This window comes from Mytilus edulis, chromosome 14 (genome assembly GCF_963676685.1).
Source record: "Mytilus edulis chromosome 14, xbMytEdul2.2, whole genome shotgun sequence".
Classification (NCBI taxonomy): Eukaryota; Metazoa; Mollusca; class Bivalvia; order Mytilida; family Mytilidae; genus Mytilus; species Mytilus edulis.
This window is the reverse complement of record NC_092357.1, coordinates 39,737,587-39,881,765: the sequence shown is the minus strand read 5'-3', so window position 1 is coordinate 39,881,765 and position 144,179 is coordinate 39,737,587. Positions and strand designations below refer to the sequence as shown.

Here is a 144,179-nt window from a genome sequence, read left to right as displayed (position 1 = left end):
ACATAAATACACACACGGGCAAAACGAACTAGTTGAAATATATAAACACCGTATGATGGAGCCAAAGGAACAACGCCGTCTAAAAAGGGAAAATTAACAATAGGGAATGAAAAATCGTCTCTTTTGTCGTAAATTTTATTATGGAGTTTCCCTTTATAAATTGAAATGTATAAAGCTAGAAAAGGACAACTACTGCTGTTTAGGTTAGATTTATTTAAAGTAAGTTCCTTTTGGTAAACTTCGGTTGTATATTGAGAGAACTCTGGATTTTTTAACGAAAACATATCATCAAAATAACGGTAGGTATTGTTGACTGTATCAACCAAATGTAACAATGACGTGTCCTTACTGAGTTTAGTTATACACAGAGATTCATATCAATACAGGAATAAATCTGCTATAAAAGGGGCACAGTTAGTGCCTATTTTTGTTGCCTAGTTTTGTGCACCTTTTGATATAGACTCCAAATTCCGTGAAAAAATATCAAATATCAGTGTTTTACTTCAAAGGCGGAGTCTGACAAAAGTGGCAATAAAAGTTATTAGAAAAAGGAAATCTATGTGAAATACTAAGTGCTTCCAAACTTTGCTCAGATAGTGAAAATAGTGACCTTTCTTTACTAAAATTAGCTGAAAATCCTGGACATTTAGTTTTGCAACTTATCCAGAAGGAATTTTTATTCGGATCAAATAAAGATAACAATTATTATAACAAATTTAGAAAGAAAAAAAAAACAACAGTTAACAGAACAGTTTTATGGCGCAATTAAGTTGTGGCGCTAATGATTTCATTTTTTTTTTTCATATAACTTTAATTTGTATTTCCTATCTGGAGGATCGTGCGATATGCATTTTAGAAAAATGTTTAGAGAAAAAAGAGGCATGGTTTAACGAACAAAAATTTGTGAACGCGGCTTTACAATCTTATGGGACTTAACATTGTGTATATATCAAGAGGAGAAGGCTCTTTAGAGCTTGAAAAGTTGTTTTCTTCTTAAATAATCTTGCAATATCTAATAAAATATTTCATCAGAAACAAAACAACTAGATAAAGTTAAACCAAAAAAACTGTACTTGTGTACTTGAAATATTTTACTTTAGAAGGCTCGAGGGTACAAACATTTCAGATTTTTTTTTTTTCATTATAAATTTTATTTATTACACTATCAATTGTTACTTTATGATATGGTACAAATATTAACCATACAAATTGATTCGTTTTGACCCCAGATGACTTTTAAAATGTTTCTATCATTGAAAAAGCTCCAAATTATCTCCCTATGGTGCAAAAATGCAATTTTTTTTGCATCAAAATTGAAATATCTTTTTTAACTCCTCGGTGACCTATATTTTTTATTATTATTTTCAAATGAGCTGTACTTAAACTAAACAATTGTAGAATTTAGGCGATTTCTGTAATTTAGTTCTTTTTTTCATTTCGGTATTACATTTGTACCTATATTCCTCCTGTTAGTTCAACAGAAAAAAAAAGTACCTTAACAAAAATGCAGGCTTCTTTCGAAGGCAGATTGTGAGCTCAAATAAACGGTGACCCCATGTTTTTATTTTATTTTTCCATTAAATATGATAAAGTTCACGTATAGAAAAAAACAGCGAAATCCTATATTTAAAAAAAAATCCATTTATACCCGCGAGCCCCCTTAAGTGTAAACTTCCTACCTTTATTACAGTTGTTCTTTCTTTCTCTTTATCAATTACTGTCTTAATTCATGTTGTGAAATTGAGCAAAAGACTGAATTATATATAGTGACTTTGAATCAAGGAAATTTAACATCAACGGGAAACTAAGATAACGACAAGTTATTTATAGCAAATAAAACGTGATGTTTTATTTACTTCTCATATTGGACAAGCATAAAAAACAGTCGATCCAAAAAAGAAAAATAAAACACCCAAAGGAATTTAAACGAAAGATCTGAGAATGTTTTGGATCTATGTCCTCAATTTAACTTTTTATGACTATGCGTGTTTCCTCAAAGCAATAATTTGTTACTTGTTATTAGTTTTTTATATTATAAATTTGTTATTTATTACATTTTTCCTTCATTCGAAATTCTACGATCACTAAGTATAGTTTTTTCAAATTATTTCTCAGTTTCAGTTTTGAAAATGTCTTCGTTTGTTTTATAGGTTTGGAATTTTTTATAAACAGGAAAAAGAAAATATCCCAGCAGTTGATCTTAGAACGTTATATCCGACACCTGACCTGATTAACAGGATCTGAATGATGAATATAAGTTGAAAGCTAAAACCTTGCATAATGTTTTCAGGTGTATGTGTAAGAAAAATGACTAGAAAAAAATTGCAGGAGGAAGCTAGGTGTTCAGAAGTCTTACCATATCAATTTCTTTTCTTCAAAGCACCATACTAAATGTAACGTGTTTTCTTTTTCTTTCATAAACATGTTTTACACTGTAATTTTACGAAAATACGTTCTATTATCGCTATTTCACGAAATGTTCTTTTGATCTTTCTGACTGATAACTTTCTTTTTCAGCACTGTCGAGTGATATGAAAAACTATCGCTGTAAACTAATTTAGGGTGCACGTGCCGTTGTCAATGAAATTATCAATGTCGTCATAGGTAAAATAGCGATTAACAAATTATCATAGGTTTTCTCAACTCGATTGTTTTTCTCACCTTTGCCGTACCGGCTCAATCGAAAAACCAATCTCGTTGATGTGACCAATGATAATCTATAAGTATTTTAAGTTCTCAATTGCATTTTTTTTATTTCCCAAAATACCTGTTCATTATCACTTTCAGGTAATGTTATTCAACTACACAGACAGTAAATAATAAAGATATCAGAACGTTGAATAAATAAGTGTTCCAAACAGTGAAATAAAACCAACAATAAGATAAGGTTTATTATTGAGATGACATTCAAGATGTTTACCTGTCGTCTTATGCGTCTTTTTTTAACTGTAATCTCTGAGAACATCGTGTAATTTGTGTCTTTTGTCTTTTTAATATTTGTTTTTTTTTGTTTAAGTTCCGATCTGATAGGTCAAGCCATTTGCAAATGATATGTACAAATGTTACACAAGTGTTACAGATTAAAAGTGAATGGGATGAGCGCTAACATTAAAGTTTAATCCAACCACTTTTATATACCGATATTATGTGCCTGTCCCTCTGAAATTGATATTGCTTGATATATAAATGTATATGACCATACAATGTTGCTTTGATTTGGCCATGTGTTTACCTGTTATAAGACGGTGAAATTATTTACAGAAGCAAGTTTCAAAACATTAAATTTGTTTATTTTTTATTTCTATATTTTCTTTTCTTTTGATTTTGATCTAATTTGGTGGACAGAAAAATAATCATCATCTCTCCAAACATATTTTTAAAATAAAATGCTTACAGTATGTTTTATTGAAAAATACAAACACTATGACAGAAGAGTGCCATTTTTTGTGCTTTTTCATATTTATTACAAGTTTTTACATATTTTATGAACTGAATGTTTTCGTAATTTTTATACAAATGTCTCGACAGCAGCTATTTTTAATTCCTGAATAATTCACCTTATAGACTTCCAGGATGTACGATACAAATAAAAGTTCCGATAACATTTAATATATTATCAACTGTTGTGTTTCAATTGTCTAATAATCTGCGTAATGTTTTTTCCAAGTAAGCTCAAACACATCAAACGAATGGAAAACAACTGTCATATTCCTGACTTTCAATTTATGACTTTTGAACAGCGGTATACTATGTACTGTTGCCTTTATTTTATAGAAGCATTTCATAATGTAGAAACTATTATTAACAGATAACTAAACCTCTCACTGTATGACAGTCGCATAAAATTCCATTATATTGACAACAATGTGTGAGAAAAAACCAGGACATAAAATATATACAGAAATAAAAAATACCCTCATAGTTTGTCACTTATGCATTATTCGCTGGATATAAAGCTTTGTTTTTTTCGTGTCCTTTGAAATACTCAAATTAGCAAAATTACTTGGGAAATCGACAGTATGAGGTAAACATGACAAATACATAATAAATCTATTGATCGAAGTTTATACAAACATTCATACAAGTTCTGTTTAATCTATATTTATCCACATATGTTTACAGTACCAAAAATGACAAAAAACGCATCGACGTTTGCACTGTCAGTCTAAGAAGCATGTTGTTATTTTCTGGCTTTAAATGACAAAAACATTAAATTTGGAAACTGTATTTGAGATCAGATATTATGATATTTTTAAAATGGTTTAAAAGTTTTGAGTTTCAATTCATACGGTATTAATACTACGATGTCCTAAGTACAAACAAACACCCAATAAGATAACATTATAAGCCATTACATACATGACATACATATAAATGTATTGATAATAAACCTAAAACTCTCTCTCAGTACACTTAATAAGAGTGAAATTTGCCAAGCAGTTTGGTCCTGCTTAACCGCATTTTTGCAGAAGAAGCTATCTGGAATCCGAAAAATGTGAATGACGATTGATATTCATTACTTTGAATGAATATAGATTTTGGGGATGCATGTAAAATGGCCACGAAATTATACCTTAACTGGTTATTGTACTTTTGTTTTGCTGTCTGTTTGTTTCGGAGCTAAAGACTATTGTCCAGTTATACCTTCAGTACATATTGATGCTGCTTTGAAAATATGAAATTATCTGAGAATCGATGACCGACCTGTCAAAGTAAGTAAAATTACAAGAGCTATACAAAAACTAACTAAATGTCGACATTTGAGCTAAGCTTTGCGCTTGCGTAAAAATATAGCTCTAACGAAACAACTCGTGCCGCGTTGTCAACAGCGTTTCTCAAAAAACAATATTTTTTTATCAGTTTAAAGTAGCAAAATTTGAAATTGCTTTACTGGTCTAACTTAGTACTACAATTTCTTTTAACACAGGGTTCTGAAATATCTTTAACATTTTTCTTCAAAAGATGGAAATCATATGCGTTATAACAAATTCTGTTCATTCTTGAAAGTCGAGGTTTTTGTTTATTTTGATTCCCACTGATGTCCATGAATATTTATTTATTCTGTAGAGTGACATGATTATAGCATTAGGAAGTTATGACGTCAGAGTTGCAGAGAGAGCAGCAGAGTTATGGCATGACCGGTATGCTGAATATATTCTATTCTCTGGTAAATCGGGAAATTTAACAAGAGGTAATAATAATGTATAATGGAACTTCAATCATTTTTCGTTGACTTTTAGAATCTTAATTAGGAAAGATTGAAATCAAACTTGTGCGTTAACTCCATGTGAGTTTGGTTGATGTTCATCGATTAACATTTTGACTGCCAATGCTTGGGTTGGTTTTCTCCCTTGCTACATGCGGGTATCTGACTTCCCCTTGCTGTTTGAGTCAAACAGTCAAAAGGGAACCATCTAACGCGCACCTTGGCTGAGAAACAAATTTTCGATCTCCGCGACATATGTAGGTTGCTTCATATAAACATAAATCGGATTTATTCAGTATAGGTCACAAATTGAAGAATTTGTCCAGTACAGGTGATATGTCATCACAAGAACTGTTACGTTGAGGACGAGCATGCTAGAAAATAAATCTACTTAGTGTGTCTATCTAGTGTAATGTAGGATTCATATTCGTAATATATTAAAATGCGTTCGTCATGAATATGCGTGTAAATGGTCTAAAAACTTCTATCAGTCATACAGTTCTCATTTGAATTTGCCAAGTAGAACTTCAATTGATATAACTACGTATTAGGCTTTGATAACATATGCTCTCTGATTTACGTATAATTCATGTAAACTCTTACTCATAACTATATGCACAATTATATGTGACAGACCAACCCATTTTATGTTGAGATGGGTGTTAGGATTTTATAATCGTTCACTAAAACGATCCCTTTTTATTGCATTTGTACAGGAAAATGGAAAAAGGCAGAAGCAGAAATATTTCGTGACGTTGCAATTGGAAAAGGAGTACCAGCAAATACAATTATCATAGAAACTAAATCAACAAACACAGGTGAAAATATACGTTACAGCTACAGATTGCTACTCAACCGTAACGGTTTACCTAGGAACGTAATACTTGTTCAAAAACCTTACATGGGACGGAGAGCATTGGCAACGTTCCAAAAACAATGGCCAGGTTCAAAATGTAAACTTTATGTTACGTCACCGCACATTCCTTTGTTGGACTATCCAAATAGCGAAGTAGGCGATTTGGATGACGTCATTACCATTGTTATCGGTGACATGCAGAGAATGGATAGCTATGCAAAATTAGGTTACCAGACATTTCAAAGAATTCCAGATGATGTCTGGTCAGCATATAAAGTTCTTCGTCGAAGTGGAATGTATAATGGACATCAAGTATAAACTGAAGAGCCTAAATTGACATGAATATCAATTATATGGTCATTTTTATAAATTACCTGTTTCATATCATCAAATTTTTCGAAAAAAACTAAGGATTTTCATATCCCAGGAATAAATTACCTTAGACGTATTTAACACAACTTTTGAGGAAATTGGGTCCTCAATGGTCTTCAACTTTGTACTTGTTTGACTTCATAACTATTTTGATCTGAGCATCACTAATGAGTCTTATGTAGACGAAAAGCCTGTCTGGGGTATTAAATTATAATCCTGGTACCTTTGATATCTATTAGGAAAATCATGGTAGATGTTTAGATTAAGCTGTGAAGGATATAATGTGCATCTATGTCGAAGCAATAAGTTGGTTATAAAAACACTTTACCATTCGTACTGAATAGACTATTTGAAAGCGATGGCGAAAAACTTATATTTTTTTGTCTAGGGTTTCACTGACGAGACATTATTTCTATAAATGTGCTTCTGGTGCACAGGCACTTGTTTCTGTAACATTTCTATTTATATGTTGACAAATTATGAACCCTTTACTGGACTTTTTTTTTAGACCAGTTATGTTTTTAATTATATGCTAGTATTATGCACATTTGTATTGTATTGCATCTTTGGTTGGCCAGTTTACCCACGACGCTTAGGGTATTATATTTGATATGGTAGGTTCTATTTAGGCCTTTTGAGTGAACTGATAAGAAATGTTACTAGCAAGTTAAAATATAAATTCAAAGCATGAATGACAGGCCATAAGTAATGCTTCTAAAACCTTAAAATGATACTTAAATTTGGTTAATACAATCTCAATCAAATACATGCATTATTTGTATCTGCATCAATCAACAATATGGTGTGGAATACAAGATGTCTTAGGATAAGACAAGCTACATGTATCATTGATTTGGATAATGTATGTTGTCTATTATATATGGTTAATCAATCTAGTTTAACCAGAGTAGCATGACATGTGTCTCAAGTAGAGCAGGAGTAGTCGACTACATTGTTTGTATAAAACACAGTTTACTTTTCAGTATTCACATCCAAACTCATTAAGACAGAAAATAAGAATATCTCACTCCACAAAAACTATTTTATTAAACAGCTCTGTAATAACAGATACAATATACAACAGATTTTAGAATTAACTAATAAAATTATTAAATTCTATAAATATAGGTATATGTTATACACCATATATGTTCTATATACTGTCTAATTATAAAATAATAAAAAGAATAGAAAATAAAATTATGATAAAAATACTAAGAATCCAAGGGCAAAATAATAGAACATTCTACCAGAGTTTCAAGCAAAAAAAAATTTTAATCTAAATTCAGATTTCAGTATAATGAAAAATCAAATTATACATTTATAATATTTTCAGTAACGAAATACATTTCTTAGCTGGAGTTTTCAAGCTTTAGATTAGTTTGAATACATGTATTTGTTCTTGAGCTCACAACTATATGCATGGCTTTGTTTTAGATTCTAATTTACCCTTCAAAAAATATTACAACCATTTATTATCGATATTTCTAAAGAATGGACAAAATTGTGAGCTTGTATGACAGTTTGTATATCAAGATAATCATGATCATAATGACTAGTTTTTTTCAAAAACTGATATGTTTTTGTATTTCTAAATTGCATTCATAGGCAAGATAACATTATCTGCAAAATAAGTTAACGAGTAATGAATTATTTACATTCCAAGCAAATAATAAGAGTATGTTATGCATCATAATGATTGCAGAACAAACATTGTCTTTTTTCATTATAAGTAATTGCGGTTCCTTCAACCAACATACGTTTGATTCTAATGCATTGATAACTGTTGCTTCTAAGTTACAATGTTCCTATTTGTGTACTTTGAAGTAACATCATAGGCAATAAGAATGCAATTTTTCTTGACCTCATGTGACTCTATTTTATTATTGAAGTCTTTTGTATCTTGAATGTAAAAGTTATGCTTCTTCAATAATGGTTTGAAAATTAAATCCAGTAATTTTTCAATGCGTCTCGTGGGAGAGTTACACTTATTGATGATTGGTCTGTAAGGAATGTTTATGTTTCCAACCATTTAACCATTTCGAAATGATATGCATTGTGAAATGTTATTATGGTATGATGAAATGGTCTAATGATATGGTGAAATGGTCTTATGATATGGTGAAATGGTATTATGATATGGTGAAATGGTATTATGGTATAACGAAATGGCCTTTAAGTGTAATCAAATAGTCTACTGGTATATACATCCCAGGTTAGGAGGAGGGTTGGGATCCCGCTAACATGTTAAACCCCGCCCCATTAATTAGGTATGTGCCTGTCCCAAGTCAGGAGCCTGTAAATCAGTGGTTGTCGTTTGTTTATGTGTTACATATTTGGTTTTCGTTCATTTTTTTACATAAATAATGCCGTTAGTTTTCTCGTTTGAATTGTTTTACATTGTCTTATCAGGGCCTATTATAACTGACTATGCGGTATGGGCTTTGCGCATTGTTGAAGGCCGTACGGTGACCTATAGTTGTTAATGTCTGTGTCATTTTGGTCTTTTGTTGATAGTTGTCTCATTGGCAATCATACCACATCTTCTTCTTTATATGATATAGTTGATACCTCGTGATATAAGAACTGTTAGCTTGATATTAACATATGTCATTATAAGATAGTTATATGACATAATAGTATGACAAAATTGTTTCATGGTTTATCAAGATGATTGTATAGTATACAAATTTATCGTTATTATATACTATGGTGACAAAATAGTATGAACAAGTTGCTTCATGTTATATTAAGATATCTTTATAGTATAAAATGTATCTTTATGACATAGCAATATCACATAATAGTTTAGTTAAATGACAAATCAGTATGAAAATGTAGCTCCATGTTATAGCAAAATGTCTTCTTAGTATAAAATATTACCTTCATAACAAAGTTAAATGACAGAATAGTATGAAAAGGTAGCTCCATGTTGCATCAAAGTGTCTTTATAGTATAATATTTATCTTAGTGATATAGCAAATTGACAGAGTACTATTATAGTCAAATGTCGTTATGGTATAGAACATTTGCTTCATGATCTTTACCCGAAATGATATGGTTATTGTTGTCATAAGGCAGCTGTAGCGTTCCATAGTTATTCGTATTTGCTGGCTTTATAACTATACCAAAACATAGCAAGAAGCAGAAATTACGACAATGGTGCCCGTACACAGAAGTTCCAAGTGCAGCATGGAAATTACAAATGTAACATTCGGAAATTTATATACGGAAATTACGAATTAAAACTTGGAGTATTGGAACTATTTTCCGAATCATCATTCGTAAAATTAAAAAATGACTTCCAAGTCGTTTCCAGTAAACTTCCGAATGGCTTCCAAGTTAACTTCCATGTTGTTTCCGAGTGGATTTCCAAGTTGTTTCCAAGTCATTTCCAATTGTTACCAAGTCATTTCCAAGTGAATCTAAAAAGATTTCAAATCGATTCAAAGCATTCAGATTTTAATATCCGAATAACTTCCAAGTTGGTTCCGAGTGATAAAGACTACACTGGATAATGACAGGTTCACAGAAAAAAGTATAGGACCGGGCTTTTAAAATTAGGTGGATTAAAATGAGGTTTTACTAGAGGGGTCAGTAACTGTTTTAAACATGGGTTATTTTGGTTAATACATAAAACAATGAGTCCATCAACAAACATTTTTTTACTGTATGAGTGAATACTGTAGAAAAATAACAAGACAGTATTATAGGTCAGGAAAAATTGTGTCTCTAGTGAGACAATCCTTTATTGCATTAAATGTCAAGTTAAAATTCATCACTCAGCCATTCCTGGTGCAGATGGCTTTACCACATCAGCCAATACTAAGTTGATGTCCGTTACCAACCTTCCAGGATATTTCTCAATAATTATGTCTAAAAAGAAATAATAATTTTATTAAGCTTCAAAACATTTCAGTTTTATATATGTATTTGTTTCCAGGGTCAATTTTACAGAGCAGGTAACAGTCATATTTTCTTCACTAGATTGTTTTCAGTCTTTTATAGCATACTTTATTATACAGTAAGGATTTTCAAACAGTTGAAGGTCATACAGTCAGTGAGTCATCTGGTCATTGGCAGATAGTTGTCTCATAAGCCATTATACCACATTTTCTCCTCATACATTTTTAACGGAAATTTTTTGGAGATATTTATAGTACCATTAAAATAAACACAATATTACTGCCTTATATACATGCTTGTATCTTACCATAAAGTACCCTCAATTTGTACTTGTCTTCCAGAGGTGGACGGACACTGTTGGTTTTCATTTTCAGTATCACTAGATTGGCCATGATAAAAACATATTGGGTCAGTTCTCTAATCTCACACCGTGCAAGTTAAATAATTTTGAAGGGATCTATTATTAGCTCCATTTCATTCACAAAAGATTGGTAGTGTTTTTTTCGGTGAAATGTACATATATGTTCTATGAATGAAATATTTTCTTCTCACATTGAATTTAAAAAATACAAAATCTCTTGCTAATCATTTACTTGCTGGAATATCAAACGACCTTTTGTTGTTTTGGTGTTTCGTCTATTTTCTTTGTTGCATTGATTAACCTGTCCAGTCACTATGAAGTGTTACATTTTTATATTAATAGCAACACATACATGGTTACTGGAGAGGTACTGCTTTTCTGTCACTGAAAAACTATAAGAAAATTTTAAAATTGCATACTCAATATATATTGTACTTTCATATGTACAAATTCATAAGTGTCAGTAAATCTGAAAAGACCTGGATGAAAAAGACAAAATACAAATAAAATTGCTATTTAAACCGAAAGCAAGAGAAAGATTTGTAGTATCACTGGAGAGTAGCATTTTAAACTTGGTTAATGTAAGTTAAATTTAGAACTGAAATGAAAAGCTATGTTCAAAGAAAGAATAAACAGTCATGATGCATAATATATACTAGATTACCTTTGTAAATCCATTATAGAGAACTTGAGTTGGGACAGGCTCACATCTTTCTGTCGAACGAGGTTGTGATGGTGACTTTGGAGTCTAAAAGTGATAAAGAATGATACATAAGGGTATTTTTTTTTATTTTGAATATCAGGTGCAATGTCAGGGGGTACTAATTACACAAGTGTTAAACAAGAGGCTGTCACAACGACAGCAAACCGGATTTATTAACATTTGTTTGTGTCCTAGCAATATCACAAGACCCATAACTGATGAACGGTGAAAGTGAGAATCGTCAATATCAAATTTGACCTTCATTTTGTCATCAGTATCAACATTTTAAAATTTGAAAGAGCTGAGGTTGAATGGTTCATGAGTAAATGCAACAACATGAATTGAAACACCATTTTTTGATCTTTCAAGAACCATAACTCCTGAACGGTAAAAGTCAAAATGGACATTATTGAACTTGACCTCCATTTTGTCATCAGTAACAACATATTAAAATTTGAAAAGCTTTGGTTGAACAGTTCATGAGTAAATGCACGGACACGACTGGATACACCATTTTTCAATCTTTCAAGAACCATAACTCCTGAACGGTAAAAGTCAAAATCGTCATTCCTGAACTTGACCTTCATTTTGTTGTCAGTTTCAACATATTAAAATTTGGGAAGCTTTGGTTGAACAGTTCATGCGTAAATGCACGGACACTACCTAAGATTAAAACATTAAACTTGACAAAATGTATGTTATGATAGATGTTGGTATTTATTTATTTCTATTTCAAATTTTCTACGACTGGTTAGTAAACTTATGATGAAAATTATATTAATATTGGCCATATCAACTACCACTGTACATATTATAATTAAACCTTATTTATTACCCATAAAACGAAACGATAAGGATATAATATCTCTCAACCCGGCACACATTAAATTAAATGCAGAGTATACCAGTTAAGACAGATAAACAGTATCGATTAAAACAATCAAATATCTATACACTATACAATGTAACAAAATCATCAATATCAATTGTATTATAATCTAATATTCAGGGATGTGCAGAAAAATGTAAAATTTATAAAAAAAAATAACATTGAACAAAACCACAAACTACAATTATTTACGCTATGGGAAGATCTTAGGAGGTCATATATTCCATTCATAACTATTCAGCTAATTAACCTTCTGCAAGTCATTCTATTTTTATCACAAACATTATCTGCAGGTGATCGCCATGTAACACGAGAAATGAGGTTAACATAGCACGTGTACAGAATCAGTTCACTACTTTACAATCAACATGGCCAGACGCTTTAGGTGGCACGGTAGTATTTCCTGGCCCATAAGGGATAATGATAGCCTTTTTAGAATTTTCACCACTTTCTAACACTGCAAAAAATTCTACATTCACAGTTAACTGAAGTACTTTCATTTTACTATTCAGAAATGAACTTGAATATGTATCATGACCGTTTACTTTTTTTGATATTTTTAAAAACCTAAGGCCTCTAGTACTTTTAGGTATTTTATGGTGCAGTGAATACAAAATTTAAAAAAATTCTCAAAAATTCATTTTCATCTGTATGTTAAATTACTTCATATTTTTCTACACCTGATTCATTCCTCAGTTTGGGAAAGTATGTTCAGTTGATACTGTATTTTTCGTCCAATCACACTGTTTAGATACATTTACCTAAGTAGGGTACACAAAAGAGCAACCTAAATTCTGGAATGCAAATACTACCGTGCCACCTTAACCAAGACATAACAAACTTGAAACCAGTCATGACACCTATGATTCATAGACTTTTTACTTTGGAACATATTTCAATAAAGAATACTAGTCTGCACTCATTTCTTACCAAAAAAAATGAAACATTACATCCCTACCCCATCTGGCAGATTTTCACTTTTTTTTCATTTTACCATTTTTACTTAAGGAATGAACAAAACCCAAATATATTATGTTTCAAATCAACACAGAAGTCAAACATGGTGATTCAGGAGGAATTATTGGATTGCCAACTATGTTTATGGTTAATCTGACTAAAAGAAACAGTTTAAGCACCAAATCATGAAAACTGATATTAAAGTCCATTCCACATTTTACAGCATGCCTTATATTACTTTAAACATTTCCAGATTATGAGGGCAATACAACAAGAGTCTTTAGATTGCAGTTAACTATTATTCCAAAATCTGTTTGACAATACATGTACTAGAATACATCTCTAAGTTGACTGTTTGTCTATTTCTCATGTATGCATTAAGTTAAATTATGTCCCCTTACATAATCAATTTGCCTTTATTGTGTTTTTCACTGTCAGAAAATATTAACAACTAATGGTATTTGCATGGAAAATGAATAAACCATTTAATCTTACTGATATAGCATCATAAATACATTCTTTGTCAAAAATAATGTCTAGTTAATGTACAGAAACCCCTATTTCTATCTCTTTTTCAGACCAATATGAGAGATAAATGACTAAGTAAGAACCCCTTAACCACTTACTGGTTCCCCAAAAGCTCCTTCTGGTGTCATTTTACATTAGAACTACAAGTTAAACCTCAAGAAAACTAGTATAGCTGTACTTGTGTTGAAAAAAATAAGAAATTATGCAATTTATTTATTTCGGTGAAAATAATAGGATGTACATGCAACCGAAGAATGTCGCGTCTCAAATTTCAGTGGTTGCACATATGTCAGACACTGCGAAAAGTTAAAGCGAGCATTTATAATTAAAAATATTTTGCAAGTTACATAAAAATAATGAAGTTCTACTTTCTAGGTAAATTTTTACATTATTACCTACACATCAGCCAAAATTTGCTGAATCAGCAATTTTTACTCTCAGGGGTGGAATTTAAGGCTTGTTTTTATCATAGTTGCCCTTAATCAACTTTTTATTGATAAACTTACAAATTGCATGGGTAAAAAAAGTTCCTTTACTGATTTAGTGTAAAAATATATATCCCCCTTAAGGTGGCACGGTAGTATTTCCTGGCCCATAAGGGATAATGATAGCCTTTTTAGAATTTTCACCACTTTCTAACACTGCAAAAAATTCTACATTCACAGTTAACTGAAGTACTTTCATTTTACTATTCAGAAATGAACTTGAATATGTATCATGACCGTTTACTTTTTTTGATATTTTTAAAAACCTAAGGCCTCTAGTACTTTTAGGTATTTTATGGTGCAGTGAATACAAAATTTAAAAAAATTCTCAAAAATTCATTTTCATCTGTATGTTAAATTACTTCATATTTTTCTACACCTGATTCATTCCTCAGTTTGGGAAAGTATGTTCAGTTGATACTGTATTTTTCGTCCAATCACACTGTTTAGATACATTTACCTAAGTAGGGTACACAAAAGAGCAACCTAAATTCTGGAATGCAAATACTACCGTGCCACCTTAAAACGAACTATTAAAAACAAAAAAGTACGACATAAACTTGTAGAAAATAACAACAATAAAAGGAGTAAATTACATACCAAGTAAGTAAAAAATGCCAAATTGTTTGTAAAAAAATTGTCGGGACATAATTTGACGGATCATGAAACCTTATAACTTGCAAAAGTTGTAAAGTTCCTAATTAACCCTTCGAACAATAATGCAATACGAAACGTTATGAAGGACTTCGACGAATTCTCAAGAAAACTTAGATGTCGATATCTCTATAATGATGGTAGAATTTACAAGAGACACCCTTTTTACATGAATTCGGGATATAAACCGCTCGATTCTTGTCCAGCAATTGAAAATTAAATATTCTCAACAGAACTTAGTAGAATGAAAATAAAAAAAACACACCAGAAATATATCCGCCGAGGAATTGTCAGCTATTCGGAATCTAAAGAAAAATAATAACATTATAATACGTAAAGTAGACAAAAACTCAACACTATGTATTCTTGAAAAAAAAACTATTTACGTGAAGGGTTAAGACAATTACATAATATACATTACGAAGACATTGTTGAATCCAACGTAAAGGAGGCAGCTGAAACGGCATTTAGTATAATCAGAGACCTACATAATGATAATCATATTGACAATATAACATTCAAAATATTTGAAAGATAACATCAATACAACTAAAGTAGGAAAATTCTATTTGTTGCCTAAAATACATAAACTATCCCAAAATATACTATCAGAAATGGAGAGAAATGAAACAGCTAGACGAGAAAATTTAATTCCAGGAAGACCAATTGTATCACTGTGTGGTACGCCCCTACACAATATTGGGCACTATATCGATTATTTTCTTGTTCCACTTGTTAAAAAACAATATACATATATAAAAGATACGTCAAGTTTTATTAATTCGATTGAAAATATAAAACCCCAAAGAGACTGCTATCTAATAACATTCGATGCAAAAAACATGTACACTTGCTTTACATTTAATGAAATACTAGACGCCACTAACGCGGCATTGACCAATATTGATCCAAGTGAGTATGAAATCAAAGTTCCACCAAAGGACAGTATACTTCGCCTATTAAGGCTTATTCTAGAAAACAATGAATTTGCTTTTAACAATAAACTTTACCGTGAAATCTTGGGCGTGCCTATGGGCAGATCGGCGTCTGCTGAATTGGCAGATCTTACAATGTTCGTCATTCTTGAAAACGTTTTATAACGCTTTCAGCACAGAAACAAAATGATAATGACTTCCAGATTTAAGGATGATGGCTGGATTATATATTCCGGACCTATAGAAGAAATACACGAACTATTTACAATAGCTAATACTGCACACCCGCACTTGAAGTTCACCTACGAATTTTCCCGTAATGAAACAATATTCTTGGACACTGTCATATATAAAGGAGAAAGATTCTTTAACGAAGGCATACTAGACATTAAAACCTATTACAAACCAACTGAAACATTTCAATATCTACACAGATACAGCTCACACCCGAAAAGTGTTTTCAAAGGATTTATCAAGGGTAAAGTATTGAGATACATCAGAAACACCAGTAGCAAAACTGAAATTAAAAAACAGTTAGAAGCTTTTAAAACACGTCTCCTAAAACGAGGATATAAAATATCTGAAATCAACGAAATTTTTAATCAAACAAAAAATATAGAAAGGAAAAACTATACAACGCCAAACGAATCGGGAACAACCACTAGTTATGTTAAAAAAATTCAACCCATCTATACAGAAACTGAAAAATATAATTACAAAACACTGGAACCTTATTTCATTAAACCCTAATTGTTTGAACATATTTAATCGCCAGCCTTTTATAGCTTATAAAAGACATACAAATTTACAAGAACTATTATCAAAGCATTAGTGGGTATAGTTTGCTCAACCTATCACAACACAATATGATACTGATCTCACAAAAAATAAATCATAATTAACTAATATGTTATTCAAAGACAACTGGTGTATGGTCCAATATAATATACGAAATAAAACAAAAAACATAAATAATACGCTAATATACAACTTATTGAGTCGACCACTGATGAAGCCGGACTCAGGGATCTTTTCCCGAAACACGACAGAAACACCGGGCCTCACAATCATGCTCATGGGTGAGCTCGGATAGGCTTTTTAAATATATATATATCTACAAAGGATACATGAACATTGTCTGTTTTAACTTGAAGGATAAGTACGGTAAGGGCTGAGAGAAAGGATTTGTATATTCAGATTTCAAATAATCAACTTTGTCAAACTGAAAAAAATCTCTATACATGTATGTATATTTTGACGAATCAATGACAACCACTGAACTTCAGACTTCTGACTTTGGAACAGGCCCATTATTAGGACTAACATTCTCTCCGTGTGATGGTGTGACATCAGAGGCAGAATTAGAGGGAGGCAAAGGCCCCCCCTTTTTTCTGGGAAAATTTGGTTGATTATATAGGGAATCACTGAAGCATTTGTCAAAAATTGAATGTATATACTATAAGCTGTATACTGGCTTTTGGAATAAAGTATTATAATATTATTAAAAGTAGAAATGATTTATTAAAAAAAAAATCAAATTAAAGCAAACAACAACGTTAACTGTAAGAATAATAGATATTGTAATTGCAATTGATGAAATTTGATTATTTAGATAAAGTTCTCATAATAGAAAATATCTGCATATATTCAATTTTGTTTTATTTATTATGTATTTAAGCTGGAGAAAATATAAGTTTATGAACATATATATAAATATATAGTGTGCCTTTCTGTTACTGGAGATGTTAAAATTTGTTCAAAGATGAATATATTTAAATATATTAACTACATTCACAAGTGATTTAAATTATATGTAATTCAAAATATTTCAAACAACTACAATGAACTAGAAATTTTCTATGTCCAAATTGCTGAAAATTTTCTAAGTCCAACATGCAAAGACATTTCTAAGTCCAAATTGCATAGAAAATATTCTAAGTCAATTCCAAGTGACTCGGAATGATTTTATAAAATTTCCGAATGATTCCAAATGCTTCTGAATAGGTTCCAAGTGATGAATTTTTCTAGTCATTTGGATTCCAAGTTCTTCCGTGTATTTCCAAATACTTCCAAGTAGTTCCAAATCAGTTCCAAATTAAAATTACTTCTCACTTGGAACTCCTGTGTAAGGGTCAGGCAGCGGTTTTCATAGTTCTCACGTTTGAAGGAATTTGGCACGTCTATTTTTTGAAATATTACTGTGTATGGAACACACTAAGTGCAAATATTGTGTATGGAGTGCATTTAGACCTATACATCATGTACATTAAACTGTTATTAATGGCTTATTTTGGACAATACAGGAGTGCATTCAGCTCCTAATTTTTTTTTAAATATTTGTTAAGGAGGTACATTTAGTTTCCTAGAAAGAGATGTTTTTTAAAGGAGGTACATTTAACTTCCAAATAATTATTTATTAGAGAAATAGAGTTGCAGTTAGCTTCTACTGGCATATTATTGGGAACATTGTTGTTTTAAACATGGATCTTAGAAATAGAAAAGTCCCAGCTCCAAATTTTGGAAGGGGAGAAAGTATGAAGAATATGATTTTTGCACAGAGCGGAAATGTTGAGCCCTGTAATTTGATAGATTTGGGTATAGAAGATGATGTCAATTTATCCACCTCCAGCCACACAGTAAGTCCTTTGACATCGTCTGTGCAAAATACTAAGACGATTGAGGAAAGTAAGACGAATTTGAATGATAACGATATTATTGCAATTCTAACGGACATTCAGAGACAATTAAAAAATCAAAATTATGATAGATTTTCTGAGCTCAAGACGAAAGTTTCCGAGATAAGCATGCAAGTTTCTGAGATGAGCACGCTAGTTAAGCTAAATCAGGAAAATATAGCTCATTTAGCAAGGGGTAACCATGTGGCTGAAAATAACACCAATACGCAGAATTTCAGTCAAAATAGTATAGGCTTTAACTTGACCACAAATGAACAAAATAACCAGGTATCAGAAACAACAGTTAGCAGATGGTCCAAGTACTGATAGCACTTATACACCACGTTCAGTTAGAACAAAGTATGTAAGAGAACGTAGTCGTGTTCAGCAACTACAAAGGGAAGAACCAAAACCTAGAAGTCCATTCATTGATGGTAAAGGGGATTTCAAGGCCTTCTGGACACAGTTTAGTCTACTGAGTAATAGTTTTAGATGGTCCAATGACAGACAAATAGAGGAACTAATTCTAAAATGTCTGAGAGATGAAGCCCTAGTACATGTAAATGAGCGTCCTTTGCCATTCCATAAAGATATCAAATGTATCCATGAGGCTATGTCACAGAAATTTTGGGACCATAGATTACCAGAGACTTATAGGACCAATTTGCAGTTTATTAAACAGGACCACAAAGAAAGCATACCAGAATATGCATCCCGTGTGGAGAGACTAGTAGGTAAGGTATACCCTGATGTAAATGACTTGAGTTTACTGGACCGTTTCAAAACAGAACACTTTATTAAGGGTCTGTGAGACCAGTCACTAGCTTATGAGGTCCTCATACAGAAGCCAGCAACATTGTAGGATGCAATAAATAAAGTCACATGGCACGGGCGTTGTCGAAAAAATGTAAATAAAAACTTTAATGTCAGATAAGTAAATGCAGATGCAACTGTATAGCACAAGAGAAAACTGAAGACTTCGAGGTATGTAGGACGGAGAAGCCAACCCAATATGTCACTCATGCAGAATTTAAAATGGACATAGACAATTTGAAAAAGGAGTTTAAAATGGATGTTGAAGATATAAAACAGGATTTAAATGCGATAAAAGATCTGTTTAAACCCGAGAAGCAAGAAAGAGAAAATTTTGGTCCGTTAAATAGAGTTAGGAAGAAAGAGACCAATTTGATGCCAACAACAGTAACAAAGTAAATACCTATTACTCATGCCACCAAGAGGGACATTATAACAGAGATTATCCTTTCTCAAGAGGAAAACGATTGAAACCAGAAAATATGAATACTTTCGGAGGGAACCCGCAGTTTGGATTTACAAGTCAGGATTATCAGAAATAGTTAGGCCTATATAGCAGATAAGCCTACTGGCCAAATATCAGAATATTTCTGTGCAGATTCGGATTTTTTATAATGTAGATATGAAACTTGTGTGATTTTTTTGTTATTGATAAAATGTAAAAAGTGATTTATTGGTTTATTGAGAAGACTTGTAATATTTGTTTATCCACTGAGTATACAGTACACTAAGCACAAATATGTAGAGTATATAGTATTATAGATTTTTGCACTTTTGAAATATATTGTGTTACTTAGTATTGAAATTGTTTTTGAGATTTTGAGAAAAAAGAGGTGATTTTTTATCAGAATCTGCAATTTGATGGTCCTATTTACGTTGTTGTACTTATGCAGTAAAGATTGTTTAATGCTATTTTGGTGGGAAGATGCTTTCGGTGGGTGTATATTGGCAGTTGGGATACTTAGGAGACATTTTTTGTTATGGCGGAGAATAAGTTAAGGCTAATGATTAGTCTAGATTGCAATATACATTTTGGTTACACAATGGGTATGCTGAGCTATAGTCTACACCATTTTATATATTTCTCGGGGAATACTGATGACCAATTTTTATTAGTTGTACTTTTGTACCTATTTTTATACTTATGTTTGTATGGTGCATCAGTATCGAAGATAGTGTATATATTTATACGCGGAATACCCTTGTGGTATAGAACTTGATAGGACATTTGTTGGCTTATGGTTAGCCCTGTGTTTAAAAGAGGTTAGAAATTCATGATGTTTATAATTCCAGCGTCTGATAGAAAGGAGAATCAAATATTGAACTTTAAATGGAGTATATTAGTCCTGTAACTGAATGCAAAAATTGACTTTAGTAAAATATTTTTGATGATGACACGATGAAGAAAAACTTTGATTTTTCATGAGAAACTTTATTGTTATATAAGTATAAGAGAAGATATGTATACAATGGAGGAAATTTTAGTTAGCATGTAGATTTCGCCTTTTAAGAATAAACAGGCGTATTAGTTTGTTAACGCAGATATTGTAAAAAGGACTACTATCTTTGGTTGCGGTGAGGGACGAATTGTTCTCTCTTTGTAAGTTTCTTTTACTTCTCTCCCGAATTTGACTATAACCAAATTTGAAAAAAACATGGGCAACCACCTGTACTTAGTAGAATGATGTCGAATAGGTGATGGCTCTTATAGTCTTGGTCCAAATCTGCTACATTGTAATATAGTTTTACCCATTTTGCCCGGGACCTGTTCAGTAAACATCATGCACAATTAAAACATTAAACTTGCCGGTGTATTATATCTGCTGGCTCTGGAAGCCAGTTTTTAAATGAATGTTTCGATCTGTTTACACATCTTTTACACATTTTTATTTTGAAAATTAATCCTTACAGACCTTACAGTACACAATTATCATGATTATAATGAAATACTGAAATGCACAGTTTCTAAATTTTAAAGGTCAACGTTGGAATAGTATTAGTTGAATATGTGAAATTATAAATATAGAGATTCCTTACCACCGTCATCTTTCATAGACTGAATAAAACTCCTCATCTTGCAACCTACTGTTCATTTAATATAGAACAGTATTGGAAATTTGACTTTGACCTCAACCGGAAGTTATAGAGATAGATAAACAAAGAAAAATTGGAATGGATTAACATTTTATTCATGGAAGCAAATCATCAATGAATCACACCATGCTAGCTAACAAAGTAAACAAATCATTTTCAAATCATTTCATATAATATTCTAAGTTAACAAATCATTTTCAAATCATTCCATATGATATTCTAAGTTAACAAATCATTTTCAAATCATTTCATATGATATTCTTAGTTAACAAATCATAACGAAATCACACCATTCTAGCTTACAAAGTTAACAAATCTCCTTCAAATCATTTCATATGATATTCTAAGTAAACAAATCATAAAGAAATCACTAAAACAGAAATAAATTGCTTACAAATCATACAATAGAAAGAAATCACAATAAAATCAGTTTTAAGTAATTTGTTTCTGATTTGTTTAATGAATCGCAAGTAAATGGTACTAACAAATCGCAGAATCACGATTTGAGAGAGATTTGAATACGATTTGAAAGCAATTTGTTCATTTATTTTTCTGTTTGGGGGAGTATAGTCATTCTTGGTCTTTTTTAACCCGGTGCGTCAGTTTAGTCTTGACGGGTGCATTTGTTGGCAAGTCCGCTCAGTAAAGGAACGTTAAATCTGAAGCCTCATTTAAGGATAGCGGTACGCTCTCTCTAATTTAAAAACCCTTGCAACAAATATTTAAGAGGTCCGGATATGGCCTGATAAATAAGTCCTTATCTATTATACTTTCATTTTTTACTTGCATTTCAATTTTCTCGCTGATCATCTTGAACGATCATAATAACATAACCTTCCTTTTGGATTGATTGGTTATCTGTTCTCGTACTGAACATGCATGAAAGATTTGTCACTGAACATAAAGTAACGACCTATCTTTTTATTGTATCCATTTTTAATTTGTTAAATAAACATGAAAAACATTTTAATGTTCTATGACATTGATAAGATAATTGTCTCGATTACACCGATATAGTCTCTCTGTTTTGTGTGAAAAGTATAATAGATCGTTTTTTTTTATATTAAGGTTCAATGTAAACACGACACCAAATGTGGAACAGATGAATGTTGTTACTATCACGTCGCGAAGGGCCAATAATTATGAGTGAAAGACAGACTTTTGTCCCTATTCCTGTAATGGCTCAAGGTAACGGTTTTTCAAGGCACATCTTTATGGGTTTTTTTAAAGTGAAGGTTGTAACTATTTCAATTCAATTTAAACACAAACATCTTCTAAACTCATATTTAGATACAGGATTATAATGATTTATACGCGCGTCTTCTAAATACTCGGCAGTGACACTCAAATGAAAAAAGTTAAGGCCAAATAAATAACGAAGGTCAAAAGCTTTGCAACTAGGCATGCTCAGTCAATATTGTGTAACTCTTGCATGTTCTGACAAACATATAAATTAAATGGTCAAAGTTTTCTGCAGTCTTAAACTTTCTGGCAATCTTACGGCAAACATTGGTGTTTATGAAAACTTGCCGCAAGCTTGCAGTAAAAAGCTGCAATGCCGGAAGTTGGCAGCTATAGCGGCAAACATCTGCAAACACTATTCTATGTGTACCTGCAAGCATTTTGTTTACTGCATGTTTGCGACAAACAATTCAGTTCCATAAGGTGGCCCTAAATGAGTATATGTGGGTTTTTTCTGTGACCTATAACATTGTTGACCGTGTGAGGGCTCAGCCTGTATACCCAGTCAAAGTCGTTAAGAACTACCATCATCATGTTATTAAATATAGATAGGCCGATGGAATGTTCCGTTATTGAAAAGCGATCTTATATTTCATCATAAAATTGAGAAAGGAAATGAGGAATGTGTCAAAGCTACAACAACCCGACCATAGAGCAGACAGCCGAAGGCCACCAGTGAGTATATCTTCAATAAAAGAACAATTTAAGAGCTTTTTTTACCTTGTTCATATGACATCATACAGGATCGTCGCGAGAAGAGCAAAAACACATATTATCATGATTTACTACACATTTCGCTATTTGGATGATGTCTTTTCTCTGAACAATCGAGGGTGTGGTGACAATGTTGAACAAAACTTCTTAATCGAACTTGAAATAAAAAATTCAACAGATAGAAATTAACAATAACGTAGGTTTATGAAAACTAAATTATGATACAAAAATTAAGTTACATTTTCGGCCTTCCAATTGTAAAGTTTCCACTCCTATGTAACACAATTCTAGTAACTATACTAAAGGAGATGTGGAGATGGTATTGCATAGTGTTTTTTCAGAGCTATTAAGCTATCACCCGATATTTAATGAGTTTGTGTTGCTTATCATTTACTTTTCTATGTGTACATTTATACTTTATCGAATTGTTCGTCTCTTCGTCGTTTTTAGTTTGTTACAATGATGACGTTTACAGTATAAAAGACGGGACGAAATATACCAGAGGGAGAGTCAAGCTCATAGATGGAAAATAAACCGACAATGCCACGGCAAAAAATTAAAAGACAAACAGACAAATAATAGTACGGACTGAAGTCACAACATAGAAAACTAAAGACAAAGCAACACGAACTCCACCAAAAACTGGAGGTGATCTCAGGTGCTCGTGAAGGGTAAGCAGGTCCTGCTCCATATGTGGCACTCGTCGTGTTGCTTATGTTATTACAAATCCGGTAAATAGTCTAATTCGGTAGGTCAAATTTGTGATAATTGTTTGTCTTCGACTTTAGTTTACATGTCCCCTTGTTTTTCACCTCTCTTCTACTACGTAAAATCATCATGGAACGTTACCTTGGTAAGACATACAATGTAGCTATAAATGTTAAAGAAGGCTTTCGAAAAAGAAAGATAGAAATGTACTTTCTTGTTGACTTTCATAACATAACGTAACTGTTTGTTTTTGTTTGCCGGAGAAGCTGGACATTGGTGACAGAATTATTTTTATTTTCCGTTATTCACAACTTTCAGAATTGTGACAATTGAAAGCTTGGCAGATTCGGTTTTGAAGACTTTTTATATAGTCTGTTCAACTTGGTCGTTGTCTCCCGTCTTATATATGTACTATGCTCTATTACTTTAATATCCGAATTTATATAAAATACCTTGCGGACAATCTTGATATCTATAACGTTTAGCCGCAATCTTGAAAAATATTGGACTTTTCTGAGTGGGTTCATAACTAAAATATAAGGGTATCCAACCAAGATCTACTGTGAAAAGTCTCATGCTTTTCTTATCAAGTGAGCAATTCTGCTCTATATCTGCACCAATCAGCCGGACTATAGAGAGACTCCATATGAGAGTTATTCCCCCTTCTTTTTTTGATTCAAGTGATATGCTCATTTAACTGGTAAACCGTTAGTGATAGAGACATATTGTCTTTTGATTTGAGGTCCTTGTTCTAAAACAATGAAAATTAGGTTAAAGTGGTATAACCCATAAAGGGGAAACTTCAAAATAAATCAAAAAATTGATATTTTGTCCATTCTGTATAAAAATGCTCAAATTCATAGATATTAAAGTTTTATTCTATTAGATCATGTAGATAAGAGATCACCATCGATTTTAAATTTAGAGTGTCAAGTCCCTGCGTGCCGCCATTTTGTCATCTGTTTCGAGACCACGATATGTCTAAGGACCAAAACCATAGTAACCTGATGTAGTCGTAATTGCGTGTCGATATCTTGTCAATCGTACGGTTGTTTTATCCGGCTAACTAATTGATGTGTTCATTTTTTAAATAACCATGGTCTGTCCTTTTTAAACAGTTACTGTTTATATTGGAATTAGTTAAAAAGTCAAAGTTCATCATAAATAAGACTAAGTGTATCGTGAAAATTGTTTTCAAAAATCTAATTTGTATCATTAGGACATTTTTTTAATGTGATTTAAATAAATTCGAACCTTCTCGTCTGATCACCACCATGGCTAAAGGTATTACCCCCAAAGGTATTGTGAGGTGACACGTCCAGGTATTCAAACGATTTCCTGTCGGGCATAGGACATTTGAGCGAAAAAGAAAAAAGCACATAGGGTCATTTGAGCGCCGACTTCATAGGACATTTGAGCGCCGGGATATTAACCTTACCTGAGTTTTCAGACAGGACATTTGAGCGAAATTTTCCCTGATAATTTTACACGAATTAAGATTTTTTTTTAAAAGTAAGAAAAAAAAGTAAGATTTAGTTATAAATATTTTTTTTTCGCTCAAATGTCCTGTCAATGCGCTCAAATGTCCATTGCCGTTCCTGTCGGACTTGCAAGTTCATGCATCGTTTCACTTCTGAGGGTATTGAGGAGTGTACACGGCCGATTACTTGTAAATTTCTATTTTTAAATAGCAGGTGTATAATATATATCTCTTCATGTCTTGCGTACCAGAAAGTGATATTCTAGTCATTACTAAACTTATACGCTTGTTTATAAATAGCATTTCTGGTGTAAAGAATATTATTTATAAAAATCTAAATAATACCAAATAAAAAAAGATTTGAGTAAATAAAAATATATTTACATATTTTTTAAAAGAGTAAATTTAGGAAATGTAAGTATATACAGGACAGATTGGATAAGGTGGTATAATTGCAAAAAGAATGGTGTCAATGTTTTAGAATTTAGGAGATACATTTCCCAACTCATTTGGTATTCAAGAGCTTGCATCTGCCATTCAGTCTTTGTAAAACATAATCAGTGTCTGAGGAGAAAGTTGTTGAACCAAGTGTATGTCAGAGAACATCCCGAGGGGCCATTGTCTTAAAGAGTCAAGACCGTGTTTTCAGAAGAAAAAAAAAACAATTTGTCAATGTAGTAAAAAGAATAACTAATCAAAGATTTAAAATATCGAAAAATATTCTGCTCGTTACTGTAATTAACTCATGTTCAGTTATCCATTGAATATTTTTCTCTATTTGAATTCTTAGATGTGTTATTCTATAAATAGTTTTCTGTTTTCTGTCTTTGTAAATTATTACGTTTACTGTTCAGCCTAATTTTGGCAGCATCCATTGACGTGGCTCGGTACTTGTACATCCGTCATTGTGTTATTTAGCTATGGATTTTTGTATTCTTGTCTTTTGTTTTTGCTACATGGTATGTGCTTTATCTATAAGCCCCTTTGTCTGTTTGTCACAGATGCTTGTTTTTTGTAGTGATAGAGATTAGAACACATTGTTTAATGTTGTAACACTATTGCTGACATAATATTATGTACCTATTATAGACAGGAATCCTTTTTCGCCCATTAGTGTTTTTCAAGGGTATCATTTGCGCCATTTTTTCTTCTACCAATGTATCAATTGCGCTAATATTCGGTACTTATTTGCACCAAATTACCTGGACAGTTGTATCTATCATACATACAAAATTTGTAATATACTCATTCTTATTTTTGGCTTATATAATATAATTCGTGAAATAAGTGTCCCTCTTTGTTAGTGAAACCATCAGCTACTTCACGCATTAAATTGTGAAGTACTTATACAGCAGCAGTAAGAAGAGGACATGTTTCAGAAAGGAAACATGTGCCGTTGAAAATTATGATAATCATGCAAAAGGAGAACTCAGCCGCAGAGACTTTGTCTATGTAATGAGTTTCAAATTCCGTATATATAATATATTTGTAGTCCGGCTGTACACAGTTTTATGATCTGAAGTATTTCATGAAAATATTTAAAATGACTTTAATTCTGCCAGTGTAACAGCCGGTCCTAAGCCCGGATAAAACAAGAAAAGACAAAACGGAGGGGAATTATTTTTATTTTTATTGGCACAATATATTGTTTTTGGCGTAAATGATACTATGCAATTTTAAAACCGGTTGCGGAAACATTACATTGTGGAAAAGAAGTTGTGGAGCTAAAGGACGCATTTTTGCGCACGCGAATTATCTCCCCTGTTATGTCTGAATGTTTTTCACACATCGTTGTCAATATAATGGAATTTTATTCGACTTTCATACAAGTTAAGCCAGCTGGACACTAACTTTAATACACAAGTTTCTACATGTGAAAAAGCATATACTGAGTTAGGAAAAACAGTTGCTATCCAGTTGTTAGATGTGTTTGGGCTTTTGATTTTTCTTTTTAGGAGAAATATATCAGATATTTCAATTGCTGGTATAAAAGTGAAGAGATGTTGTATAATTGCCAATTTAACAACTTCTTTTAAAAGGGTAAACATGTTAACAATTACTTGTCACCGTACTTCTCTCAACAAAGACACACATGTACACGAAGTAGTTAACTATGAGCGGATAACAAGATGTGAAACCAGTCAAATGAGAATAAAACAGTTTCAATGAATCTATCGACGTTAAACCAAGTTATGTCAGACGACAACCGGAAAGACTACAAACGAAAATTACCAATCATATATAGCAGAAACAATGTACTTGCGTAAATGAATTTCATTTCAACTTTGGTGGACAGTTTTCTCATTGGCTTTCATACCACGTTTCCATATTAGTACACAAAGATAGTGGCGATACGTGTCATGTTTGATTAAATTCAACTCTGTGACATTTGTCATCTTTTAGACACAAACTGCAATGCAAAAAATAATGTATTTGTTTTCTTTTTCACGCAGTCTAAGCTTAAAGAGTTTTAGACCAAACACAGTTCCGAAGTTTTATCTTGTTTTTTTAGTCTTGGCTATCATGTGACGTGTCCCTTAAAGATAAAATCTATACGAGAGCTTATCTAAATTCTTCGCGAAATTCCAAGCTCTACAACATAACTCGTTATTGTTTTATGAGTTTATATTGACACGGATTTAGATTAGATTATGTTCAGTGATTTGATATAATAATCTATAATTAAAAAATAGTGCAGTGTGGTTCAGGAAAGCGACCCTTTTCTATATTTAGTAGTTTATCAATATCGCTCTCTGTCAAATGAGAGCCCAAGCCATGTAAAAAAGCATGAATTTTCTTGTTCCTGTCTTTTTCATCTTTTATAGGTTGCAGTGTACGTACAAAATCAATAACTTTGCGTGGAGTAATTTTTAACTCCTGATCCAATTTTTTAGAAAATTCGGGATCCTTTCTAAGCTTCTCACGTAAATATTTAATAACATTCCCGAAGATGTTCCTGTTATTTTCACTAAAGTCGTTAGGTACGACTTCGTTGGGCATGGGCGTGTCCATATCATTCTTGTCCAAGTCGGTAAGTACGATTTCATTGAATTGATACCATGTTTCATGTTCACTGCCATTTAATGAAATGCCTTGTATATGCTTAACTATTTGTTCTACATGTTTTAATCGTTTGGTTCCTCCTGGTTCATTTAGAACGACGCAATAATCTAATTGAAACGATGTGATTAATTTTTGGATATCATTAGCCGTTCTAAGCCATTCTTCAAATTTATCTTCATAAATTCCTTCATTATTTTTACCTAATTCATCAAGGAATGTAAAAATCAAAAATGTTCTACGTTTAAGGTGTTCTCCAACACTCCTATCGTTAAATATGTCCTTTATCGCATCAGTGAATCCGGAACAAAATCTACCTATTCGAATCGTGAGCCCAAATACAACTTTCCGCCTGTCTAAATCTTTCAGAGACTTGTAAGTTTCAAAGCCCAATATATTAGAAACTGTCGTACCTCCATGACACATATGTTATTGTCCCCGCAGATCAGCCTTTTTTTCTCTCAGTAGATCAAGTCATAAACGGTCCGTGTAACACTTATCAATTCAAAGTTTTAAAAAGTTTTGAAATTTTAGATTTTTGGAATTTTGATCAAAGTTTTAAAATATCAAAATTCCAAATTGTGTAAAAGTTTTGAAATTTTGAAATTTTAACCAAATTATTAAAATATTAAAATTCTAAATATCGTTTATAAATTTGATAGTTTAGGAATTTGATCAAACTTATAAAATACTAAACCTAACGTGCAATTTTGATTATTTCACTTTTTGAAAGTTTAATTTTTTAAAGTTTTGATTAAAATATCAAAAATAGAAAAGGGGCGAAAAGAGGGGTACCTGTAGACACTGATGTAAACACGGCTCTGATAACAATCATTCTTAGTTATAAATAAATAGCACGAAATATATCAAATCATTTTTAATTACAAAATAAATAATTAAAAGAAGAAGTCGGGTTTTTTTATGAGACATATAAGACATCACATGGGATAACAGTATCCTGAAATTTTAAGGTTGTGCATCTATCAAAAAAAATTTAATTAAACCTATTTAAACCGGAATCAAATAAGTTGATTTATATCTCTCATATAAGGTTAGCGTTTGAGATAAATAATTCAGAGCTATTTGGTGTTCCCAGTAGAAGTAACAGTGAAAACTGACCAACTCGCAGTAAACCAAATAGTATTATTCGCCTTTTTGACGTTCCTGATGAAGGTAGATCCAGAAAAAGTGCTTCGGTCGCATGCAACTTTAAACGTTTTGTTTTCTTTTTTATCGATTGCATGACGATAATATATTGCCTTTTAATATAATTTATTTCAGTTCCAAGAAATGATACGGAAGGAATACTTAATGTATAGCGTCGCAATGAACGTTGTGCTAGGCGTGCTTCAGCTGGCCCCTAGACAAAAAAAGTGTACTGATTCAGTGATTATAGACGTCATACTAAACTCCAAAATATAACAATGGACTAAAATTAAATCATACAAGACTTAAAAGGACAGAGGCTCCTGAATTGGGACAGGCGGCACAAATGCGGCGGGGTTAAACATGTTTCGTGAGATCACAACCCTCCCCTACACCTCTAGCCAATAACGAATGAAAAACACACAGTAATACGAACAGTAAAACGCACTTGAAACGGAAACACGAGTCCTATTTCAGAATAGGAAACAAAAGAAACCAATCAAAATGACAATGATAATAAATTAACAAAGGACTACTATATATAAGGCTAGCAGTTACTGCCATACGCCAGCTCCTGACCTCAATTAAACTCATTGAAAGGTTATGTTTCATTATGCACACTCTGTCCCTGTTGTATGTATTGCTAATTTGTTCCGGAACATTCATGAAATATTTGTCACTGGCAACAAGGTTGTTTACATACAAATTACGAAGAAACGTAGGATTAAACTCCCTCGGACAAAGTAACCATTATAGATGGATTTTGATATGTTTTAACTTCACTTTGGCCAAACACCTCTTCAATTGTTTCGGTTCTTATTTTTCTTGACTTTCAAATATCAGTTGGTGTATTCTTTACTTAAAATTCAGCGTTTTACATTGTACTGGTTTTTCGAGAGAAACATTGGTGTACGGCCAAAAATGGAAAAATCCATCATGCAGCTGACAGTGTGGCTTCTCTTTACACGACCCATTCTGACTGGATGTACATGTGTTCTTTTAGTTTTCTCAAAGTCGATTGTCGTACGATAGCTTAAAAATGCTCAAATAACAAAATGCAAATACGGAACAATAATATCCCTTAATACAAAAAATTCCCTTTCCTTTTATTAACTATTTAAAAGTGGTTTTTTTAGGACCCATTATGGAGCTACGTATATGATAACCAGTCCAAACGTTGTCTATAAGGGAGCAACCATTTAACCTTAAAAGTGGGGTGTGGTTGTTTTGTCGAAGCGCTAACAATTTTATTAAGTTTTTCATCGCTATTAATCAACTTGTCTGGTTCAAAATTTAACACTATAGGGCATGGAGAAAATTTGGATTCAGAATTTTTCTTTTGTCCTCTGCTGGCACAAATATTATTTTTTCATCAAATTGGGGATCAGAATATTTTATTGTACCATTATCGAAGCCCCTGGTGGTAGTATCAAAGTTTAAAAAAAAAAGTGACTATCTATATATTGGATTCCCCAAAAGATTACCATTTATCGCTGATATAAACTTTTGAAAAGAATTTTCAATTTTCAAAATGCCGACACCTACAAATGGATAGATGGGCGCTTAATGTAGTACAGCGGCAACTATTACATAAATATGAATGCTCGTGAAAATAATGTTTATGGTATACGTTTATATATGATATGAAAGGTTTCAACTTTTACAAAACCAGAGCTATTAAGTTGGATTTAAACGTTTACTTTATTTGGCCTTTTTAATTTTATTTGACTTTATTTGCCTTTTTAACTTAATTTGATTCGATTGTCACTGATAAGTCTTTTGTAGACGAAACGCGCGTCTGGCGCAAAAACCGGCAAAATTTATATCCTGGTATATATCCATCTATGATGAGTTTTTGTAGATACCTTGTAACAGTATCTCGGTTCCAATCTACTAAATAAATATTTGATCTTAGTACTCTTGATTTCAGCGTAAATAAGATATATATATATATTAAAAACCTCCCACATTGTAGACTAGCACAACCTTAATTGGGACACCATGCATTCAGTATTCCTACCGTACCAAAAAAATATTAACTAAAATCATTGATACAAGTCAATACAAGCGTTAGCCTTTCAAAAACGCTATTCGACTCTTAGCTTATGAAAATGGAAAGTGCTCTCGCTTTGAAGATTTATTCATTTACTAGAATAGCCACGTGCATCAATCAACCAATTTCACCACACACGTGAGGTCACACGTTATGAAATAGTAATATATCGTTTAACGTTGTGGTTTACTCCAGAAGATTCGACTATTTATAGATAAATGTTACCTGTGTAAAATTTGATTGCTAAAATAGAGAGGACAAATCCGATACTCTACGGGATTGAAGGACATTACTAGGTTTGGATTGTTCTAACCAATCAATAAAATTTGATTATTCACGTCTCGTAATATCTTCAAATCAGGTAGCAAGGAAAATTCAACGCACTAACTGTCCATCGTTCAATTCTTAATCACGACTCCTAGGAGTCGATAATAATTATGATCGTCATAAAACCGATAAAAATGAAACAATAACGTTAAAAGTTACGACCGAAGCGCTTTTCTTGATCGAACTTCTTAGGGAACGCTCAAAGCTGAATATTTAGGGCCAACAACTTACAACGAACAGATAAAAACGTTAAAGATGATCGTTCATAATGTACATAAAATGATATATTCTTTAACCAACATGATTGCAGAAAGTAAAAGTCGTAGAGCAAAACAGAAAAATTTGAAATCAAAAGAGATAATACACTGTGTATTGAGCCTTTTAAAGCTGGGGTCACACATTCACGATTTTGACTGCCGTCCTTGACAGGACCATTCCCGATAACAATTTGTCAAAAGTTTGATCAAGATCCTGTGAATCGTGGATGAAAATTCAAACTTTAATTGAAATTTGTAAAACAAATAATAAAATCACGACAACAATCAGATATTGTTCAGGAAGCGTCGATATTTAACCGTTTCCAAGCGAATTTATCGCGATAATCCAATTTGTATCTTTCGCCAGGTAAAATTCGACCGAGTATGTTACGACTGCGTCCCGATTTTACCGACAGAGATCAGACAGTGACCAGACAGTGAACCGACGCTTACGGAAGTTATCCGTTCGAAAACTGTCGGCATAATCGGGATGAGCAGGTACTGTCGGAACTTTATCCTATTAAGGTCCGCTCTATCGCATTGCAAACGGCTTTGTCTGGTCTCAGTCGTATTGTATTCTGTAATTGTCGGGACTCTGACGTGGGTGTTATTGACGAATTTCGTATTAATAACGGGACTGTTCCGGAACGGTTTCGGCAAAAACGGTTCGCAATCCTCACAAGATCTGGATGCAATCTGGACTCAATCGGTCAAAAAAACAGCAATGAAAAATTTCTCCAGATCATTCCCGTTCCACAGGACACCGTCCAGGATACACAGAACATTGTTAGGATTTTGATCTGATACAGCAGAATCTGTCACGACATAGGCACGATTGTAATCCGATTAGACTAAATCGGCTGAGTTTCCCCGAATGTTACGGGACGCACCTAACTGTCGGGGTGCTTCGCCGAACTATTCGGACCCTTCCCGACCGGTAGGAATCTGTTACGAAATTAAACGACTGCGTTCAGTCAATAATAGGACATTCCAGATAATTGAGGATAGTAATCCGTCTTTTTCACTTTTCGTTTCGTATCGCTGTCTGATCTCAAACGGGAGTAATAATCGGCAATGTGTGAACCCCGCATTATTGCTTAGAGTTTAGTAGAAAATATATATACATGCTCAACCTAACCGCAAGTTATTTGACCTACTGCGAGATGCTCAGTTTTTACTGTAACTCCTGTTTCTCCTAAAATATGGGTGCTAGAAAAACAGCAAGTAAAATGGCCAATATCAGAGCCGTACGTCTGGTTTTGAAATGAATTCTCTTCTTTTGAGAAATATTTATTTTGTCATCCAATTTTTCACCGCTTACAACTGTCTGTCTGTGGTTTTATTTCATACATTAACATTTAAGTATCAGTATGTTTTCAATTCATATTGTTTCGTTTCGTTCCGCTTTTATGTCGTTTCGATTTTACAGGTACCCCTCTTTTGGCCCCTTTTCTATTTTTGATATTTTAATCAAAAATTTAAAAAATCAAACTTTCAAAAAGTGAAATAATCAAAATTGCACGTAAGGTTTAGTATTTTAAAAGTTAGATCAAATTCCTAAACTATCAAATTTAAAAACGATATTTAGAATTTTAATATTTTAAAAATTTGGTTAAAATTTCAAAATTTCAAAACCTTTACACAATTTGAAATTTTAATATTTTAAAACTTTGATCAAAATTCCAAAAATCCAAAATTTCAAAACTTTTTAAAACTTTGAATTGATAAGTGTTACACGGACCATAAACGACCTAATTTTTTGTGTTTATCACATTACATAAATTGCATGAAAAGGAAGTTACCTTATACCGACAATTTATTTTGAAACTCAACATATGCAAACTCAACACTTACAAAAATGATATGTGAATAATCTTAGGTCTGTTAATTATATGTACCTTATTTAAATGTGGCAAACACATCACACGTTTTTATCTATTATTTCAGTTTGTTTTGTTCACTCAAAGTTTTCATTATAGTGGTATTTGATGCAACTGTCATATGTGAGATGATAATAGCTTGCTATGAAACAAGGTTTAATCAAGCATTTTTTACATAACAAATGCCTGGAACAAGTAAGGAATATGGCAGTTGATATCCTTTCGTTTGATGTGTTGAGCTTTTGATTTTGTCATATGAGAAGGGAACTTACATTTTGAATTTTCCAATACGAACACTAAGTTTACATCAATAAAAACAGGGTTTCAAAGGTATTTTGAAACTAATAACCATCAGATGTAAATATTAAAAAAATAAAATAAATAAATGATGAGTACCTAAAATATAAGTCCCTTTCTTACGTGAAATGTATACAAACCATAGACCTTTCTATCGTTCATAAGTATTCTCCGTTTCAAGGTAAAAAAATAAAACCTCTTTAAATTGGTTCGACTATTTGTCGTAAAGAGAATGACTAATGAGTTTTAATAAATCCTTTATTGTATGCTCTGTTTTGTGTCTAGCTAGATCAGTGTGAAATACATATGCCGTTTAAGCATCACCATCAACAAGAACAACTTGGAAAAAATTCTAATAAAAAGTTGTCTCATTAGGAACGCAATTTACTTGCTTTCATTGAATAAAACATAATTTATCAGAAAAAAGGTAATATACAGAACAATAACAAAAACACTCATAACTAGGTTTGCCATTGAATGCAATAACGGATGTAGCCTTCGATTCCTCGGATATATACAGATCTAAATAGACATTTCTCTTTCGTTAACATGGTTTAGAGAGAAACGAATTTGAACAAAATTCTAAATGTTTTAAGTTTGTTATTTCATCAGATTCCTTTCTGATCCCTACATTTTGAGATTTTTTTTAATCTGGTGTACTCAAAATCGAGGATTAAAACAGAAACATTTTAAAAGTCTTTAGAATCTCAAAAACTACAATCCTTGAATAATTTTTAAAAATCAAGATTTATTGATTCTTAGGAAGAAAATGTCTCATCATTAACGTATTGAATCTGAAATTTGATGACATGTGAATAATCAACTTCAAATCGAAGCTGTTTTAAGTAGAATCTATTTTTTTGCCAATTAACGTAATACTGCAATTTATTTGTAAACAGACAGAAAAGATCAGCCGATAGAATAATTGCTATAAAGAATATTAAAGTTGTCCGAAAAGTTCTGTTTTCTGACTGCGATGGCTGATGTCAGACTAAAATTTACATATTACCAGTAGAGGAATAAAATGAAATCAAAATTTGTATTCCGATTTTCATTTCTTGATTTTGAATAATAGCTTCTGTCCAAGATCAACCCACGAAGGAAAATTATACGAATTGATGGAATTTTTTTATCTTACTTAGCCGAATTTTGAACATCATGTTTAAAAAAAAAAACAAAAAAAACCCATGTAAAAGCGGTTATCATTTACGTCCTTTCAGAATGCAACTTATATTCATACAAACAAATATAAATGTTTGCTTTCCCTCAAAATACTTCCTTTTAAGTATTGATATATAATCGTTGTTTGTTTAAAAAAGTCAACATGCAAGATTGTATCCAAAGTTCGTGGACAAAGCCTTCAATTTTATCGGCGTATGATCTATTTTGGTGGTTTATATAACACTCAAATTTGACAGTATCATTGATTATTTTTTTTTGTTCACAATGCATGCCCTTAGTATCAGGATATATCTGAACTCATTTTAAAATAAGACTTATGTTTATCTCTATTTCAAGTGCACTGGACAATTTTAATCTTTTATGTTTGTTATATCTTGTTCAAACTTGATACAGATATAACATATGTAAGGGTTAATTTTTTCGTTATATATTTGAGATACACATCATTCATATTAATTATGAAATGAATCATGGAGCATCTTAGCTACGGAGGCATTAAATAGGAATATAACATAAAAAGCGAACTTCATCATGCATATTGTTTGTATTAACTCCTTCATTATCTATAGCATATTGATATTACATCAATTCTTTATAAAAATAGGGCACATCAATTGCAATTCCAGTGACTTGAACTGTATTTATGTATAAATAAAAACACCAGTGTTTGGGATGGAATCAATATTTCAATTGGTAAAATATTTCAGTAACGATGAAATGAAATTACAAAATCATCATACTAGTGTGGTAAAATGTATCTTGATGACTAAGGATGTTTGCTAAACAGTTTCACAATTATATCAAGATTTAATAACACTGGCAGATATTGTTAGGGGTTTAATGAGAAAAATACACATGATACTAGATCGAATAAAAAATATTTGCGCGTGTGCTTGTTTAATAGAAATCTCTCTTGATTTTTCAAATTATGTAGTTGACTTGTTTCATTTCTCAAAACAAATATTAAGACATGTTAGAATATAACAAAGATTTTATAAGAATTTCTACAAGTGGCTCTTCATCTTGCATATTAAAGATTTATGGAAAGTAAAATGAGTGTGAGCGTGTTATTTTTGTTATTTAACCATACGTTATATAATGTACAAAAAATGTTGTCGTTCTCTCGCCATGCATTAATACTTAACTTATACACGAATTTATATGACCAAAGGGTGGTTACAAAATATTCGGAAACAATCCAAGATCGAATTTGCCGCATTTATATGGAATAGCAAACAAAATTGAAAGTAAGAAAAATAAAATGAAATAAAAAATTTCGAATCTTGGACTATTAAACCTGTGACGCATCAGTCTTGTTTAATTCATTGGAAAGACTCCCACATCTGGAGCGTATATTTCATTTTGAACAAGATCGCTTAAACTATTTAGTTTTTCCATAGTCAAAAGTGTCTAGTTCCGAAAGTGTTATACACTGAAATTATTTGTTAAAGTAACAGAACACAAATCGCCTTAAATATATCTGTACTTATCACGCATTACTAACACGTGAACAGAAATATAAAGTACGATTCTAATTTAATAGATCTTGATTAGACAATGAAAAGTAATAATTTCTCATATTTGAAATGTAATTTTTTATAGAAGGACGAAGAAGTGTTTCTTATATTTGCATACAATTGTAATTGTGACATTTTAACATGCATTCATAAATAGTTTAATTAATATTTAAGTGGTAACGTCGCCGTTTTTTGTGTATAAACTCCTATCTTGCAACGAACTAGCAAAGTCGGTGATGGTGGGAGTGTTTTACGACATTATAAAAAAAGAGAAAATGTGGTATGATTGCAACTATCCACAAAAGACCAAAATGACACAGACATTAACAACTATAGGTAACCGTACGGCCTTCAACAATGAGCAAAGCCCATACCGCATAGTCAGCTATCAAAGGCCCCGATAAGACAATGTAAAACAATTCAAACGAGAAACTAACGGCCTTATTTATGTTAAAAAATGAACGAAAAACAAATATGTAACACATAAACAAACGACAACCACTGAATTACAGGCTCCTGACTTGGGACAGGCACATACATACATAATGTGGCGGGGTTAAATATGTTAGCGGGATCCCAACCCTTCTCCTAACCTGGGACAGTGGTATAACAGTACAACATAAGAACGAACTATAAAAATCAGTTGAAAAAGGCTTAACTCATCTGATGGACAAAAATACATATGACGTGGCAGGGTACTTATACATCCCGACACAAAAAGACACAATGATCAGATCTGAGAGTACTCGCAGTTATCTGACAGCTAGTTCAAAGCCACTAACAACTAATAAAAAATCATGCATCTAAGACTAAACTATCAATCCGTACACATCCAACATCCAATGGATTTAGTGTAAAGACGTCATAAACAGCCAGAGAAAAACATGACCTTGTGCAATGCCAAGTTACAGGTATCGACAGATTGTAGATCCATGAATATGTATATGTATATAACATACTAGTAATATTTAGTGTGCTTTTAATCTACTGATAACAAAATCAATATCTATACCAATAAAAACAATATTCAGTGATCTTATTACAGTGTTGAATAGGTAACCTTTTAGAATAATTTTATTTAAAGGAGCGACAAGTTTACATGGATTATTTCAAAATTTCCGGGCACGGTTAACAACATTTCCGTAAAAATGAGGATGTGCTATCCCGTTTAAAATAAGTTTTCTACAGGTACAACCAAACTTCAAAACCAAATCTTTATATCTATGGAAAAATTAAGTAAAGGTTTTAAGTAATTTATGGTAACGATATCCCTGGTTTAATAATTTACCAGTAATACATAGGTTGCGTTCGTTAAAATCAAAAACGTCACAACAGACACGGGCATAGCGAACAAGTTGTGAAATATAAACACCATAAGATGGTGCCAAAGGAACATCGCCATCTAAAAATGGAAAATTAATAATAGGGAACGAAAAATCGTCACTTTTGTCGTAAATTTTAGTGTGGAGTTTCCCGTTTAAAACCGAAATATCTAAATCCAGGAAAGGACAGTTATTACCGATTGAATTTGATTTATTTAAAGTAAGTTCCTTGGGGTAAATTTCAGCAGTATATTGAGAAAATTCTTGATAATTAAACGAAAAAATATCATCAAGATAACGGTAAGTATTGTTGAATGTATCAATTAAATGCGATTTCGACGGGTCTTTACTGAGTTTAGTCATAAACTGTGATTCGTAACAGTACAAAAACAAGTCTGCTATTAAAGGGGCACAATTAGTGCCCATGTGGATACCTACAACCTGTCGATAAACTTTTTTGCCGAAACGTACATGAATATTATCAACGAGAAAATTAACAGCTTCAATCATCTCATCACACCTCCAGTAATTATATCTAGCATATTTACTTTTCTCATTAGAGAAGAAGGCTTTAAATGAGTTGCAGCAAATATATCTACATTCAGCTTTACCAAACGACCATTTAATTAAATAGGAAAAGTTTTGTTTAATAAGATAGTGTGGAAGTGTAGTGTAAGGAGTAGAAAAATCAAAACTATCACAGAATCAAAAGGACCATCAAAAGCACGTAATTTATCTAAAACATCCAAAGAATTTTTTACACTCCAACAATGGTTTATACCACTATGTTCATATATTTATTATTACAATAGTTTATGATAAGCTCTTTAATAGTAGTTTATGAACTAGTTAAGAGCACTGACAGATTAGTTGTAGAACACTTACTAGAGACCGAGATGAAACGATATGTAAATGTTTTTTGTTTAGTTTAGGTAGCCAATACATAGTACAAATGTAGTAGGGACCTTCAAATGTTCAGAAGAAGCCTTAAGCTTTGATGTGGTTGTGATATGTTTTTTTACTATATGACTCTCTGTGGAGTGGATGGACTTGAATGTAGATGAATTTAAAATTTCATTCTTAAGAACGTCCGTGTAGTATGTTGGCTGCTTTGTCGGCCGGTACAAACACAAACCGCTTTGAAAGTATTTGAAGTTTATTTCTGATTCTGGAAATAGGTGTATTATGTAGTACTCTATTATTTACTTCTAAATTATTTTCAAAATGTGATATTCTCTTATCTACCATATTCATACATTTATTTAAATAAGAATCAAGAGATTTGTTATCAGATTTTTCCCGTTTACACCATTTTTTACAAAACGAGGAAAGAGCATCTTTGGTGACTTGACTATTTTAGATGGAGGACGATATTTCGGTCCTTTTTTCAAAAAGTTTTTAACCTCTCTGTCCTGGACGATATTGAGGTCCCCTGTAATAACATGGCCATGGGGAACATATCTAAACTTCGACGATTCACAGTTTCAAGTTAAGGGAGTATTACTATCTATATTCACGTCTGATGTAACCGACGTATAATTAAAAATTAAATTTCTACTGTTTTTTTTGTATGTGTATGAAATTATAGGTGGTTCTATATTATCAAAATAGGGAGGTATAAAGTTTTGAACGGTAGAGTCATTAAATATACTGGATAAGTTGATAAAATCAATACATCTGCTAATATATTTAATTTTCAAAAAATGAATGGCTACACAGCCTTTGCACGTGTACCAGAATCGGGACAGCAATTTGTTTACAGGAACAATACTACACCTGAACACATTTAGTATTGACATGATTCACAAATTTGACCTCTCCTCGCCTGAGCAATGTTCAGAATACGAGTCTTGGTCCAACGACTTAAGTCCAATTATAAATCTTCTATCTTTTAAATGGGATACTATTCCCAAATGAAATTTATGTAGAAATTATTTGAAGTGTATGTAAAGAGAATTTATTAAACTTGGAAAATCTATAATATTTTACATGATTCTGAAAAGTATAGGGTTGATGATTTACTGAGTAAATGATCCAGCTCATTAAAATCGCAATAAACATGCGTAGGTATTATTTGAATGATTGATTGCAGTAGTTGAATTTATCTGAATTTTGATAACTGATTTATGAAGCAGTAGTTATATAAGTTTATGGCCTGGCTTAAACAAATGTTAAGACCTCGACCATGAATATCGGACTTGTCCGACTGTACATTATTTGCCTAATGTAAATTCTGCATATGTTTTTGTAAAAATGCCTTCAAGTTAGTGAATACATTTTCAAGGCGTATCTTGATGAGAATATTGCACATCTCCATAAGGACAAGTGATGATTTTGAGTTCAATTTCATGTTAATTTTTTTGGATATCTTTTTTTTTGTTATGCATTGTTATTGATGGCAGACAAGCTAATGATATAAAAGTAGTTGGTGATTTTATCTAACACATTACGACTGAGAGACTTTTTCCAGAACCGTTTATGCACTAAAAAAAATACAAAAATACTGAACTCCAAGGAAAAGTCAAAACAGAAAGTCCATAATCAAATGGCAAAAGTCAAAAGCTCATATACATCAAACGAGCAGTAAATTGACTTTCGTGTGTCTTTTGGTTGTCATTGTCGACGTCATGTAGTTCCTGTGTTAATAACTCTTAGTCCATATTTCTTTTAGAAAGAATGGCAAGATATATCGAATGGATATCAAGCTAAAAATTTGAACATAAGAACGCAATGAACTACTAGTAAATGACAAACACAAGTATGCAAAACACAACATAAACAGACTATGCAAAAGGATCCCACTCAATCCGGGAAAAAAACCCAAAAGGATATCATGTGCTTTTAAGAGTTAACCTATTTTGCTTCACAAATAAACCATGTAATATATCATCTTTAAATCACATATTATGAGGAACAGAAATACAGGTCTTGAAACCTAACCGAACTTGTAGTCCTGAAATAAATAAATAAGAAAGATAAACAGTATGAAAATGAGATGAACATAATAATGTCACACGGAGTCTTCTTCCAACTTGCTGATAAAATCCTTGCCAAAGTGTGGCGTAGAATCAGTTATGCAGGGTGTGTACATTCGAAGTCACGTCTGATTTCAATTGATTTATGATATGTGATAGCGGTATACTATTGTTGACATGATTTATCGCTATTAACTTTTAATATTCCCTCCTCCCAAGAAGTGCCGTTTTTAATTAAATAAAGTTATATACTTAGGCATAATGATGTGATGTTTAACTTACTATAAGGAACAGTCTTCCACGGAACCTCGGCTCACACCGAACATCCCACTAAAAGAATCCCAAAATTACTAGTGTTAAACCATTCAAATAGGGACACCAACAGTATAATCTATATAAAAAACAAGAAACGAAAACCGCTTATTAACCAAATCAATAAACTACAACTAATGAACAGCAGATTCCTGACTTGCAGCCGGTTTAATCGTTTTAATAGGAACCAAACCTAAGCCTTATCCTTAACAAAAGTTAAACATCACGCATGTATAAGAGATGATCTTTTCACAAAAAAAAAACACACGGTATGATTGATAGACATGTATGTAAACTATGTAGAAGAGGATACAGTTTTATAAAAAAAAATACTGCGTACCAATATTAATCCTACCATCAAAGTGCGAGGAATATTTTTTTTCTCACATATTAAACTAAATGACAAACATAATATAACATTATATTGATGTTCATCTCACAGAGTTCTGAGGTTGAATAAAATAGAGGGAAAAAACATTGCCCTGTTGCTATTTACCCTAAGTTTTTAAACAAAATGGCATGTACTAAAAGGTGGAGTGGAGTGGAGTGGAGTGGAGTAGAGTGCAGTGGAGTGATGGAGTGGTGTGGTGGAGTGCTGAAGTTTTTGAATGTAGTCACAGAGTAAAGACATGGAGTTAAGATATTAAACCAATTTCTAAGATATGTTTGTATACATGTGTAGCTATAAAAATCATGAAATAAATGATTCAACAGCATCCAACTGCATTCATGTTCATTATACCAATATAATTCACCTTGGATGTGTCATAGGTATTTTTAAGGTCATATCTCTAAACAATATTAAAAAAAAATAAGATTAATGTTAAATGATAGATTTCTATAATTTGGGAGGGGGTCTTTCAGCAATTTTACCTTAGTAAACAATAATCTGGTGAAATAATTTTAAAAACAAGACACTGAATTTCAAAGAAATGATTGAACTAAACAACCATTCCATCTTATTTTTATATCTGGAATAATTAGAAAATGATTCGGCTGTGGACAATCATTTTTAGAAAAACATAGAAATGTTCCAAATGTTAAAAAGATATGATCATAGAATGTATTTTATTCTAAAATCTAAAATCTAAAATCTTCAAACAATCTGTTTCTCTACAAAACACCTATTTTCATTTAAATGATGAATGTCCAAAAGAAAAGGATCCCGTTAGTTTAAATTCAAAGATGTTTTAATCCACAATGAAATAAAGCAAAGTTTAACAGCTGGGCATTTGATTTTACTAGAAACGATCGGAATTCAACATTTAATATTCAGGACATTATATAAAGTCTTAATTTTACAATAAAATTTGTTGAAAATAATTTAATAATATGCAGAACATATAATGTGTGGTTTGTACTGATTTTACATCTGTTTATTTTATCCAATTAATCAAAAACAACAACATTTCTCATCTATAAAAGTGATTTTGTTTCGGAGGTTATAGTAATGATAGTTTTATGGGTTCTGTGGACAGGAGATGGTGACTAGATACATTTTCCTTTTCTAGTTTTAATTGAAAGAAACAAACTATTTTAAAAAATACTGTCATTAAATTAACATGTAAGATAAAAATCAAAGTGAAAATGTTTATTGACAATTTAATTTTATTATATCATAGTCCATTGATAACAAAAATATTAATAATTTTAAATGTTTTATCACAAGATGATTTTTAGTCTCTGTTTGATTCTAACATATTATGCCGGAAATAATACATACAATTTTTAACTAGAGACTAAACCTACCATAATTTGAAAATTAACATAAGCACTATTATGTATTTTAAGAAAAGTTTTGTGAGCTTGTCCAAAATTAATTTTAACTGCAATATAGGTTACTGGGCCTTTACTTCCCCTTCTTATTAGAAATACACATTTCAGGACAATAAAATAAATTACACGATAAACCACATTATCCCCCTTCATCTAAGCTATCATTAAATTCTACCCAAAACATTGTCCAACTTTGCTGCAATTAAAAAAAACATTTATAAATGATTTTTAATTGATATTGATTTTTGGATATGTTAAGTATATTTCACTCCAGTACTCCACTCCACCACTCCACTCCAATACTCCACTCCAATACTCCACTCCACTCCACTCCACCTTTTAGTACATGCCTTTAAAAATTTACATTGAAATATCTTACCATCTGCAACAAGTGTTATTTATAGTTAACATAATCGATTGTGGTATCTTTAAAATGTTCATACAACTTGACCGGAGCTTGTTCATACTTTAAAAAAAAAAAAAAGAATTCAATGCGTATCATAATTTTACATCTAAATGTAATGTTGAGTCGGTCTAAACATATGTTAAACTAAGTTATCATGTCAAGTTTCCAAAAAGCTCATTCTGTTCAATATAGAAGAACTGAACAAGAGTTCATGGATGAACCTCTCATGTTTCCTCTTAAATAATCTTATGCAAACTTGACACAATAACATCTGGAAAATTTCTAACGTACGTCCTTATTTACATTGATAAAAAAAAACAAATTGGATAACTTCAACTTTACCCTTTCGTACAATCGCTTCCCGTATGCTGTAATTTTTTTTCAGCGAAATCGTGATAAGACATCTTCAATTAATCAGCATGACATTATACAGTTTTCACTTCTGTAAATGTTGACATTGGAATTTCCCATTAATTTTCCCTTTAAGGCTTAAACTATCCCACCTTAACTATGAAGTTTCGTATATCCCTGAATGGATTGTTAATTTGCACCACTATTTTATATTAGGTCGAAAAAGGGATGTGCGGCATATTTGCAACATTAATATGCCTCCAATTTTGAACTGACATTAAATCCTGTACATCCCCTCCCTTCACTCTGGGTCTTCCTCAAAACAAAATTTTCACCGCTAGCATGTGAAATTTGCTGGTAACATTCCAAAGTTCTGTCTTTTTTAGATCATATCTGGGAACCAGTACGTAAACACAAAAATATTTATTAGAATGATATATTCCCCCCTAAAAGAGGCATGATTTGTTAAACAGCAGTGCAACCATTATGTTGTACATTCCTTAAGAAACCGACGATATGAAATACAAATGTAGGTTTTCAAGAAATGAACATGAAAGCAAAATAAATAAATCAATTTTCAATCATATCGTTTATCCGTTTTGACGATTATTGTTTTTGGTAGAAGAAGATGTGGTATGTGTGCAAATGAGACAACACTTTGTCCAAGTTACAATTTGCAGAAGTAAACTATTATGGGTCAAATTTCTAGTAATCACGGAGTCTTTGCTCACACCGAAAGGCAAGCTATAACGATGATTTCTTAACATTGCTTTTCCATCATGGTCTTATTTTTGCAAATATAAGTATAATTTCCTTGTTCATGACTTTTTGCAAAAAATATCACAATAGCATAACCTAACATTTGAATTAAATTGTATGGAAAAAAAATAAAGCGTTTATGAAAACAAAATAGGTTTAATCAACAACATGTATTAAGATTTTTTTTTAATCTAGATTGTGCAGTTAATAAAAAAAACCACGTGTATTAATATGTGGCGAAGGTAAGCGGACTATTAAGGATGTACTCTTCTGACATTTCAGTCTCGTTCAGTCGATACATGTGATACAAGTGAAAAATATAAATGTCTTTCAAAAATGTTATAATCAAACTTAACTCTGTGAAAAAATTGTGTATTTACATTTAGTAGTTTTTGAGTAATTAATTTTTCTTTTATTACCAATCAAGTCAGTCTTTTTAGCCAAAATTTTGAGCAAATGGGTGAGGGGTACAAGAAGTGATATAACCAGAAAGATGTTTAAATTTTTCATAAACAATTTGCCCAAAGCTTTAGAGGACAACTGTGACTGTTTACAATTAAATAATAAATGTGTACCTTGCCTTTTCTATGCGGATGACCTGGTGTTATTTTCAGATAATAAAAAAACTTAATATTTTATACCAATATTGTAATGACTGGTGTCTTGAAATAAACACAAAGAAAACACAAATTATAATCTTTAATAAAAATTGGAGACTACTGTCAGGTGAATTTAATATAGGTGCAAACAGAATAGAGTGTGTGAAATTCTATAAATACTTAGGATTAGTTCTTACTAATACTGGAAAATTTAATGCATCTAGAAAAAACCTATATGATGAAGGACTAAAGGCTTCTTTTAAATTTTACAAAAACATTAAGTCATGTTCTCCATCTATTAAGACTTTACTTCATATATTTGATAACACCATCAAACCAACAGCTTTATATGGCTGTGAAATATGGGGTATGTTAAATTTGACCCCAAAAAGAAGAGCCATGCATCTTTTTGAAATCTTCAAAGATTGGGAACCTGATAATCAAATCTTACATTTTGCAAGTATGTACTTGGTGTCTCCAAACTTGCACAAATATTGGAGTTATATCAGAGCTAGGTAGATTTCCTTTATATATTAACATAGTAATTCAAATGTTTATATATTGGCACCGCCTTGAAAACTCTCCCACTTATCTCTTAAGTGATGCTTATATTGAAAGCTCCTCTGATAAAGCTGTGACTATTCAATCGTGGTATGCAAAAATAAAGTTTTTCAGTGAAAAACTTGGTTTAAATTTAGCACTTTGTAAAAAACTCAGTAAAAATAAATTCAAAATTTTACTTTGAAAGTGTATCAAAACTGATTATTTTAACATATTAGAGCCATCAAAAAGACTTAATAAAAAAAGATGATCACAGTAAATTGAGCAACTGCTTTGGATTTAAACATGTTTTCACTTTTGAAGATTACTTCAATATTAAGAACAGAGATAAAAGAGTTATACTAACTAGATTTAGAATAAGCAATTATTGTCTCCGCATAGAGAGAGGCCGTTACGAACGAAAAGTTGATGAACATGGAAAAAATATTACACTGCCAAGATCAGAGAGAACATGCCAATTTTGTTCAATGAACTCGGTTAACGACGAAGAACATTTGTTTTATTTAAATGTACCCTTTATAATAAGGAAAGAAAACTTTTCTGGATGAACTCTTTACAAAATACCCATATTTATCCCAAATATCCGATATTAATCTGCTTATTTGGTTTATGTCAAACGATAGCCTTCATTTTAACTCTAAATTATGTGAATTGCTATCCTCATTTTACAAATTGAGAAACTAAATATTTGCTTAACTGATAGTCTTCACCAGTTCATTGTCACATTTTACTTGAATTGTTCTTTTCTGGGCAGTAAGAGTTATCCTTCGTTCCATATATACAATGTTGGCAACTGACTCTCCTCATAAAAAAATAAAAATACGTTTATCTGTATTTTATTTTTTTCATTTACATGTTGTACTGTTAAATTAATAATCCTTTATCAGAACGATAGTTGTATGTGTGAGTGTATGCGAGTGGGAGAGAAAGGCTTTTTATTTTTACTTTATGTAATTACATGCTTGTTATGCTTGTTGTTGATTAGGAAATGAAATATCTTCATCTTTATCTTATCTTATCATTTTTTTTTCTTTTCAAATTTCTAAGATATGTATTTTGTAATTATTTATAACAAAAAAGTTGAAACAATATGCATCTTGCTTTTAAGACAGAGAAAAACCACAAAACTGACAGCTTGGTAAATTTGACCCAAAAAACATCAAAATATGATAACACTTTCTTATATCATAACTTGGATCTTGTAAACCACACTAAATTTTTGCTTGTATAATGTGTTCGCACACCATATTTAAAACCATTATATAATATATGTGCCGATATTTTATCGGGGTAGTCTTTCAACATCTTCCCTAAAACCGTAGTATTAACAGGGGTAAAGCCCAAACACCAAATATCATACTGTTGATTGCAAGCTGTAAAAACAAAATATATAAAATTGAAATGATTAAAATTACATCCGTGGTAAGTTTGCCTTTGTGACCTGGAAATCCTTAATTATCAATTGAAAAACGAGTATTTTGGTTAAAATTTCTATGTGTATTCAAAAACCTGTTTGACTGCGTTGTAGATCTAGCACTGGACTGATACCTTGGTGCAAAGTTGTCTGCATCAGGTGCCCTAGGGTAATTTTGATACCTAGGAACAGAATAGTGCGAAGTTACAGAACTTCGAGGATTGTTCACGTTATATGAATAATTTGTACAGTACATTGAAGGATGGAACTGGCTACATCTTATACATGAATGACTATATACATAATTCATACGAGTACAAACGCCCTTAAAATTATAATCGTAGCAAGGACTGTTAACTGTGTGAGAAGTATAAGAAGATGTCTCTGGAACATGATTTATGCCAACTGCAATAAATTGAAGCCATAACTGCCCATCAATGACGTCCCATGCACGAAAATTTGCTTGTCATATTTATAAACGTTCTCAAAAGGTACACTAGCCCCTCCCCCCTAATAATAATTTGCTAAATCTGGAAATCTTTGCAATAAAATTTTCATATAATTTAAGAAACCTTCAGTCCACTCACCCATGTAAGATAATGATTTTACTTTTGAATATTTGTTTCTTCCAATTAAAATGTCCCCAACATCATCAAAACCGAGCACTTTTTTTCGGTTAATCAATATTTGAAACAAAGTTTTTGTACAGTAATTGGGCCAAATCAACATATTATAAATTCCAAATTTAGTTTATAATTTTTTGTGGTACAAACACATCAACATCATATCTAGTAGGTATAACTAAAATCTCATCGTTTTGTACAGTATTACGAGCTATGGGCTGCCCAGGATGTACACATCCCTGATCAGGAACTTGTTGTTCAGCGGGCTGCTGACAGATGTTTGGAGTTGCAACCTGTTGTGGTGGTAGAATAGGCTATTGTACTAACGGCTGTTGTGGCAACAACTGATGTGGTGGCAATAACTGAAGTGGTGGCAATAACTGATGTGGTGGCATTTATGGCTGGTGTGGTGGCATTAATGGCTGTTGTTGTGGCATTAATGGCTGTTGTGGTGGCATTTATGGCTGTTGTGGTGGCATTAATGGCTGTTGTGGTGGCATTAACGGCGGTTGTGGATTGGCCTCATTTTGTCTAATAATTTCAGCTCTCCTTGGGCGGAGCCTTCTATTTAACGGTAGCTTTACTTGATTTTCCTGCCTACATGTAGACCGGTTTGTCAGCACCCTCTTCCCTTTTCCTCTTGGCATACTGGTTTAAACAAATAATTACAATGTTAGTCAATCCATTAGTAAAATATTATACCATTTGTCAATGTTACACCCCTAAATTAAACAATTGAATCAATAAGGAAATACAAATATTTCAATATGCTCATGATTAATTAATATTATGATACAATGTCAGTTACCAAAGCAGAAAAAAAACGAAAAGCTTGATTGTTACTGTCAAAGTCCAATGGCAGATATTTCAAGTATATTCATAATGATAATATGATATTGATAACGAAAGACATTAACATAATTGAAGTATCCTGATTCCACCAAATATCAATTGAAGTCAATAAGAAATATATATACCATATGATCGGCTATAAAACATGAAAACTATGAAACAATTAAATCGAAAAGTATAAAAATTTTAATTAATCAACTAACATCCTTGATGCCTCGCAATAGTTTGCGAAAATTAATGATTCATAGATTGTATCTTAACGTCCAGTGGTACCTATTTCATGCATATTGAGGACAGAAAATGTATACATTTATGTTGAAATAAATTTATGACTTTCTCCCCGGTTATCTCGTACTGCACGATTTGGATTTGGATTAAGAATAAATAAAATGGTAAATGTTCATTAGCGTATTAAGACAGTTAAACAATTAGATATAACAACTCGCACTATATGTATAATCATCTACGCAATTTAAAAATAGAAATAGAAAAGAATATCAAAGAAAAGAATATCGACAATTTACGCAATAATAGAATTTAAATTCAGCTATATTACACCAAAGAAAAATTAACGACTATTTAACAAAGTTAATTATTTAATAAAGAAAAACAAAATGAACAGTTTAAATTGTTGAGCTAAATTTTTTTATATTCAATTCAATTCTTTATTAACCAAATGTTTTACAACATATAGGTACATGTATAATCAATATATACTAAATATATATTACAAAAATAAAACATTTTTATAATTATAAAAACTAAAAAAGAATACTTATCTTTTCTTCTGTGTTTTTAATTCTATAGCTTTGGTCAAGTTCTGGGTATGGTTTGAATCCAAATGACTAAACCACACGAGATAAATTGCACGGACTAACATTTCGCGGGCTTATCTAATTAGCATATGAAAGTGACCAGTATAAAATGGATCGAACACACCAATTTAAAACATACCAATTTATATAATTACAATAACTGAATTTAATTATTATTGAATTAAATTCTAATATATATATATATATATGTATACATAAGTATTATATTTGTTAACTGTATCGGATCTCAATGCAACATAATGTAATTGCATGTCTCAAATCAAAAGCCGGTAGTTGTCGTTTATTGATGCATATCATATTTGTTGTTTTGTTGAGTGTTTTGCCCATACAGTGAAAAATAAAATTGTTAGGTTTTTTTTTTAATTTTGTTTGTTTATTGTTTTACATAAAATTTTGTCTTTTAAAGGCCTTTTATAGCTGCTATGCGGTACGAGTTTTATTCATTGTCGCAGGTCGTACGGTGCCTTGTAATTGTTAAGTTATACTTATTTGGTCTCTACCATATCTTTCAAATATTGTAGCAACAAACAGAACACAGTTGTTTTACAAGAATACCGATTGCTTGTTGATAAAACCAGTCTTCCAATCTAACCAACTATGTTCACGATGTTGTCATTCAGGAAATCCACTTTCTTTATTATATCAGTTTTATATTTGCCTTAATCAAGGCGTGTTTTTTTGTCTTTTTTTCTTACATTTCCCTTAAATTTCGTTTTTATGTTAGTAATTCTTTTTTTGAATCAAATAAGAAACATTTCCAAAAAGTTGTCTTTTAGTTTAAAAGGGGAATACTGGTGCAGAAGGTAGAATATGCAAATACTATACTATTGGTAGAGGAGAGAGACAGCTGAAGCACTTCATTTTCGCGCTGTGTTGAGGACCCATTGGTGGCCTTCGACTGTTTTCTATTCTTTGGTTTGGTTGTGTTCTCTTTGACATATTCCCCATTTCCATTCTTAATTTTATTGTATGTATTCTACAGATAATTGAAATTCTTTTGTATCAACATCGGATATACGTACACCACCTATACTCTGGGTTGTTTCAAAACAAGTCTGTATCACGACGTTGCTTGCTGCTAAAATTTATATTCATAGCTTAGAAAGAGGTTTTGTTGAGAACTTAGGTAACCCAGCACAGCATTCACCCAAAAAGGAAAAGTATCTTCTTCGTTTTTGTTTTGCGTTAATATTACTGTTATTGTCAATCCGTTAATATTTGAAAGTTAAGTTTCCAACTGATTGATTTTTAAAAGATAAACGATGTTTTAAAATCCCTCTGGCAGTACGTAATAAGATACAAATAATGACACTCAAACACATAACTTGAAGAAAAATCGATGGCAAAAAAACGAAAAAAATCAAAAGGCAAACAACAACCAAGAAAACTGAGCAAGACAAACATCACAAAAAAGTAGGGATGTCAATTCTGTGAAGATTTACTAGTCGATTACTCGTTGGATCTACCGAGCGAGTAAAACATTTTAAAATGGAAACACAAAATTATATCATTATTACCCAGGACTAGCTAAGAGTTCAAGGAATTTTAAACTATAATTAAAATTTCATTTACTACATGTAAAATGTACTACCGGTAATTATGTACAATGGTAATATTCTAATCTGTAATTGATTATATCTAGATCTATAGAAAAATTATTACTCAAGCAATATTATTTGGAAAACGTTAAAAACACAACAAATAACAAACAAAAGGGTTATTATTAGAACTAAGTGATATCAATAATTATTTTATGAGGCTCGATACTGGGTTCAACGAATTGTCTTATTTAAAAATATTATCTTGGCAACTTTATCGGGGACGTAGCGATTTCTTAAATTTAAAAAAAAGTAACCATCAGTCCTGCTGATGAAAATATATGGTCTGACAGTATGTAGGTGTTGGAGTGACTAAGATTAACTAAAAGTGTAAAAAATCCTATTGTTCATACATGTATATACTGACGGAGAAATTTTAAATGACAGTTAAACGCAACCATTGGAATGGAATTTGAATTTTTATCAATATATAATTTTTTGGGAGTTGCTCTCAACATTTTTATTTTACTTTAGAAAGCAACAGCAGTCTATCAAGAAATCGATAAGTCGAGTATCCTTTTGGTAATCGATACTCGGTACTACCGAACGATACTCCAGTACTCCAGTAATCGTTGACATCTGTACAAAAAAAATTCAGAGGCTCCGGAAGAATAAGCAGATTATGCTACAATTGTGGCACCGGTCATATGCTTGTTACCCATGTAAAAACACATGGTGACGAGTCGAATTCGGTAAAATCCAGTAAAAGAGGAGTGAATTGTCATTCCGAATGAAAAAGATTTTCCATAACGAATAAGCAAGTAGTGATGGCATCCTTAAAATTATCGTTTCAGTGTTTTCAACTTTACTTCTGGTAATTCTAGGTTTAATAGCTTCCATGTGAGCAACAATCTGCTAGCAAGAGCTATCTATAACAAAGCCATTAATTATTCTTCTATCCATTTGGGTAGCGTTTCTCCAGGTTAGATTGCATGATAATCAACTGTATATCAATTTATAAATTTTATTTCAAATTAAACATTGGAGGGTAAAAATACAGTCAAAGTACAATTTTAACTTAGATTTATATGTTTTTAGGTAGGGGGACACCTACGTGGAATACTGTAACATACGTTGGTTTTCTTTTTTGTTGTAAACATACGTATTCATATACATAAAATCAGTTTATTTAAATTCGATAATATGGTACCTGGTTGCATTTTGCGTTCTAATATGAAAATAATGGAGCGGAATAGGTTTTTTATGCAAAATTGATTTGTTATCTACATTTGTTTACAGTTGCTTCTGTTTTTTAATTCTTCTTTTGTTTTTCTAATTTTCATTTCGGACAGCAATTGAAAATAGCTTTGAGAATAATATCCGTTAATCTTGTCTATTTCTTTCAAGACTCGTTCTGCATCTTTTTGTCTGTCAGTCATATTTTGTCTATTTTCAACAGCAACGATTCGTTTGTTACATCTATAGTAAAGTTGCCTTATAGTTTCTGAAGACTCATTTTCGACAAAGTCATGAATGTTGGCCGATTCTCCAAATTTACCAATTATTTCATTTTGTCTAATCATTACCAGTAAAGTGAAATATAGAAATTTGTCATCACCAAAAAATTCATATAAAAGTTCTATAGCTTGACGTTCCGTGGCGTCGTTTCGTTTGTTTGGTGGTAAAACAATGATTATTGCATGAGGACCTGGAGCAAGAAATTCGAAAAAAAGTTCTAGTTCGGACGTCATATTTTCCCCATCTGAATTAATGATTGGTGGTGTATCAGCAACCTTTATCCTTCTTATTCCTACTTTTCTTTCACCAATCTCACATTTCGAAGTAACAGATTGAGATCCCCCGCCTGTTTGAAAATGGTATTCTCCGAGTAATGTGTTTCCAAGAGAGCTTTTACCAACACCAGTACAACCAATTAACACAATTCTGGTTCTAAAAGAAAAATGCGGAATTAATTGTTATTTTCCAATTAATAAAATTCATTATGCAATTCAAAAGAGCTTTTCGTCAGGCATGAATATACTATGCATAGTTATATTTAAATATCAGAAAATAAGAGACGATGTCTTGGTCAATTTTTAAACAGTTTTATATTAAACTAAACATAGCTTTTAATGTACTTAAAATAATTGACATTTTTTCTATAAAACATACTTTTATTGCTGCTTGATTCATACCTAGCTGTATTGTTGATTGCGTGACTTTATTGCAATCCGTGCTCAACTGTTCACTCTTTAGAATTGAGTGTAAAGACTAAATGGAGGTAAACAAATGATTCAATTTTGTCATGTGACCGTGACGTCACCATTTTTTTCAAATAGTTACTCTTTACAATCGAAATTTATAATTAAATGGAAGGAATGACTGTTTTTTGTTATCTGATTTTTCGAAATAACCTATAAAAAGTAGCTGTTCAGAAGCCCTTACTTTGTAATTTTTTTATATACATGTTAGTTTATGTTATTTAATGGAATCAGAGATAATTCAGCTCTGGTATTTGTGCTCTTCAGTGTTGGGTTCTCGTACATATGTTTGATTGTATGTATTATATAATGTTCAAATGGTTAATATCAACCTTGATTTTTTTTCCTTAGTGATTGCAAGTCTATGGAATGAGCGATTCGATAAAAACTTTTCTTATATCAACGAGCGGTATTGTCTTATATCAACGAGTTGCATTGTGGGAAATATCAGACGAATGTTAGCATTTGTACGAAGAAAGGCAGATTTCTCGGCATAAAGTAATGACTCTTTTCTTAAAACAGGGTGACATTTAACATGACATACGTCTGGTATATAATTTCCATGAATTTTTTTATGTAATAACAAGCAAGGTGTATTTAAACGAGAAAATTGAATTGTTGAATAAATGAAACATAAATGCACGATTTATCATTTGTAGATGTACACATTCTATAAATATCATGTAGCAAATTCAGTGGAATGCAATTGAGATGAATTCAATTGTTTGCTAAGCCAAAATCACCTATAAGTCAAAGATACTGCTATATTTTATCATATCATTGCGATATTTGTCTTATATCATAGCGATGATTTTTTAATATCAAAAAATTATGAATGCGATACTTTTCTAATACAACTGCTATAGTTTTCTAATATAAAATGAATACGATGACACATCACAATGCATGTCAAGAAAACTGCAAACATAATTCAAAAACTTAGATCATGACCGGCTTAATGTTTTAGGATCAATATCACTAAAATTTCGTAACTTTAACAAAATTAACGCTTACATGAACTTATCATTTCGAAAATGTTGCTTGAACCTATTGATAGTTGAAAGTGTTAACAACCTGTTCAGTCTATTGTTTTCAATCACATGGTTTAACCGACTAATTCTAATTGAAGTGATAATGCAATGGCGGAATTTAAATGCGGTTGCAAATAGTCTACCGACCTATTAGATTCTAATATACTGTTCACACTGCTATAGCCTATCCACCTTGGTAATATCGAAATAGACAAAAAATATCATTACTAAAAAGAAACATTTATTTAAACAATCAAATCCAATAAAGCTCCAAATTACAATGAATATTAAAATGATAAAATCAAAAATCAAAACAAATTAAAATGTACAAATGCTGATGTCCCGAACTTTGAAGATACAAACTGAGGTAGCCTCAGACTATAAATTGGACAACTTCAGATACAACGAAAATCAAAAATCTTGTCAGACAGAAAATGTATTTATTATCAACATAGAAAAAATATTGAGAAGAAAAACAGTTCTTTTTGGATATCAAAGACTTTTCCCGTTGGTAAATCGATATCTCTATGAACATAATCAGCTCGCTGCGTGGACGCTCTTTTACATCGCGATGACCGTAAGGGCATTCCGATGTATTTTTGCCACATATATTTGACTTTCGTTTTTGACTAGTAGTCGATCGTATATATACGCGAACATTTCTTGGTACAAAATAACAATCCGTATCGCTTGTTATAAATTCATTTCTTCAATGAGTACTAACAAAATGGAACACAAATAAATAAGATATAAATGTCTTTTAGAAATGTGTATATATCTTTTCTATGTTTATAAATTAAGATCGTTCAGTTAAAGGACTTGAAAGCAGTTATTTATATGGGAAAATGTTAAAGATTTATAGATGTAAGAAGATGGTACATGAGTTCGAATGAGACAATTTTCCATCAAAGTAATAATTTGTTTAAAGTTAACCATTATAAATCAAAGTAGGGCCTTATAAATACGGAGCCTTGGCTCACAGCAAACACCACGCTATATAGGAACAAAAACATTGCTAGTGTTAAACCATTCAAACAGGAAAATCAACGGTCTAATTTGTATAAAAAAAGAGATTCAAAAGTACAGGTCAGATTTTGTCGAATAAATCTGAACGAGGACAGTATGACTCATCTTTGTCACAAGTTAGTTTCATTGTTATCAACAAAAAAAAGTCTTCCATGCGTGCGTTACGAGCATATCGGATATATAATATTTCGATGCGTTCATTATAAAATTTGCTAAATGTTATATATGTGAACAATCATTTTGATACTAAGCTATTTGATTACAACATTGTTTATTAAACCCTTTTTTTATTAGCTTTGCTTCCAAACCCAATTGAGAAATGTGTAAGATGTTATAAAAAACAATTTGAATTCAAGCAATGTTCTTAAAACTGCTTATTTACATACAACACTACTAAGAAGTAAAATCACAAAAATACTGAACTCCGAGGAAAATTCAAAACAGAAAGTCCCTTATCAAATGGTAAAATCAAATGTTAAAACACACCAAACGAATGGATAACAACTGTTACATGTCTGAATCGGTACTGGCATTTTCAAATTTTGAAAATGGTGGATTGAACCTGGTTTTATAGCGCTTAACCTCTCACGTGTATGACAGTCTCATCAAATTCTGTCATATTTACAACGATGCGTGATCAAAACAGACATAATAGGTGAAATTGTCAAAATATTGGTACAGCAGTAATACTAATAAGTACTAATATTGATATAACAAAAACACCGCTATGATATTTTAAAAGTATCGCATTGCTATAAGAAATAATAGCATTTGTTTATTTATGTATATAAGAAAAACACAGCACTTCAAATTTTACACAGACATAAACATTAGCTTCTAACTAACTTCTGAATGTATATGTAGACTCAATTATTGTTTATATTTGAACAATGAGTTTTGAAGTTAGTATTTTCTTAATTTTTCGTTGCCAAAAACAACATTTTCCGCATGGAATGTCTGCATATTTACAATTGATATTAGACAATATCGCTATGTGATATAAGAACAGTTTTTATCGATACGCTTCTTCCATAGACTGATTACAGTCTTTATCAGATCCTTTTATAGGTACTAATTGTGAATTATGTTGAAGATTGCTGCGATAGTTATATATATATATATATATATATATATTTGTCTAACTATTCAGCAAAAGATGTTAGGTTTGTATTATAATACTTTTCATGGTGTCTGATTCATGAATTTAACCACTTTACATCAATTTTAATACTGATGAAAGATAATTTATAAAATTATACGTTGATGCAATATTGTATGCTGATTTTAACATGGGTATGCAACAATTTTTCCTAGCGAGCAACACCAAAACAAATGTAAATGTATTATGTTCAGCGTTTTTCAAACACAGCTGATGTTGCAGTTTCAATTGTGACGCCAGTCACATGCAGCCCATGCTTTATGAAAAAAGAACATACATATGTGTTTCAAAATCAGGAGAAGAAAAACAAAATGGAGTTGTTATAAGATATATTTGGAATTAATCTAGACATTATTACCAAGTGTTGTTATTAAAGGATGAGTAAAACAGTATATGTACAAATGCTGAAACAATCTACATTTTGCCTAATTATATCATTACTTACTCCTTACTGTACTCCAGTTGTCCTTATTGTCTAGATTTGTTTTGCTTTATTTATGTATGACCATTCGCTAGTAATTTTATTATAAATATCGTTACACTATCTCATTTAAAGTGTGTGCTATATGTTTTGTTGATTAAGTTCAAATCTATATCAGGCCTATTTCGAAAATGCAGATATGCAGTGTTGGCTAAGGTTGGTTAAGATTAAATTTTACATGAAAAAAATCTACGAGTGAGATGGGATCCAAAACAAGAGATATTTAATTGCAAGGTGAAAATTCATTTTATTTCCTAAGTACAAAAAAGTTTCGAAAGGTAGAAAATATAACGAAATCACATATTGAAAGTATCATGCGTATATCATCACCTCTCCGTATGATTGAGCTAAGCTCCTAGTGTGTACGATCCGTTAGAAATTACTACTCTATATATAATAGTTGTTAAGATTTTAATGCGAAAACTTAGTATAGACAACAAAGTTTTTGACAAAACTCCAAATGATTCGATATAGGATTATACCATGTTAGCAGAATCACAATTAGATGTTGGGCTTTATTGGCAGCTATGATTAGACAAACGGTGGTCATGCAAGTGAATTCAATGCAGTGGACCTAGCGACAAGAAATAAATATAACCATTGGTTAAGAACTTAATATGGAAAAACTAAATTGAATTTTTGGACGATCCAAAGGACCATTATCATTTACAGCAATGCTAAAATGAGTTACCCGACATGATACGTATTGTTATGTTATCTGCAAGAAATAGATAACATAAGACATAATATCTGATTTTGATTTTGAGGTGTTAAACTCGAAGATATTCTTCATTTTGGAAACTTTTTCGAGTAATGTTTATAATGATGCATATCGCTACACCAAAGTCATTGAAGAGTGCTTCTACTAACATAACTGCCAAAATTATAAATGCTAAATGACTTGAGTGGATTAAGTATTTACAGATGGAAATTTCTGATGATTGGACGAAAATGTTTCGAAATTAATGAGGCAGGTTTATTTGTTGTTGGTAAACGATTAGCTTATTGGTTAAGAAGTACTTGAAGCATAACTGATTTAGAGGTGCTACATAATAAAGGACATTATGTGATGCTTTATTTGAAGTAGGTATAAAAGCTTATAACAAGCAATCGAATAGATAACAACTGGCATATTCCTGACTTGGTACTGGCATCTTCTTACATAGAAAATGGTGGATTGAACCTGATTTTATAGTTAGCTAAACTTCTCACTTGTATGACATTCGCATAAAATTCCATTATATTGACAACGACGTGTGAACAAAACAAACAGAGACTTCGGCTTTTGTAAGTCTTGTTTTGTTTATTCGTTTATTAATATATTTATGTATGACGTCTATGAACACTTAATTAGTACACATTTTTGTTTAAGGATCAGCTGAAACACGCCTCTGGGTGTAGGGTTTTCTCGCTGTGTTGAAGACCTATTGGTGGTCGTCGGTTGTTTTCTGCTATTTGGTGAGGTTGTTGTCTCTTTGACACATTTTTCATTTCCATTCTCAATTTAAAAATAAGTGAATTGTATGTCGAAGGCAAGTGTTTTGTACAACAAATGGGAAACTTGCCATTAAAGGATATCAACCGTCTACAGCGTCATCGTACTGATAGGTTGACTTTTGCAATCAAGGATACCGCTAAGGGGCGCACTAATGGAAAAGCCTATGGCGTATTTTCAATTGCATGACTTAACAGTTGAGTTTGTAGGCCGATGTTCACAGTCATCATTGTTATACGACAATGCAAAGCTATAAGCGATATCCCAAGAAAATGAAGTCCGATCTTTGATCACAACTAGTATTTGCTAGCAAGGAACTGATAACAAATATTATTAAGTAGATATAGGAAGATGTGGTGTGAGTGCCAATGAGACAATTCTTCATTCAAATAACAATTTATAAAAGTAAACCATTATAGGTCAATGTACGGCCTTCAACACGGAGCCTTAGCTCACACCGAACAACAAGCTATAAAGGGCCCCAAAATTACTAGTGTTAAACCATTCAAACGGGAAAACCAACGGTAAAATCTATATAAAAAACGAGAAACGAGAAACTCGTTTAAATTAAATAAACAAACGACAACTACTGTACATCAGATTCCTGACTTAGGACAGTTGCAAACATTTGCAGATTGGAACCAAACCTTCTCCCTTTTTTCTGAAACAATAGTATAACATCAAAACATAAAAAAACACACGTTAAATATCAATTGGAAGGTTAACTCAATCAAAATACGTAAATTAACACACACTATGAACGGATAAATTTGATTTCCGATACCTGAATGCAAAAACATAGTTAATAAAATATTATGGAAAACTTTCAAGGTCAAAAAGCAAACAAACATTACCACCGCGAAATATTTAGCAACCCTTAGAAAATAATCACTTTTGAAGAAAACCGGTTTTCATAATATATATGGGTAAATGAAAAATAACTTTGTCGTTTTAGGTATACTACTTCTGTGTATATTAATCTTCCAATAATTAGGAATACCAAGAAAATTCTGTCATATAAATACCTAATTTAACACTAGATACATATTGGGTGGATATCAACAATAAAACTTTAGAGCTAGCTAAAACTTCCCTGAACAGATTTAAAGAGAATAATCTTGATGTTAATACAAATGTAGTACGGAGAAGTGAAAATAAGTAGATATTTCAAATAATAGGTACGATTACAAATGTTGTCAAGAGTAAAGTCATGGACATGTCAACATGTCAGAACGAGGGAATTTATAAGTGCTCGAATGATCCCATTCTTAAAGGTCATCCCAGAATATGCTCTTAGGACATTAGGACACATCGGACAATTTTAGTTTAAAGATTTTACAAAATGCTGTATATACATTTAGGATAACATGCCACACATATTATTTTCCGTAGCTAAATGATATGCAAAATTGGCATGTCAGTCAGCAGAACCTTCAAGTGCTAGAACTTGATCTTGAGAAGGAGGTCTAAAAGATACCAGAGGGACATTCAAACTCAAAGATAGAATGATAAACAGACAACGCCATGGCTAAAAAAGGAAAAGACAAACAGACAAATAATAGTACACTAGACAAAACATAGACAACTAAAGACTAAGCAAAATGGACACCACCAAAAACTAGGGGTGATCTCATGTGCTCCGGAAGGGTAAGCAGACCCTGCTCCACACGTCACACCCGTCGTGTTCCTCCTATTATTACTAACCCGGCAAATAGTCCAATTCGGTAGGTCACATCCATAAAAGGTAAAGGGACGGTAGTTAGACATAAGGAACATATCCGATATAATCTGTGAATTCTTCCTTACGCTGTTATCATACATTAGATACCTAATTTTTTTTATTGTATGGCACTTTATTGAATCTGACAACTTTTCCCAATATAAGTTTTTATTTAAAGGGATTGTATCTTCATTTGATGATGAAACAGTATAAAAAAGTAGCAGTACTCTGAATAATGAACTTGAGATTAAAGAAAATAAAATCAGTATATTTACGTGTCTCTGTCCCCTATGTAGGTTATCCCTAGACTGGTATTTGAACTGGCTTTGTTCATCCTGAAAAATCAATTTAATAACGATTGATTGATATGAAATAGGCCAATCGGAAAGTGATGTGTAACATTTTCTTATTTGTATGGCCTGTTAATCTCTTTGCATGAAGAGATTTTTTTCGTATTACACTATACGGAGTGTGATACGAAAAAGGAATACGAAAATATGCGTTAATTTGATTGGCTTATTTATTATCGTGAGACGATAAAACGATATGTCTATTGGCTATTCTATAGGTCATTCATAACTTTGAAAGGTTAAGACGATGTACATTTTGTCCGTAGAAACGGGTATATGTGATTTCTAATAATGCACAAAACGCTTGCACGTTTCACCTGAAAATATTCATTTTGTCCAATTTTATTACATTTTGAAGCGTACCATAAAGTTTAAATGTCTGATGTTAAATTTTGATATCCGATCAGAACATATGACGTCATATTGGTAGGGGAAAAGACTTGATCAACAATTCGCGAAAGTGTTAATCTAACACAATGCAAATGGTGATCATAAGAGAAATATATTTAACAACTTGATAGAATTAGAAATCCCTTGATATCAACTGTCGTTATTTAATTTAAAAAGTAATAATAAATAACTCGAGTTGATATAAAGCGATATCCAATTCTCACTCGTTATGAAACCTATCATTATCATTCGCGCTGTCGACATATCAAATGTGTCACTTTTGTGTTATTTGAATGCTGTCATATTGTGTATATGAGGTTGACACATTATTTTCAATAAAATATCCTAGCCTTTGACGAATTATTTTCATACTCCGACGCAGGTACACACATTTTGTTATAAAGAGGAATAAATTGAACCAAAAAAAAAACAAACAAATTGTTAAAAAAACTATTAAAATAACCAATGCTTGATAACCTGATCTGCAACTTACTAATATTTGTTTAGTTCAGTGGGTGTTTATTTTAAACTAACAGTCGACATTCTTATGGGAAGCAATTGTGTTCCTCTTCCCGTCGACACGTTTGTTTATTCATATTTGGCAGACTTCCTACAGTAGTTTCTAAGGACGAATGGCAAGAAGTTCATCATTCTAAGACTTTACGCTACTTAATACAGATGATGCTCTTTCAACGAGCAATTCAAAGTTTTGTAACTATATATGTTGTCAAGCTAAAACCAGTCATTAACTTAATAGAAATTAATCTATGATTAGCATTGTATTTAACTGTAATAGGAAAGATTCCATGCATTTAGTTTTCTACCGAAGTTTTTAAGACTTACTTTGGTGGGTTATATATGTGTCCTTGTTTTAATTTCACTTTTTCTTTTAATAAGTGCATCTCCTCTGTAAGTCTGGCTATTGCTGCTTCTTGCTCTTTCTGTCTATACAAAACGATTTAAATGCCTGAATTATTAATACGTGTTGCATACCTTATTATATTATCAAATCAACCACACATACAGAAGGCCAAACGTTTCCAAAGTATCGTCTAAACAAGGACTTCGATGACCATGACAATAACTACAACACATTGTATACATATGTTTTGTGAGAATCTTTTTGTCTGTAGATTCAGATTTCACAAATGGTTTATAAAACCTAAATAAGCATTATAACACAATTGTTGACAAACATAAAAAGCTGTCCGATAGTGAGTTAACCATGTTAACATATGCATGCCTCCTAGCCGTAACGATGAAACTGCGAGAAAATGCTTTTTTTAGACATATTTTACATTTAATAAAGATGTTATACTTAGTTTACTTTTATTGGTTATTTTAGATTTGTTTTAGCAAATATTTTGCAGTTTTAACTTACTTTTATTGGTACCGATTCAATATCTCCTTAATATATCATGCCCATTTTATATAAATTTTATTGTTTTATCTATGCTAGTTTTTCAAATCTTTTTGTTTTAAAAGTTTTAAACATGGGCTTTTATATTTTATTGTTAATACTTATATATGTATATGGAAATATATTGTAAAACGCTTAGGGTAATTTAAATATTATATAATGCGCTGTTATAAATACTGTATAATAAAAAAAAATAATAATAATAATCCTTTAGTTTTATTCGGTATGACTAATTGATGCACGAAAATCATTAAAAGAAGTTGCTAACGTACCAGACTTAATCTCCTAGTTCCGGGACTACTGTTGTTTAAGAGAGGAAATTGTTTTGGATACAAAATTGAAATAAAAAAGAGCGTCTGCTCTATCTCAAAAAAGATTGTACAGTGTAGTTTTCTATATTACTTAGTATATCAAAATCATAATGAGAATTTTCAGCTCCACCTCAACATATGGACAATTTTATGTCAAGGGGGACTATCATTCAGTTTGACAGCTTCTTAAATTTTTTTTAATCTTTTTTAACTGAATCAAATCACTACTTTAACTAAGATTACATCACCTAAATTATGTAAACAAGTAATATTGTCCCGTTTCGTAATAATTAATGCCTAAAATGTTAAGAACTAAATTTAAAAAGTGTATGATTTTTTAATAAGTTATACACCTTCCTTTATATTACTTACAATGCGACTTCTCTGATGTTTCTTTCTTTTATCTCTCGTTTCAGCTCGTTATTTTCGTCCAAAAGTTCAATTTCTTTTCTATCCCTAAGTTGTGATTCTTGAAATAATCTATGCATATAAAATAAATTAGGTTAAACACATATAAAAAAAATATAAACACATCGAACCCCATGGACAATTACAAAAGAGGACATCTAACAAAACTGACAATATAAAATGTTAGACTTTATAAACTACAGTGAAAAATATTCACTCTTTTTATTTATTTATGTGAAGAAATAACTCCTACAAAAAGAACGATTTAATCAATATTTATAAACATTATGAATACAAGGATAGCAATCATGTTAAAAACAAAACGCGCGTTTCGTCTACAAAAGACCCAAAAGTGACGAAAACAAAAACTTCAGAAGTTCAAATATTGTTCGAAGATGTAAATGTTTGAGGCTAGATAATCCAAAAAGTGTAACCAAACGCATCAAAGGTTATTTATTTCTTGGGTTAAAAAAAAAACCTGTGTATTCAATGTTTTGTAAACAGTTAATTCATAACTTATATAAATGCCAATGATGATTCATGTCAACTAAGTAGTGCTGACTGCTGGGTTGCTGATACTCTCGGAGAGAAACCACAACGAGCAGTAAAAAAGAGGGGGGAAAGTATTTAGGAAATCATATTAAAATCAAGACAAGTTTGTCGACAGTTATCACACAAACATGTTTAAGAATCAGAAACCCGATATGAAATGAAGATTATGATTGTGTCATCGCCTGTTTATAGATATTTATTGGTGTTATTATGTTTTTATACTTTACCCTAAAGACAACTCTTGCTTCAAGGTCAGTGTTGTGTGTTTTAGCTGTGTAATCTTTTTGCAATGTCGCACTTATATAAAGCATTGTAAAGCTGTAAGGCAGATACAATTTGTTCTAACATTATTTAGGACATTGTTACACGGGTAACGGAAATCAAATATCGGACGGTTTACGTTTCAAACAAAATAAACGAGGTATGGTTAACAAAACATGTTATATAAAAGGGTCTTTCAATTGCTCACCGAAACCTCTTTCTCAATAATTCTAAACAAAGTCATTGCAAAACGAGAAAAGATGAACAAAAACAATGTGTCAGAATAGGTTATAAAGTAATTAGGTCGTCGATACACGCATAACTCATAAGTTGTAAAACTGTTATAATATTCAAGTCCGTTTTCAGAAACAAAGAGACTATGAAGGTCTGTAATCTTTTCACGAAATATATAGTGGTGCGGACAAAACTTAAGCAATATTATTTTGTATGGAATCTCATTTACTACTAGTGTTTTATAAAATGAGTAGGCATAAGTTAAGACCTTGATAATCCACATGTCCAAAAACGTGACATTTGATAAGGATGATATATTGACAAACCACATGTCCCTCATAGTTTTATTTGTCATTCAGTGAGCAACAAATATGGGGATTCACCTTGTTTGCATTGGATACTTAAACTATAGAAAGATTCAAACACATACTGGTAAATTACAGGCTCGTTTGCATGATATCTAAAAAAATAATACATTACTATTATTATTATTTTATTATGATTATTATTATAATTATTATTATTATTATTATTATTATTACTATTATTATTATTTTCATTATCATTATGTTTATTATTATCATGATTATTATTATTATTATTATTATTATTATTATTATTATTATTATTATTATTATTATTATTATTATTATTATTATTATTATTATTATTATTATTATTATTATTATTATTATTATTATTTTCATTATTATTATGTTTATTATTATCATGATTATTATTATTATTATTATTATTATTATTATTATTATTATTATTATTATTATTATTATTATTATTATTATTATTATTATTGTTATTATATAGGGTTAATGCATGAATATTGGGGAATATTGTCCCTCATAGCATTTTATATTGCACGAACTTGCGAGCTACGAGGGACAATAGTCCCCAATATTTATGCAATAACCCTTTTATTGTATAGCAATATAATATTTGGAAGTAAAAAATGGTTTAAACTAAGATTTTGTCGTTGATGACCTCATGAATTTTGAAGATTTATTGCACTAGTGCAATATTATAATTTATTGCATGCTAACTTTTGGTTACCGTCTGTGGGATATATTATATTGTTACGCAATAATTATTATTATTATCACTATTGTTATTATAAAATATTTCATTTCGTGAAATATTGCAAAAACATTGAGATCTTATTGTTTGTGGAAATTAGCTACTACTTTACCCGACAAGATATTTTGCAATACATTGTCAAACTTAGAAATAATACGATGGATCTATTAGATCGATTCATAGTAAATTTACATCCTTTATTTTCTATTCAAAACTCACCTTGCGACGAGGTCACCTTTGTCTGTTTATCAGTAGGTTTAACGCAACCTTGTCGCAATTTTGACATATGCTTGAGTTGTTTATGTTTTATAAAGTGTGTATAACATAAGGATAAAGATTATTAAAGTGTTACTAATGTTGAATAAGATTGCACTTATCCCTTAATTTTATATGTGGAAACAGAAAACTGTCATTAAATATCAATGTTTAATATGTTACTTGTAATCTCCATTATATAGGCTTGATAAACGGTGTGTACGAAAAATAAGAAGAAACAAATCTTCTTCGTTTAGGATGTTTAATTAATGTTCATCAATTATTCAAAACTGTTCAATTTTGTCCAGCCATAGCTATGGAGACTTACTCAGACAGGTTTTCGATTTCTTCTTGTTTTCCTTTCAGTTTCTCGTTAAGTGTATCCATCTCTTCTTTAAGAACGGCAACTGCTGTTTCTAGTTCTTTCAATCTATATATAAACGACATCAATATATCTATAGGCAACTGTAGTTTGTTGGTGTTCAAATCCCTTTAATCGATTCTGAATTTGTAAATCAAGCTAGGTAGCAAACAAAAAACTTAGAATTAAGCAATACGAACAAAGTTAGCGTCAACATATTGCGAAAAGTATTTGTTATCATGAATGAATCAATTACCAAGATGGTTATTTGTGTACATTGTAGCCTGATATTTTGCCTCGAATCAAATACCGACAAACAAGGCAACATGTTCCGAAAGTGTCGTCTTAACAACGAGTTCAAAGACTAAAATGTATCTTTTTGTTACATATATATGTGTCATTGAATTATTCAATTCAAATCATGAGAAAAGTCTGTTGAACAAAACTTTGTTCAGAATAAACTAGCCAATGAAAATCCACTGTTCTACCTCTATTGCTGTACAAAAAACAACGATCATAAAAGGGTCAAATTAAAGTTATTTTTGCAGTAAATGGGCTAACAATACCACAAAACGACGAACAAAATGCGTGTTTTCATCGTGTTGTAAGCCGTAAAATGTCGACTTTTTTACGTTATTCAAAACCAACTATAACATTTTGGTTTGTCAACTAAAATCGAGGTCAGTGACCATATGCTTATACCATACTATAAAAATTGAAATGTATGTAAAATATACAAAATTTCACCTAGTTTTTAAAGAATTCAATTAGTTACTGTAATCATTTAGAAAATAAAACAAATAAATTCATATTTATTTTTTTGAAATATCAACAAGCCCGCTTTATGCCAAAACACCAAAATATCTTTTACTGCATGTATCTTAACATGAAGTTATTTCATTTAATGAAAGCAATGAGATGATTATACAGCGCGGTCAATTTGAACCGCAAGAAAATGGTACAGCTGTGGTATGTTAGATATTTTCAAAACGTTCATAACGGGAAAATTTGATTATAACGAAGACTTGTTTTATTAATTCAGTATGAATGTAATGGTTTTATGCGTGTATACTATTGAGAAGAGTCTTCCTAAGTGGAATCAACCCTACAGCTATAAAAGCTTTAACAGCAAAAATCATACTGCATTTTGACATTTGATGACTTTTTAGATTAATGTATTTAACCAATAGCTCTTCAATTCTACGTCATTAACCTTGATTGTGCAGTTCCATTACATAATACTTTGACTTTCCCTCTGGTTTCTCTCACCCCTCTTGTATAATTCCAATTGACTTAATATGTTTTCTGCAAATCCTATGGAAATTTGGTCCCAATGTTCTCAACGAACTTTATTTTGCGCTAAAAACTTTTTTTTTTACCATCACGGAAAGTGTTTTCTTTGCGAAACGCGCAAACAGCGTTCAACTTTTAAATCATGGTATCTATGAGGAGTTAATTTTATACTCTAAATTCAAAACCCAAGGCACTTTAACTTTATACTTGTTTGGCTTTCTGATATTTTTTTTTCGTATTATTATATGCGTATCTTTATGTAGCAAAACACGCGTCTAGTGTAACCAATTATAATATAAAAAAGAAGATGTGGTATGATTGCCAATGAGACAACTATCCACAAAAGACCAAACCTGGTACATTTGATAACTCTTGAAAGTGAGGTTTGACCTTTATATCATATATTATTCCGCTATTTTGATTTAGTAAGATTTGAGATTTGCAACACAGGTATATATTTATTTCTGTATTTTCAACAGAAAATGACTTCTAGATCTAGAATGGTCTGTCCAATTATAAGGAGATATACTGGTATCAACTGATAATAAAAGATAAATTCATTATTTAAAACGTACCCCATTTGAAATTGTTTATCAATTTCGTCAATAATAGCTCTTCTAAATGTGTCCTGGTTGAAACCTGACATTTGTCTTGGACTAGACAAAGGTTGCTCACTTTCCTCCGTAATGATTTTGTATTCTGTTTGCAGAGCTTTCCATTCCAGAAATAACAAATTATCGTGAGGTTCTTGCAGGAGATTTTCAAACTTCAACAATCTGTCAGAAGATTCATTATAAAGACGTTGAAAGAAAACGCGAGTTCCTTTTAAATTGTGCGTCTCGGTATCACGAAAGTCAAACGCAGTATTCATTTCAATTTGTTTATATTGATTAACAATCTGATGTATCTCCTCCGACGTTTTCTCCACTACCTCGATGTAAGAATCACAACCAGATTGTATGAGTAACGAATGTTCGCCTTCAATAGTTTCCAATGTCTTTTTTAGTTCTTCAATTTTCGTTTTCAATTTGTGTATTATCTCGTCCACATCCTGACGACAGATATCGGCAATCTTACTAATTTCCTTTGTGATATGTCCATTATGAGAACTTGTCATGCATTCTTTGCATGTCAAACAGTCACATTTACTGCAATAATAAAGAAACTCTTTCTTGTGAGAGTCACAAACTGGCACTGGTTTGTAAATACGATTTCCGGCCTTGTGAATATCTACAACATTGTGATCACGACAGACTGCCACTCTATCATGAATATCCTTTCGGCATTGAGAACACAAAAATTGTTTGTCTTCATAACAATATAAAGTTGCTGGTTTATTGCAAAACTCACAACTTTTTGTAGGAGTTTGAGCCATTTTGATACAATAATAAAACTTATTTTCTATCAAGCTTAATGTAATATTATCGGGGAATTTTAAAAATGATTTTATCTGTCAACCGATAATAACTGAACAAGTTATCTAAATATTAAAAGTGTTTATCTTTTGACAACAACCGTATGTTATCAGATATAACACGTTATATAACTTTATAAACGAATGAAAAATAAACATTGCAATAACAATTTATTCAGAGGAAGAACAATGTCGTATATTTGTGTTACTTTATCATAGACGGAATTGAATGTGTCATTTAATCTAGTATTCCTTAAATTTGTTTTATGCAGTATTATCTCCCTTTGGTGAAGTGATGTTTGGTGGTGCTCGGTATTTGTGTATACTCGACCTAAGTTGTCAATGTGACGCATGTCTTTTCTTCATAAAAAGTTCTTAACACTGTCATTTTTCTTAAATAATTTTTTAGTATTTTAATATCTCCATTTTCGCTTCTTAATTTCGCAAATAATGTCAATTATCACTTTCTGGTAATTTTATTCCACTAAAAAGACAGTGAATAATAAATATATTAAAACGTTGAATAAGTAAAAAAAAAAGTAAAATCGCAATAATACTGAACTCCGATGAAAATTAAAAACAGAGAGTCCTAACCAAATGGCTAAATCAAATGCTCAAACACATATAACGAATATAAGTGCATGTTTTAAACAGTGAAATAAAAAAGTGTAACGAACAATTAGATAAGGTTTACAAATTCATTGTAAATCTTGGAGATGACTTTCAAGATGTTACTTTTCGTCCTACAAATATTTTTGAACTGTAATCTTTGAGAACATTGTATAATCCGTAGATTTTATTGATCTATGAACTATCTTCAAGTTCTAACTGCGATTGTTTATTTGTGTCATTTGTCTTTTTGTTATCTGTTTTCTTTTTGGTCTTAGTGTTGATCTATTAGGTCAAGCAATTTTAAATATTATAAAGGGTTGTATTTCTTATTGACTAATTATCTGCATAATGCTTTTTTCAGCCTATCAAGAAAATACACAAATTATTGAAAAAGTGTTTTGTCAACATGACAAAACTGAGAAATTTAAAAAAAAAAAAAAAAAAATATCAAACTCCCAAGAAAAATTAAAAAAAAAGACCGAATGGTTAAATCAAAAGCTCAAACACATCAAACGAATAGAAAAACAACTGTCATATATCTGATGCATTTGTACAGGCATTTCATAATGTAGAAAATGTTGGATTAAATGTTTTACAGCTAAATTAACATCTCTTTAGTTCTTGTATGACAGTTGCAAAAAATTCAAAGACATAATATATATTCAAAAAGAAAAAGAAAAATACTCTCATGTTTTGTCACTTTATTTATTCTTTGTTCGATATATAGTTGTGGTTTTTATAATGTAAAGTGAAATACAAAAATTAGTAAAAAGAACTAGAACAAAATCGACAGTATGAAGTAAACGTAGTAAATCTATTGATCCGAGTTAATATAAAAATTCATACAACATTTAATGTAATATTCATACACACGTGTTTACAGTACCAAAATGTTTTTGCACTTGGATATGTTTTTGTATCAGTCCAAAAAGCAAGTTGGTATTTTTTGGATTTATATATATATATATATAAAAAAAGTCGGAAACAATATTTGTTTGCTATTGCTTGAGGTTGAATAGTGTGTAATTTCTAGAAATGTATTGAAAGTTTTGAGTTTAAATTCATACGATATAAATACACCGATGTCCTAAGTATAAACACACGCCAACTAAGATAACAGTATTTGTCACGAAATACATATAAATGTACTGATAATAAACATAATACTATCGATCCGTTAGTACATTTATTTTAGAGTGCATTTTGCCAAGCAAATGGGTTTTTCGCAAAAGTATCTATCTAGAATTCGAAAATCTATCACTGTAAATGAATGCCGATTTTTGGGATGCAAATAATGTGGCCGGGAAATTATATCATAACTTTCTATTGTACTTTCGTTTCTGTTTGTTTCGGAGCTAAATATCATTGTCCGGTTGTACCTTCCTTACACATTGATGCTGCTTTGAAAGTATAGAATTATATGAGAATCGATGACCGACCTGTCAGAATAAGTTGTATTACAGGCCAAGAATGGAAAAGAAAAACCTTAACGATGACGATTTAGCCAATCACACAATGCCCTTGAACTTCGTATTTTATTTGGCCTTTTAAACTTTTTTTTTAGATTCGAGCGTCACTGATGAATCTTTTGTAGATGAAAAGTGCGTCTGGCGCAAATAATAAATTTCAATCCTTGAAGAGCTTATCAATTTGCGTACAAATATTATATAGCTCAGTCGTAACAATTCGTGCTGAAGTATGTCCGTTTTAATGAGCGAGATGTTTCAATAAGTCTCTAAATGGTTTTCATTTCTGTAATCTAGCTTCATGCTTAGCCATTTTCCTCTATTCTGTGTAAATGTTGCCCATTATTCGAATTTTCTATTCCTTAAACCTCATTCAGACCCAGGCCTCGTAACTTAAGTCCAAGTACGATTTGATTCGTTGACTTTAATATTCCTAGTGAATAAGAAAATAAAAGGCAGTCATGCAATAATTATTCAAGCGCTGTAAATTTTGTTTAATTATCGACTGAGTTTCCTAAGAGTCACTTTATTTTTACACGCAGATTCATTGTTTTAGAAAATACATTCCTGGTGACAGTCTTTTCAAAATGATCAATACATATTTGCGATCTTCCTCCATAAACACCATTAGTTTGCCTTGCACTTGTTCCTTATATTACTCAATTTATTTCACTTGACTGGGCGGAGTTTAACCGGTTCGCTCATAATAAACCAGTCCATCTATAGATAGGTGTTTTAGAATAAACTCATGAATAAAGTGTCCAGTCATTCTTTTGTAAATTCCTTTGATGACACTGATAGGTGATTAGAAATCAGCTATATTTATAACGGTAATCATCCTTATCACACAAATCTTCAAATAGACTGTCACTAAGCAAATTAAAACGTAAACTCCGCCCGATCAGTTGAAATAACATTGGTTATATGAATATTAGGAATATGACAGTTTTTTTCCCATTCGTTTGGTGTGTTTGGAGCTTTTGACTTTGCTACTGGATAAGGAGTTTCCGATTTGACTTTCCCTTCGAGTTCGGTATTTTTAATTTACTTTATGTTAATGATTGTTATTTACACTAATTAATTGAAAATACAAATGATTTGATCAAACCATATTTCATGGTGGTTTTTTTTACTGCATATTCAATTTTGCCTTATGGACTTTCTGATGGAAGAAAATGAATGTAAACAAATATTATAATACGAAATGTCAATATTATGGTCAGAGACACCTTAAAATCCCTAATAAAATTAAAAACTACCACATAAATATCTTCATTCACTGACAGTAGAAGATTTGTGCAAATTTGATCAAATCTGGTCAAGTGTATACAAATATTCTAACAAGGATATAGTGAGGATTTATATAGAACGTGGCACGGACGGAAGAATACTGACGCAGGACAATGTATATTGCATGTGCTTGGCTGTCAACAATCCATTTGAAAAATTTGAAAATGGTTTATTGATCTTTGTAAAACATTTGTATTTCTTCCAACACGGGTAACAGGAAAATCTTCAAATTATGATTCATTCTTCAAAAGATGGAAATACGTTCTTTTTTTAAATCTGTTAATTGTGAATAGCTGTATTTGTTTATATTGATTCATATATAAATCCTTGAATTTTAATTTATTCTGTAGAGTGGACATGATTATAGCATTGGGAAGTCATGACGTTAGAGTTGCAGAGAGAGCAGCAGATTTATGGCATGATCGGTATGCTGAATATATTCTATTCTCTGGTAAATCAGGAAATTTAACAAGAGGAAATAATAATGTATATTGGAACTTCAGTCATTTTCCGTTGATTTTAAGAATCTCAGGAGAGATTGTTATCAAACTTGTGGGTTAGCTCAATGCGAGTTTGGTTGGAACAAATCATACTTTGACTTTTTGACTGCAAATGCTTGTACTTGTTTTCGCCCTTAATACATACGGGTGTCTGATTTACCTTTGCATTTAGAGCCACACAGTTAAAGTACTGGGAACCATACTACGCACACATTGGCTTAGACAAATGTTCGATCTCTTCAACATATTTAGGTTGCTGCATATAAACATCTGTACCTTGTAATTTTGCGAATTTTAATTTAAAGTTTAATGAACTCTTACATGTCTTACTCTGTGAAGGAGTAATATTGTATGATAAGGGCAGTGATTCTTGTTTCAGAGATTCATTTTATAAAACTTTACAATATTGCCGAAAGAGGACCATGATACTACTCTTGTAATATTTGCAGCATTCGCTACTTTGATAAATATCCATTAGGTTTCTTCAGTTAAGTTCATAAATACTGCGAGTGTCCGGTTAGAACGAGAACTGTTACTTTGAAGCCGAGCATGCTAGAGATAAAACCAACTAAGTGTAATGAAAGAGGCACTAGCTGTCAAATTCATTTTTACCGAATCGTATCAAGTTTTCATATTCGATTATTAAAACTATTAAAAGTCTAAGATAAACAATTAACAGAGCATGTGATCGCTAATATGTAGCTTCATTTCGTGTGTATTTTTCTCCAGACGCCATCTTTTTCAATAACGAGTTGACCTCGTAAAAACTCCGATTACCATATTAGGTATATAGACATAAATATAGTTATAAATAAATAGAGAAAAATTGTGCAATTGTATTTTTCTAGTATTATTTAATTTCATATTACAGATTTAAAAAAATGTTAATCATCGTTTTTACCAGTATAAGAATGATTTTTTTGTCGATCGAATCAGCAAATCAAATGATATACCTTTGTTTCATTTTCAATGTTGACATTCTTTTCCATTAAAAGACTATTCACGCACGATTAATTCGTTATTCGTCTCTATATATCAAAAGGGTTAAATTGAAATTCACATGAATACAGATTCAATGAAGTCGAATTATTCACTTGAAAAGTGAATAATAAATAATCAATGTTTCTTAGCTTATTTTCTCAATAGAACTAAACTTGCTGCTAAAAGCGAATTATTATGTCACTATTTCACTTTCATTTATGATTGAACAAACAAAATCCTATTTAAAAGTTTGTATATATCTCGTAGCTAGTGCCCCTTTAAAGTAGGATTCAAATTCGTATTATATTTAAATGATGTCCTGAATATCATGTAAATGGATTTTAACTACCATTCAGTTATATATCTACACAGTCCTATAGTTCTCATTTGAATTTGCAAAGTGAGCAATTGACATATATTAGTAACAGGTTTTAATAAGAAATGCAGCTATTCAGTTAGAAATACATTTTTATTTAAATTAATTTAGAAATTGCTTTAAAAAATTAGAGCAAAAAAATCCAAATGGCAATTTTATATCAAAAACGAATTCAATCTTTCTAACCTTGACTCGATCCAGCCCTTTTCGGGCTTTGTATAAACACTTTGTCTGAATATCTCGTGTAGGGATTGATTTTTTTTAGTTAAGTCGTGGTCTAACTTACGATTATTAAAATTACAAGCTCATTCATTTCTGACAGACCAGCCGTACGTAAACGTATAATAATTTTATTACACTTACACAAGTACTAAAACAATCCGTTTTTATTGCTTTTGTATAGGAAAATGGAAAAAGACAGAAGCGGAAATATTTCGGGACATTGCAATTGCAAAAGGAGTACCAGAAAACAGAATTATCATAGAAACTAAGTCAACAAACACAGGTGAAAATATACGTTTCAGCTACAGATTGCTACTCAACCAAATGACGAAGTAAGAAATTTAGATGACGTCATTACTCTTGTTATCGGTGATATGCAGAGAATGGATAGCTATGCAATATTGGGTTACCAGACATTTCAAACAGTACCAGATGATGTCTGGTCAGCATATAACATTCTCCGTCGGAGTTGAATGTATAATGGACATCAAGTATAAACTGAAGAGCCTAAACTGACATGAATATCAATTATATGTTAATTTTTATAAATTACCTGTTTCAAATCATCGAATTTTTCGAAAAAGCTAAGGATTTTCATATCCCAAAAATAAATTACCTTAGACGTATTTGGCACAACTTTTGGGGAAATTGAGTCTTCAATGCTCTTCAATATTGTACTTGTTTGACTTGATAACTATTTTGATCTGAGCGTCACTGATGAGTCTTATGTAGACGAAACGCCCGTCTGGGGTATAACATTATAATCCTGGTACCTTTGATAACTATTAGGACAATCATGGTAGATGTTTACATTAAGCTGTGAAGGATATAATGTGCATCTATGTCGAAGCAATAAGTTGGTTATAAAAACAATTTACCATTCGTACTGAATAGACTATTTGAAAGCGATGACGAAAAACTTATATATTTTTTTCTAGGGTATCACCGACGAGACATTATTTCTATCAATGTGCTTCTGGTGCACAGACACTTGTCTCTGAAGAATACCTATATATTTCAACATGGTATATTAGTGTAATTCAGGAGTTGCTGTATTCTGGTGCAGTGACACATTTAAATGGATTATGTGGAAAACAATGTAGACGAAACAAGCGTTTGGCGTATTAAACTATAGTCCTGGTACCTTTGATAACTGGTTACGTTCATATTATTACACATCATCAACAAACAGGAAAGTCACATCTATTTTGCACACCTATATACCAACAGAACGATCTTTTTCAATCACTTCTTATGTGAAAATTGGGTCAATAATGATGATCAAATAAAAATGATAAAACATGTACATGTGTCATTTTCCAATAATATGTATTTTTGAAAAAATATGAGAATACTATAATAATACTAGAAGATTCTGTTTCCCCAATATGAATCACTTAAAATTTACATCAGTGTGCCAATGTTTTTTTTAAACATATTTTACTGTAAGTAGTTCTAGTAGTCGCCATGTTTGATAGGAATTTAGGAACAATTTTGTTCTACTTTATATTGATTATAACGATCCTTTCAAAATTCAATTAAGTAGCCATTGAGTTCATGTATTGTTTGTTGTAAGTGAGTCGTGAACACCGACATTTGTTATGCAACTACAATGCTGTAACAGAAACAAATGTAAACCATTTTCATAATAAACCTGGCTATGGTATGGTATGGCGATTAATTATATATGTATATATGTATTATGCTAAAGCAATGTTGTTGCTAATGCAATAAAGATTCATTTATTCATTCATTCAATTCATTTTGTTTCTATCAAACTTTAGACCATAAACTGTTTTGAATTACTATCAAACGATATTGGGGTATTCATTAGGCCAGCATTTTTTTCATTATGCTATTTTGTGTTAATTCCATGATAGTATCATGGCCATTTATATATTACATATGATATATGCTGGTTGATTAATTTACCCTGGACGCATTTGCTTTGTTCGGTTTCATTTTGTCCATTGAACAATCTAATTGGAGATCTGACAAACGAGTCTAAAAAATAAAAGTAAAAGGGCAGATTACTCTACTGTTCAAAAGTAAAGAGGACAAGCAACTCTATTACCAGAAAGAAAAGGACAGATCACTCGGGATCCAATAGGACAAAAAGAAAGATACATCCTACTGCTTAAAGGAAAAAGGACAGATAACTTTACTGCCTACAGGAAAAAAGACATAGAACTCTACTGTCACATGAACAGTTTTAATAAGTCATCTGACTACGGAAAAAGGGACAGATAACTCTTCTTCCTACAGGAAAAGACCAGATAACACTTGCCCACCGGAAATATTTTAAATAATAGAACGGAAGCACATTTTTAGAATACCTGTAGTGTTTACAATGTATTCAATTGAAAGAAATTTGTCGTCTTGCGAATTTAAAACAGGTATTCTATGTATCGTATAATTTTAGCTTGCTGTTTGATATAAATCAAATGTAATTCATGTTATTATTCGAAGTTCTGCCTTACGCTGAGTAGCATACTCCGTACTACTGCCTTGTCTATATAAAAGCACCCCCCTCAATCACCAAGATCATCTCTTATTTTTATTTGGAAAGAAGTGATTCATTTATAATGATTCATTTAAGTTGTATTTTTTGATTTGTAGATTCGCGTTATATTTTTATATATTAATGGACTACTAACTGCATGAACTGTGATTGAACCTGTATGACTGTAGTACCGAATTAGTAATGGCTGAGAATAAGCTGTAGTGTGCTTGAAAATGAACTTTGAAACAAACTGTTTATCTATATTATACATCGGTCAATTAAAAGTATGTTACCCTCACAGTGGGAGCTCACTTCTGATGCATGTGTTGAGTTTGATTGTATAGATTAATATGTTCGTTTAAGTCCGGCGAATTACAACATAAAATGACAGATATCTAACCGCAAAAAAGATAGATTACTCTAGTAAATAAAAGAAGTAAGACAGATAACCCTTCTTCTCAAGGAAAAGTACAAAACATTCTCCTGCCAAAAAGAAAAAAATAGATATCACTCTACTGCCGAAAGGAAAAAGAACAATTATCTCTACTGCTTGAAATTAACAACAAAAAAAACAACAGATAAAACTACTACACTGAGTGAAAAAAACACGTTTAATAATGTCATGTGTCCGAAAATAAATGTCCAAATTCATCTAAAGTCAACTTTGCCTGAGGGAGTTGAAACCTTAGTTTCTTAATAATTTCAAAATCTATAAACGGACAATTTTATAAAAGTTTGTTTAATCATGTCAATACCGAAGTACTGAATACTGATATGATGATACCCTCGGAAACTGATAATCCACCAGCAGAGGTTTCAAATGACACTTAAGTCTACTGCCCAAAGGGACAGACAACACTGGAGCTTTAAAAAACAAATTACTTCAATGCCAAAAGAAAAATGACAACCAGCACTACTACCCAAAGAAAAAAGTGACAGATTGCTATACTGCTCGAAGAAAAATGACAGCAAACAATACTGCCCAATAGTAAAAAGGACAGATGACTCAATTTTCCAAAGGAAAAATGACAGTTAACACCACTGCCCAAAAGGAAAAATGGACAAATTCTACTTTTGACAGAAAATACTAGTAGACAGATAGCTCTAGCCTTCAAAAAAGAAAAAGACCAAATAACACTAAGGAAAATGACATATAACTCTACTGCTTAAAGGCAAAAAAGACAGAGAACTTTAGTAACTAAGGAAAGAAGACAGAGTATCATTCTTCTCAATATATTCTCCTGTCAAAAAGAAAAGGACAGATAACTCTACTGTTCAAAGGAAAAGGACAGGTTACTCTATTGTCGGCCTCATATCTTGACTTACATCTAGAAATTGACAATGAGGATCGGTTGAAAACAAAACTTTATGTCAAAAATGATGATTTCAGCTTTCCAATTGTGAACTTTCCATTTCTAAGTAGCAACATTCCAGCAGCACCTGCATACGGGGTATTTATCTCCCAAATAATACGATATTACCGTGATTGCTTTTCCTATCATGATTTTCTTGATAGAGGGTTGCTCACAAGGAAGCTACAAAACCAAGAGTTCAAAACGGTGAAGTTGAAAGCATCCCTCCGTCATTGTTACGGACGCCATCACGAGTTGGTTGACCGTTATGGAATAACCGTTTCACAAATGATATCGGATGTATTCCTTATGTCGTAACTACAATCATATTTTCTTTCATGAATGTGACCTACCGAATTATACTATTTACCGGATTTGTCATCACATAAGCAACACGACTAGTGCCACTTGTGGAGCGGGATCTGCTTTCCCTTCCGGCCGGAGCACCTTATATCACCCCTAGTTTTCGTTGGGGTTCATGTTGTTTATTCTTTAGTTTTCTATGTTGTGTCATGTGTGCTATTATTTGTTTGTCGTTAAATTTTTAGCTATGGCGTTTTCAGTTTATTTTCGATTTATGAGTTTAACTGTCCCTCTGGTATCTTTCGTCCCTTTTTTGTATAAAGCTTTAGGAAACTGGACAGATTAATTCCTCTTAAACTAATGAAAAATTACAGATGACAATGATATTTAAAGGAAAGGAAACCGATATAACTTCTTCTGAAAGGAAATAGGATAGACAATTCTACCGCCCAAAAGAAAAAATCATATTTCTCTTCTGCCAAAAGAAAAGGCACACTCAGATAATTCTACTGCCTAAAAGTAAAAAAGACAGATAAAACTACAACCCCGAGTTCAAAGGACACTTGAGTATACAACCCCTAGTGCAAAGGACACTTGAGTATACTACCCAAAAGAAAAGGGAAAGACAACACTACAGCCCAAAGAAAAAGGAACATGTTACTCGACTTACTAATCAAGGGAAAATTGATAGGCAACACATCTACCCAAAAGTTAAAAAAAAACACATATCGACTATGTTAAGGAAACAGGACAGTTTCATCAATTACCCTAAAAGAAAAAGGACAGATTTTAACTTTAACAAAATTCACTGTTTTAATTATGAATCATTTCTTACTATGCACCGTACTACATACTGTAACATCTCATATGTTCATGCTTCCGATAACATTATATCTTGTTATGTGTGTGTGTGTGTGTGTGTGTGTGTGTGTGTGTGAAAGGGGGGGCAGCTGAAGCATACTTCTAATCCTTCTGAAATCCCCTTCTTCTCCTTTTTAGAAAGTAAACATGTAAAAATGTATCATTTGTTTAGGTTGAATCTTCAAAAGAATCGTTATGCTACTCTCAATGTCTTTTTTTTAACCTTTTCTTCAATTACATCCCTATTTTCTGTATCTGTCTCTGTAACCTTTATAAAAGACTGTGCAGTAATCCCGAGATTTTGAATGAAACCACTAAGCTGAGAACGTGAGAAGAAATACAAGATTAATAACAGTTAATTTCCAAGACAAAATACACACATGGTATTATTCAATTAACTGCAACACTAGAAATAGCGCAGTAAATACCAATCTTATTTGTCTTTGTAAATATCAATGCTTTCTAGTCCTAACAAGTTGAATATCAGACTTTAACGTCCCATGTGAAATAAAAGAACAAATTTCAGTGTCTCGCGCATTGCAAACATTTGATCTATTCAAGGTACAAGGGCAAAAACTAAAATATACACTTTATGGCCGCGCCGCAATGTGTTGGGGGGAGTAAGTTTTACCCATGTCTGCCAGTACGGTAGTCATCTCAAAGTTTGTTTCCATTTTCTAATTTTAGTTTGCCTCAACCAAATGTTATGAAAAATATACGCAATGCTGATAAACACAAAACAGATATCAAGTTTGAATTTGTTGGCGTCACTTTTTTGTTTAACCAGACAAAGTTAGAACTGTATAGTTCACCTTAAATGGCCTGGTTAACTGACGAAATTTCTAAAAGTAACTTTTTCATCTTAGGAGAACCTTTTTTTTCTGTCATACATACCATATAATATTTTTCGACTTAAGTGTAGATTATTTTTTATCGTTTCTCTTAATATAAAAAAAGAAGATGTGGTATAATTTCCAATGAGACAACTCTCCACAATAGACCAAAAAGACCCTGAAATTAACAACTGTAGGTTATCATGCAGCCTTCAACAATGAGCAAATCCCATGATGCATAGTCTGCTGTAAAAGGTCCCAAAATGACAATGTAAAACAATTCAAACAAGAAAACATAATGGCCTAATTTATGTACAAAAAGTGAACGGGAAAAAAATTTAAAACACATACATACAGGCTCTTGACTTGGGAGTGTTATTGAGCTAGGAAATTTTTTTAATTTCCTACCAGTGGTAAAGGACATTATATTGTCAGAGCTATGCTTTCAAAATTAAATAGACCTTGACAAAAGTTAGAATGTGCTATTGCAATCCCCATGAAGTCCATCATCTGTTAGTAAAATTTTATGAATTATTATAGATTTCCAGATTGAAACTTTGAACAAAACCTGACAAAACGTTGTAGGAAAACGTAAGACTAGAGGCTCTCAAGAGCCTGTGTCGATCACCTGTTACTGTATTTACTGATGTCGGCCATCTTGGTTGGCAGACAGGGTCATTAGACACTTTTTTTAAAATAGATACCCTAGTAATGATTGTGGCCAAGTTTGGTTAAATTTGGTCCATAGTTTTAGAAAAGAAGATTTTTGTACAAGTTGCAAAAATAACGAAAAGTTGTTCAATATTGACTATAAAGGACAATAACTCCTTAAGGAGTTCTCTGACAATTTTGGTCATATTGACTTATTTGTAGATCTTACTTTGCTGAACATTATTGCTGTTTACAGTTTATCTCTATGTATAGTATTCAAGATAATAACCTGATAAACAATTCAATTCCGTCAGATTTGCTCTAAATGCTTTGGTTTTTGAGTTATAAGCCAAAAACTGTATTTTATCCCTATGTTCTATTTTTAGCCGTGGCAGCCATCTTGGTTGGATGGCCGGGTCACCGGACACATTTTTTTAACTAGATACCCCAAAGATGATTGTTGCCAAGTTCAAGTAAATTTGGCCAAGTAGTTTAGAGGAGAAGATTTTTGTAAAAGATTACTTAAAGATTCACGAAAAATGGTTAAAAATTGACTATAAAGGGCAATAACTCCTAAAGGGGTCAACTGACCATTTCAGTCATGTTGACTTATTTGTAAATCTTACTTTGCTGAACATTATTGCTGTTTACAGTTTATTTCTATCTATAAAAGTATTCAAGATAATAACCAAAAACTGCAAAATTTCCTTAAAATTACCAATTCAGGGGCAGCAACCCAACAACCAGTTGTCCGATCCATCTGAAAATGTAAGGGCTGATAGATCTTCACCTGATAAACAATTAAATTCCGTCAGATTTGCTCTAAATGCTTTGGTTTTTGAGTTATAAGCCAAACACTGAATTTTACCCCTATGTTTTATTTTTAACCGTGGTGGCCATCTTGGTTAGATGGCCGGGTCACCAGACACATTTTTTTTTATTTATATACCCCAAAGATGATCGTTGCCAAGTTGGGCTAAATTTGGCCCAGTAGTTTCAGAGGAGAAGATTTTTGTAAAAGATTACTAAGATTTACGAAAAATGGTTAAAAATTTACTATAAAGGGCAATAACTCCTACAGGGGTCAACTGACCATTTCAGTCATGTTGACTTATTTGTAAATCTTACTTTGATGAACATTATTGCTGTTTACAGTTTATCTCTATCTATAATAATATTCAAGATAGTAACCAAAAACAGCAAAATTTAATTAAAATTACCAATTCAGGGGCAGCAACCCAACAACGGGTTGTCCGATTCATCTGAAAATATCAGGGCAGATAGATCTTGACCTGATAATCCATTTTATCCTGTCAGATTTGCTCTTAATGCTTTGGTTTTTGAGTTATAAGCCAAAAACTGCATTTTATCCCTGTGTTCTATTTTTTGCCATGGTGGCCATCTTGGTTTGATGGCCAGGTCATCGGACCCAAGGATGATCGTGGCCAAGTTTGGTTTAATTTGGCCAAGTAGTTTCAGAGGAGAAGATTTTTGTGAAAGTTTACGGACGATGGACGCCGGACGACGGACTCCTAGTGATGAGAAAAGCTCACTTGACCTTTCAGGTCAGGTGAGCTTATAACAAATATACGGAACACTGAGGAAAATTCTAAATGGAAAATCCCTAAGCAAATGGCAAAATCAAAACCTTAAATACATAAACGAATAGATAAAAACTGTTATATATTACCGACTTGGTACAGACATTTTCTTATGTAGAAAATGGTAGATTAAACCTAGTTTTATAGCTAAACCTCTCAATTTTCCTCATAAGGATCTATGAAAGATTCAAACAAAAACCACCCAACCTCCACTACTCCCCCAAAATGCCACAGTGTATATATTTAGATTTGTTGAGTCTTCTCAAGGAGCAAAGACAGGACTGAGAGTGAGACATGGCAAAACATACAGTTAGAAAAATTAACATTATCAAACTTATTTATATATAATTTTTAACATAAAACTATATTATATATCTTTTAATTGGGTGTTGGTGATATTTGTTAACATGGCTACTGTTGTAATAATACTTAAGGATTGTAGTTTAGAGTTAGGGTATATATATGCTTCTATGTATTTTTTATAAAGGTTTGGAAACAATTGAGAACATTGAATTTCCTATACTGCAGAATTCAATAAATAATATCTGTGTTTCCAAGGGGAAAATACGTTAATATGGTGATAAAATTCAAGAGAGCAACACGCAATATTCTATTTATTTTGGTCAAGTAGTATTCAAATTTTGTTACTACAATGCTTGCATTTTTATATGCTTTACATAGTTGCACTTTTCGGAAAAACACACGAAAAAAATTGATAATTTCATAAAAACTCCATATTTCAACAAAAATGAATATATGTGTTTTTTAGTATATTTTTACAAAAAAAATCTAACAGTCGATTAAACTGTTATCTTTACTAAGCTCTGAAGCTAAACCCCCTGTTATATCGATGTTATATATGAAATGTCTGAACAAAAGTTTGATTCTATTCATAATCAGGCTCTACGACCAAACGTTATCGTTTCAAGAATCTACATGTATGATTTTTTTTTAAATAAACCTACCCCCCTTTTTTTCCCAACCTTCCAACCCCAATGTTACATTATATATTACATTTGTTGAACCTTCTAAGAAGAACAGAAGAGATTGTGAATGAAGAAAAACATGCTGTCATATTCAAATTTGAATATTAACTCTCTATATATGTATTTTTTTACATAAATCCATTGATAGATTTTAAAATAGATGTTGCTATGGATAATATGTGTTTCCATGGTAAGTATTGAAGTCAGCAACTCTTACTGATTGTGATTTAGAGTTAGCGTATGCTTTTATGTATTTTTGTATCGGTTATGAAACAATTCAGTACATTTAAGCTCTTAAACTGCTATATTCTGCAAATAATAACTCCGTTTCCAAGGAAAAAAATGGTTGCTATGGTGATCAAACTGAAAAAGGTCCCAAGAATTTTTCTATTTAATTTGGTGAAGTAGTATCCAAACTTCATAACTACAGTGCTAACTATGCTTTACACATTAGCAGTTTTCTCAAAAACACCCGAGAAAATTTTATAATTTCGCAAAAATCCCAAATTCAGAAAAGTTGAAAATATGCATTTTTTGGCAAAATTTTTCAAAGAAATTACAAATTTGGTTTACATGCAATCTTAACTAAAATGAAGCTTAAACCAAGATGTATCTATGTAACATATGATAATTAATGAAAAATGCTTGATTCTATTCGTAATCAGGCTCTGAATTGTAGTGATTTAGCTGATTTTTGAAAGATTTTACCACTCTTAACAACCCCAAAAAAAGAGTGTCCGTTACCATGGCAACCACTCATATTTTCCCACTCAAATTTATTTTTTGAGCAGTATGTGGTAACTGCTTCTTCTAGGCCATTTATAGATAAAATCTGAAACCCTCATAAATCACGTGTATATGGCACTCTGCCTGGTTCTTATGAAGAGCTGTACTTAAAGCATAAAGGTCAGATCATGGAAAGATGAGACTTACGTTTTTAGTGACTCCAAATCTATTTTTTAGTTCTTGTACCAACTTTTTGTAGTCTTCTTTGGAGACTTCACGTTTGATCAATTGCCAAAGAAGACTATCAGGAACTACAAAAAGTTGGTACAAGAACCAAAAAAATAGATTAAGAGTCATAAAGACCACCAGAACATACAGGCTTCAATTTAGTAGAAGAAAACAGTTAAATGGAGAGACACCAGAAAAATTTGCAGCAGAGCTAAAAAGGCTATATGACAACAGATATGCAAGTACACGTCAAGAAGATCTACTGCAGAGATTTTTTTTCGGTGTATGTGTTTCTGCTCTTTTCGCCATTGACCCGCTACAACATCTACGCAAAAGTTAAGGAAACAGGATAGTTTCATCATCTACCCTAAAAGAAAAAGGACAGATAACTTTTCTGCCAAAAAAAAAGGACAGCTACCTCTAATGCTCAAAAGTAATAAGGACATAATACGCCATTGCTGAAGGAAAAACGAAAAACGAAAGATAACGTTATTACTCAAAGAGGACAGATAACTCTATTCCCCAAAGTAAACAAAGGACGGATAGCTCTACTACCTAATGTATAAGGACAAATTAATCTACTGCCCACGGGAAAAGACCCGATAACACTACAGCCAAAAAGAAAAGACCAGATAACACTATTGTCTTAAAGATAAGGACTGACAACTCTACTGCATACAGCAAAATGAACAGATTCTTCTACTATCTGCGAGAGAAAAGGGACAGACAATTCTGCTTCTTAAAGGAAAGAGGACAGGTAACTTTCTTGTCCAAAAGTAATAAGAACGTATTACTCCACTACCAAAAGGAAAAAGAAAAGATAGCATTACTAACCTATGTGCCTGTTCTTATTTAGGAGTCTGTAGTTCAGTGGTTGTCTTTGTTTGTTGTTTATCATACTAGTTTTCGTTAATCGTTTTATACACACATAAATCCAATAGTTTTCCCTTTGGAATTGTGTTCTATTTAATCATGTAGGCTAGGCTTATGATATCATCTATACATGTTTTGGGCTTTGTTCATTGTAAAAGGGCGTACGATGACCTATATGTGTTTAGATCTACGATGTTTGGTACCATATGGATTGTTGTTTCATTGTCAATCCTACCACATCTATTTACTTTTATACAAATACTTTGACATACTTTACATTTCTGACTTGTTTGAAGTGATTGAATGATTAATTGCTTGATTGATTGATTAATTGCTTGCTTGTTTGATTAATTGCTACATGTAGCTACACGATATATAAAAAATCTAAACTATGTTTTTTTTTGTTCAATCATCAATGAAAGTGAATTCGCTATTAGCAGGCAATATAGTTCAATCTTGTTTAAATAAGCGACGAAAAATTGATAATGTATTATTTACTTGCAAGTGAATATGTAGGCCTCATTAAATCCGTATTCATTTGGACTTCAATTTAACCCCGAAGCCAAAGATGGATAACACGTGAATTGTGTGTGTATAATTATTTAAAGGAACAAAATGTCAACATTGAAAGTGAAAGGTAAATCATATAATTGACTAATTGGGTCCACAAAAAATCATTCATACTGCAGGTAGAGGCGAAGATTAACATATGTGTTTAATCTATAATATTAAATTTAAATGACCTAACAAAATCCAATTACATGAGTTTTTGTATACCCTATACGCTCATATCTATTATTTAGAGAATAATACATGGCAAAATCCGTATCATATGCCGTATCATCCCGAGATACCAATATCAGCCAGAGGGCCTTAAGGCCAGAGGGATGATATTGATCGAGGGTGATACGGCATGTGATACGGATTTTGCCATGTTTTATACGCTTTATCACATATTTCATCAGGAGAGTATTATATGAACTGCTTTCTGATCCCTAGAACCTGTGTTACCTTCAGTTCTACTTTTGTCTTGTTTTAAAAGCTTTAAAAAAACTGCTCAATTACTCATCCGAAGCACCTGGGTTACCTTACAAATTGCGTGCTGTTGTTTTAAAAATATTGTGTTTATTGTATTTTTTTTGTGTGTTTTGTATGATACTTTATTGAGTTCTTTTTTATAGTTGTATTTCGTGTGTCAGAAATATGAAAACTCGATGTTTGTGACGTAAAATTCCAAACAATGACGTCATTTGATAAAATGTGTCACTTCCAAATGATTGTTTATTTAGGACCAATTTTGAAGAAAAAAATTTGAAGATTTTTTTTTCTAAAGAAGCTTGCATAAATTAAAAGTTAAAAAAAAAGTTTTGAAGAATTTTTTTTCTGAAAAAGCTTGCATAAATTAAGAGTAAAAAAATGAGTAGGGGTGTGATAAAGGGTGCGATAAAGGGTACGGGTATGATAAAGGGTGCGCATCAAAGTTGCGCGATATGGATTAAACAGCAGGCTATTTATCAAATATTCAGAACTACTGTATTTACTACTAAATATATGATGAAAGGCATGAATGAATACAATATATATACTGTTGCCGATAGCCTAGCAAACATAGTGGACAACGGAATTTATTAATTTATTTACATAGTACATGTATCTTAAAATATATAAACATATGAAAAAAGCAATAACCACAATTACTCCTAATAACAAAACCTTGAAATATATTATTAGGTACAAATTAGCTAGAAAAAGAAAACCTTGTACGAACGAGGGCTATAATATAGCTGACATGAATGTAAACATGTAACTAAATACAATAACTCGATCATCAACGACCTCGACAGCCAGGAACAACCAAACTGAACCCATTTATCAGTCAGGGGCATTACTTAAACACTTAATATTGTTTAGTTACTTATATAGGTAATTTTTGTTTTAAAAAATTATAAAATAACTCAATAGAGTTATTTTAAATTTCAATAGAAGCATGGACTAAATGTAGTTTTCATGAATTTTTAAAGCATTTGAAAATGCCTGTACCAAGTCAGGAATATGACAGTTCTTGTCCATTCGTTTTTTATGCGTTTTGTTTGATTTTGCCATGTGATTATGGACTTTCCCAATTGATCTTCCTCTAAGTTCAGTATTTTTGTGATTTTACTTTTTATATCATAAAATGAAGAATTTATTAGATTTAAGAGGAGCATAGAGATTAAGGGTGTCTTTAAAAATAATGACAAAAATATTACTTGAATAAGTTATTTTATACATCTTTGAAAGAATTAGTAATAACACTTATTTAAGGAACATATGTAATTGTTTTGGGTTACAAATTATAAATATCTTCAAGTCTTAACTAATTCACAAGTTTCTATCTATGTATATCTGTCTACCTTCAAGATTGTTGAGGAGAATGACATTTTAATAGTCCCAAGAGATCAATCTTTGACCCAAAAGCGTCGATATGAAAGATAAGTGCGTCAGAAAGGCAAAAATAACCAGATGACTGCAAAAATTTGTTAAAGCTAATAATCTGTATAGTTGGACACAAATATGTGACGTAAACGTATAAAACTACTACGCTAGTATCGTATATACAATAGTTTCTCCCTATACTACGAAACATAAAAAATATACATCTATTTATATCTTTGTTTATGTTTAAATATATAATTTCATACGGTTGAACGTTGTGAATTAGAGTGATTTTTTTTCTTTGAATTTTTTATTACTAAAAGAATATAGGCTATAGCATTAAAATATATTAACAACATGACAAAAGATAAACAGCAGAGACCAATACATTAATAAGCATTTAAAGAAAACACACAATATGTGATCTGATTGACCACGCAGATGTTATGTAACTATTTTCATATGCAAAACAGATGTTAACTTGAATACTGTAATTTAGTAATGTTTGGCCAAGAACAATAGAATTTTGACAAATATTTAGGTCTTATTGATCTATAAGCAGGACATACTAATAAAAAATTGGTATTCGTTTTTAACGCACTGCAAATTACATCGTTTGCATAAACATAATTCTCTAGCCATGTTAGTCTATCTTCCTGTTTCAATGTTCAGCATTAGTGTAACACTACGCAATTTAGTTAAAAAGTGTCAATTATAACAGTAAGCTAAATAATGTTCAAACCTAGAGTCTAACTTTATATTTATTATTTATTTGTGTGTCAAGCTTCTGGAATACACATTTTAATCTTTGACCGTCCACACAGTGAGCTATTGTATAAAAATCAACAAATGTAATTAGATCAAATTCTTTTCATTGTCAAGTATTTCAATTCGTCAATTTTTTAAGTTTATCAATTAGGAAAAATAATAATTTCGGATCCAGGGAGAAAATTTTTAATGATTTATTTAGCTCTTTAATAACGGTTGAAACAGTTTTAGCTTTTTCATGGCATCCATAAATTGATAAAGCTACAGCTAAACATTCGATGGTGTCAGCGATTGAATAATCATTACAGTTAAAATGTGGATCTTGACAGGCTTCAAAAATATCAAGTAAGGCGTCTGTGCACGTATGATGTATGGAACTCCCATTCAAACGATATAAACATAAGAAACGTAGAAAGTGTAAATACACATTAGGACATATAAAAGCTTGACTGGTTTTCTGTACATCGAGTTCTTGTGGATTAACTTTCGAGTTTAAATAAAAAGATATTTCATGTATGACATGATGCCTGTAGACATTCAACCTATTCCACTTACCGAAGAAGATACCTTCTTTTTCAATATCGGCTAGGTTGCTGCTATAAAGTTTAATCGATTTCATAAACAGTTTAATATCAGAACAACGGACAGAAGCGTGTAAAATAAGTTGTAGAGCTATTTTGTACTGACAAAAACCATAAAAGTAGGTAGCTAAATAAAGCCATCCAGAAACGGCATCTGAATGAACTCCAAGGTAAAAATACGGCAAATATCGCCTTGATAAGGTATACTTATATCTGTTTGGCAAATCAACGTGAATATTGAAAGTTTTTCCGAACATTTGGCAAAATCTGGAAAATACTATAGAGGGAAAAAACCGATCCGATTTGATGTCAAGAAATCTACGGATTATGTAACGCCCATAGCGTTGACATGACGCATCATTCAAATTGTGATTCATTATGTTTATTGGTAGAAAAAAAAGTTGAGCACTTGTATTCAATCTAGTACTTATAGTATTTACTTCCCAACAAATCTTTTCTGTTTTAGATTTATTCTTGTGAACAAAGGAACCGCTGTAGAACTGTGGTAATGTCGCGCTGTTCTTAAAACAACTCAGACCTTTTAAATACAGTTTGTCCAAGCAATTTTCCAGATTGTGATGCTGATCTTTGTTAAATTTTTTCTCGAACAGGTTGTTTTCTGTAATAAAGAAATGAGGAAGTAGTTCGTACCTTACGCAGTATATAAGCCGCTTAAAGCATTTCATAAAGCATGGCCAAATGTTTTCTGGTAGCCATATTGATGGAACAGATTCCTCGGAAACCCAGAATATAATGGTTTTCAAGAAATATGAACATAATAAGCCTCTTACACTGTCTATCTTATTAATCACTTCTTTTAAAAGAAGTTTCAAAAGAGCATAACATAGAAGCTGAGTGTGCGTAAACGAGAATATTAGATGTTTTTCTGCTATGGAAAATGAAATTCTCCATTCCAAGTGTTCGTTTGGAGATTCCTTGCAACCAATTGGTACCAAAAGTATTCCATATTCACATATTATCGATACCAATTTAGGAGACGGCCAGTAACGTTCTCTCTTCAACCATGGATGTGCCTGTTTGATCCACTCCGGGCATCTCAAGCACAACGTAAAATCGAATGTGCCATCTTCGATGCCATTAGATATACATGGACCATGTATTTTCCCTTCTGAATCCATGAACAAATTAAAAACAAATAAACTTATAAGTCGGATATCACCACTTGCAAAAACGTATTCCTCGCTTCCCGTAGCACATATGATATGCAACAACTGATGAAAATAACAACTGTGTCCTTTCAGTTGAGTAAACCCAGGCTTACATGATTCGGTTTCCATTGTGAAATTGTTCGGAATAAGGAAAGAGTCTGCAGATCTTTTCTGGCTTATGTGTATAAAGGTAAGCAGACCCATTGTATCTAAATCACTTCCCATATCCAACCCTTCTGACCTACTTCCACTTGTAACAAAAGTTGTCTCTCTCTCACAGAAAAAATCTAAGGATGCGTAGTATTGGCGCCTTACTTTAACGATGTCTTCTGATCCTATGACCTCGCACAAGTAGTTGTAGAGTTTTCTGCATACATCAGCGTTAACATCCATGTCTGTAAAATTTACTGTAGATATCCAGAATAACTATTCTATATTTAGAACTGTTGTTTATACTAATCAACCTGCATTGTAAACATAATGATGATAAACCATTTCATCTGTGTTGTTTGCTTTCTGAATGAAACTGAAAAGAGAAATATTATAAGTATACGAGTTGGTTTTCGTACAAACATTTGATTTCCCCCTTTTTAAACAAAAAGTAAAATCACTAAAATACTGAACTCCGAGGAAAATTCAATCGTTCAGTCCCTAATCAAATGGCAAAATTAAAAAAAAAAACCACATAAAACGAATGTACAATAACTGTCATATTCCGGACTTAGAATAGACAGTTTTAAATATAGAAAATGAGGGAATAAACCTGTTTTTAAAGCGCCAAACCTCACACTTGCACGACAGATTGTTTTAATTTATTTTATTTCCATTAATGAAGAAAAGTGCTGCAAATTAAACTTATCTTACCTTTATTTGTTACAATTTAATGGAATTCAATGAGCAAAAATATAATCCCTTCAATGATCGAAAAATGGAGATAAATACCGATTGGAACCAAAATGTCTAACAACATCAGATAGTTATTATTGAGAAATGAAAACGAAATAAAACTTGTCCACAGAGTTGTTTCCATTCATAAACTCAGGCGTTGTATCAATTTATAAATTGACATAAAAATAAAGTATCTGATAAGTATAGTTATAAAGAAAGGCAGTTCAAAATATGTTAACAATAGATTTGATGAGGGGCGGACCCTTTTGTTTATTTCAATTTCCTTTCGTATTCATTGTCAACCAAGTGTTTCGCACGGTTAGTCAGACACTTTCTATTCTATCTCTAAAATTGAGAAATATGGGAAAAAAGGAGGACAGGTAGAAACACAATTGTTCTGCCCCTTTCCTTTTGATAACTTTCCTGAAATTATTCAGTAATTAAATCGTTTACAAAAATTCTACATACAACACTTTATATACTTTCAATCCCGCTTTGAATGCCCGCGATTTCTCGGGTGTTGTCTAGTATAATTCTAAAAGATGATACTACATATACATGATGTAGTGAGAAACAGTCTTCGTGATGCGTATCGTGTTGTGAGCATGTGAATCAACTGATGTGATTAAATACAGATTTGGCTGAAATTGATCAGAAGTCTAGTTCAAGCAAACAATGATTTATTTCTATGTAAAACAAATAGAAATTTGCATTTGTTATTTTGTATTTTAGTTTACTAACGTCATTCTGTCGTGTTGTTCAATATAGTTTTTTTTATAAGAATTGTTCTACTTCTGTATAAATAGTCAATGTTTGTGTCATTTGATTACTGTGAGTGTTATCTCATTAGCAATCATATCATATCTTATTATTCTTATATGTGTTTTTTTTATGTTTTTTGCTGATGTAAATTTTCAGCATATTGTCATAAACGGAAAACCATAAATCATTTTTGTTCAATTTAAGACATCTCCATCATCCCATTCTTGAACAAAATAATAATTACTGTTTGATTTAAAAGCTTTGTTATGCTTTTAGGTTTGTCACCAAGTCAGGAACGTGACAGTTGTTGTCCATTCGTTGCATGTGTTTTATCTTTTGATTTGGCCATTTGATAAGGGACCTTCGGTTTTGAATTTACCTCGGTTGTGGTTTTACTTTTTTTTTAATACAAACACATTTATTTCTCATATACTTTTGCTTATACTGTTGCTTCTGCTGGTGTTGTGGAAATTAACTTTTCATTCCGTGAAATTATTTACGTGTTAACATAACTTCATTAACAATTCGTGAAACACGTTAAACAGGGGAGAACAGTTCAGTTGATTGATTGATTGATTGATTGATTTATTTATTCATTTATAGATTGATTGATTGATTAATTAATTGGAAGTCTACATGGCACTCTCCCTCTCTTAGCAAGGCCTAGGACTTAAAGTCGATATCCTGACCGACGACGTGGCTCCGTACTTATACATCTTGCACTCTCAAACAAACAGTCTAAGGATATCCTAAAGAATAAAAGTCCTTACTTCTTCTTTTATTTTAAATTTACTCTATTGTGTATATATCAAGAGGAGAAGGCTCTTTCTAAAGAATCTTGCAATATCTAATACAATATTTCAGGAGAATCAAAATAACTAGAAAAGGTTAAACCAACAAAACTGTACTTAAAATATATATATGTTACTTATGTGTAAACTTCTTACCTTTAAGTAACAGTTGTTCTTTCTTTTTATCAATTACTGTGACAGTCTTAATTCATGTTGTGTTATTGAGCAAAAGACTGAACTATATATAGCGACTTTGAATCAAGGAAATTTTACATCAACGGGAAACTAAGCTAACGACAAGTTTTAAACAAATGAAACGTGATGTTTTTATTTACTTATCATATTGGACAAGCATGAAAAATAGTCTAAAAAAAAAAACACAAACACAAAAAGAAATATAAAAGAAAGATCTGAGAATCTTTAGTATCTTTTTCCTCATTTTAACTTTTTATGACTATGCGTGTTTCCTTAAACAAATAATTTGTAAATTGTTTGAACTACTAGTATTATATATTATAAATTTGTGATTTATAACATTATTACTTCCTTCGAAATTCTATAATCAATAAGATTTGTATAGTTTTCTCAAATTATTTCTCAGTTTCAGTTTTAAACCGTAGAAAACCATGAAAAAAACGTTGATGACGTCACGATCACATAACTAAATTATGTCTATGGGCTCATAACAAAATAACGTCAGCCAATCAGAAGACGCGTTACATCCAAAATTAAATTATTTTAAAATGTTACACTTAACAACTAACCTGATCGTTGTTATTTGCGGTAATCTTGTTCTACTACACAGACAGTAAAACAACAACTGTATCAGAACGTTGAATAAGTAAGTGTTCCGAATAGTGAAATAAAAAAGTTCTAACCAACTATTAGATAAAGTTTATATAGTCATTGTAAATTTTGAGATGACTTTCAAGATTTTGTTTGTTGTCCTATGCGTCTCTGTGAACTGTAATCTTTGAGAACATCTCATAATTTGAGGCTATGAACCATACAATGTTGCTTTGATTTGGCTATTGTTAACATTCATGTATTATAGATCGGTGATAGTAGTTACAGAAGCAACTTGTTTTAATTTAATTTATATTTTTGAAATTTTAACTAATTTGGTTGACAGAAAAAAAATTATTATCTCTAAAACATATTTTCAATTATTTTTTACAGTATCTGTTATTGAAAAGATACAAACAATATGACAGTAGCATGAGTATATTGCCATTCTCTTTTCACATTTTATTACATGTTTTACATGCTTTATTAGCTAAATGTTTACGTCAGTTTTATACAATTATCGCGACAGAATCAATTTATAAACCTTATAGACTTCCAGATTGTACGATACAAACAAAAGTTTTGATAACATTTTTAAAATAATCAAGGATTGTTGTGTATTTTGCTAATGTTCGGCAAAATGTTTTCCCCAGTCTTTTAAGAAAATGCACAGTTAGAGGCTGAAATAGAATCTTTTTTCAACATGACAAAACATAAACATTTAAATATCAAAGACACCAAACTTCAAAGAAAATTCAAAACAATAAGACTCTTAACAAATGGCAAAATTAAAAACCCAAACACATCAAACGAATGGAAAAAAATGTCAAATCCCTGAGTTTTTACAGGCATTTCATAAGCTAGAAAATGGTTAATTAATTTTTTTTTTCAGATTACTTAACCTCTCACTTGTATGCCAGTCACAAAAAAATCCATTATATAGAAAATTACTCTCATATTTTGTCACTATATTTATTCTTTGTTTCTGTCATTTGAATTAAAATACTAAAATGAGCTATAAGTAATTGGACAAAATCGGCAGTATGAAGTACACATAATAAATCTTTTGATCGAAGTTCATTAAAAAATTCATACAACTTCCACTAAATTGAAGATGTATCTCCATATGCATACAGTACCGAAATCGAAAAAAACTGCTTGACATATGTTTTATTATCAGTCTAAGAAGCATGCTGATATATTTTGGATTACATATAAAAAAATAAGTTGGAAAAAATATTTCTTTACTATTTTTTGGATTACATATAAAAAAAATAAGTTGGAAAAGATATTTCTTGACTATTGATTTAGATTAAAAATTGTGTAATTTCTGTAAAAAAAAAGGTTCTGTAAGTTAAACTTTAAATCCATATGATATAAATACAACGACGTTCTAAGTATAAACAAACGCCCACTAAGATAACAGTATTTGTCATGACATACATATAAATGTACTGATAATAATCCGAATACTCTCTCTCAGTACACTTATTTAAAGTTCACATGACCAGGTAAATAGTTCTTGTTTAACAACAGTTTTACAGTTCAAGCCACCTGAAATCCTGAAATGTGAACGACAATTGAAATGCATTTACTGTAAATGAATACAGATTTTTGGGAGGCTTGTAATGTGGCCGGAAAATTATACCTTAACTCGTTATTGTACTTTCGTATTGCTGTCTGTTTGTTTCGGGGCTAAAGAGCATTGTCCTGTTATCTCATCTTTACATATTGATGCTGCTTTGAAAATATGGAATTACATGAGAATCGATGACAGACCTGTCAAAGTATGTAATATTACAAGAACAATACAAAAATAATTAAACGTCTACATTTGACAATGTTTGAGATAAGCTCTACGCTTCAGTAAAAATATGAACCTCCTCGAGTGGTTTTTTATCATATGGTCGTTTTAATAGTGATTATATGATCACCAAACCAAATATATGTCAAGATTATTTGATTATTTGATCATTTAGGACAGTATTTTTTATTATTTGAATAACTTGTTTAAAAAAATGTGATTATTTTGGCAAAACATTTGTAATTATGTGATTATTTGGACATCCTAATGAGAGGCCTCAAATATAGCTCTGGCGAAACAAATTCGTGCTGCAGTGGACCCGTTTTGCTGTTCGATGTGTTTTATTGATGCTCTGAATGGTGGTCATTTCTGTAGTCCAGCTGAAACATGTTAAGCATTTTTTCTCTATTCTATATATATTTAGCCCATTGTTCGAATTTTCTATTTTAGTTTAAGTACGATTAGGTACGTTGACTTTGATATTACTTAACTGAAAAATAATAAAGGACCTCTTACAATACTTGACGCACTTTAAAACGTTGTTTTACTCTCTAATTTCTAAGTTACCTATGAGTCTTTATGGTTTTTTTTTCAATTTCGCTCTGATTGAACCTACAATCTAGCACACACGGTACTTCATTCACTGTAGAAGATTTTACAAAAAAGTATTTCTTCCCAGTATAGACGCAAATTTGGTAATGCTTCGTGAACGTTGTGTCAGAATTATTTTTCATACAGCGTCCGAAACATCTTAAAGTTCATAATTTTTTCCTTCAAAAAATCGAAAGAGTATCAGTTTTAACAAATTCTAAATGAAGCAGTATTTGTTTATCATGATTCCGATATGTTATTTAATGTAAACAATTTATTTCCGTGAATATTTATCTATTTTGTAGAGTGACATAATTATAGCATTAGGGAGTTATGACATCAGAGTTGCAGAGAGAGCCGCAGATTTATGGAATGATCAATATGCTGAATATATTTTATTCTCTGGTAAATCAGGAAATTTAACAAGAGGTAATGTTTATTGATACTTAAGACATTTTCAGTTGACTTTCAAATACTTATGAAATGATATTAATCAAACTTGTTCGTTAGCTCTGTTAACTTGATTGCTGTTCAACGATTAACATAGAATTTGCAGTATTCCCTACTGCTGTAAAAATGCTACGGGTTTCTTTGGTATAGTTCACAAAAAAATGTGTCCGTAGTCGGGGATATTTCATCATGAGACCTGCTACTATTTGGACGAGCATGCTGAAAATTCAAACGATTTAGTGTGTTTATCTAACGTAAAGTCTTGGTGTGTTTAGTCATTTGATTTTGCCATGTGATTAGGGACTTTCCGATTGAATTTTCCTCGGAGTTCAGTATTTTTGTGATTTTACTTTTTTTAATTGTAAATGGACTCCAAACTTATATCTTCTATCTTCATATATCTATACATACAGCTGTCATTAATTTTTAATATGTCAAGAAGAACTTTATATAATTAACTTGACACAAATTACGAAAATCTTGATCAATATAATATTCAATCTTTCTAGCCTCTATACGATCAATGCTTTCGAGGCATAGTATTAAAGCATTGAAATGGGACGATCCCTTGTGTAATTTTTGTTTAGTTGCTGTGTTATTCTTGTATAATTCACTTAACTTTTCATTCATATCTATGCATGTAGCTAGTTTTGAACAGATCAGTCAATTATAAGTTTAGATTGGTATGATGATTTCATATTCGTTCACTAAAACGATCCTTTTATATTGAAATTGTATAGGAAAATGGAAAAAGACAGAAGCGGAAATTTTTCGGGACATTGCAATTGCGAAAGGAGTACCAGCAAATAAAATTATCATAGAAACTAAATCAACAAACACAGGTGAAAATATACGATTCAGCTACAGATTGCTACTCAACCGTAACAGTTTACATAGTAACATTATACTTGTTCAAAAACCTTACATGGGACGAAGAACATTGGCAACGTTTCAAAAACAGTGGCCTGGTTCAATAGGTAAACTTTATGTTACGTCACCGCAAATCACTTTGCTGGACTATCCAAATAACGAAGTAGGAGATTTGGATGACGTCATTACTATTGTTATTGGTGACATGCAGAGAATAGATAGCTATGCGAAATTGGGTTACCAGACATTTCAAAGAATACCAGATGATGTCTGGTCAGCATATAACATTCTTCACCGAAGTGGAATGTATAATGGACATCTAGTGTAAACTAGAGAGCCTAAACTGACTTGGGACAATCATGGTAGATTGCTTCGAATAAAGTAATGATGGATATAATGTGTGAATATGTCGAAGCATTAAGCTGGTTATAAAAACGCTTTCATATTCGTGGAATACTATTTGAAAGCAGAGACGAAAAACTTATATATTATTTTCATGGACATCACTGACGAGACATTAATTGTCGAAATGTGCCTCTGGTGCACAGACACTTGTCTCTGAAGAATATCTATATATTTCAACGTGGTATATTAGTGCAATACAGGAGTGGCTGTATTCTGGTGCAGTGACACAGTTAAATAGATTAAGTGGAAAGCAATGTAAACGAAACACGCCAGACGCGTATTAAACTATAATCCTGGTATCTTTGATAACTGGTTACGTTCATATTATAGCACATGATCAACAAACTGGAAAGTCACTTCTATTTTGCACACCTATATACCAACAGAACAAATTTTTTTTCAATCACTTTTTAAGTGAAAATTGGGTCAATAATGTTGATCAAATAAAAATGATGAAACATGTGCATGTGTCATTTTCCAATATTCTGTATTTTTGAAAAATATGAAAATACTATTCTAGAAAATTGTGTTTCCCCAATATACATCACTTAAAATTCACATCAGTGTGCCAATGTATTTTTTTAAACATAATTTACTGCAAGTAGTTCTAGTTTCATTATTCTATTTTGTGTTGATTCCATGATAGTATCATGGGCATTTATATATTACATATGATATATGCTGGTTGATTAATTTACCCTGGATGCATTTGCTTTCTTCGGTTTCATTTGTCCATTGCACAATCTAATTGGAGATCTAACAAACGAGTCTAAAATGTAAATCTGAAGCATTAATGACAGCTAGGCCTTTACACATGTTTCAGAAAATCTTGAAAACAAACCTTATGTGGTAAACGTTAATGAACAATGTGGAGCAACATCTATCATTGATTTGGATAATGTATGATAACGTATATCTATATATCTAATCCTAAAAGTATATTATGGCATGTGTCTTAAGTAGAGCAGGAACTGTTGGCTGTTTGAGAAACAGCTTTCCCTCTACTTTAAAAGCTCATTTTGCTCATTGTCTGGTAGCATTTATGGACTATAACTTACTTTTCAGATTTTTTTTGTGTCGTGGTTTTGTTTGTTTTTCTATTTTGCTAGTTCTTCAGTTAAAATATCTATGTTCTATTGACAACTTTCATTGTATCTTCTTTCTCCTTTTTCCACACCAATTAAGAATTTAGAATAATATTACCTGAACACCTCTTTAATACTACTGCACATAAATAACTTTCAAGACGAAAAACAACAACAAAGACATATTTTTCTACTGGAAGAACCTAAATATGATAATCTTCAAACAAGAGGTACATGTTTAAAAGGGTGATGGCCTGGTGGTTATACTTATTGCACAGCTAAAGGCAATCCTAGTTTTTGTGTTGCTTCCAGACAGACAAGAGAAGTCAATGCTATGATATATCAATACATCAGTCAGCCTGTGGTTGCATGGGTTCTTGAACAGTCAGAGACCTTGGAACTTTCTTCAAGTGATATATTCAGAAAACTGCATTATTTGTAATCAAATATTGATAAAAATGTCTTTATCACATTCACATTTTCATTTGTTCATCAATATTTGCAATGAACAAACATAACGTTTCAATTTTCACATCTAAACTCATAGGCTCTCATCAAGACATAAAATAAGAATATATCACTTCACAAAAACTATTTTATTAAATAGTTCTTAAATAACAGATACAATATACAACCGATCTTTAGACGACTAATAAAATTATTAGATTCTATAAATATAGGTAAATGTTATACACCATATATGTTCAATATACTGTCTAATTATAAAATAATAAAAAGAGTAGAAAATAAAATTCTTAAAACAAATACTAAGAATCCAAGGGCAAAATTAAAGAACATTCTATCAGAGTTTCAAGCAGAAAAAAATGTTTATCTAAATTCAGATATCAGTATAATAATAAATTTAGTTTACACATTGTTCATTAAAATGGAACTTGCCTCCAACCTCATTATATCTTAACAACATTTTTCTACCTAGTGTTTAATCAATATATAATATTAATATTTTCAGTAACAAAATATATATCTTAGCTGGAGTTTTCAAGCTTTATAGATTAGTACAATACATGTATTTGTTCTTGAGCTCACAAATATATGCATGGCTTTGTTTGAGATTCTAATTTACCCTTCAGAAAATATTACAACCATTTATTATCGAGATTTTTAAAGAATGGACAAAATTGTGAGCTTGTATGACAGTTTGTATATCACGATAATCATGATATTATGACTAGTTCTTTTTCAAAAACTGATATGTTTTTGTATTTCTAAATTGCATTCATAGGCAAGATAACATTATCTGCAAAATAAGTTAACGAGTAATGCATTATTTGCATTCCAAGCCAGAAATAAGAGTATTTACAAAATATTAGAAATTAATATAAATTAAGGAATGTATCTCCCTCGTGCAAAGCTTTGATTCCTTTCACGGATTTGGCTATACTTTTTGGACCTTTTGGATTATAACTCTTCATCTTTTATATAGTTTTGGATTTCAAATATTTTGGACATGAGCATCACTGAAGAGACATGTATTGTCGAAATGCGCATCTGGTGCAAGAAAATTGTTACCGTTAATTTTATTACTACCACTGGGTCGATGCCTCTGCTGGTGGACTATCAGTCCCCAAGGGTATCACCAGCCCAGTAGCCAGTACTTCGGTACTGGCATGAAAATACGGATTTTTTTGTGTTATTAAAATTTGCTGTTACAAAATATTAGAAATTAATATAAATTAAGGAATGTATCTCCCTCGTGCAAAGCTCTGATTCCTTTCACGGATTTGGCTATACTTTTTGGACCTTTTGGATTATAGCTCTTCATCTTTTATATATAGTTTTGGATTTCAAATATTTTGGACACGAGCATCACTGAAGAGACATGTATTGTCGAAATGCACATCTGGTGCAAGAAAATTGGTACCGTTAATTTTATTATGAATTATAATAATTGCAGAACAAACACATTGTCTTTCTTCATGACTATCATTCTATAGAATTTTTATTGACAAGAAATTCAATTTGTTTCTAGAAATATTTGCACACAAACATTTTGAAAAGTGTGTTAAATAATAAACATGATAAAACAAATACTTAATAAACAAATATGTGTCTTAGGACCAAATGCCCCAATTCAAGCTATTCACAAAAATGGGACAGACAGAAAAATAATATAACAACTAGTTAGTTAATAAAAAGAAGCATTCTTTGAGTATTGCATGCCAATACAAAGTCCCCTACTGGTTAAACATTCATTGTAATAGAATGAAATTCCAACTTGATCTATACCTTGTCATGGTGTAAACAAAATGAAATAACAAACAAACCTAAAACTAAATTCTTCAAACAATTTACAAACAAAAGGATAAAAATTCAAAATGTCATGTTCCTTAAAAAATCTTTAAAAAATTTTTCCTTTGAACAATAATTAATAAATATTTTATCAAAAATTAAATTCTAGGAAAAGGGCTTTATCTGAACAAAAAGAAAAGCTAAAATCGTGAAAATGTAACTTGACCTGTAACTTATCATGATAAATCAATAAACCAAATATTAAAATTAATATCTTCAAGCATGAAGAAAAAAATCTGTGACCACGAATACCCTACAGTCAAAATTGGACAGACTGAAAGATAGAAGGACGGAAAATGGAAGGTGATGGGTAACACTGAATGCCCCAGTTGCCTACCCATCAGGCTGAAAAACATGGATCTCTAATAATCTTTTCTAAATTCCATAACAAATATCAATAATTTCATAGATTTATATCAGATGAAATATAATAAATTTAAAGTTTGTTCCTTTAAAATAATGATTCTGTTCTTTCACCAATGAAAATAATGTACAAATGATTACCCTACAACAATTCATGAATCCACAGTCAATCACATCTAAAACTAAAAACAGTAAATGTGACACCACCACAACTTGAACTTGATCTTATTCCATGGTACTAAACATTGTGTATAAGTTCCAAAAAATTTGGTTGCAATCTTGGAAACAATTATTAAGTTAAATAATGGAAAGGAAAAATTCAGCAATTTTTTAACATATCTAAGAGCAGAAGTGACACCTTAAAATTCGAACTAGAACTGTGTTTTTGTACAAGCATTGTGTATGACTCCCATAAAATTTGCTTTAGGCAAATTAAAGATTTTTGATATACAGACAGGCCTAAAGAAGGGCAACACTAAATGCCTCCTCCAGTGATGGCAGGGGCATAAAATATATAGAATAGATATGACCTTTTGTCACTGTTTGTCACATAGAATTAACACAGTAATGGCTTCTGCTCATCTAAGCTGATCCTTCTGCCAATACAGGAGTCCTGACTTGTACATGACTCTGTACTCTCAAGTCTCTGACTGCGATCACATGTTCTTGGTCTGACATTGACCTCATTTTCTATTGTTTCCTTTTTATTCTTTTCATTTTTCAAATTTATAATAATGTGATCATACCCCTCAAAGTTTTGGTCATTTTCGTCATTTTCATTTACTTGACTATTTTCCTCTGTGACTGGACTTTTCTCAATGTATTTGATTTGACCTTCATCTTCACCTTCTTCTATCTTTTGAAGGTCATCACCTGGTTTTCCAATTGCATCATAAAATCTTTGCCAAAAATGTTGTGCAATTGTTTTGTCTGTGAAATCTAGGAATGTCTTTCCCATCAATTTTGCTGGCACTTTACATTTTCCATACTTGATTAAAATCAGAACATCCTTCCGCTGAAAAAAATAAACATGAAGTTTTTTATTTAAATGTATAAAAATGAAGAATTTTTTTTTTATGAAAACCGGCAAAATTCAAGATGCAAATTTCATGAAAAAAAAAAAAATTCCACTAGTACAAAATGTTGTATAAACGGTTTCAAATTAAAATTAAAAGGTTAGGATACATTCTACAATGTCAATGTGTCATCTAAATCCTAAACCCAATATTGAAATGTTACTTCATATTTAAATGATTTTTTATTAGTAAAATAATCCAAATAAATATGGTTGCATGGAGGTCACACATGGTATTTAACAAAACATCCAAGGGACATATCTCTTTTTGATCGTCCACCATTAATATAGAACTTGTCAGAGATATTGCTGATATTAACCTATAATACAATTTTTATTAATATCTGGCAAGAACTGTACCCATGAGAGGGCTAAGGAGGCCATTTTTAATAAATTTAATATTTCCAAAGGACATAACTTTTATAAAAAAAAACTAATAGTACATCATTTTAGAACTTGTCCAAGATATTGCTGATATTAACCTATTATAGTATGAGTTTCATAAAAATCTGGCAAGAATTGTACCCATGAGATTGCTTACAAGACTAAATAGACAGACGGATGCCCAGAACTTCCATGGCCCCTGTGGGGGCCACAAGAAACTATTTGGGTCATTTTGAGAGGGTAGTGACAAAGTCTCAAGGGGAACCTCTGACATGCTGAACAAGTATAAGTAGACACCTCAGGTAATCAAAGAGCTGATAGCTCTGAGGTGGAAGAAGGTGAATAAAAGGTAACCTGAATTACCACAAAAGCAGCCCCACTAACCAAGGCTGCTTTGATCCATTATCGTTATGATGTATTTTTTTTTCTTCAAACAAGAAAAGGTCATAAGTACATGGATTTCCCATCCGTACAATCATTTTCTATGTTCAGTGGACTGTGAAAATTAGGTAAAATCTTTAAATTGGCAGTAAAATTAAGAAGATCATATCATAAGGAACACATGTGCACTAAGTTTCAAGTTGATTGGATTTCAACTTCATCAAAAACTACCTCGACCATAAACTTTATAACCAGAAGCAGGACGAACGGACAGACCAGAAAACATAATGCCCATAAATGGAGCATAAAAATAGTAAGGCTTGTTACATACCCGCCAACTTTTGAAAGTTCCCATAGGGGTTTTTAGTGCACAACAACAATTTTAAGGTTACAATTTTAAGGTTACAATTTTAAGCGAAGTATTTTGCACGATCTGGATTGTCTAGAAAAAGTGTCATATTTGTATGATAAACTTATATGCCTTTTTCAAAAGTCTGTTTGCATGATTCTAGTTATTAAATCGGTAGAAGAGACGAAGCTAGCAGATCAGTGTTTATTTTCTTGCGTAAGAATATTAGATGCTTGTTGAAATTTCCAATTTTGAATTATGCACACAAAGATGGACCTTCAACAGGTTGGGAACAACACTCCAAATGAGGGGTAACCTTATTGGAAGAACATTACAACCCACTGTAAAAAATGAGCACATTTTTATTCATATTATTTGATGAAACTTTCCCCCAAGAATTTTCCCACTTTTGAGTTTAATAAAAATCTTAAAAATGTTCTTTCTTTTTTTTCAACAGTAAAATTACCCCTTGTTTTAGGAACAGTCCCTTATGTAAGGGTCACCACTCATAATTGGGGGGGGGAGGGGGGGGGGGGGGTCCCAACCTGAATACAAAAATAAAATCTGTTACAACCAGTATTATGTCAATAAATTAGTGAAAAAAAATACTATTTACTATCTTTATCATGTTTATGGTACTACAGTAGACTCCGGACAATCGGATACCCAAGATTTCAGCTAAAAATATCCGATTACCCGATATATTCAATTAGACGATGAAGTATAGTCAATGAATATTCTACAATAATAAGTAGATCTATTGCTTAATATGTGAAAGGGCTGGAGGATTGATGGAGTGATTTTTATCAGTTACATCACCACGATGTTTGGGAGAAAAATTATCAGCTGATTATGTAGCTAATGATTAAATTTGTTTCCACTTGCAGTTTTTAAATCCTATATTTATTAAAATCTATCAAATGTCCTGAAATATTTATGTAAATTATTATCTTCCATCCATAGTTTGTCTTTACTTGTTTAGTAAACAAATTATTTACATTTTCACACAGGTAAACTAATTTGGCTATAAATAGATCACAGCATGTCTGAGTAGAATCTCTTATCTAAAATCGTAATTGTTATAATTTTATTTCTTTAAATAATTAAATTTAAATTTATGAAAATAATCATGATTGATAAAATAGTATTGCATAAAGTTTACGCTTTCAGAGACTATTTATGTTTAGGTCATGGTTCTACAGGCTGGAATAGGATCCCAGTTAGGGCAACCAGTCCGGTACCCACAAATGTAGTTCTTGAAAAAAATATATAACTTTTGTTATAAATAGTGTAGTGTTATTATTTCACTAGTTCTGTAACTGAATGTAGATTTATTTGAAAGGGTAGGCTTTCTAGTTTGAATTTCTGTAAAAATTTTGATTGATTTAAATGTAATCTGGCGTCAGTACATAGAGTAAATTGCCTAAATTCTAGCCTTTATTCTTTCCCGGAAGTAGACAGACTGACCCTGTTGTCAATAAAAACAAAATTTTGCAAAGGAATGCCGGTCATGAGGCACTGAGATTGTACTTAGACACTTCAAAATGAATGCCTAACATGAACCAGAAGTCCCAAGGTGGCTATCAAAATTATTTATTGAACAGGACCCTATGTATTTACTATGATTTTCAATGCGTTCCAATGGGGCAAATAATTGGGTCCCCGTTCCTGTCAGAGAGCATGTTTTGAACACTTCAATCTGCAATTGTAAGCTCATTTTTGAAGTTTCATGGATGAAATTTGGCTACAGGCTTCAAAATTCAATAAGGAAAGCAATGATGTAATTATTTTTAAAATTTGAATTAAACTTTTTAAATTAAATTGAAATTTAAATTTATGAAATTTAAAAAAGTTTGTTTTTCAATTTAAAGTTTAAAAAAGGGCACAGAAAGGTCATTTTGTCTGTATTATGTATTCCTACACTTTTAAGTTAAAATGCAGGGATTTTTGAAAAATATCAGCAAACAGTATTAGAAAGAGCCACAGGGAAAGAAATAATAAATGTGTTATATGGGATCAGGGGACAGTAAAAGATGGAAAATATGGGCTTATTTCTTTCTAGTATCTTATTTCTGGGACCTGAAAAAAGAAAAAAATCCCGTAGTTTCAGTTTTAGGTCTTTTAATAAGTTTTTGATAAATTGTGGCTATTAAATAAATTATTTAAGTGCCACAGTTCAGCTATGAAAGTTGTGTGCAAATACAGCTCACATTTATTTAGAGCCGCATCACACACATAACCACATATTATTGTGTAAACTCAGAAACACTTGCCAGGGACTCTCTAATTTTACATTTTTTGGAAGATATTTAAGGAGTAGGGCTATAATATAGCTTATTAAAGCAATTTAAACTGAAGTGTATAACAATTTTAGACTCCCTTTTAAAGATTTTGATGGTCCTTAAAAGGACCGTTAATTTTATCTGTATCTATTTCAGCAGTAGATGAATGGGGCTATATCTTCCTTGGTTTTAGAACTTTTGAACATCAGCTTCTGGTTAAGGAAACACTTAGTGCTCTTTTAATAGTTTCACTGTTTGAATTTCATTTCCATTAATGCTTCTTTCCTAAGTTTCATTTTTAAAAGTTCCTGCATTAATAACTTGTCTTTGTTATCTATATTCAGGTTGCTGAACTTGGACAAAAGTACATGGATCTCAGCCACTAACAGTTTCAGTGTCCACGAGAACACACATATGAACTAGTGGGACATTCAGACCAGTTAAAAGTACAACAACGCACAGTAGCATTAAGCGGTCAGGAAGATCAAGGATTGCCCTCCACATCTGTTAAACTATAGGAGGTGCTGTTTGACTGGTTTTAGCTACAAGTGAGAACTTCTCTGCATCTAGCCTCTTATATTGTATTTTAAATGAACTTAGCAGACTATTTGAAGACTTTGTCTCATATTTTATACCCTTGTTATGGGGTATGCTTGTTTTGCATATGTAATTCTTTAAAACGGAAGATTTTTTTATTTTAATTGAAAAAAATAATATTTTTAATTTATTTTTAAACAAATTTTGGTTTCAACTAGATTTCCATACAAAGAATGAATTTATCTATCTTATGCAATTTACAGAATGTAAATATCTCTTGAAATAAAAAAAGTTTTGATGATTTTTAGCATATTTTCTTCATGAATTTAAGATTTTCTCCGATCAATTTTTTGGTATTTGAGATGTTATAGATAAGGATCTATAATTCTGTAACTGTTTGATAAATTTTTTTGAAACTTTGCATAAGGCCACGGTTTTTTAATTTGATGGTTTACGGATTTTCCCCATGAAAAAGTCGGGTCGGTCGGTCGGGGAAAAAAAAGAAAAAAAATCATCTTTGAAGACAGAAAAATACGCAAAATCAATATATATTTCACCTTTCTAACAATATGTTTGTTATGCTATTTTATCATCATTTCTTAAATTTTAGTTCGATGAAATATTATTGCTCAACTGTTATAAACATCGCATGACATTGTCTAATAATTTACAGTAAAAAAAAAGGGGGGTGCACGGTCAAAGACGAAATTAAATCGTCATTTCAGAAACAAGAAAAATAAATTCGCGTAGCTCTTTATCAATTCCAGAAAACTTGGTGAAAAATGATCTTCAAGCACGAAAATTGATAAAGAAAAAAATGTAAAAACGTCGTACGAAAATAAGTTTCAACACACGTGTTAAAAACCTAATAGACTCGTCCACTGGAAAACGAGGTTATCGGGTTAATCTGTTGTCTCGCATTCCCATTTTTTTTATCCAAATGGACGATAATTTTTTTATTATCTATGAAACAAGAAAATTCCAAATGATTTGTTAATATTCAGTACTTCAACTTGATGCCTTTACCCTGTCCACATTTGGACAAGTCTAATTCTATGAGATGATGCATCTTACGGACTGATGACAAATAAGGGAAACGAACTTATTGTGTAATTGGTTTTAAACACAAGTTTCGTTCCGCAATATTATTTGCGCAAACGACATTTCAAGGTCAGTTATAATTGATTTGTCTATTTTTAGAAACGTAAACTGGAAGTTTTATTTTTTCACAACAGAAAGTGTTATCAATTTTGTTAGTGATTAATGCATTTCATTTCATAAAAAAAAAATTATTTAATTATTTTTCAGGGATAATGCATTTGTTAGGGTCGGCGGGAATAAAAAAGCATGAAAAGTCAATTTTATTTTTATTCTGGAAATCGGAAAAATCGGGTCGGCGGATCCGTAAACCAACAAATTAAAAAATCCTGGCCTAATAACTACTGAGATGTATATCTTTATTTTAAAAGTGCAGTTTTAAGTCTGGGGAAAAAAATAAAGTCTGACAGGAATAGGATCCCAGTTAGGGCAACCAGTCCAGTACCCACGAATGTAGTTCTTAAAAAAAATATATAACTTTTGTTATAAAAAGTGTAGTGTTATTATTTCACTAGTTCTGTAACTGAATGTAGATTTATTTGAAAGGGTAGGCTTTCTAGTTTGAATTTCTGTAAAAATTTTGATTGATTTAAATGTAATCTGGCGTCAGTACATAGAGTAAATTTCCTAAATTCTAGCCTTTATTCTTTCCCGGATGTAGACAGACTGACCCTGTTGTCAATAAAAACAAAATTTTGCAAAGGAATGCCGGTCATGAGGCACTGAGATTGTACTTAGACACTTCAAAATGAATGCCTAACATGAACCAGAAGTCCCAAGGTGGCTATCAAAATTATTTATTGAACAGGACCCTATGTATTTACTATGATTTTCAATGCGTTCCAATGGGGCAAATAATTGGGTCCCCGTACCGGCTTCTTCACATATTTGTAAACAAACCAATATGGCCGCCACACGTGATTACCTTTGCACAAGTGAAAAAAATATTTCTGACAAAATTCAGATTTCTCTTGTCAAAAGGGATTTATATTTATATTGCAATAAATTATTCAGAAGAAGGTACATTCAGTTTCAATTATATTTCTTATTCTATGAGCATTTAGAGTTTAATCAAATTCTTCCAACAGTAACGTACTGCTCTTGTCAACTGAGTCTTGAATAATTTTATAAATACCAAGGATTTGTATAATACTTAATAGATTCAAACAATTTGAAGTAGAAAGGCATCTAGTTCACATGACAAGGAAAACAATGAATAAAGACACCAATTTAATAAGAAATAGATCCTTTTTATTTATTAAAAACAAAATCTTCTTGTCTGCAAGATTGCAAATTCGTAACTTCAAGGGCGAACTTGTAAACAGGGCGAGTTGTCCCGATACCAAATTTACGCATGCGTACTACAGATATCTACAGTAAAAACATCCGGTTACAAGGAAACAAATAACGTTCATTGATTTCATGTGGATGAGATGAAATCTATTAATTTACATAAATAAAAAGGTCATATTTACGATAGTGATTGTTTTTCAATCCTAATTTACAAATTAAATGATTCAGATGCTTAATCATGTGTAAAAATCGGTGTCAGGAATCTCAAGTTGTTATGAAATTGTAATACACAGAAACGAATGCAGCATACGGAGGCTCAATGAGTTTAAAGTCAGTCCCATAGGTCTTCAGAAGACTTGACGTCTTCTTCCACCAAAAAAAAATCAATTGACACAAAATGAGCATGAGTCAGACCTCTTTTGTCACCAGGGAGGTCTATGTGCACAATTCCTTCATAAAACAGCCATACTCAACTTGTTAACTTGCTAACTCTACAATATGTTTACACATATATTGCTCATCAACTAACTGTTAGCAATATATGTGTAAACATATTGTAGAGTAAAACCCTTGACCGTGCACAGGCTGTATAGCCAGTCAAGGTTGTTATTTCATATATATAGAAAAACCTGCGCACATGAATCTTTTTTTCGAATTTACAAGAAGCTGAGATTTGTAGTATTAAAGAAAAAAGTGAAAGTAATTTCATGGAACAGGCCACACATTTGCAATTTTACATTCAAGTCCTCTCTCCTTCAGACTGAGTTATAATTAATTTACCATGTTTACATTATCTTATGTTTAAGACTGAAAGTTATAAACTGTAGATTCATTATTTGTTGAAAACCGATTTTCATGGATTTCATGTGCATAGGTAAATCATGAACTTTCTTTGCCTCTCATTGACATTCTAATAATTCATGGAACAGGCCACACATTTGCAATTTTACATTCAAGTCCTCTCTCCTTCAGACTGAGTTATAATTAATTTACCATGTTTACATTATCTTATGTTTAAGACTGAAAGTTATAAACTGTAGATTCATTATTTGTTGAAAACCGATTTTCATGGATTTCATGTGCATAGGTAAATCATGAACTTTCTTTGCCTCTCATTGACATTCTAATAATTCTATTTCATTAATGTTTTATATGGCATCTTACCTGTGATATAGCCCTATTGTGAGCTTGTTGAAGTTCAAACTGGCCCCACATCGATTTCAGGAAATTCTTTGACATAACAACAACAGTTTTTCTACTTTTGTATATTGAATCCATGACATTTTCTGCAATGGCCATACCTGTATAAAAGATGACATAAAAAAAATGAAAAAGTGTCTGAGGATACAAATGCCCTTGCCCAAGCCTCACTATTTTTCTTATTTAAAAAGGGGAATTACTGTAGAACAGTAATAATGACTCACTGTCAAAATCTGTATTTGTCTGTGTGTTGTGATTTTTAGCATTATGTACTGGTATGAGTCTAATAAAATTTGGAAGAGTTTATATTTAGTTAGTGAGGAAAAGAAATTAGGACATGAATGGACAGTCATGGGTAACACTAACCAGTAATATTTAAAAAAAAAAAAATTATTTGTAGGAATATAAAAATATTGATTTAGGATATTTTGGTGAAATGATTTTTTTTGCGGTTATGAATGCAAGTTTTCATACAATTTTCTACAAATTTGGAACTTAATATTTGGTCAAAGCAACTACTATTTCAGAAATAAAAGACGATGAGTTAAGAACAAATAGTCTGACCACTCCACATGGTAATCTTGACTTTCCAAAGTCAGGTACAAAAATGTACCATGGCAAAGATATGTCTTTGCAAACATCTTTTACAATTTTGCCAGAAGGTGCTTTAAACACAAATCACTCAATCAATATATTGGTTTGCTGTTTTTTACCAATACTACCTTGACTGACTATCTTATTTTTTTTTAAATTATAAACACAGATACATTTAGTTTGGCCATTAGATAAGACTGAAGTGGTTTGTTATTGATGTTTTTAATGTTTGTTTGAAAATGGGGAGATAACTCCATCTTTTAGAAAAATCTTAAAAAGTTAGAAAATATGGTTACTTCCCTTTTATTCATATACCTAGTATCTATTTTAATGAATCATCAACAAACATACCTTTAGTTTATAAATTGTGCGTAAACAAACATACATCTAGTTAAAGTCATATGAAACTTGATATCAAAAAAAATTATGCATATGTTTTTTATAACAAAATGGATAGTTTTCATTATTAAACTTATGTAAATATATACTTTTTTCTGAAGAAAATTCTTTAATTTGTCCACATTTAGAAGAAGTTTACTGTTTTTTAATTGCTTGCTTCCATGAAGCAATTCGCCGACATATTATCTGTATGCAAAGTGACCTTAGCGTGAACCTTCTCATAAAAATCCAGTGGTCGCAATACGCATGGATTTGCCACTGAAATAAATTATTATCTGATTGTACATGTTAAACATGTGCTCAACATCCATGCTTTTTTGTTGATTGTATACTATAGGTGACAAGCAGTGAACTTGGGAGTCAAAACAAGGCATTTGATGAGTTGCCATAATTGTTAAATCATAACAGACAGAGAGAAAAAAAATGATTATACCGTATATTTGCATAAAAAATGATAAAATCGTGCACAGAAGACCAAGTTCATGATATATATATGCATTGGTTCAAGAATTGGATAAACATTAATTTTCACCAATCACTGGTTTCATATGACTTTAAGACTGACATGATTTGTTATTGATGTTATTGATTTTTTGTATCTTTTGTTTCAAAATTTCTTTTTAAATATGGGGAAATAGCTCTATCTTGTAGAAAAATCCTTAAAATTTAGTAGATGTGGTTACTTCCCTTTTATTCATATACCTAGTATCTATTTTAATAAATAAAAAACACACATACACTTAGTTAAGACTGATATGATGTTACTGATGTTATCAATGTTATTAATATTTTGTATACATGTCTCAGTCTGTTTCAAAAGTTTATTTGAATATGGTAGATAACTACTACTTGCAGAAAAATCTTTAAAATTTAGTAGATGCAGTTATTTCCCTTTTATTCATATACCTAGTATCTATTTTATATAAGACCTTAACAAATGTATTAGGGTAGGAATGTCTTTTCCCATCAGGCATCAAACGGTCAACTTCAGCTACCATTAGCAAGACTTTGTTAAAATTATACTGTGAATGGTCAAAATATCCTTATCTTGGTTCCTCAGTGATCTCAAATAGTTATCATTTTCAGCTATTTTTAAAACTAAGATGATTTGTCAAGATATCCTTATCTCGATTCGTCAGCGGTCTCAAATAATTATTGTTACTGTTATTTTAAGCAGAAAATAAACGAGATTTTCCAAAATCAGTCAATTTTTTTTATCGTCTAAACATGCGTAAAGAAAGTGTAAATTTTGTTGTATGTAATGTACCAAATTTTACTTGTATTGTCATTTGGCAAGATATTCCCCATTATTCGACATAAAAGTACCTACATGTGTCTAATTGTATAAATTATCACTGGTAATCATACCTGGCACAAAATCTTTAAAGTCGATGTTGACATGGTAACCATTTTGAACAAGTTTTGTAAACAGTGTTTCTTTTACCCATTTTTCATCCTCGCTACTGTAGGATATAAACACATCATATTCTAATTTATGCTGTGGAACTGCAAAATAAATAATATTTTTGCTTAATCTCCAATGAAATAATTTCATGCATTTAAAAAGAAATTTTTAGTGAAGGATTTATTCCCACTAATTTTGTGATGAACATAAAATAACAAAAAACATTAATAACATTAATAAGGTTTATTTGTTCTTAAACATGCTTAAAGGGGCACTAGCGGTCAAATTTATGGTCACCGATTTGACTCAAATTCTAACATTTTATTTATAACAATGTAAAACATTTATCCAAACTATAAAATGTCTTAAACAAACAATTAAGAAGACATCAGCTCAATGATATGAAGATTCGTTTTGTGTGTATTTTAGTTTAGACGCCATCTAATTAGCTATAGAGTTGACCCCCGATGACCATATAAGCGATGTAAACATAAATACAGTTATAAATAGATTAAGCAACTTGTGCAATTGGATTTTTATAGGTCTGTTAAATTTGTATTATAGATTTAAAATATATATTTCTCATTGTTTTTTACCAGTATAAGAATGACTTTTTTGTGGATTGAATTAGTCAATCAAATGATTTACCTTTGTTTCACTTTCAATGTTGACATTTTTGCCTTTAGATAAATAGTACACAGACAATGCATGTGTTTATTAATCTCTAGCGAAGGGGTTAAATTGAAGTTCACATGAATACGGATTTAATTAGGTTGAATTATTCTCTTGCAAGCAAATAATTCAAAATCAATGTTTCTAAGCTTAATTTGACAAAATTAAAACATTTCGACTGCTTAAAGTGAATTATTATTTTACTATTTCACTCTCATTATTGACTAAACAAAAAAAAAAATCATACTTTAGATTTTTTATATATATCGTAGCTACATGTTAAAGGAAGATAAGTTTAAAAAAAAAAAAAAAAATGAAAAATAAAACCTTAGTTGCTATCAGGTTTGGACTTTGATAACGCAAGAATTTAAAATTCACATAATAAATTATTCAGGGTTTGGACATTTTTCAGAGATTTATTTTTTCCTAATTTTGTTAAAACAATAAATACCACTATTTATTTATTTATTTGCATACAAACCTTCATAATGCTCTAAGTCAGGATCTTCCCAATCAATTTTCTCATTACGTTTTCTTCTTATAACAGCAATCACTATAGAAATGATTAACGTCATAACTACAAACCCTGCCCCTCCAGAAATAGCTACTAGGAGCCATAATTTGACTTCTCCACTTCCATGTTCTCCTGGAGCCACATCTCTCAGTAAAGTTATATTCCTTGAATCGGAACCTCTACCATTCTTTCCATAACACTCATACACTCCCAAGTCATCAACCTATCAATACATAAAATATGACATGACAATTTGCTAACCACATGACCAAAAATAAAAATATTATTGTTTTATGTTGCTTACCTACCTACCTAAAAGCAGCCTACCTGAAAAATATTATGACACAAAATATTTTAAATATTTCCTATTTCTTTTTTGTCCTATGTTTTTTCTTGTCTCAAACATGTAACAAGTTTCTTATATATGCATGATTTTTTGATTGGTTGTTAATGACTTTGAACTAGCTGTCAGTTTACTGTGAGTTCTCTCGAATCTGTACTTTGTTTCTTTTTGTTGTTGGGATGTACAAGTACCTGATCACGTCCAATTGTATTTTTGTCCATCTGATGAGTTAAGCCTTTTTCCAGTGATTATGATAGTTCGTTCTAATATGTTGTACTGTAATACCACTGTCCCATGTTTAACCCTGCCACATTATGTATGTATGTGCCTGTCCAAAGTCAGGAACCTGTAATTCAGTGGTTATCATTTGTTTATGTTACATATTTGTTTTTCGTACATAAATAAGGCCGTTAGTTTTCTTGTTTGAATTGTTTTACATTGTCATTTTGGGCCTTTTAAATAGCTGACTATGCAGTTTTGGCTTTACTCATTGTTGAAGGCCATGTGGTGACTTTAAGTTGTTAATTTCTGTCATTTTGGTCTCTCGTGGAGAGTTGTCTCTTTGGCAATCATACTACACTACATCTTCTTTTTTTATAAAATAAGTTGTTGCCCCCCCCCTTAAATAAAATACCAGCATTTAAAATTTTGGAGTTTGAGCCGCGGTTTACATGAAGAACAATAGAATCATCAAAAGAAGTTCTGAAAACCCATTGGTGGGCTTCAGATGTTTTCCGCTCATAGGTAGGGGTTGTTGTCTCTTTGACACATTCCCATGCAATTTCCATTCTCAATTTTACTTACAGATATATTCTTTATTTGTAACATTAAAACCGTCTGTCCCTTAGTTAGGTTAAAGATCTGGTATTCCAGGCTAGTGTTATTATCATACAATAAATCTCCATTTTTTCTCCACTGCATTTTGTCAGGCTGGAAAGACAAAATCAAAAATATACTAATTATCTAATAAAAGCAAAAATGAAAAAACTAGAATTCACAAATCATAAATCAAAGGATTTATTTCTTGTAAGTACATGTGAAGTAGTTCATACATGTACCAGTTTATTTATGCAACAAGATGCAACTGATTTTTTGTTGTTGAGCTAGAATTCCTACAAGTTATCCTTACTTGGGGTGTATTTGTGTACATCTGTGTTGGAATAAACTCTTAATTTAGCTTATAAAATAACTCACCGTTGACTTTTGAGTCCCAACATCAAAAGTACAGCTTATGTTTGTACTGGATCCCAAAATAACTTTCTGTTCTTGATCTAATGGTTCAGTATGAACAATTCTAGGATGGGTAACAGAAATAGACTCTGTAAAAAAATATATTTTAAATTAGACAAAACTATTTAATAATCCCCCTTTCATTATCTAATAGTGCTTAATTTTTAAAGTTTTGAATGTATGATAAACAACTGGATTTCTTTTCATAAAAAATCTTAAGACTAAAAATTATGCAATTTCAGGAAAATCTTCATGTAGATATATATGTCATGTATGTAGTAGATATCAAAGTGTGTGTTCTTAAATTGGGTCTCATTGTGGGGGAGGATTCTGATGCAAGTTCCTTCTTATTGTTTTATCATAATCTTGTATATTGCTTATCATTGCAACAACAGTGCATGTGATTTTTCATGTACTGACCAACTTTGTTTCCAGTTTTCATGCAGAAGAATTTGAATTCCACATGTCATGCTTACAAAAAATCAGCCAATTCCATGTCATGCTTAGACCAGAATTATTGAGAATGAGACCCATTTACTCACCCAGCTGGATTATCCAAAATAGCAAAAACCTTGCAATTATTTAGGAATTAACGGTACATAATATGTGAATGAATGGTAGATACAGCTAGGATCTGTCTTTAAATAAGATTGCTAAACAGCAAAAAATATCTAAGGATAACTCACCAGTCACCAAAATATATCCTTCGTAGCTGATAGAACTGTTAGCCACTACAGCATCACAGGAATAATACCCAGAATCCTTCTGTACAGGAAGTTCTATTCTCAAACGTTGTTTATCAAGTAATATAGTAAAAGTATGTTAAGGATAAACCATCATCATTTACCTTGTTTTTGATTATATTTTTCTAAAATATATTAAAGTACTAGCTACTTTCTGACCATATCTAATCTTTACTGATAAAAGCAGGGAAAAAGTTAAAATATATTTTAAACAGAAAGTTTAAAAAAAAAGAGGCTGAAGATAAAAAAGGTATATTGAACTTAGTCAATAACAAGCTGGCAAACCCAGGAAAAAAACTAAAAAAATACCAAAAGTGAAAAGACTAACAATAGCCTAGTCAGAACACAACATGGAAAACTTAAGACTGAGCAACACAACATGGAAAACTTAAGACTGAGCAACACAAGCCTCATCCAAAGCTATGGGGTTATCTCAGCAAATAAGGAATATAAGCAGATCAAGCTGAGACCACATTAGACATTGGTTGTGAAATTACTCATGTAGGAACAACGACATTTGGAAATAAGTCTAATTGTAATTGGGCGATATGATATTCACATATGAAGAAAAAGCAATGGAATTATGGAAACATGGAGGTGTTTGTTACCCTATACAATTTATACCAACCTCTACTTCTTATCTTGTATATTGTATATAATATCATGAATATCAGATAATATTTTAACAATGTATAGCTAAAGTAACTAAAGTTCAAAGGGAGGTAATCCAAATTGTTTTCATCAACTTTTTAGCAATTGTTACATGCAGTTAATTAGATTATTCATTTCTTTTGATATATATTCATTAATAACATGCAGTCTGAGATTAAAATACTGGGTCAGATTTAAATATGCTAGCTCTTAATGGTCTGATGAGAAAAGTATCTACTTTCCCAAGAAAAATATTTTGACTGACAAATTCATGAAAATTAATATCTGTGGTGTATTTTTAACCAAATTTTCCCAAAAATAGATGAATTCTTCTTAATCTGACAAAATTTTCAGGCGGATTTATAGGGTTTTTCAGGGAGGGGGCAGGCCCCCTCCCCCTTTTTCTGGGGAAAAATAGTAGATTATATAGAGAATCACTGAAGCATCACTTGAGCAGGCCTCCTCTAAGGCAGTCAGTTGGCCCCCACTTATGAAAATTTCTGATTTTACAGAACTTGATTAAGTGAACCTTCAAAACATTTAATAATCCAATGTTGATTTTGGGGGATTTTTTTTTAAAGAAAATTCATGACATAAGTTTATAATTGGGGAAATGGTCACATTAGCAATGATTAGACTAACATGTATTACCATCATCAGCGGATAACTAAATCGTATTCATCTTAACACCTGAGTTCATCCTTAGTTTTGGTGAAGTAATTGTAGCTTGTTTTTTTGTTTACGTGATGGTATGCCATTGCATGTACTTTGGAAATTTTGGTTTTTCTTTCATGCAGTTAATCTATCATCGACTTAATGACTCAGGCCTAAAATAAAAAATTGTTAGTTTCCCCAATCCCGACCGACCCTGCAAAAAGGGTGCTACTCATAAAATTTTATTGTCAAAACTAAGTTGAAAATTATTTTATTCATTTCAGATTTTCAGGCTTGCAGCATCGCCCAATACTATGTGATACTATTCAGCATGTTCAGGCATTTTGGAAAAAATAAAATTATTTCCCTACCTACCAACCCACACCTTGCTTGGAGAAACAGACAACATATTAATTTAGGCCTCAAGAGTATCTAATTGGTATATATTCTGTCTCTTTTTAACCATTCATCTACATTAATATATTGATTTAACAAATTTGAAAAATATTAAGTCAAAATATTATTGGATTATATAGACATTATGTTATTGTTTATAATGATATTTTTTTATTGTATAATATGTGCGCTCCTGGGGTCCCAATTTGGTGAATTAAAAAAAATTATTCCTAAGACAAAAATAAAAATATCTATTTTATATATCTAGGAAAGGATATTGTTGATCTGACTTCAGTTCTATTCCATCTTTGTACCACGTAAGGTTGACAGTTCCAGAATTTGAAATCACTGAGCATAACAAATATATTGGACCTTCATCTTCTGTATACATGTTTTGTTCTGGCCATGTTGGACATGGATAAAAATTGACCAACTCAGAAGTCTGACATCGACCTGAAGCTGTTGCAGTCTTCCCCATAGGACATAAAATGGCCAGTACAACTAGGCATGGAATTTCCCTTATATGAAACTGAAACATCTTTCTTGTATAATACCTGTTACATAAAAAGATAGAAACATGCAATTACTTTGATTTCTTTACATATTTTATTCATACTAATCATGCACTAATAACAGTGACGATGCCTACATAAACAGAACTTATTATTTTCAGTAAACTACTGTCATAACAGATTCATCTAACTACAGTATCCTGGAACATGTGGAACTGGCATATTAAAGGATAAAGTACAATAAGGCCTGTTTTTGGCCCCCGCTATTTTCTCATTTTTCATATTCTGTTTTTTAAAGCTACTTATCAGGTTAAGATATTCCCTTAGGTTTGAAGTTTGTTTGGCTGAATTTCAAAACAATTAATTTAAAAAAATGAGTGAGGTAAAGAAGGTTAAAGGGCACCAAAAATGCCAAAGAGGGAAAAATAACGATTTTTGGTCATTGTTTCTCAAAATTCAAAAGGGTGCACCTACGTGACCCAGAGAAAATTATGGTGATGAAGACAGCAAAAACAGTGCTAATGACATTGGAATAAAAAAAATCCTGGGTCACGTTGGTGCAGGCACAAAATAAAAAATGTTGTACAATACGCCTGAAAAGTGAAAAATAATATCAATATTTGAATAATATCATAAAGTTTACACCCTTCACCTCACCCAGTTAAACTTCAAACTTCAGGCATTTAGGAATATTTTAACATAAAAAGTGGCTTTCAAAAACAGAATTTGAAAAATGAGAAAATAGGGGGGCCAAAAACAGGCCTAAATAGCATACCTTGTCCTTTCTGCATGACAAATCTTCAAGAAGTTTTAACATGAATAAGGGGAAGAAGAGACTTGGAATAATTACAGGGGAAGATTCAGCAATTTTAAAAAGACATTTAAATTCAATGATTGTCCAATAAAAGGGCTTTCAAACCCCGGAACACCCCCCCCCCCCCCCCCCCTTTTCTCATTCAGCCACTGAATAAGAACATTATGAGGTGTATGCCATGTTTTTTTATCTACATTAAATCAATCATAGACACTTGCAAACAGGATTTGGATTTTTCTATTTCTTTGTTTACAATGACCATCAAAAGTTTCTATTTTTAAAGTTTTACAATTTAGTAGCCATGGTAACTTTTTATCCTATCCCCTTGGTTCTGTCAAACCAAAACGTACCTGTAATAATGCGATATATAAAATGTGCAAAGGCATTCTTCTTATAAAACATGTTGGAAAGGTCAAAATATGCAACAAAAATGGTGCATAATTGCACATGTTGATTTCTACTTTCGTTTTCAACAGAATCAACATGGAATGAGATTATCATTTCTAATCGGTTCATTCTCATATCTTAATGATAACAAATAAAAGATACTCACAGACAAATATATTTCCGACCTTCCTATGATAGGAACAGAAGGTTTGACCTGGAAAATGGACAATCCGAACATGATCCGGGAACATCAATGACCTGAAACTGAAAGAAGGTCTGGAGAGGTTTTCCGAAAGTGTAATCTGGCGGGAAACTGGTTTCCGGAACCCGAACGTCAATTTAAACATAGAGCTACGATATTTAGTTAAAAATACGTAAACATATGACGCAATCATGCTAAATCAAGCAATGCTTTTCAAAATTTTCATTTACCGGAAATCCATATTTGTAAAATTATAATTACGGGAGACCCCAATCTGTTTTTCTATAAAATCTATATAAAATGGGTTAATGAATTAGTAATTTTCTTTTGGAAATCATTTCAAATAATATTATATCAGTAAATAATCCGGCTTAGAGATATATATGTATTATATGTCTCAGAAATAACATATGTCCAGAATACTTTAAATTGTCTGAAACAGAGAGGGATTACAATAAATTCGATCTTCATTTGATAATATGCAGCTTACTGTTCCGTTCATTAAAAAGCCATTTGCACTCACTGAGGGGAGTCAGGACACAACGCCTGCATAAAATATCATTGTTTTACCACTTTATATATGGGTCATTTTCAAAAAATGTAGAATTTTGAAATTGAAAAAAATATTAAAAGTTACTTATTTAAACAACCCTCTACATGCATTTTAAGCAAATCTAAACAAACAGTACTATAAGAACAACATATATATAGATAGATAGATAGATACTTTATTCTCTAAAAAACTAGATACAAGTTTACAGAGAAACATACAATATAAATACAGACGCAATAGTAAAGGTAACAAATACAATTTTAATATGATGACATACATGTTTAATAACATGTAGAATGTATGATATACATGCATGTATATTAAAAGATGCAATCTTAATGCTGTCATACAAGAATATGTTGAAACATTTTTTGATCGGCGGAGGTACATTATTTTGTCTATCGATCTGTTATCATTTTCAAAAGAAATTTTGGGTTATTAAGAAAAGGTTTATATAAAATGTTAAGCTTGTTTTACGTAGACAATTAGATGTTGTCAAGAGAATAAACTTCTATATATATATTCATTCTGTAATATAATAGATTATTTGCCAATTTTCCAGGTTGTACTGAAAAATGCCTTTAAAAATTGGTTTACAAAGGTTGTAAAAATTACATCCAGTAATGCAAGTCTAACGATATCAATTTATATTGTTCGGCATTTTTTCACCCTTTCAAATAAACCCAACATCAAGTAAATCCCTCATAAGTTACTTTTCTCTATATTTCATTGGTAACTGGAACGTACGTTTCTGATAAATAACTATATAAAAGTCTATCCTGTTACCTTTTTGACTATCCTGTTACCGATATCAGTATTGCACCTGCGAATGGTTAATGAACCATTGGGAAGATTAAGACGTTATATAACCTTAAGATGACTTCAAACAACGAAATATTTCATTCGTTTTGCACTTGTATGTTAAGAAAAAAAAATGTTTTTGTCTACAATTGTCTATCCTGTTACTGTAACCATAGCAACCATAGTAACAGGATAGGCATAACAGGATAGACAAATTTCTTCGTTTTTGATTGCTGTTGTGAAATAACTACTCCCTTTGGTGAAGTGGACAGGTTATGTTTTTCTATTGTGAATTTGGTTTCCAACACGTTATTGCACGTTTTACCAGTATACTATTGGTGTATTTAATCAAAATTGGTGGTAACAGCATAGACATGAAAAAAGTTCACTATATTTTTTTCACTAAATGTCTTGAAATTTCTTTTCTCTACACTGTCGTTCAAGAAACAAAGCGCTTTAAATGTAAAGATTACTTTGCACTTTTGAGATCAACACTGACTGATTCAATATTCAAAGGGAGAATAATTTCACGGCTGATGTAAGTAGCGGTAACAGGAAATTAAGACATGAACCTCCTGTACGCAGATTCAATTTAGTTTGTAGATAATATGTTGCATAGAATGATATAGAAGCTACGATTTTTCGTTAGAGTAATATTTAACGTTCTTAAAAAGTCCCTTTTGCAGATATCAAGGCGATCAGAAAATCGCAAAAAAATCATTTGAAATGTGTTTTTCTGACACTGTTCGCAGACAAAATGGATCTTAAATGCAGGTTAATCTTATCGAAATAGATGTAAGGTGTGTTTATTATTAATGTTCTGAATCAAAAATCCGACAAGCTTTCATTTAAACTGAAATTTCGACATTTTTTATATCACTCGGGGGCGGGGGGCCACTTCAATACTTAATTAATAGGGGTGCCTCTCAGAGGCGGATCCAGCCATTTTAAAAGGGGTCCCAACCCGGATTAAAGGGGGGTTCTAGCTATATGCTCCGATTCAAATGCTTTGATCGGCCATGCAACCTCCGGACTCCCCCCAGGATCCGCCAATGCCTCTTGGGTTTTGTTACCCCACCTTCTTCATATATTTTAAATTTTCAAAATGTATATAATTTTTTTATATACATCTGCATATATTGTGTAGGCATCCACGTAGCTACGTTTACGTCAAAAGCGGCATGGGCTTACACTTGAATTCATGAAGTAAAAAAAAATCAAAAAATCATATAAGTAAAAATAAAGGAATTGGTTCACAGTGCATATACCTTTTAAGTCTTTCTTCAATGTTTTGTAAATGCGAATAAAAGTGACGACAATTAGTATCATATTATTTCTGTCAAATTCTAAATCTAGAGCCATTGACATTTGTTGCGAAAGCGAGCTATTTTGATCGTAAACGTCGGCGGTGCTAATATTATAACTATTCATGTACACGCAGGCTCATTATCTTGTTTTAGTTTTAAGATATCAATAACTTTGTCAAAAATTTGTGAAATTTTACGGTAGCAGGACAAAAACTGTTTATGCCCAAACGAGTATCCAGAGCATAATCGTATTTTCCGGCCGTATTCTATAGAAAAAAATAATTTCTTTTTGCATTTGCAGTCTAACGTTAAAATTTATTACATATCAATTACTTTACTGGCTTCGTCGAATTCAATTATAAACTTCCTTGTCACTTTTCTGCGATTGATCCATCTTGTTTTCATAAAGTAAAATAATCCTAAATGAAAGACCACGCATCCGGTAATATGCTTCGGTAATATTTGAAGGTTATCCATAGCTCCCTTTAATCATAAAATTATTTTAAAGTAACTGGTTTGGACGTTTACTCCAAATTAAGCCAATGACCGTCATTAGATTCGAAATAAAATTTTAAACACAACGAATAGATTAAACATAAAAAAATAATTATTTTGAATCTAAAAACTGTTGTTTTCAATGACAGGAATTTTATGACATTCTCGATAACTCTAAAACTTCCGGAGGCTTGTCCCTGCTTATCAACTTCCAGCAGGTTTTGGTATGGAACCGCTCAAGCCTTCAGGCCACTTACCGAAGTTCGGGTGTGCACGTAAAAATGACCTAGCTACGCCACTGCGGACTCGGTTAGCAGATTAAAATTTTGTAAATCAATATTTTTATTTATTTTTAATTATTTTTTGTCTATTTGCCTTATTTTGTTAACGCTGCCATCACTTTTTCCTTGTTTTCTGGCAATATGGATAGCCAAACTCCCCGGCAGTTCCAGTTCCGATCCGCATACGGGCCCGAATACTACTCTACACTGGAGTAAGGAAAAAAAGTTCCGGAACGGAAACGATCACTGTCCGGAGTTTGATGGATAGCTTGTACAGTTGCGTGATGCATGCATGGTTGATCCACTTTTTTTCGTGTAAAATTGGAACCTGCAAGGTTTTGTTTCCCTTTTCATCAAACATACAATATATATGACATATATGATTTAACCCGCCACATTATTTGTGTATGTGCCTGCAGTCCTAAGTCAGGAACCTGTAAACGTGAAGCAGTCATCGATTTCATTTAGGGAAAGGAATGTAAACCCGAAACATTGGGATAGCCATTTACCAATTGCAATGTCACTTGATTTGTCTTTATACTCTGTGCTCAGCCAATGTAAAAGTATGAACTTACCTGTAACTTACCTGTAAATCCAATTAAGATAAAATATAAAATCGGCGCAAATGAAAAAATTAAATCGGCGCAAATGAAAGAATCAATTTTTTCAAAATTGGCGCAAATGTCATACGCCCAACCTATTAAATCCTAGGTTTCAAAATAACGGGACAGTTTTAGGATTTTTTGAAGCGTTACGGTAGTATTTTAAAACGAAATAAAACGTGACAGTGTGCATGACTGGGGCTTTAAGTGATAATTCTTTAACATTTAAAGAATTTAAAATGTTCTTACGGAACCCTTTTTTCGACATGATATCACCACACCAATTGTTTACATATGCTTTCCCATCTTTTCTTGATGTAGCAACTATGACATATACCAACATCCTTAAATATGGACTATGAGTGAACAACAGGCAGATACTTAAGTCTGCGTTTAAATATGGACTATGAGTGAACAACAGGCAGATACTTAAGTCTGCGTTTAAATATGGACTATGGGGGACGAAAAGGCAGATACTTAAGTCTGCGTTTAAATATGGACTATGGGGGACGAAAAGGCAGATACTTAAGTCTGCGTTTAAATATGGACTATGGGGGACGAAAAGGCAGATACTTAAGTCTGCGTTTAAATATGGACTATGGGGGACGAAAAGGCAGATACTTAAGTCTGCGTTTAAATATGGACTATGGGGGATGAAAAGGCAGATACTTAAGTCTGCGTTTAAAAATGGACTATGGGGGACGAAAAGGCAGATACTTAAGTCTGCTTTTAAATATGGACTATAGGGGATGAAAAGGCAGATACTCATAGCCTTTAACATGGACTATGGGGGGACGAAAAGGCAGATACTGAACACTGTGCGGGACAAATTTGCCATTCCGGTATCGGCAAATCTGACTTTGTCGGTTTACAAGATATCAAAAAAAAAATTTGCCCAGTGATAGATTATTGAAAAATTAAAAAAATGCCATATGTCCCAACTTGTCACTGTTGTCACTCTTGTCACTGCAGCTGATTAAAAGTACATTTCCCATGGGAAATTTGATAATTCCCATGGGAATATTAGAATTTCCCATGGGAACATTGAAAGTTCCCATGGGAAAAATTACTTTTCCCATGGGAAGTTTAGAGTTCCCATAGGAACTTTAAAGTTCCCATGGGAACATAAGTAAATTGTTTGTTCCCATGGGAAGTTCTAAATTTCCCAAGGGAAACTTTAGATTTCCCAAGGGAACTTTTCTTCCCAAGGGAACTCCTTTTCTTCCCATGGGAAAATACTTTTCCCATGGGAACAATAATTTTTCCCATGGGAACAATAATTTTTCCCATGGGAACAATAATTTTTCCCATGGGAACAATAATTTTTCCCATGGGAACAATAATTTTCCCTTGGGAACAATATGTTTTCCCATGGGAACAATAATTGTTCACATGGAAAGTGATATAACTAAAAAGAAAACATAAAAAAATCCTCTAATTGCATGAGTGAAGCAATTTCACAAAACGGACTAAGTTATTATGGGTACAAGTATTTCTTTGAATCTTAATTGTAGAAATATATAATTGTGTGTTCTAAGATTTTTGTCTAGGCATGCTTAATTGAAAGTAAATCACTATGTGTCAAAAATTTAACTACTATAAATTCAGAAATTATTGCTGTTTTTATTATTGTGAAAATAGTGACAGGGTTATAATTACAATAATATTCACTTGCATATTGAAATTTTTTATGAACTAAACAGGATTATTCTAAATTTTGCACACAAAAAAATGATGAAATTGAGAAAAATCGCACTTACAATTGCTAGCAATAATTTCTGAATTTTCAGTATATAGTTTTGCATATATAGCTTTCACACCATTGCACACAGTGTCTTATGTTTATCCATTTGAATGTTTTTGTGTTTTTTTCATGCAGACATTTAAATGTTGATAGGTCTTGCTCATTGTTGATGGCTGTTCAGTCACTGGCTGAAAATACCTTTATCTCTGGTTTTTAGTTGTCTCATTGGCAATCACATACCATATCCTTACTTAATTTCAACACTTCTTAATTTAAGTTATGTACATTTGAGAATATCATTTTCAAAAAGACAAAACATTACAATTGGTATAACAAATAAGGCACTTGTGTTTTATTATTTCATCTTTCACTGAGATAACACCATCAAGTAAAATGTGTGAAACAAAAACAGAAAATTAAACAAACAGCAATAAAACAACTTAAGCAAGTGTCAATAAACCTGCACAAATAACATGAATAATATATCTAAGGTCATAAGCAAGTGACAATAAACATACAGCAATAATATATCTAAGGTCATAAGCATAAACATGCAGCAATATTATACATTGTATATCTAAGGTCATAAGCAAAAGACAATCAACATACAGCAATAGTATATCTAACATGTCTAAGGTCATAAGCAAAAGACAATCAACATACAGCAATAGTATATCTAAGGTCATAAGCATAAACATGCAGCAATAATATATCTACCGGTAAGGTCATAAGCAAGTGACAATCAACATACAGCAATAATGTATCTAAGGTCATAAGCATTTAAAAAAAAACATGCAGCAATAATATATCTAAGGTCATAAGCAAGTGACAATCAACATACAGCAATAATGTATCTAAGGTCAAAAGTATAAACATGCAGCAATAATATATCTAATTTCATAAGCATTAACATACAGCAATAATATATCTAAGGTCATAAGCATAAACATACAGCATTAATAATATATCTAAGGTCATAAGCAAGAGAAAATAAACAGGTCTTGTATAAGAATATTAACAGTATCCGGGAAAAGTTTGCAATTCCGCTGAGTGCAAAAGTTGTCACCTTAATTTTTGGAGTTAAGTCAAAATGAAGTTGATAACTTGATTGGTATTGGTTCTCTGATATTTGTCCTAAATATGTTTGGCTCTAGCACCACTGTTGAAAAAGTAATGCCCCTTTTTTCAACAATTTCCTCAGAGGAAAAAGAGTTTTCCTCAAGGGAAAAAGATTTCCCTTAGGGAATTTGCTGCATAATTATTTCCTTTGAGGAAATTCTTTTTCTTTTGAGGAAATTTGCCGCTTCAAATTTTCCTTTGAGGAAATTTCCTCTAAGGAAATCATTGTTCTTCAAATTTCCTCTAAGGAAATTTCTGAACATCAAATTTCCCTTAAGGAAATGTTTTTCCTCTATAAAAATTTCATAACAGTACAAACATTGACAAACAGTATAAATATATTTTCTCCTAGACTGAATTATTGATCATGTTGATACAAAAGATTATATAAAATAAACACTTTTCATGTCAAATTAACTTGTCTTCTGTTTCAGCTGCTGTGTATAATTATTCTACCCCCTACATAACAGTTCAGTGCATAAATAATTCCATTCACAAGACATCTTCCTTCAATTGGTTGAATAAATTTTGGCAACTTGTTCTTCAAACATCTTCTCTGTATATTTGATATGATGGAGAGCCATGTACATAATATTATGCACATGAATGGATAACGCATGTGTTTATTTCGACAACAAACATGACAAAGATACTATTTTTTTTCTTAATTTCTCCATAATCCATCAGTGAATATGTAGGTTGTTACATTTTACACCATTGTGTCCTTGTGCATCTTTGATAGTACTCCATTTTGTTTATAGCAATTTTGTAGAATTTTTTCTATTTCTTTTTCCAGAAAAACACACAATTGAGTTCATTTCACATTAACTAATGCAGTTAGCACATTATGTAGAAAAGTATTAACAAACAAGTTTCCTCTTCAGTATAGACTTGTAGGACCTGACGATGATCATAAAAACCAAGATATCTGACCTATAAATACACAAAATAAAAAAAAGAAGTTATAAACATGATAAATGGAGAAAAAAACAGCAATATAAATAGGCTTATTTTATCATGTTTTAATTAAAGTCATAAGAAACCTCAAATTAAAAAAAAATATGTATAATAATTATGTTTTTTATAACTTAATGGATAGTTTTCATTATGCAACTTAAGTACATATACTTTTTTCTGAGGAAAATTCTTTAATTTGTCCACATTTAGAAGAAGTTTACTTATTTTTAATTGCTTGCTTCCAGGAAGCAATTCGCCGATACATATTTTCCATATACATAGTGACCCGAGCGTAACCCTCCTCGTAAAAATCCGGTGACCACAATATGTAAGGATCTGTCATTGAAATAAACAAATAGCTGATTATACATGTTAAACACGTGCTCAATACCCATGCTTTTTGTGATTTGTTTACTATAAGGTGGCAATCGGTAAAACTCAGCTTCAAAACATGGCATTTAATGAGCAGCATTATTTGTTAAATCATAACAAACAGAGAGAAAAAAAATTGACGATTTATATGATATACTTGTGAAAATAATGATAAAATCGTGCACAGAGGACTAAGTTTATGATGTATACATGCATTGGTTCAAAAGTTGGACAACCTTTATTTTTCATCACTCACTCGTTTCATATGACTTTAACATTTGAGAAACTTTCATTTGATATTCTTACTTGTCATGCTTTATATGAGTTCTCTTATTTCAGTGCTTTGTGTCCAAGATTAAATATTCGTTGTTTAGTGCCTTGCAGTGATATTTAAAGTTTAGCCACTTGCAAAAGTTGTTATAGAATGTTCATATGCTGTGTTATTTGAACCACTGTCCTATATTATGGTCAGGTAAGAGGTTGAGTGCTCACAGACATGATATTTTTTTATTAATTGTTATTGTTTTTGAACATGTTGAACTAAATTGGATTGTTTAAATCTTTTCATGTTGGGATCTTTATTGGCTGACCTATAAAGGAAGTGTTGTCTCATTATTGAAGGCCAGCCCATCATTGGCCTTTAATTTCTTGCATCCACTTCTTTAAACTCTGGTGGATAAGTCACTCATTTACCATACCACATCTTCTTATTTTTATAAGAGTCATCATTCAAAGGCAATTACTTTTATCATGTTTATTACTGTAATTCAGAAATTATCCAGAGGTTTTTAGTAATGCGATTAATGTGACTGGGTGAGTATCGCAAAAATAAGAAATCATATTTTGATAACAGAAACATATATATATATATCATGTATATATAATTGATGCAGATTTTTTTTGTAATCACAATAAGTTGTCCATTCCCTGAAAAATAATAAATGCAAGCAATAATTTCTGAATTTACAGTATATAGAAGTGGTCTTACCATTTAGGCCTTGTTGTATTCTGTTTATCTTGTTTTGTCGCTCATTTCTATTGAAACTGTTTATATTTTTCATTATTTTTCTATATTTCTTGTCCTATAAAACATAAAAAGGGTAAAAACTATTATTAAACATCAGTATTTTCTTTATATACAATAATATTTAATAAGAATGGAATATTTGTGCTATTTCATTTCACAAACTTTTGGTCAGTCATGACTTTCAAAGACTTTCACCCTGGTCAATAGTTTAAAAAACAAACATTCCCATACTTTTTCTTGGTGTTCGTACTAATTTTTCATTGGACAACAAAAACATGATTCAACTATTCTTCTATGATTTGTTTTGCTTGACTACGTTAATTAAACTCTGAAATATTGTTTACAGTATAATCTGTATGCGTCTAACTCATCAAAATTTCAAATTAATATATAAATAACCAATAAGAATGCTATGCATGGCTCAGCTTGATACAAACGTACACTTTAAACCCTGAACAGTTGGAGCAAGTATGGACACAACATTCAATTCAAACTTTTCTACATTGGTTAGAGGTATAGGGGGAGGTTGAGATCTCACAAACATGTTTAACCCAGCCGCATTTTGCGCCTGTCCCAAGTCAGGAGCCTCTGGCCTTTGTAAGTCTTGTTTTATTTTAATTTTAGTTTCTTGTGTACACTTTGGAAATTAGTATGGCGTTCATTATCACTGAACTAGTATATATTTGTTTAGGGGCCAGCTGAAGGACGCTTCCGGGTGCGGGAATTTCTCGCTACATTGAAGACCTGTTGGTGACCTTCTGCTGTTGTTTTTTTATTTGGTCGGGTTGTTGTCTCTTTGACAAATTCCCCATTTCCATTCTCAATTTTATGGATACAACTCTGAATTGTAAATTTGGATTGTGATTCAATAGTTGATGCAGCATAGGTTTCTGACCGACATTGATGAATGTGGTCCAAGTACTTAAAAATTTTAAATTGACTATTAACCTCTAAAATGGTCCAATATTCAAAATCTTAATACATGGTTAGATGCAGCATATCAACATGATCAAAGAACCCAAATAATTCATTATTTGATGAAATCAAATAAAGTTCAATTTTGGACTCTTTAGATCTCAATGTGGACCAATTTATTAACGGGCCAAAATATCAAAAATCTAAATGAATGGTTAGATTCAGCATATCAAAGAACCCCATATATATATATTCAATTTTTTTGAAATCAAACAAAGTAAAATATTGGACCCCAATTTGGACCAACTTGAAATTTGGGCCCATACTAAAAATCTAAGTAAATATTCAGATTCAGCATATTAACATGATCACCGTGTATCATCAGTACACCGGATATAGGTACTAACCAAGCGGGCGTGATCGATTTTGACCTCACACGGTAACGAAAATCTTTGTTTTGTTCACATAATATCAATGTGTACCTCAATCTAAACTTAATTGTTGTTTTAAGAAATGATTTGGTCGTAAGTTGATGATTAGAGATGTCTCATTATTTTCCCAAAACAAGAACGTTTACTAACAACATGTGCAAATACTTGTCAAAGAAGTTGGCACTCGTCTCATCCGATATAATTCTATATTTATTGCAACTCTTTCTCTGATAGAAGGCCACTGTGCGTGTGTAATAAATATTAGCTGTATCAATAATTAGCATTGAAATCTTTCATGCATACGTTTTTTTCGATATTTTAGTCCGAAAAGAATCGTTGTGTACGGTGTTTAGCTGACCACATAAATCCTTCTGTACGGTGCATAGTTAAGTTGCTGTACACCGTCCACAAAAACAAAATTTTCATACTCGTTTATTACCCAAAAAGTTTCATGGAATGAGTAATCACAGGTAGGTTTATGATTGGTAACTATTACTTTTGCCCTGTATTAGCTTTCTTTCAGGTAAAACATGTAAATGTCTCGACAATTGAATCGAAATTGAAATTTGGTGTTGACATTCACAACTATTTGCGCATTTACAAGTTAATTGTTCTTATTTGAATATAAAAGTTGTCTTGTAAATAGGAAAAAATCGATGCGAAAATCATTTTGGAGCAGGAATTTCAGATGTTGAGAAATGTACACTGAATGTTGACAAAACAAAACAAAGATTTTCGTCACCCTGTCAGCTCAAAATCGATCATGCCCGCTTGGTTAGTACCTATATCCGGTGTACTGATGATACACGGTGGTGATTAAAGAACACCAAGAATTTAAATATTATTAAAATCAAAATAAGTTTAATTTTGGACCCTTTGAACCTTAAGATAGACCAATTTTAACAGGACCAAAAAACTAGGAATCTAAATACACAGTTAGATTTGGAATATATATATATCAAAGAACCCCAATAATTCAATTTTCTATAAAATCAAACAAAGTTTAATATTGGCCCCTTTTGGCCCCTAATTCATGTAATTTCTAAACTCTGGACAAAAACTCTGGTCACAAACCCTGTGTTTGAGTTTCATAGATTTCTGTTAACATGGTTAACTTATACTAAAAGTAATTATGCGAAAACTAAGTGTCTTCGGACTACGGCGACTACATGATAAAATTGAGAATGGGAATGGGGAATGTGTCAAAGACCCCCCTTTTTTGGACTATCAATGCATTTGAATGGGGACATGTAATTACCCCCCTCTTTTTTGTCCTGGGTTAGGAAACCCCTTTTTAAAATGACTGGATCCGCCCCTGAAGGGTCTTTCATTAAGTTTGACAACTTCAGACATACTACTTTACCAAAAAAATTGACACATTTCATCCAATTTAATTTCATTCTTTACTTGCTATTTTATCCATAATATTTTAAAGAAAGAAATTTGGAAGGAGTATGATTTTAATTTGCAAGTTATACACTATCCAAACTAGAGACCTAATAGAGTAGATATATACTTGACTAAGGGAGCTACCATTTGATTTTTATGGGGGGGGGGCTAGGATGAAAAATTTTATCCTGCATTTTTTTTTTAGCTGTAATCTCTGTCCTGCCTTTTTATTTTTCACTCTGTTCGTTCCTGCCTTTCTTTTTTTAGTTTATCCCGACTTTTTTTACCAAAATTGTCGTCCTGACTTTTTTTTTTGCTAGTGTCTCATCCTGCCTTTTTTTTCTTCTCAAAACTCCTGTTCTGCCTATTTTTTTCAAATTTCATCCTAGCCCCCCCCCCCCCCATAAAAATCAAATGGAAGCTCCCTAATTTAAATCAAACTTGGGGTGACTGGGGACAAAGATTTAAGGGAATAGATGACAGTTTACCTACAATGATCTAGCTTCATGGCAATGGCATACATTACAGACTACATGTAAATCATGTACATGGTCATTCTTTATAATTGTGTTTAAACTTTGGGAGTTCATTTTTTTAATGTTTAAAGCTAACAATTTCAACTACATACATTTATCAAGATTTGATTCTACATTTATATATAATTGTGTATGTCACATGTATGTACATGATGTATTTTAATGTAAAGCATCTGAAAACTAATTAGCCGTTTCATATTTATTTCAGTTCTTCAAAAGGCAAATTTATATGAGCCTATGCCTGAAAACAGAGATTTCTTATTAAGGAGAAACCCCCGCCCCCCCTTTTTGGTGTGAAATATTTTGTTGATTATATAGGGAATCACTGAAGCATGACTGGAGCAAGCATCCCCCTCTGCCCCCCCCCCCAAAAAAAAAAACAACAAAAAATTAAAAAAAATGGAAATTTCTGGATCTGCCCATGTCAACCTTTCACTCAGGTCATTGGTGAAGAGTTGTCACACAAAATAAATGATATCAAATGTTCATATGTATATGTTTTAGCTCGTGTAGGTGTAAGGAGGCAACCATTTGATTTGTAGGGCGAACAGGGTGAATAATCTTGCCTTGTAAAACTTGTGCTATAAATAAAAATTAATACATTTCCATTTAAAAATCCGTCAGCCCAATCTCATCCAGTGAAATAGATTATTATCTGTTTTCGAAATGATATGGAAGTACTTAGTAGTTCAGACGCATTGCAAGGCATTTTTTCAAAGGAGACGTGTAGACTCATATAATTGGGGGAATGGAACCAATAAATTGATAGTATCCGATATGATCTTCCCAGTACGGAGCACCTATTTTTTTTTAGGTAATTATTATTAGTGTCGGTGATCTCACAAGTAAATCAGAGAAAATATTGCATGCAAATTAATGAGCAGAGAAGAGACAATTATCAACTTGTATATTATTCATTTTCTCGCAGTTATTTACGGTAAATTAACTATACGTATATATATCCCAAAACATGTGTTCGGTTCTAGTACTATACAATTTTAATTAGTAAAACTGCTATATTTTGGGGCCGAAAAGGGGTCTTACTTGAACCTACTCCTTTATAAATCTTAAGTAGGAATGCGTGGGTTCCATTTCATGAGACCGACACGGATTTTTTATAAAATAAATTTAAAAATTATAAATACAGTTTTCAATTCTTTCCTGGCATAGATAAAAAAAATATGAAAATAAATAATCTTTTGAAAATAATACGATATGGTTTAATTATTTCACTTCATTATAATGATAAATCCTTTAGATCTGAAATGTTTAATTAAAACGAATTTATCATTTTGATCTACCGATAAACTTTAAATTGAAGTGACATGGTCAGTTAAGTAACCTGATTAGTTGCATGGCTGATTACCATCTTACAGGTGACCCAGTAATTTTCCATATGACACTAGCGTGTACCCTTGGGGTGTGTATAACTTATTTTTTGGGGAACATCCTGTCCATGTGTAATACTTAGCATATATTGCAACATTTGACATTAAACAAATTTTCTTTGTAGCATCGGAGGCAATTTCATGTTCAACCACACAGAAAATTTCACAAAAAAAATATGATAAAATAATAAGAAAAAGAATAAGAAATACTAACAAATAAATTTGGCATTAATAAAACGGGGATTCGTGTATTCAAGAGCTTATTTTCAGTGGACAACAACAAATGGAAGTTTTTAACGACCTTGACTGGCTATAATATATATATAGCACTTGCACGGTCGTTCCAGTGGACATATTTCATACCAGATTACCTATTCTTTTTATATATATGACAATTATTGTTCAATCTGATACACGTACCTATAATGTACAGTATTTTGAACAGCTTCAAATATATGGGGTCCGTAGTAATACCGCAAAGGATCTCCTTAGTGCACTAAGAACAAAAATGTGCACTAAGGACCTGATGGAATGATACAACTGTTACAAAGGACATGGCATATAAAAATAGACTTTTTAAAAATTCATAATTTTAAATTTTACAATTATACCTTTTTTTAATTAGAAAGTTATCGAATGTGTATTCGACACGTGCCTAAAAAAATTGATTGTCACCTTTTTAGTGTAATAGGTAGAAATTCACGTTCGCTCAACCTTGACCCGTTCATAATCTGCTAGTATACTGTTTAAACATGTATATATGGTATTTTAAATTGTTCTCTATTTTTTTCCCATTTGTTTGTTTCTGCCGTATTTATTCTGTCTGTTATAATTTTTAGTTCTAAAGTAATAAAGTATTTTCAACTCTTTTCAGTTTGGGAATTTTTAATCCTTTTAATTTTAAAAAGACAAATAATTGTGAACACTTCACGGAAAAGTGAGGATTTATATTTGGTTGCTTAACGTCCAGTTGCCAATACTTCATTCATTTTTCTGATGTCAGGGACCATGCCTCACAGCAAGGTTTTATAAGGATAGAACATAGGCAAATGCAAATAGATTCTATTGACTATATCTTTGCTGCTTTGGTCTCTGCATGTATACATAATGATTCATTATGTTTTATGGGATACTTAACTTCTGTTCTACAAGTTTTATATTAAAATATATTCTGATTTTTCATTTTTAATGAGATTTTAGTTTCTGTTGATTAGAGGCAGTACAAAAACATGTTTTAATCATAATTAAGGTGAACCCAGCCCCCCCCACCCCCTTCTGTCAACGTGACACCCAATCACACCGGGGCATAGGACATTTGAGCGAAAAAGAAAAAAGCACATAGGGTCATTTGAGCGCCGACTTCATAGGACATTTGAGCGCCGGGATATTAACCTTACCTGAGTTTTCAGACAGGACATTTGAGCGAAATTTTCCCTGATAATTTTACACGAATTAAGATTTTTTTTTAAAAGTAAGAAAAAAAAGTAAGATTTAGTTATAAATATTTTTTATTTTATTTCACACCCGAGTAATTCGACCGGTTCTGGCTGGTTTATGTAAGTGAAATCCTAAGTTGATCTCTATTTACCAATCAATTCTACTATAATTCATTGGCTATGCAAATTTTCTTTGTTCTAAAATTCTTATATATATATCTATTAAGTGAAATGTCCCTTGGCACTTGAAATCTTAATACTAATAATACATGTACGTGTTAAAATGGATATTATTTTGACCGAGACTAATAAGGGAAAAAGAAGCCTTGTTTGTGACAGTTTCCGATATAGAGTGGACAAAACACTAAAAGGAGAAGAAATATCCTGGAGATGTACAGTAAGTACCTTTTTTTACAAATTTAATGTTAATGTAAACTACTTGTTCGTCTGTTACGCTTCAACTTCCATAACTTCTTTTAATTTTGATTTATATCTATATCATTATATTCTCTATCCAAGACTTGTTTTCGCTCAAATGTCCTACGCTTATTCTTATTTTCGCTCAAATGTCCTAAAATTTAGGCGCTCAAATGTCCTATACTTTGGCGCTCAAACGTCCTTTTTTTTCGCTCAAATGTCCTGTCAATGCGCTCAAATGTCCATTGCCGTCACACCGCTTGAAAATCTTAAAATATTTTTTAATGTTATCTTTACTATATATTGAATAGGGTGACACGTTGTCGCTACATAATAGCCAGATAAAATGGATCTTGTTTATACAAAAAATATTTCAAGATTGTGGTTTCTCAAACATATGGGAGTCACAAAATTTTGTTAATAAAGGATGGTTAAAAACTGTCATAAAGCAGAGATTGCTAGATCAATATATTCAGAACTGGAATTCCCTCATTCAAAATTCGTCAAAAGGTATAAACTACAAAAAATTTAAGAAAAACTTGAAATTGAAGAATATTTTAATATTTTGGACTTCAAAGACGCTATTGTTTTTTGTCGGTTTCAAACGACTAATACTAAGTTGCCGATTGAAACAGGAAGATGGCAAAACGTAATCAGAGAAAACCGCTTTTGCAGTCTATGTAACAATCGACAAATAGGTGACGAATATCATTTTATATTTGAATGCAAATTTTTCAATCAAAAACGAAAAGAGTTTTTAACTGCATATTTTACAAAACGGCAAAATACAGTTAAATTCTCTGAAGTTATGTCAAGTACAAGAAAACCAGTTCTGAAGAAGCTTTGTTTTTTTTTATAGAAAATATAAATACTTGTGTTTGTCGGCCCGTGCTTGTACTCCTGGCTTGTAACTTTTGTAACATCTCTCGCTTGTTTTGTACATATTGTAAATATTTATTGTTGTATTTGTTATCTCTGTACCGATGTAATGCATTTGCTTTATGAGAATAAAGATATATATAGTAATTTCTTTAAATATACACAAGTCATAATTACATTGGCCAGAGGGTAACTTGATAATTAGAGGATCAAAGGATTTAATTAAGACAATCCAAGACTGCTACCTCTATATTTTGGGCGATATCTTTTTGCGCCAAAAAGTAACTCATTTGTGCCACAACTTAATTGCGCCAATACTTCTTTTGCGCCACCTAATTTTCAAAATTATAGGTATTATTTGCGCCAATAAAATAATCATCCTAATAAAATTATCCCGCTTTCTGGCTCGTTACACAATATAAAGTCATCATCTTTGTTTGTAACAACACCAATATCATCCAATATTCTGTGAAATTCTGCTCGACTTTTAGGTTGAGCCGGATGCAGTTTTATTCTCTCCATATACATTGACTGACGCACATATTATAAATCTTTCTTTTCTAAATTTTCTTCTTCAATTTTGAAGAGCTCTGATTTTTTTTATTTTTGAAGGTCGCTCTGGCAACATACCGGTTGCTTTTCTTTTGCACGCAGAACTTTCTCAAAATTTGACGTTCTTATTTCTGGACTTTTGTTTCATGACATCACGATTCATCTGTGAATAACCTAGCACAACACGACTTAACTGTACATCTCCACCTTATTTCTCCACTTTTCCTTAACTGTTACATCACCACCTTATTTCTCCAGTTTTCTGTACAAATGCCTGACGGAATTTTGTGTTCTTCAACAATGATGACCGGTTTTTCCTCTATCAGACTCTATTTTCTTGGATGGTATATCAGACACTCTTGACTCGTGAAAAAATATTCTATTACTAAACAATTTATTTTTTTAGTGCGGAAATTTTAATAATAGTACATGTATGATATAAGTAAAAAATATTTACAGGTAAATGTGGCGCAATTTCATTTCATTTATTGGCGCAATTTATACCATCAAAATAAAAGAGAGTGGCGCAATTAATACCTTTTCAAAACTGCAATTGGCGCAAATTGATTCTGCCCTATATTTTATAATACATATCTTTATTAGCCTCATTTAGGGTGATACAGCAATTGCAAAACGGGTAGATACGATCTGTAATCAAATAATTAAACTAATCAAAAGTTTATTTAGAGTAACCATATGCCGGATGAACAAGAAGTTTGCCATTTATTGAAAAACATATGGTTTTATATAACAAGAAAACTTCTCTATTATTCTAAACATTTATCACGTACCCCCTCCCCCAAACCTCCGCTTCAAGCTCTAGATTCGCGCCTATACATTGTGAATTATATTTCTTACATCACGATGCTTATTACATTATAAAATAAAATGGTATTCATCTTCAATTGTTGAAATAAAGATGAATTGTTAAAAATTCTTTCATAAACTTGAAATTTTACCACGCTAAACCGTTAGGTTTATTCAACAACAACCATTAATTAATCAATAAGTAACGATAAAAAGACAATTGTGTATTGGATTAGGTTGATTGAACATGATGATTAGTGAATTTGCAATAAGCCGTTGGTCACGTGCCGAGTGGCACGCGTTGATTAAAAAGTCATTTAACTTCAAAATTACAATATCTATTGATACCTAACTTTACAGATATGAGGTATTTAATCATATCCTCCTATATATCAATATTCTCTGTGATCTTAAAACATCGTTTTAGTGTCCTCAGAGACATATGTCTCTGGTGTCCTTAATGCCAAAACTTTCGGCTTCTTAGTCAGCGCCATTAAGAATTCCTTTGCGGTATTTCTACACACCGAAATATATGGCCTTATTGGTAAAATACCCACTGAAAATACCACAGTACTTAGTGTCACTAATAGTCAAATTATTGTGCCGTGAAAACTGGAAATGAAGTTTAGCGGGACATAGGAAATTACAATAATATTAGAATTGTTTACTTACATAGTGTAAGCGGGATGCGGGAATCTAAAAAAAATAAAGCGAGATCTGTGAACAGAACCCCCAATGAGACCCCATTAGTTGTGGCTTATTTTTGGTCTTTTTAGCTAGTTTCCTTCCCCTACATGACTTGTAAGTTGATCGTTTTTGTAAAGCAGCACTCGAGGTCTGACAGTATATTACCAAGAAATGCACAAAATATTGAAAAAGAAGGTTTAGAAAATTTAAATAATGGTATGCACACACACTCCCCTGTCAGCACAGACAATTATATTTTTGTAAACGCGTCATTTCTTCCACAGTGAGACAAGCTTTACAATGTTGATGGTGGTGAAAATCTAGTCCAAATAATTATGACGTCTTGCAAGGCTATTTTATTTCTGGAACGCTTTCCTCTGACGAAGCCGAAATGTGAAACCAAATCAACAAGAAGTCTAACATTTATAGGACTGAATATAAAATCGAAATGTAAATGGGGAATGTATCAAAAGACCAAAGAGCAGATAGCAGCCAAAGGGCACCAATGGGTCTTCAATGCAACGAGAAAATCCCACAACCCGAGGAGGTTCCTAACCAAAGACAAATCGGGGGGGGGGGGGGGGGGTCCAACTACATGTCCCCATTCAATACAATACAATACAATATGCTTTATTTGAAAAACACTCCGTCACATTGACATGTGAAACAAGAGGTAAATTACAAAATACAATCACATACAATTAAAAAAAAAATAAAACAACTTAGAAATAAAATATATGGAAAATTACTTTATATTATAATATTTTAACATTATAATATTTTAGTTAACTTTGAAATGAATATAGACACATTTTTAAATAATAAGTTAATATTTGTCAATGACAGTTAGTCCTTTCATTTTTGCTTAATTCTGATATTTCACATAGTACTCAGAGTGGAATATGCTGATTTCTGATATTTTTTAACTAATAAAGAATTGCATTCAAATAAATAATGGAATTCATTGCCAATTGCAGTTAAACACAGATTGCATGTCCTTTCTTCTTTTGGAATGACTTATACCATCTTCCCAGCTCTACTGGGATTGTACATTGCAGCATCTTAATTTTGAAATATATTTACGTTCGAATGGTGTTAATTTTAAAATTCAAATGCATTGATCGTCCAATAAAGAACAATGTAGAAAGGGGGGTTCCAACATGTCCAACCCTCAGACCCTCCTGGATCCCTGCCTGTGAGGCATGCTTTAGCTTGCCATTAAACAAAAATGTATACTAGTTGAGTGATAATGGACGTCATATTAAACTCTTTGATATTAAAAAAGAAACTAAAATAAAAATCATACAAAGGTCACAAAGGCCATAACTTCTGGCTCCTGACGTGGGAAAAGTGCAAAATGCAGTAGGGATGAAAGCCTTTACTGTAAATTCCTGAAATTACAATTATATAAATCATCTCACATCTTTGCGCATTTCTTGAAATTGGTCATATTAATAAATGCATTTCAGAAAATTTCAATATATAGGCTTTTTAAAAAAAGTCAATCTTGTGCATGATTTATCAATGATTATACTTGCACAATTAACGCATGTTGTTCTCAAAACTAAGAGGTGTCTATGCTATTTATGACAATTTTCATGGTTCAGTGGTTATAGTTAAGATTTTGTGTTTTGGTCTGTTTTTCTCATACTTTATGCAATAGGTCTACTATATTTGTTGTTTGAAATGATTGTAAGGTGTACATGTCTAGTGGGATGATGTCATCTGACCTTGACCTCATTTTCATGGTTCAGTGGTCAAAATTAAGTTTTGAGTTTTGGTCTTTATCTATTAAATACTATAAGCCATAGGTCAACTGTATTTGGTGTATAGAAATATTTTTTGATCTATATGTCAGTGGCACAGGTTTTATTTGACCTTGATCTCATTTTCACGGTTCATTGATCAGTGTTTTTGTGATTTGGTCTATTTTTCTTAAACTATAAGTAATAGGTCAACTATAATTGTTGCATTGAAGCCTTGTTAGCTGTATATGTCTGCCTGGCATGGTTCATCTGACATTGACCTCATTCTCATGGTTCATTAGTCTTTATTTATTTATCTTGGTTAATGTTAAGTTTATGTGACAGTTGTGATAAAGCTTTATACTTAGGACTATCAACATATTATCAATGATTAGTAAAAGAAGGCGAGACATTTCAGCGTGTGCACTCTTCTTATTAAACACACATTAATATACATCATGTACATTAAACAGCAAAAAAAAATATTGATGCAAGATGCCATTCAATAATAACTTTTACTCTTTTATGTATAGGACAAGAACTATAGAAGATACAGAGAAATTATAAACAGCAGAAATGATAGGCAATTTAAAATTTGCAGAAGCAAACTAAACCTAAATGGTAAGGCCACTTTTATTTATTTTTTGTAAAGTTGTTGAACTTGAAAGATGATAATCATGATTACTATAAAAATTAAAAGATGTGGTATATTAAATATGAAAACTATCATGGCTTTAAGAAAGCAATTGTAGGCCTGTGACGACCTTCAATAATGAGAAAATCCATACCCTATAGTCAAAGAAGGCAGCTATAAAAGACCCAAAGATGAAAAATTGAAACAATCCAACATGTCCAAACTGTAAAACTAATTGCCTAGTTTATTACAAAATAAATTACAAAAAATAAATATAACCGGTATGCATGGTATGAAACAACAACAACAACAACCACTAAATTTTAGTGTCAGACTAAACTTACAAAAACTACAGGCTCTGAACTTTGGACAGGCACAATAGGAATATGGCTACCTATGATGTAAATTTCCTGCAAACACAGACTGGACTAATGTAAATCAACCAATTTTTCGCGACTACTTTATTTTGCGTTTTATACTTTCTAGTCTTACATCACAACTAATTATTTTTCGCAAGGTTCAAGTTTACTTAATGAATTTTAATAAAGAAAGATACATATGAAAAACATTTATTGCTGTTTCTCTCTCCATTTATAACATTTTATTTGTTTATTTTGTGTATTTATAGGTGATCAGACATCTTGGTTTTCATGATCAATAGGTCATTACTGAAGAGGAAACTTAAAGTTGAAATTTATTTACAAAGTGCATAATTGGATTAATTTGAACTGGAATGTGTGCTTTCCTGCAAAAAAGAAACAGGAAATTTCATCATTATCACATAATGCCAATAAACAAAATGGAGTTCTATCATAGAAACACAAAAACACTATTGCATAAAAGCAACAACATATTATAATATATTATTCGAAAGAAAGGAGAATGCAGAACAAAGGAACACCAGTTTTATCCACTCATTTATATCGCTCCCTCATATCAAATATACGGAAGAAGATCATTGAAGAACAATTTGCAAAAATGTTTTCTCTTAGAATTGAAGGAAAATGTTATAAAGTGAATGGAATAATGTATTCACTGAATTCTTACGTAGTGGATTGAAAACTGTACACAAGCTGAAACAGAAGAAAATTTTAATTTAAAATAACACGAAAAGTGTATATTTTATTATTTAATCTGCAAATATATAAACAAATTCTTTAGAACACCACAAATGGTATGACATTCAAATTGGTTGCTTATTAATGTATTGCATTGAAAAAATTACAAAGAAAACAGAATCATATGCTACAATTTTTTTTTATAAATCATAGTTAAATTTAAAAAAAAGTATGAACAATACCTAGATCTAAACAGTCAGACTTTATCAATTTTCAATGTCATTAAAATGTTGAGTCAAACATTTATGAAAGTTTTGAATATCATTTGCATCAACTATACAGTCTTGTAATAATTATATTCATACTGTTTGTATACATGGTATAGCGAAGAAATGTTTAACAAGAACAAATAAGGGAAATTTGATGTTCAGAAATTTCTTTAGAGGAAATTTGAAGAACAATGATTTCATTAGAGGAAATTTGTTGTCTTGAACATGTTGAAGGAAATCTTTTTCCCTTGAAAAAACAATTTCCCTTGAGGAAAAAACAATTTCCCTTTGAGGAAAAATCTTTTTTCTTTAGGGAAATTTGATTTCCCTTGAGGAAAACAACTATTCCTCTAAGGAAATTGTTGAAAAAAGGGGCATAACTTTTTTTAACAGTGGTGCTAGAGCCAAACAATTTTAGGACAAATATCAGGGAACCAATACCAACCAAGTTATCAACTTCATTTTGACTTAACTCCAAAAATAAGGTGAACAACTTTTGCACTCAGCGGAATTGCAAACTTGTCCCGGAGACAAATCTGCTTTTCTGAGATGTTTTACAAGGTTCCAAAAATGTGTTATGCCCTACAGCTTTCCATCCAGCTAAGGCAGAAGTATATTCTCTTTTATTCTCATATATTCAGTATTTGCAACAAATTGTAATTTTTCTGAAGAAAAAAATTGAAATGGAAAATAATGTTTGTATTGTAATATAGTATGTTCCCATGGGAAGAAAAATTGTTCCTATGTGAAAAAATATTGTTCCCATGGGAAGAAAAATTGTTCCCATGGGAAGAAGATTTGTTCCCATGGGAAGAAATATTGTTCCCATGGGAAGAAAAATTGTTCCCATGGGAAGAAAATTTGTTCCCATGGGAAGAATTAATTCCCATGGGAACTTTTTGTATTCATCTTTTCCCATGGGAACTTTAAAGTTCCTATGGGAACTCTAAACTTCCCATGGGAAAAGTAATTTTTCCCATGGGAACTTCCAATGTTCCCATGGGAAATTCTAATATTCCCATGGGAATTATCAAATTTCCCATGGGAAATGTACTTTTAATCAGCTGCAGTGACAAGAGTGACAACAGTGACAAGTTGGGACATATGGCATTTTTTTAATTTTTCAATAATCTATCACTGGGCAATTTTTTTTTTTGATATCTTGTAAACCGACAAAGTCAGATTTGCCGATACCGGAATGGCAAATTTGTCCCGCACAGTGTTTACTTATAGCCTTAAATATGGACTATGGGGGACGAAAAGGTAGATACTCATAGCCTAAAATACGGACTATGAATTAACAACACATATATATACTCCTACTCCTAGTTTAACGTTGGACTATAGGGGACACACAGACAGAAATTCCTAGTCTTATCTTTTGACTAATGGTGAACAACAGACGGGCGTATGACATTTGCGTCGATTTTGAAAATTTTCATTCTTTCATTTGCGCCGATTTCATTTTTTCATTTGCGCCGATTTTATATTTTTTCCTAATTGGATTTACAGGTAAGTTCATACTTTTACATTGGCCGAGCGCAGAGTATAAAGACAAATCAAGTGACATTGCAATTGGTAAATGGCTATCCCAATGTTTCGGGTTACCATTCCTTTCCCTAAATGAAATCGATGACCGCTTCACGTTTGACATTGTCTGACGCTCCGCTCCTTCTGATGACAAATTTCATACATTCGTAGACAACGTACAAGTACACATTCCATAACGGTCAACCAATTCGTGATGGCGTCCATAAAATTAACGAAGGGATGATTTCAACTTCACCATGTGGAATTCCTGGTTTAATAACTCCCTTGTTAGAAAATGCGAACTCTAGAAATGCCCCCACCAGTACGTATGCCAGACAAAGAAAAGGTGGCCGGCCTTCTTTATCGACAATTACCCCAAATATATAAGAGACGAAACCATAAGAAAGGAATATATTAGATGTGTTGCCTACTATGCATACTCGGCAAAAACATATTTATGATTTGAATGTTTTCCGTTTTTATGGATTTGAATGCTGTACATATATTTTTAATCCGTCATTTATATAATTTCAATCGGTTGAATTTATGAATTAGTATGAAATTATTTTCTTCTGAATTGTCTGCCCATAGGTGGC

The 144,179-nt window shown here is 31.7% G+C and overlaps 3 protein-coding genes and 2 long non-coding RNA genes across 6 annotated transcripts; 3 read left to right on the top strand and 2 right to left on the bottom strand.

Annotated features, from left to right (window-relative positions):
* Nucleotides 1–4,422: 4,422 nt before the first annotated feature.
* LOC139503427 (uncharacterized protein SCO4629-like) lies at nucleotides 4,423–6,438 on the top strand. Its single transcript, XM_071293207.1, has 3 exons — nucleotides 4,423–4,712; nucleotides 5,068–5,191; nucleotides 5,923–6,438. Exons 2-3 carry the CDS (start codon nucleotides 5,074–5,076, stop codon nucleotides 6,378–6,380), a joined length of 576 nt encoding a protein of 191 aa, XP_071149308.1. The 5' UTR covers nucleotides 4,423–4,712; nucleotides 5,068–5,073; the 3' UTR covers nucleotides 6,381–6,438.
* An 88,717-nt stretch (nucleotides 6,439–95,155) lies between these two features.
* LOC139503179 (uncharacterized protein SCO4629-like) lies at nucleotides 95,156–98,241 on the top strand. The gene is made up of 3 exons (XM_071292922.1): nucleotides 95,156–95,446; nucleotides 96,360–96,483; nucleotides 97,245–98,241. Exons 1-3 carry the CDS (start codon nucleotides 95,288–95,290, stop codon nucleotides 97,700–97,702), a joined length of 741 nt encoding a protein of 246 aa, XP_071149023.1. The 5' UTR covers nucleotides 95,156–95,287; the 3' UTR covers nucleotides 97,703–98,241.
* A 1,204-nt stretch (nucleotides 98,242–99,445) lies between these two features.
* On the bottom strand, nucleotides 99,446–119,740 carry LOC139503808 (interleukin-1 receptor accessory protein-like 1-B). Of its 2 annotated transcripts, none has more exons than XM_071293736.1 (9): nucleotides 119,617–119,740; nucleotides 118,016–118,291; nucleotides 115,980–116,104; nucleotides 115,258–115,382; nucleotides 114,868–114,993; nucleotides 113,688–113,943; nucleotides 112,498–112,635; nucleotides 110,101–110,237; nucleotides 99,446–102,552 (listed from the first exon to the last, which is right to left on the bottom strand). In XM_071293736.1, exons 2-9 carry the CDS (start codon nucleotides 118,273–118,275, stop codon nucleotides 102,094–102,096), a joined length of 1,626 nt encoding a protein of 541 aa, XP_071149837.1. In that variant the 5' UTR covers nucleotides 118,276–118,291; nucleotides 119,617–119,740; the 3' UTR covers nucleotides 99,446–102,093. The 2 variants fall into 2 exon arrangements, with proteins under 2 accessions (XP_071149837.1, XP_071149838.1); XM_071293737.1 differs by lacking the exon at nucleotides 119,617–119,740 and adding an exon at nucleotides 119,414–119,528.
* Nucleotides 119,741–126,224: 6,484 nt separating this feature from the next.
* On the bottom strand, nucleotides 126,225–132,916 carry LOC139502795 (uncharacterized). The gene is made up of 3 exons (XR_011658940.1): nucleotides 132,783–132,916; nucleotides 128,872–128,965; nucleotides 126,225–127,487 (listed from the first exon to the last, which is right to left on the bottom strand). It is a non-coding gene; the product is annotated as an uncharacterized lncRNA (long non-coding RNA).
* Nucleotides 132,917–138,439: 5,523 nt separating this feature from the next.
* LOC139503199 (uncharacterized) lies at nucleotides 138,440–141,467 on the top strand. Its single transcript, XR_011659058.1, has 3 exons — nucleotides 138,440–138,563; nucleotides 140,626–140,713; nucleotides 141,355–141,467. It is a non-coding gene; the product is annotated as an uncharacterized lncRNA (long non-coding RNA).
* Nucleotides 141,468–144,179: the final 2,712 nt, after the last annotated feature.

Excerpts from the sequence above, each read along its gene's own strand:
- LOC139503427 (XM_071293207.1), top strand. The coding sequence starts at position 5,074 with ATGATTATAGCATTAGGAAGTTATGACGTCAGAGTTGCAGAGAGAGCA. Across the intron at positions 5,192-5,922 it reads ATCGGGAAATTTAACAAGAG|GAAAATGGAAAAAGGCAGAA; the intron begins GTAATAATAATG and ends GCATTTGTACAG.
- LOC139503179 (XM_071292922.1), top strand. The coding sequence starts at position 95,288 with ATGTGGCCGGAAAATTATACCTTAACTCGTTATTGTACTTTCGTATTG. Across the intron at positions 95,447-96,359 it reads TCGATGACAGACCTGTCAAA|AGTGACATAATTATAGCATT; the intron begins GTATGTAATATT and ends TCTATTTTGTAG. Across the intron at positions 96,484-97,244 it reads ATCAGGAAATTTAACAAGAG|GAAAATGGAAAAAGACAGAA; the intron begins GTAATGTTTATT and ends GAAATTGTATAG.
- LOC139503808 (XM_071293736.1), bottom strand. The coding sequence starts at position 118,275 with ATGTTTCAGTTTCATATAAGGGAAATTCCATGCCTAGTTGTACTGGCC. Across the intron at positions 116,105-118,015 it reads GAACTGAAGTCAGATCAACA|TATATTACTTGATAAACAAC; the intron begins ATATCCTTTCCT and ends ACATACTTTTAC. Across the intron at positions 113,944-114,867 it reads TACAAATAAAGAATATATCT|GTTGATGACTTGGGAGTGTA; the intron begins GTAAGTAAAATT and ends ATGTATTGATAG.